The sequence below is a fragment of the Dreissena polymorpha genome, chromosome 15, assembly GCF_020536995.1.
Source record: "Dreissena polymorpha isolate Duluth1 chromosome 15, UMN_Dpol_1.0, whole genome shotgun sequence".
Classification (NCBI taxonomy): domain Eukaryota; kingdom Metazoa; phylum Mollusca; class Bivalvia; order Myida; family Dreissenidae; genus Dreissena; species Dreissena polymorpha.
The window spans coordinates 53,009,595-53,153,773 of NC_068369.1; the positions used below are offsets into that span (position 1 = coordinate 53,009,595).

The 144,179-nt window shown below is 34.6% G+C and overlaps 2 protein-coding genes and 2 long non-coding RNA genes across 6 annotated transcripts; 3 read left to right on the forward strand and 1 right to left on the reverse strand.

The window, feature by feature from the left end:
* Window positions 1-1,438: 1,438 nt before the first annotated feature.
* Window positions 1,439-7,563, forward strand: LOC127860389 (uncharacterized). The gene is made up of 2 exons (XR_008039734.1): window positions 1,439-1,499; window positions 7,383-7,563. It is a non-coding gene; the product is annotated as an uncharacterized LOC127860389 (long non-coding RNA).
* A 69-nt stretch (window positions 7,564-7,632) lies between these two features.
* LOC127860386 (uncharacterized) lies at window positions 7,633-95,166 on the reverse strand. Of its 3 annotated transcripts, none has more exons than XM_052398438.1 (2): window positions 95,019-95,166; window positions 7,633-10,217 (listed from the first exon to the last, which is right to left on the reverse strand). In XM_052398438.1, exons 1-2 carry the CDS (start codon window positions 95,019-95,021, stop codon window positions 9,243-9,245), a joined length of 978 nt encoding a protein of 325 aa, XP_052254398.1. In that variant the 5' UTR covers window positions 95,022-95,166; the 3' UTR covers window positions 7,633-9,242. The 3 variants fall into 3 exon arrangements, with proteins under 3 accessions (XP_052254398.1, XP_052254397.1, XP_052254396.1); XM_052398437.1 differs by lacking the exon at window positions 95,019-95,166 and adding an exon at window positions 11,023-11,141; XM_052398436.1 differs by lacking the exon at window positions 7,633-10,217 and adding an exon at window positions 92,585-94,213.
* Window positions 46,614-49,282, forward strand: LOC127860388 (uncharacterized). Its single transcript, XR_008039733.1, has 3 exons — window positions 46,614-46,760; window positions 47,526-47,671; window positions 48,623-49,282. It is a non-coding gene; the product is annotated as an uncharacterized LOC127860388 (long non-coding RNA).
* A 16,170-nt stretch (window positions 95,167-111,336) lies between the features above and the next one.
* On the forward strand, window positions 111,337-120,901 carry LOC127860387 (uncharacterized). Its single transcript, XM_052398439.1, has 5 exons — window positions 111,337-111,364; window positions 116,252-116,434; window positions 116,704-116,805; window positions 117,656-117,736; window positions 120,654-120,901. The coding sequence occupies exons 2-4, from the start codon at window positions 116,253-116,255 to the stop codon at window positions 117,723-117,725; spliced, it is 354 nt and encodes a 117-aa protein (XP_052254399.1). The 5' UTR covers window positions 111,337-111,364; window position 116,252; the 3' UTR covers window positions 117,726-117,736; window positions 120,654-120,901.
* The last annotated feature ends 23,278 nt before the right edge of the window (window positions 120,902-144,179 follow it).

Sequence of the window (144,179 nt, forward strand, 5' to 3'; positions counted from 1 at the left end):
TCAAACATTGCTGATAACACATTTATCGAAAAATAATACATCAGTTTGATTGTTTTCTGAAATAAGTGAACGTTATCAAACGGGGATTTCAGTAACTGTACATATTGAATCTGGTTATACCAGACGCCCCATGTTTGTTTCCACGTGAAATTAGTAATAAATGACTCTTTGATAATTGCTGTATCGATGTCAATTATGTAAACAATTCACTCAACATTTTTTGACATTTTTAACATACAAAAAATATACGATTTTATAACGGCGATTTCGATAAGTTACGCATAGCTGGTACCGAAAAACCAATGCCTTTACATATAACGTACTATAATACATATTAAGCTTTGCTCATATGCCATTGTTTCAACCTTTATTATGGAAAGCGCTACACAATTTTTTTTTGGTAATTATCTCAAATAAATAAACATTCTATTATTGGGATTTCGGTAATTCTACACCTCTAAGCTGCCAATCACAATTGTTGAGATCGCATTTCGGCTTTGTTAATGATAAAAATACTTTGCCACCAACTTATAATTATGGATACTTGCTGTCTGATTAACATACATTCCATTGACACCGTTAAACCAATTTTAGTTACGTTTTTTAACACGATTATCTAATATGTTTCAGACGATGAAATCCAGTCTACCCCAGCTGTTAGCATTTTTTTCTCTTCTATACACCGTCACACAGAACCCTTGCCATAGCCTTTCCCAAAACAACACATACTGTTTACCGTGAAACCTAACACAATCCATGCAAATGGACTGGCATTAGGGAACATCAATCGGACATCAGTCATCTCGGCTTCCTCCCCCGTAAATCGGACATCACTCATCTCGGTTTCCTCCCCCGTCAATCGGACATCTCTTATCTCAGCTTCCTCCCCCGTCAATCGAACATCACTCATCTCGGCTTCCTCCACCGTCAATGCCTTAAATGCAATAGAAATGACATTGAATACCACGGATGTCAGCATTGCAGCAACCACTCATCAACCCCATTGCACATGGCTTCCTGCTGGGGGCCGTGGTCTATGGATAAGGCTCCGGAGTTCGTGCATCCCGGGCAGGAATCCGTTCCTCGGAGCATTCCGCGCTCATTTCGAGGTGCAAACTTCTTTGTACAGGTGATCACACTCATTACTTTTTGACGGTCTTTTTGCCTTAGGTCTCTCATAAGGTTGGTCCTTCAAAGAAAATGTATTTAATGAAAAGGCTGAACTGCTATCAAGTGCCATTTGAAGATACCATTTTACGCGCCTTGTTTATTAAATTGATTCTATCGTAAACCAAAAGTTACTACAGTATTTGGTAAAATGGCGTAAAAACTTCTTTCTTATACATAGTTCAAACATACAGCACAGTGTGACAATATATTGGCATTACTGGATCGTCTGTATTTCAGTGGACTTCCATGCCCTCCTGAGTGCCATCGCCCGACCCCAATATCTGGTCAGATACCATTGGCAAACGCTCGGATCAACACATAGGGATTGTGTAAGTAACATATAACGAACATACAAAGGCTATATTTGTTTAAGGTGTACATACCGGTTTTCTTTCTTACAGCCTTTCACTTTCTTTAATATAAACATAACACAGATATCTTCTAGAAATGTGAGAAATATTTGTTTAAAAGACGCATACTCATCAGGGAAAGATGCTCTATTAATAAACATATTATAAGTAGTAAAAGTATTCATTAAACTGATTGGTTTTCGGATGTCTATACGACATGCAACTAGAGCGTTCACTGAAGGGTTTAATACCCATTCCTAACGCTTTTATTCACACATAGAGCCTTTACAACCAATACTGCATATTGACTTTTGGCCTGAAACTGGGGTCTTTGCCAAGGAACGATTCTCTGCACAGAATTTGAGTGTTTAAGCCAGTTTTATAGAGCTCCAGCCCTCACACTTTGATCAGAATGATGAATAAAACATTTAAAATCTCACCCATAATATCATGATGTATAAATAGCCATAAAAGAGAATGCATCTCACGTTGATTACAGTATATCGGTAACTACTCGATGGTTATACAATATACAAAGCATCATAATCGTACCTTGAAATAAAACCCAAATGGGCTTCAACTACGTTTCGTCTTTATTAAAACGAATTAGAGGCATAAGATATTATAGTTTAACATTTAGGCAAGAAAGAGTCTGAAATAAGGTAGTAATTACAAATTTTGGCCTGGTCGTGTCTTTTTGCAATAATCCAACTTCCAAGTATTGACCCTCCGGGTCTCTGTGAGATGCAAATGTCAAGAGCATTTTTAATGTAAACTCTGACGCCTGAAATCCAGTCGGCACTTTAATAGGTAAAAGTAGGAAAAAAACTATTTTCTGGCATTAATAAACACCAAAAGATCATAAATATATCCCTAATGCGCACCTTAAAACAATTTCCTTGATATGATGTGCTCGCATAATGATGATATAAATCCAAGTTTTAAACACGTCTACGGTTCGAGAAAATGTCTTCAATTTTGCAATCAAAATCTATCAATCTAATTTGAAAATATGCTAATTTATGCATCGACTATCTCCGGCAACCTTGGCAAGATAGATCTCGTGTCTAATAAACAATCGTGCTACATCGACTATCTACGGAACCTCCGTAAGATAGATTGAATCTTGAAATCTAAAACTTCTGGTTTCGGTTTGATAACGTTTTTTATCAACTTTTTGTTTGGAGCATTTATCCACAGAAACTAACAATTTGAAGTCGACGGTAACAGGAATTGTATGTGTTACGATGCATTTGGTTGATTGCATTCGATTTTTTAGACAAACTTGAGACTTAATAATGTTCACATTGAATTTGGTTTACTTAGGAAGAACTTTGAGCTGTACGTATATGCTCAAATAAGCTCAAAGCATTCAAGAAGAACTATTTGTATCTATTTGTAAACCATAGAAAAGTAAACGGCCAGCCCCTTTTCGGCCGACATAGCTGTATCTATCCTTTAACATCAAATTATAACAGTACCCTTGAAAGAAAATACGCTTGCTCATATACATAATACACAATAAAATCCTCCCATAAATGGAAAATTTATAAAGCGGACAAGCAATTGTGACCTCAAGTTTTTCAATGGCGTTGTACACGATGAAGAAATATATCGTGTCAGATAGGCGAACAATTGTGAGGAGTTATTTTATTATCATTCAATACAGTTGGGCGTTCAGTCCGGGCAAGGTTTTGGCTAGACCGATAGACTTACGGGACAGGGTAATTCCAATATAGCCAACCCTTACTGACGTGTAGTGAGCGTATTAGTGAAGTTGTATAAATTAAATGTAAAACAACTTTTAAATTTGTGCAAGACGCATTGTTGAAGGGCAGTTTTACAAATCAATTTAGAGACCGCACTTTGCCAAATAAAAAAAATAATATTACAGATCGAGAAAAGTCGACCTTACCTTCCCAATGTATAGTATTAAAAATAATGATAATAAAAAGTATACTAAAAAAGAAAGTTGCTATTACAGAAATCTAATAATATCCTATTGTAGATAAACTGAATATATTTAAATTAAAAAAAAAAAGTTTCATCTCACATGATTATAACAGTTTTTCTTTTTATATGGCAGCGTTTCAGTAAGACGTTTTAATCAATACAAAATTAAACAATTTAAACCCTATTTAAATATCATTTAAGTAGTAACGGCAAAAAACGATTTATATTCATACTTGATATTTGTGCAACATCAATAGCAGCATGTATTCAGCTACACAACAACCTGTAAAATACAGCATTTCACATATTGCATAAGCATGTGCTAATATGAAGCAGAAACTATAACAGTAGTGCATATTAACATGCACCTTATACTCAAATAGTGCGGACTTTTCTTATGATATGGCTAAACATTCACGCCTTTTTGTACATCATAACTTTTGTAGTTCAGATATGCTAGGTCTCATTTAAAAGTGTAATGTAGTTTTTATTTCACTTGGATTAGTTCATTTAAATAAGAAATGGAAGTCATCAATTAAAAATAATCAGATTGTGTCAAGCAAGAGTAAAATTAATATGTGGAGAAATTAAAACGAGTTCATTCAAAGTTGATAAATAAAATTGAGAGGTGTGAATCACGTCATAAATGTTGATGCTGGATCCACGTGGTTCATTTTAAAGTAAAAGCCAAAACAAATGGATCAGTACATGGACGGTCATTTTGCCCAAAACACTTTAGCAAGCGAAATAAAAGTGAAATTGCCTTTTCCATTTTCGCTATAATCATAGGCGATCGCAAGGTCCAGAATAATACACGTAAATTTGTACATTTGTGTTGAACATTTCTGCCAATCGCATTCAGCATCTTCAATCCTGCCATTAAGTAACTTTTGAACGATCATAGCCAGTTTATTTCGTTCAGTATGTGTTTTTAGCAAAAAAACAACGGAAAAAAACACACGTGATAAAGTTCAAAATAGACCACGTGGACGCAGTTGAAAAACAGATTTACTTTTAGTTTATTTTTAGAAATATTTGTTCGGCAAATCCGACGCTAATCTGATAAATTTGTAGTAGCTTTTGACAGATTGTGGCATGTATTGAAGTCAGTAAATACTTAAAAATGATGAATGCAAACATTTGAACTAAATAACTAAGTAAAACACAAGAATAAAATTAAAGAAAGAAAAAAAGTTATCCTCAACCACTGACCCTTGGAGTAAAAGTCTAAAACCTTAATCTCTCGGCCGACCGTGCTCATATAGTTAGATGTGTATTTAATACTTTTTATAAGCAATCCTCGTAGTGTCACACAATATAACGATAACAAAACACATATCCAAATTAATCAATCGTTTCGCGTTTGTAGCGCTTTAGAATTGTCCGGTTTTTTGATCGTCTAAATATGCATAGAATTGATATTTTAGAGCGTGGTAAATGTTAAGTAAAATGTTGTCAAATACCCCGGTAACCAAAACCTGAAAAGGTTCTTTTAAGCGCTCTTTGTTTTTTATTTGATAAAACATGCTTAAAATTGTCAGCTTTCTGTATTTTAAGTACGCACAATAAGCAACATGAATAAAATACTTATTTTTTTATTAAAGATTGTGCTATTAGAAATTACTGTGCATATGCACATGCTTGTTCTTATTATGTTTATAATTATGATAAGTATTCGATTTTACAGATACAAAGAATACTAAAAGTTACACGAAATAAAACACAATAGTTTCGTCAGAGTCATAACATTGGCTTCGCAATGCTTACTATTATGTTTTACTGTCCTGGAAATTTTTAAAGCAATTGCTTTTGACATGTTTAACCAATAGGCACATTTTGTGTTTGATTGTATTTTAATACATTTAGCGGTTAATCAATATTGAATGTATATAACCCGTATACGTTTAAGAGAAATAATATAGGACATGACTCAGGCAACGTTTTTGTTCAACTATACGAACAAAGCTCATGTATATCAGGTTTAACAATAAGTGTCGTTTTCTGAGAAAACTGGGCTTAATTAATGTGCGTAAAGTGTCGTCCCAGATTAGCCTGTGCAGTCCGCACAGGCTAATCAGGGATGACACTTTTCGCTTTAATGGTATTTTTAGTTTCAAGGAAGTCCCTCCTTACCGAAAATCAAGTTTAGACGGAAAGTGTCGTCCCTGATTAGCCTGTGCGGACTGCACAGGCTAATCTGGGACGACACTTTACTCACATGCATTATGACCAGCTTTCACAGAACAAGACACATATTTATGGAAGTCCCAGCATGTTCAATAAAACATTGTTCAAATGTACAATTTAAGTTCATGCCGATCTTTTTAAACAAAAAAACTACAGAAAAATTGTATTAATTATTCCACCGTCCTTTAAAACACGTGGCTACGATGAGTTCAGAAGTTGTCTGTATCTTTCATTAGTAAAACAACTTAAATACTACAAATCACTAACGCACTTAACCATGAAACTTGCTAGGAATTTACAAAAATCGCGGATGAGAGTAAAAAATTATGATTTGTTAAACAAAAATACGTGTCTGCGAGTTGTTGGAGCAGTTTTATTTTGAAACCTATTGATCACTACCGCCTCACAACAATTAAGCTCCGTTTGGTATCAGGTGAGCGCTGCAGGTACTTTAGTCCTCTTTTTTCAACTGATGAAACATTAAAAGTAAAAACAAATAGAAGTTAAAAAGCAGTAGTACAAGAAAGTAAAGTAAACAAAAGTTGTATTCCATTCATTTTTAAGTTTATGCTGAACGGCAGAAAACCTCTTTACACTCGGGGGCCGAAATAGGAATAAAGTTTACGGACGTAATTTTTGGGGCGATTGCCTTCTGCAATTCACCCCATAGGTAACATTATATACGTATACCGAAGAATGTAGTCCGTTACTGCATTTAACCACTTTGCATCCACATTCTGCATTCGCAAACAAAATAGCTCCGATGAGCGCGTTCCATCCATGGCCACATCTTTGCATTGTGGCATAAGCGCCCGAGTAACACGCAGTCCTCATGGAAGGTGAATACAGCGACGAAATATCGGTTCAATACTTGACTATCTACACTTAACCGATACAGCGCATTTATGTTCTTTCGTTTTAAGAAATCAACTGCGTTCGCGATATGGGCGACAACATTTAATTACCACGCGCTACATTTTTTACGGTAAAAGTAAACATCTCAATGTTCTCTGCGCTACAAAGTTTTTATATCACAATACGCCCGTGCTTTTCATGCCAGTTTTGAACTTTTTCCTTACACACGAAATACATGTTGTGGTTGTCCCTTTCACAGCAGCTAATACATTTGCGTTAATGGTTTCCAAGTGATCAAAACAATAATAAAGTCGCTACATGACCTACACTGTGTCGGTGTGACTTGAAATCCAGCAAATATGTTGATCGAATATATATCTATGAATAATAATGGAACCTACATGATATATAGAAACTTTGGATACATATAACACTAAGTCAGAGAATAATCTAGGTCACCAGTTTAAATGATAATGATTAAAATTGTATTAACAAACGTTTCGCAGTTATGAATTGGCACGTGCGACAATGACTTGTTTTACAAAGCAGCTTTTACTTTAGCCCCAAATAGCTAAATCATATATTGTGTTGACAGCCTGTCACTCTTCCTTAATTCATCTGCTTTATTCAACAAGTGTAATTGGTTGGCATCACCGTGTATAGTGTTTTTAAATTTGAGCAAAATCGCCCCCAGTACTTTTAGTATTTTGATTATTTGTATTGGTCGGAATTAAGGGTTGGCGTCCCGTTAAACAACGTAAAAAATAACACATTAGCCAGTATTCCAATAATAATCTAATATTTAAAAAATGTTACATACACAAGGCATAATAATGTTTTAATGTTAAGATGTTTTGTCTTTTGCAGATCATTGTTGAAGAACTTCTCGGATGACACATACACAACTCGGCGAACGGACACTTTATATAAAAATGACCGTAACAAGTAGCGATACTTTTGTGCTATGATTGTATACGTTCATTACAAAATATAAGCTGCAGCATTTTGTAAACTGGTCTCATAAGGATATCAAGATATTTGAAACGCAGTACATGAAATTATTCTAAATCTTTGTTTATCAGCATCTTTTAATAATTTCCCTCTCAGAAGTAAAAGTGACAAGGATATCAGTAAGACTGATGGATGCTCCCCAAGGATGTTTTGTCGATATATGGTTTAATTGTATGGAAAAAAGTGTGACCTTGAGAAAATCTATTGTTAGCCTCAGTGACCTTGACCCCAGTGACCTCAAGCCTCATCAAAAAGGTAGAGGTCTATGCAAGGTACCTACATCCCAAATATATAAGAGATCGATAAAATATTGAAGGCGCTATGAGAAACTGTAACCAAATTGTGACCTTGATAAACTATATAATTAGCCTTGTTGACCTTGACCCCTGTGACCTTAAACCTCATCAAAAGATAGAGGTCCATGCAAGGTACCTACATGCCAAATATGTAAGAGATCGGTAAAATATTGAAGGCGCTATGAGAAACGGTAACATAAGTATGACGGAAGTAAGAAAGGAACCCCAAACTGGCAACTACCTGCTCCCCATATATATATAAAATGGCGTATTTGCTGCTCATCCGTATATAAGGGTTGGCAAAAAACAACATTTCAAAACTTAAATACAGTAAGAAAGGTCTTAAGTTTAATTTAACTTTCTAAGAGATTACGAATGCGTGAAAATACGTATCTAAGGGGTAAAGGGTTAATCAGAACAATCAACTATTAGTATGCTTGCTAAAGGATCACTTCGCTGTTAAATATCGTCTATAATGAATCTTCTTGTATCTTTCTTGATTAGCAATGTTCTGACTACCGAAATGGTTTTTACTAATAATAATGACTATGGGCTTTCTATCGATTTTTTTCGTTTCGATATCGTATTTTTGAGCGGATTAACTATATGTTTAAATATCGTTTCTAATGATATATATATCCTATTCTTAAAGCGTTATTATGGGCTTTTTTACTGTTGAAATGAGCTTAACAGAATTAACAGGTCAAAATAGTTAGTTAAAATGTGGTAACTGACCAATTATCTGCAACTCATCTTGCTACCAGTTGTTTATAAAAATATATCATATATTCGATATTTTACATGACTGTACAGTCCACTAAGCCGAGCGGAACTGTCCGTTTATTAGGATCGGAGTGAGTGTTCGTGTGTTGTCTATGAACGAATCTGCTCTAAAACTTAATTTAGATTCACATTGTACATCGAATAATTTCTGTCGTCAGTTGTCAAAACGAAATAACGGTTGATATTCAAATGCATTATTTTTCTCTTTTCGGGATAATGTTTAAGTATGTTGATGCTACATTAACAAATATAAGTGTGTATAAAGTGAAAACGCCAAAAATAAACAACGGTTGCGATAGACATCTATAAACATAGCATATAATGTTAGATGCGCATAACATCACTTCAAAGCGTTAAACGCATACTACAAACTTTAGTTCACATTGATTGCCTAAAATGCTGAAAATGAAACAATATTACCATAGTGTGGTCAGTTACTGTCAAGCCGTCATTAATAAACACAAATGTTTCTAAATATCGAGAGAAATGATTAACATTACGGCCAAGAAAAATTCTTAAATAGTTTAGATATATCCCACCAAAAATTGAAATGGAATTGTTCAAGCAAATAGACGACATTGAACGACTATGAAAGTAGACAACAAAATCAAATTATGTAACCTCGTGCTCAGGTGAGCTATTTAGCAGATTCTTTCACACATGAACAAAATCTCGTGGAGAATGTCTTTTTGGTATCTTTTATGTTGATAGTCTGGCTTTTGGGACTTAACCGTTGACATGTCCTAGACAGATATTTATTGCATAAATGTAAACGGTGTGGAATCCGAACTGAAGCTTCAAGATATATTTCTGCATGATCGTCTTCATCATCATCCGAACATTCTGGAAATGCAAAAGCCAACTGCATTATTCTTTCAAGTTCTAACATAATCTCACCCGGGTTAAATAGTTTGATTTTGTCGTTATTACGAAGATGCTGAATTACTTTTTCCTCATTTGTTGTCGTAAAAGCTTTGTCATAGCCCAAAGAAATAACTTCGTTAGCGTTGTCCACGAATTTTGTAAGAACTAAATAACATTCATTAAATGGTATATCACATGGAATATTATGAGAATATAGTAATATTATCATTTCTTCGGTTGTTTGAAAATGTTTAACATAATCTAAATGCATTTGATGTAAAATATTATTGTCTAAGCAATAGTGGACCTTATTGGTTACTACTAACGCTGAACTGTTTTTCACTCTGCTATCTATGTTTTCAAACAAGTAGCGTTTATCTGGATCAAACACACGGCGTTCGCCATGGAAAGACAAACTTTTGAGAGTACTGTTCATCACAACCGACACTCGTTGAAATAGAAGCGTTCTGCTCGAATTGACTTCATCGAGTTCGATTACGTACTTCCTGAACTGTTCTACAATAGAATGATCCTCTTGTATGATTTCCTGAAGTGAAACTAATGCAATAGCTATGTACTGGTAGTTGCGCCTTCCGTCGACACCACTTTTCTTATACATTTCATGGATGTGTTCCCTTCCTTGAATGCCAACATCCCTTAGGTCTATGAGGAAACGGAGGACTTCATGCCTATATCTGTCTACAGCGTCGATTTTGTTCTTCAGTATATCCTGAGCATCTTTGTGAAACTATATTAAAATCACAATGAAATACGATTCAAATACTCAATGAATAATACATCAGCATGCTTTCAGATTTTCTGTAAGAAACTAGGGCTGATGCATGCATTATTATTTGGTTTCGGCGATCCGATCTATGATGATTTAACTTATTTTGATCAAGTATTTTTGCAGTCAACCTGTTCATAATCGTTCGTAATTTCATTATAAAACACCGAACGACAGTAAATACAGTGAGGTTGGACAAATTGTTATAGATGATATTGACTAATATATAAGAGTCCATGTTTAAAATGAAGCAAAAAGCAATTCGAAATGTTATGTCAATTTATGCATGATGCGTAAATTGTTGTCAACTTAAAGATGCTGAATCGTTTTTTAAATGCGTTTATATCCATCGTTTCAAAACTAATGTTGGAACTGTTAAAAAATTAATCGGAAAACTACATTGTAAGCAAAAACGCAGTTTGACTTTGCTTATTTACACTGTCAACGCTCACTCTGACGATTATTTACGGATATATTTCCGTAGATGAAGACGCTCAGACACGGAAAACTAAAAAGATTCCGGCATTCATCGATGGAAATCGTGCAACCAGTGAAATGTGAACAAGCAGACATTTTGACAGCCATAATTGAAAGGCAATAAAACTTTATGACGACTTCAAATCTGTTATCATAAGTTATTGGTAAAGTATATCTTTCGGCATGTAAGTGTTCATTTGCAAAACAATGCTATTATTTTTCAGATTCAGCATATTTAATAAACGAGTCGTAATATTGATTCTTACAACAATTAAACAATGTACAATACCATGACTTGATGATAAGCATTAGTCCATGTTTTCGAATTAGGTATTACTTCGTGAGTTAGTCACCAGCATATAGCGTTAAGAAACAATCCAGCAAAAGCACGCAAATACACCTATATCCATTTATAAAGTTTCATGAATACAATCGATAAACTAGAAAAGCGATCCGAGCAAACTATTTACGGGTAATTTAGATATTAGCAAAATCTACCCTGTTTGATAGGTTTATAGCGGTGTACACTTTTTATTTATGGTAATTGCACGCGTTATAACTTTAACGCTTCCATTGTATTCGTGTATATTTCACAGCGTAGCATTTGTTAAAGGGGCCTTTTCACGTTAGTAAATTGACAAAATATATTTTGTAAACATGTTCCAGTTTGCAAATTTTCGTTGTAGTTATGACATTTGGTAGGAAACAGAAGTACTGAACATCTATCATGCTCTAAAATATCCATTATATGAATTTATAAAGCGTTGCAACGCGAAACGATTGAATAATTTGGAGAGTTCTGTTGTTGTCGCTATATTTTCTAGGGGTTAGTGGTTCGAACCCAGTTGAGGGTTACTTTTTTTCTTTCTTTAATTTGTTCTTGTTTTTTTTTACTAGAGCTATTAAGATTCAATGTTTTACATTTATAAATATAAAGCATTGCATGGCAAATTTCAATACATACCAAATCTGTGATAAGATCCCTGTTCGAAGAACGAAAACTGTTCGCATATAGACATATTGACAATTGTCAAAAATCCGAACATAGACGTTTTGTAAAAACAGCGTTTTGTAAACCGAGTACCTATCAGATAACATTGATGAATCATTGTGTACACACCGGTCTTACTGACATGTGTACAAACGCAAAAGGAATTGTTGGTAGCACTTCTGTTTCGAGAGAAAAGTGAAAGCGAAAGTGGGTCATTTAATCGTGCTTCTGATAATCGCTATCAGTCTTAATACAGATTCAAAATCACATTTTAAAATAATTAATTAACATTTTTTAAACAACATTCCGTTTTAAACATACAATCAAAAACGATTTTTTCTTTTATTTATATCGTTTTCATTCCTACGCAGAACTACTTTGGCGGAAGCATAATTCCCCAAACCAGGGAAATGTGATGTATCTTAGTATAGAGGTGACAATAACGTATTAACGTCACCATCTATGGATAGAATGTGGATGAAATTGCGCGTTAATCGATGAAATAATTTGGATAATTACTTTTTATTTCATTACAATTGTTCACAGGTTATGAATTTTTGTCATGAAGTACATTTAACACAGCGTAACTATTGCACGCCGAAAAAGCAAGGTGGTAAAGATGAAAACCTTTAGTACAGAGGACCCGGGCTCTAAACCCGGTGCGCACAACTGTTTTTCTTGTCTTTTTGATTAAACATGTTTCTATCGCTTCAACTTTAAAGCATTGAACTTTTAGCTTCCTGCTTAAAAAATTGTCCTGTTGAAAAGAACTATACAATTTTCCAAGTCTTTGAAGAAGCCCTTATTAAGTAGGATATGTCGATATCCACTGAGATATTGTATAATTTAAGTTGAAAGTATTTAAAACAGGTATCGAATATGCCTCAGTATTACTAACATCAAACGAAAAGTGTAATTTTAGATAATGAGTTGGCAAAGTAATATAATGTTTCTCAGCATAGTGTGTTATACTGTATTTATTAGGTACTATTCAAGTGGATTTTAGATTTCATTTGATCAGATACATAAGAAAAACAGATAAAGATGTACTAAACACTGTCTTGTTGGCAGCAGTGAGAACATGCACTTTCTGCAAAAGAATGCGTGGCTCGTGTCCATATTCCTAGTCCGGAACTGGCTTGCCGTCCACAGAAGCTTTCCGTATGCAATTCACGCGGTTTTGCCAGCATTGCGGGCGTTGTAGCAACTTCCGACGCTCAGCGGCAACTTCCTCGGGAATTTCTCGTTCACGTAAAATGACGTTCCTTTCAGTGCATTCCCTTGGCGCCTTACGAATCAACCTTCATTGAATAGAGTGAACTTTCCTCACATGCTTCTTGGTATACCGTCACGTTTCATGCACATTCTGCGAATTCACTCTTAGCTTTCTTCGGTAATGACCATTTCGACTTTCATCTTGTCGTAGATAAAATGCCTTATCTTGATTGCCACGCCTTCATTGGATTAATAGGGACATTCAAGTAAAGAACTTAATACCAGATTTTAGGTTACAATATACTAAATACTCGTTTCATGTACTCTCTAAAAAAATATCATAGTTGACCTTAAGGCATGTTTTACATCTTAAACTATTGTTCGGGTTTTATCTTTCGGAGATAATGGTAGGGCATAAATAGGTATTCACGACCGAATCCCTGAAATATGATAAACTTGGAGACTTTAGTAAAGCATTGCACTGAAAAAGGTTACATTCCACTAAGAAACGGCCGAAAAAAAGTTGCAAAAACAGTCGATTTTGATTAGCGTCAAGTTCTTTTTTAGTTTGAACATGACATATCTTTTTTATTGCATAAATCGATTTCGCTTAGAATGGCCTGTAAGAAAAGGTATGGTTATGGGGGTCTTTATGTGCAAAATGTTGCATTTATTTTCGCTCAAAGTTGTCGCTTTTACATTGAATTATATAGGGAAACTATTTAGTATATTGTGACCTTTATCGCACGGAGTGGGACAGGAGTTATGTAACTTTCGATTGCAGTGGCTTTCTCCAGTTCGACCACCTTACCGGTAATCATACCAAGACATATAGAGCTATTGCTTCGTACAACTATTATTTGGACAAACTCAAAATTTCATATCAGTATCGAAAATCGGAAGCTTCGCAAACATTCTTTTTTTATCAGGCAGTTCATACATGTCATCATTTTTTATCAATAGATTCCAGCGATTTGATCCCATAATCATTCAGATCTATAGAGATGTAGCTAGCTTCTTAAACAAAACCTTGCCTGGCACATGTGTTTTGTTCATATTTAAACACCATCTCATTAATTAGTATCACAATTTAGCTTCTAATCTCATGAGAATGACCTGATGGTCGGTCTGCTTAATTGTAACGAGTTTGAGTCTGCTTTTTATCTTCCATATTATTTGAAGGATTTTCATGACACTTACCTAAAATGTTTAAGAATTTATTTACGATTATTTGCACAACGTTTCAGCCAGCCACGCTCAAGATCAAAATCACATATTTGTATTGTGTTGTTTAGTTTGATTTCTTCCTACGAATACCAGAGAAACAATCATCATCTTAATTAATAAAATCAACACTTTTATGTGCAATAGGCACAGATAAAATAAATATGCATTAAGATATTTACTCAAGCTATAAAGTACATCTAAAATAGACAACGAAAAAAGTACATTCACCAACGTTGATACGTTAATATTCACATAAAAATATGCATGAAAAAAACTTATTGGAATGGGCGTTAAAAGGGAACTCAACTGTTTAACATCCAAGAGATAGATTAAGTTGTGTTTTAAACTTATGTATATATTTATTGCATTTATTGACCAACAAATACCGACACCCGTTACTTTAAAATAAGAAATAAGACAGGCAAAAAAGGATTTTAAAAAGCTAAAATTCATTTCGAGCTGTTTATTTTTGGGTAACCTGTTGGATCCCCATCTATAATAGGCATTTTGATACGCAGTGAATCAATACATGCGTATCAATATAATTGAATAATAAATACTACCATTACGTAGACGTATCTGAATTTACGGATATTTCTTTGCACTTGTGTTCCAATTTAATGATACATTTAGATGATCCGTGTCATTATCGTATCTCTTCTGATATTGCGAGGGTACTTTTTGTGTTGACTTAGTGAATGGAACCCGGAGCTTGAACATCGGTTAATGATCACCAATTTAATCAAGCTGAAAACTGTTAACCAATATACATGTACATAATTATATATGTTTCAATCCACAGGCAGACCAGCCTTGTCCCAGTTTGTGAACAATTTATCTTTGTTTCTGCGACTTAAACAATCCCTGTGCAAGCGAATCGCGGATACATATACCTTATCCGCCAAGTATGTTTGTTTACCGGTATGTTCTTTTTTTTAAATTCCCGTCGTAGTCTTTCCGTGAAATCCTTTGTTTCAGCCTGAGTCATGTCAAGTTTTGAATGCGTTATGAAGACATTGAATTTTCATTCTTCGTATGTGAATAACAGAATTTCGGTAAGTCTGCGACATTTGCAAAGAAGCTTGTACATAGCTTCAAAAGTTATTTGACTAAATCGGCCTAAAGTTAAACGTTCTAAATTGTTTAGCGAATAAGCGACTGCATCGAATGCATGGCCAGTCAAACCGATCTTGTCTTCTGCGTTATCTTTGAGAATTATTTCTGAAATGCTTAGACAATGATGGACAAGCAGAATGAAACCGACGTCCGTAATTCTACAACAGCATGTTAGGTTTATACTACGCAGGATTGGACAGCGTTTTGCGATTTTGTAGAGACAGCCATCAAAAAGATTGAAACAGTGGGCGAGACTCAAAGTTGTCAAGCAGATAAACAATTGACAGCTGTGCTTGTCTAAAATATGTTGGATTATCCCGAAACCTTCTACGTGCAATGCCCTTAATCGACTGCACCTGTCCAATGCCTTGCCAATACATGTTGGCGTCACGAATCTGCATTTTGATATCTTCATCACACGAAGCCTTTCTCCGTTGGTAATGGTGCCTAATGTGTTGTTCGAAAGACTTGCACATCCCAATATTTCAATCCACTGTAGTTTCGAACAGTTTTGAAGAACGTGCAAAACGGTTTCATCGTCTATAATCGCTTCAAGGAAATTCAGTTTTATTGTAGATAGAAATTGGTTTCTGGAGGCAACATCTCTGATTCCTCTGTTGATTTCGTCGTTTTTATCTGAGACAAACGAATATAATTTTTTGTCGTACTGCTCATAGTTGTCAAAGTTACCGAGAACTAGAGTGTCCAGCTGCTAACACTTTTCCGCAGTCCTATATAGGCATGGCGCAATGATTTCCTGACTTCGGTTAGAAATGTCAATATAACGAATACTATCATGAGCTGATACCAGTATGTACATGAATACATGCGGGAAGAACTTATGATTCGTATTATTCAAGACAACTTTCTGTATTCTCTTGGAGCATGGTTCATCGGGTATTTTGTCGCCATCACAAAGATAATTATTAGAGCATAATGTTTTTGACAAATCTATTGATTCCAAACACGGTAGCCCACTGAGCAATTCAAGCACAGTCTGACTATTAAGGAAACACCTGCGCAAACCAAGATGTGTAAGATTCTTTAAATGCTCTCCTACATTTCTTTGGTGATTTAAACGTCCAATTAATTCTTCTAATAAGGAACCAACTACGAGCATTTTCAGATCTTTAGGACAACATGGCATATCGAAGTCAAAACAGCAATATTCTAAATATAAACCCAACGTTTTGTTAGCATTATATCGTGATAGTATGACAGATAGCCGTTCGTGGGCGTAATATAACTTCAATCTCTTTAGCCTTGGAAAAAAGAATTTCTTTTTCTGCATATTGATCATTATACTGTCAATGTCTATTTCCAAATCTTCTACTGTATGTGATATATCGCTAAGGAACCCCATAAAATTCTCAATTCTGAAGATGGCTCGAATGAAGTCATTACCTCGAATACGCCGCCATAGTATTCCGTGTCGCGAAATATGGTTCCATGTTTTGCATGTCAAGCGAACGTTTTGAAGAACCTCGAACTGGGGAAGTTATTGGAAAATAAGGATCATGACGTCTTCTGGAAGCGTCAGAATGTTCACGTCAAAACTGTCCATAGTTGTTACTTTTTCTAATGCGGTGTCTGCAAAAAAGGTAAATAAAAGAATTGTTTGTATATGCAAAACAACTTAACTAGTTATACATTTAGTAATTAAATGAATCAATCTTATGTCGACTAGACAACTAAATAAGTCATACATATCGTAAGTATATGATACATGTCGCTCTAAATCAGTTGTACTAAAAAACCTATATGAATGTTATCTGTATGTGTATATGATTCACTCTTCACGCGTCGACAGTGTATGGATACTGGTTGTATACTGCGGTTCGAATAAGAACAACATAGTTATCTTAACATAAAATAGCGGTATCAACAAGATTATATATCTAACCTTTGATAACCAGTGTTTGATTTCATATGAACTATAACGTTAATTATCGGATAAAAACGTTTATCGAATAGATAGTTGATAAAGTGTCTTATCTTCAACATGTTTAACTATAACGTTGATTATTGGCTTGATATAAACGTTTATAGTATTAATGGTTGATATCGTGTCACTTTTTATATGAAGGCTGAATATTTATATTTGCCAGTTTTAAAATAAAAACTTTATTATGGCAACGTCTAGTGGATCTTTTCCCAGAGCATAACTTAGTACGCCAACGATTATAAGAGGCGCTTGCATAACGAGTCGGACTGTCGCGCACAGAACAAATGTACTAAATCCCGTTAAGACTAAACTCTATACAAAGATTGATTTAAAATTCTACACCCGACATTACGTCAATGATTATGCTAAACCACGACCGTGACATGGCGATAACGCCAAAGCACTATAGGATTTGATACTACAATTATCGAGACACGATACTACGACAGTAAGATAATTAAAATGCGAGATAATTTAGTGCCATCAAAATCGTACCTGCGCGTTTCCGTCATCGAACTGTCTTTTTTTCGCGTTATTGCAATCGTACGGTCGCGTTATCTTCGTACCGTCGCGTTATCATCTTCGTACAGTCGTATTATCATGATCGTACCCTCGCGTTATAGTAATTGTTCTGTCGCGTTATCGCCATCCTACTGTCACGTTATTGCCATCATATCGTCGCGTTATAAGCATCGTACCGTCGTGTTATCATCACCATACCGTCGTGTCATCATCAGCGTAGTATCGTCTTTCAGTGCCCATCCACTTTTTTCACCGCGGCGGTAGCTTTACTCTGCATCGTAACGTTTGTCTGTTTTTATACTTAATGACGTTTGAACGTATCTTATTTTGTGTGACCAGAGCGCAAACATTATAAAACAAAACAAGTGCGGTCACCTTCAATTCCAAAAATAGCGTAAAGATTTGGTAAGTAGGTCGGTCAACCTCTTAAAATAAAAAGTTATTCTTGTATAAATAAGTTGTTCAATTACATACAGTCTTTCAAATCACTATGCAACATTACTTCAATCTTTACGTTTAAAACAAATTAAATCAGATATGATCGAATATTGCAAAAAGACCAAAAAACGCATAATGGAATAACAAACACATCTAAGGGGTTTTCAACAAGAAATTCATTTTCTTTAAAATGTTGTTGTGTTCATTCATCTTTATAATATACAGAAATTAAATTAAGTGAAGTTGCTCTAAAACGATGAAAACATGTATGGTTCTGTGGATTTCTTTTTCGACATTTACAGGGTTTTTCGAGTCGCACATAAGAACACGTGCGCTCTATCATTATTTATACGAGATTGCAAGTAGTTACTGGTAGCTGGCAGTATCAGTAATTCTCTGTATGTACGGACGTTTAACATTACATAGTAAGCCACATTTGAATTTGAGATCCCTTTGTAAAAACATGGCTTAATGCATGTGAGTAAAGTGTCGTCCCATATTTGCATCGGCAGTCCGCTGTGAGGACTTTACAGGCTAATCCGGGACGACACTTGACTCACATACTCGAAGCCCTCTTAATGTGGCTTTCTATGTAATTTTAAAGGCACAAAAATATGGACATGGATATGCAAATTTAATTGTCAAAATTTATATAGGAAAAAATATTTTTGACTGAACTATGAAAATATACAATGGACATCCTATAGGTGCAGGAAGAACCAGAACCATTTTTCGAACTCGGCAAAATGAAGATTGGACTTAAAATAAGAGTTATAGGATGTTAAAGCCATCCAAGGAAAACTGCCCCGCCCCCTGGCATCCATTTTAAGCGGACATAGATAAGATGTTGTTAGAACAAATATTTTGACCAAGTTTTATGATTGATAAGACTTTCAATTCGACTTGCATAGTTTTAACGAGCTTTTTTTCTTTTAATTGACCTAGTAATCTGGTTTTTGACAGTACATGGTCCAGTTTCGAACTCGGCCAAGATGTAATTGGGACAAATGTTCTGAATAAGTTTCATAAAGATAGAGCAATAAATGTGGCCTCTAGAGTAATAACAAGGCAAATGTTGACAACGAACAATGCACCAATGACAATGGGTGATCACACAAGCACCTTGCGCTCAGTTGAACTAAAAATGTTACAGACTCGTTAAATATTAGAATATTTAAAATAATCAACAACGTCAATGATCAGAAAAGTAATCATCATTTTACGTTGACAATCACCTTCAACAATACCTTTACTATTTAAACCACAACTATCATCATCAATCTAACATATATAACAATAGCACATCGACTGTCCTTTAATATAGGGCTAAGAGAAGGTAACACCATCTTCCTACACACATAACACATTAGGAAGCATCAAGCGAAATATCAATCTAACGTATATAACATTAGCACATCGACTGTCATTTAATACAGGGCTAAGAAAGGGGTTACACCATCGTCATATATTTCAAGAGTACGTGAATTTCGATGTCTATGAGGTTCTTGTACACCTTAGGCAGCATCAAGCGAGGACTTAGACTGTATTCCAGCACTCCATGAAACTTAATAAATACATAGACTCACCAACGTTGAAAGAACCATCGAATTACAGCTGCAATTTTAAGGTATTTCTTTTATTTGTGTTGTGTTGTGAAACCGGATTTTATCCTATTACCAGATGAAAATCGATAGTATTACAACGATCGTATAAACTTTAGCTTTATACTATCGCTATTTTTAAATCAGATTTGGTGTTTTCCAAAAATTGGAGAATATGTTTCTGACAACTGCGGAAAAATAAAATTGTAAATAAATGCGATATTTTATAATTATTTATGGAGAAAGGGAGGAAATAATAGGAGTATAGAATATTATGTGAGTTTGGGATAAACATCAAGTTAATCATGCTCTGCTCGAACCATGGTAGCGCTCGGCAAGCCTCGCGGTTACATGGTTGTAAGCCTCGCATGATAAACTTGATCTTTATCCAAAACTCACATTATATTCTATATATATATTGATAAGGAACTAACCAAACATACACTCAGAGCGAAATGATATTCTGGTACTTTACATATGGGATCAGTGAAAAGCACGTTTACCACTTCATTTACCAAACAATAGTTTGATAAGTAGCCTTCAACACAATAGTGACAAAGAATATCCCGACGCCACATAACTGTAAAAGCTATCATCGGGACATCGCAAGTTTTGACAACAAGGTTATGGTTTTAAACAAGAGTAATACGAATCTTTTTTTAAGTTTTTAAAGTTTATCCTTGATTTTGACCTCACATAAACCAGTTTCAAACCAAACCGAGATTGTGTTGGATCAAATATCCTGACCGAATTCAATAACGATTGGAAAATGAATGTGGCAAATTAAGCGTTTACAAGAATTCAATATAAACATACTTAAAAGGAAAACTGTCCAACCCCTGGCTATCATGTTTTTAAACGGACCGGAACCATTTTCAAACTAGATATCAGTAGTACAAATATTCTGATCACGTGTTATTACTTCGAGATTGTTCACTTTAGCCGTTAAATGACAAATAAACCGCCCACTGATGGTGATGATTTTTCAACAAACAATAAACGCTTTGAAATTCAGATAAGATATGAATACAACACATGTTCTGAACGAGTTTAATGAAGATTGAAATACAAATGTGACTTCTAGAGTGTTAACAAGGTTTTACGATAGCCATAGAAGGAAAACTGCCCTGACCCCTGACGGTCATGTTTTTGCACGAATCACAAGCATTGTTAAACTATGCTGAGCAAGCGTTTGGAACAAAATTATGAACACGTTTCATGAATATTGGAATAATGTGACCGCTAGAGTTGTATCAAGGTTTCACTGTCGCCATTGAATGTAAACTGCCCATTCCCCTTGTGAACCGGGACTCTATTCAAACTCAGCTGACAATCTAAAAGAACATTTTCTGACACAACGATCATGGATCATTGAATATAAATGTGATTTTTTGAGAGTTTACAAGTAAGGTTTTTTATTTGACCTAGTGACCTAGATGTTGAACTCACGAAAGCCAGTTTCGAACTCGGTCAAGATATAATTGATCGAAATAGTCTGCCATGTTTTATGAAGATTGTAAAATGTTAATGTTGCGGACGCAATTGTCCTCCACATGATGCGGCGTCTCATCTGGGTCTACGCTGTTTGCCAAGGCCATTTTTCTAGACGCTAGGCATAAATGGGTTAACCCTTAACCCTATATACATGTACTTCCGTAACCTGTTCGGAATAACCGTCCGTGGACTAATATTACCTCCAAGGGAACAATCAGGTGGTTAAAATTACAAAAAAAATCTGACAGTCCTAAAAAAGGTTAAGCTTAAATTAACCAATATATAACAAAATAAAACATCATAATTTAAGTATTATGTACACCGACGGGCCACAAGATGACGATCTTGTTGGGTTTGTTTTATTTGCAAATGTACACCATATCCATGGTACAACTAGAAGCTATACAGTAGTTATGACTTAATCTGTCTCTCTCTCTCTCTCTGTCTCTCTCTGCCTCTCTCTCTCTCTCTCTCTCTCTCTCTCTCTCTCTCTCTCTTTCTCTCTCTCTCTCTCTCTCTCGTTGCTTATTACTACAATAACTTAAACCTTGCCGTAATTGTTTTCGATTCTACCACGAACTGTATGTATAAATCGTATGTATAAAACTGTTACTATTTAATGTACGCTCCACCCCTTTTTCTACGCAAAACACCCACACAAAAATAATGTGAGGTCATGATAATGTACTTGAAAGTATTTGATTCTACCACAAACTTGAAGTATACATCGTACGTTTAAAACTAAAACTCATTCAATCTACGTTCCGCCCTTCCAGTAAAATCACCCACACCAAAACAATTTGAGCTCAAAATTATGTATTTTAAAGTTCAGTGGCAAAAGTATGCTAATTGAATGCCAAATTAACTTAACGTTAACATGAACTTAGCATATTAAAAGTGCACCTAATCTTTTTTTATGTGCTCCCTAATGCATAGAGTATTGATGCGTTCCGACTTCAGAGCAATATGCTAATTCAAATTATCAACAAATAGTACGGACAAAAATGTTAACATGCATTGAAACACAAGCGGATGCCATTAATTCAGTTCTGAAAATTATAATTGTCTGTTACTTTTGTAAAATTAAAAACACTGCAAGTCAACATTTTACTTAAATGGCATGCAACAATGCGCACAAATCCTGCTATTCTTTATATCAGTTTTGAAACTACAACTAGTTATTTAAAACATTTAAGTTATTCTTATATTCGTTATTAGTTTCATATTAACTTCAACTTCGTGAAAGAGTCGCCTTTAAGATGATCAGTCGCACAATCGGCCCTTTCTATACAATTATGTCCTATGTCTACCCAAAACATGTTCTTAAAACCTAAAGCATGGTCCACCAAACGCGAATAACTTACAACAATATAAATGTCGACCTCAATTATGGTCAAGCGAATATCACTACCAAACCTTTTGGTCATATTACGTAGCATATGGTACATATATTCCACAGTTTCTAAGCAACACAGGAAGCAATATGGTGGACAATGAACTTTGCAATTTTAACAATATTTTTTTTTACACATACAAGTGTGCATATCAAGCCATTTGTGATTCAATCAATCAGCGAACACATGAAATATATCTCTTAAAATCTGTACTGTAAAGTAATTACCATGGCACTGGCGTATGGTGACTTGTAACCTGACGTTAACAATTCTTAATAAAAGACATCTCGCGTCTTAGACAAAGCTTGCTTGCAAATGAAACAGAACGATATTAACATGTGTAAAAAATAAAATTCGGATTAAGCCTTACGAGTAGGATCAACTGGAGACTCGTCCCGTATGGTGAGGAATATAATGATGTAGAAAATTGCATGAAGGGCTAGAAAATGCACTTTTTAAGTTGTGTCAGTAGCAGCCTACACTACACGAGGAAAGGTTTATTTTTCAAACAATGATCTGTGTCCATATAAGGGAATTGGATCAGTAATTTGTTTCTCAAACGTTTTCCAAATTGCGCATTTGAACACGTGCACATACTAGTAACTGAAAACTTTCTGAGTATTCCTTTCACTGCTTTCACTGCATTAAGCTCTGCACATGGTTTATCGCGGGATATATCCCATCTATTTTGCATTTAAGTTTATAGAAAACAAGTCACGGGTAGAATATAGAATATTCGTCATTATTTTGATAATATTTTCCTTCAATATATACCGACCTCTAAAACTCGTTGATGATAACAACATTTCGTTGTTGCAAAGAAGGTTCCCGAAATATGTCTACTGCCTTTATTTATATTGCCACGGTACATTAACCAACGTTATCAACAAAATATGCATCGATAAACACCTCTGAACTATCGCCTACAAAGAGCGTTGAAGCTCTGAAATACTTGACGGCGTGTCTATTTTTCTCATTGTCCTTTTAGATAGAAACTGGCTTTCGAGAACGGATGAAGTGATGCACGAAATATGTTTAAGCGAAGTACCAAAAACCTTTCCTTTCGTGTTTATACGTATCATTTAAGTCAATGTCAACGTTAACTTTCCCAGTTTTGCAATCCTTAATTCCATTAAGCACGTTTGGCGCAAATGACGTGCCAATGCTATTGTGGAAGACATCCCTTTCAAACGTTTGCTTTCGTGCACATTGACGAGCCATCTTATGATCAACAAAATGTGCACGTATCCTAAAGCAATGTTCGAATGAAGTCTGGCAAGATTTAGTTAAATGAACGATTAACGGCATACGTAAGACAACGGCGAAAATATTCATGTAAATATAACAAACGAGCATCGCCATGGGTACATTTTTACTGTGTAAAATTCTTAGCTAAATGTTGACCTAGATTTCTTGCAATTAAACATTCAGCGTGAATAGTCTACGCCGCATTGCGAAATTTGTCTAAATCTAGGGAGCAAACTTACTACCTTTTATCGTATGGCAATTACTGTTGCATACTTTTGAGCGAAAGAATCAAATAATAAAAACCATGTAATCTTCCACACCCAAACGAGAAGCAGTTTTGTTTAAACATATTTTATTTTCATATTGACAATTACAAATGAATTACAATTCACACAAGATAATATGGAAAAAGGATTGGACCTGAAACTCTACAACATTATCGGGGTCTTTCCCTAGAGTATAAAATTTCATAGATATTGGTGACTGTTAGATGTAAATATTAGTCGTCGTTTTGGAAATCTTACGAAAACTACTTAAAATATAGAAGCAACTAATACTTTGACTATAATGATAATATATTTATAATAATAATAATAATAGTAATAATAATAATGATAATAATTATAATAATAATAATAATAATAATAATAATAATAATAATAATAATAATAATAATAATAATCATAATAATAATAATAATAATAATAATAATAATAATAATAATAATAATAATAATAATAATAATAATAATAATAATAATAATAATAAAAATAATAATATAAGTATAGCAATAATAACAATAATAATCAATAATAATAAAAAACACTTTGGTGTACCAATAATATAAGTATAATGATAGAAGGTAATACACAATAATGCACAATAATGAGTCCTGTCCTGGTGCGTCTATGCAAAAAACTTCGTCTCTGAAATAATTCTTTGCAAACGAGAAGTAAATAGCGAACGTCGGTTGCGACTGTTGAAATGACAAGCGAAAACAACGGGGTATACACGTATTGTGAAGGCGTGAATTTGCAAAGCCATAAAAGAGAACCTAACGAAATTCCTTCAGGCGTGTTTATACGATCCTTCTTTCAAACACGTCAAAACAGATCAAAGGTTGATGAATAAAATAAACTAGAATAAAAGTTCAGAGGACGTTATACCAGATTATCAGCAAATTTACGAGCTTTATACAATTGCAATGTTCGCCTGTAACACTGAAAACAACTAAATGTTCAAAGAAAGTACGCTAATGGGAAATCCTAACTATTATTTTGATCGTAATGACATTGGTGGATAACCATCCAACAAAGTATACACAATGATGTAATGCAGTTTTTTAAAAGTTGTTTAGATCATACCAAGCCTTACTCTTGCAACCACGCATTATTTTTTACGTATGCCGTTACAATAAAGTAAACAGATGCTTTGTGTTGGCTAGTCTTTTATCAAGTAAATGTTAGCCATCAATTATGTTGTAGAAGGATGCCGTCATTGTGTTAAACATCATAAATCTGCCTGCATAATATAATTTTTTTCTATGGATCGCTGTTTCGTGTTGGGCTTTTTTAAACTGGCTTATTTTAACAATCAATAAAATTCCCACACGATTCAATTTGGATGCAATTTAGCTGTAAAACGCAACAACTGCAGAACATGGACTGATTAGGACTGTAATACAATTATGCTATCGTGTATGGAAGTGGGTTAACGACAATAACCGGAACGTCCGTAGACGTTTATAGTTATTTCCACAGACTGATTACAATTTATTTACAGAATGATGACATTTTAACCATATCTACGTTTTTGTAAAACAAATGCGCTGATATCTACGCTATACTAGTGTTATTAGTCTGTTTCCGGCGTTCACAGGAACGGACTACAAATTCTTCATCCGTCCGTACGTTCCTCCGGCAAACGAGGCCAGTCGATAACTCATAACTTACTTGGCTGAAATTTTGTATATTTATTAACGGCCACGTAAAGGTGACGCGCGCATAACCGTTTACTTTTACGAGGTCAGCGGACAGTGGTTAGAACAGAACACACATGTACGCTTTGATGAGTGCAAGTAAGACGATATCATTTTAAAACTTGGTACACACATTGAACCAAAGATTTGGTGTTTGTCCGCCTGTCATTTCATAACATTTTACAGAAGAAATACAAAATGGTCGAGAATCCGTTATGTTTCTTTGTATAATATTAATAACAAAATTAATTCAGAGTATCTGTAACACGATATCGTCTCTTATAATTGCTATCTTTTCTATCAACTGCTTATCATATAAGCCTGTGGTTGAATGTTTCCGTAAATTGTTGAAACGAGCCCATTCTTGATACATTTGTTTATAAAGATTATTTTTTAAAGCGTAGCATTATTTCAAATAACGGTACCCGTGTTAAATGTTTATGGAAGTTTCAGTATGTAGCTATTATCATAAATGCGTTGCATGTTGCTGGTAAGTTTCTGAGAAAAAAATTCTCCCTTCATGTACTTTTTATGTGGAGTTATCAACCTAAGAGAGTTTCTTGTACATTTCTCACTTAAAGATCGCTTTGTAAAGCATCAACCTTTGATTGAAACATTAAGCAACATTTTCATGGAACGTTAGGATGATAAAGAATGCTAGTATAACCGCTCACTAATGTCTACCTTTGTCCAAACTGTATGTTTATATATAAACACGTGTTTGTTCATCGACGATAGGTAAAGCGCACATCAGTACATGTATTTGATATTTTAGAAGGACGCAATATGAGTCTAAAAATTATTCGACATTCAATCTTACATAAATTACTCATTTGTTGTATACACCATAATTATTTTCCTCTAAAAAGGATAAAATTGGAAATAACTCGTGTGTCCACTTCTTTTTGACCCTCCAAAAGTAACATTGTTATATGCTGTGTTTGCCCCGTATAATATATTCACTAATAATGAGCGTCAAGACGAGTACTGAAGACATTGCATTTGTATCACTGTAATCGAAGTATTGCTAAATAACATACTATCAATATACTGATATTATATCGTATACATAAATTAACTCAGCAAGAGCCTCGCGACTTCTGCCTATCGGTTTTTACGCTACGAATGTCGTCTATAAAATAAACACCCATGCCGATAGGTACCAGTTTCACGAAAGTTTGTGACGACATTGCTTTCGGATAATTCATTGCGGAAGGTAAGTTATGCTTGATGTGGGTTGGTTGGAATTTCCTACGTCCGAACAGTGCCTCAGCCATTTTTGTGTTGTCATTTAACCTTCTATTAAATTTAAAGGGCAAGCTTTTCCTATCTCAGCAGTAAACCATAACTAAGTTCACATGCATAATACAGTAACTGAAAACTGCCCTGTACATGTATAACATGCATGGGCGCCTTAGAAAATAAGTCAAGACACAAGTTATATAACCGGGCTGAGAATTGAAGGGGATGGCCATTCAAAAGTTCTACAAATTGAGCTAATTGAGTTAATTTTTAGGGGGTAAATCGTATAGAATGGCAATACATATGAAATTTTATATTCACTTGCATTATCTTAATTGAATATGATTTTTGCAAACGTGTAATTTGTATTTACTTTAAATACTAATATTGTGCAATTATTGAGACTTGATAGTGATTGCATTTTTAATTGGTACAACAATGTCTATTTGATGAGTGATTATACTTGCTAGAGATGAAAACATCTCAATCATAAACATGATGCCATAGAACACAGTGAATGAATTTTATATAACATATCAATGGCAGAATCGGTCATTTTCAAAAAGATCCTTTAGTTTATTGCATCAAATAATGTTTCCGGAACGTACATGTTGTTCATGTTAGACATTTGGAATGTATGTTCGCTTGGATATGTGAACTTTTAGCCATGTTCAAAACCAAGAAACAAACAGACGAAAACTGGCACAATTATGTTTATCTTCATCTATTATAAATGTTACTATTCAGTTGCGTTTCTTATAATTTGAAGATGATGTAGAATAGCTATTTGAGTAAAATGATACTTTAATTAAACATGTCCTAAGGCGAGTATATGTGATCATTTTACGTTTTTGAAGCACAGACAAAAATATGATTTTAACAACTGGAATAAAATGTCACAAGAACTTTTACCTGAAAATAAACGATTTGAAAACTTTATTTAATAGCAACAGTTAATATTGCAAACCGCTTAGAAAACCAAATTCGGTCATACGGCAAAAATATGAGAAAACGTGCCGGTATGGAAGTAAGCTCGTTTGTTATAAATATTATTGACGTTATCATTATTTTATTGCTGGCGCTTGGACAGATTTCGTATGAATTTAATATCAAATACTTAGTTTGGTTAAATATTAAAAGGCTTAATGTTGACATTTAATTCGTAAAGTCTCGCTTAAAATAAAAACATACAAACACAAATCACCTACGGTAGTCGATAGAGGGCCATTTAGTTCAAAGATATCCGGCAGCTACCCCCCCCCCCCCCCCAATCATGATGATTTCGGTACACCAGCGTCTTTCCGAAGCTCACACTACTCCATCAATTTTCAACCGATTTGCAAAACCTTGGTATCAAGCAATTAAGAAAACTTTGTACTAAAGGAATAGGAATAAACCGATGCCTTTTCGCATAACTCTACAGTAAAGCTGTCATCAACAAGCAAACTTGCAAAACCATTTATTAGAATCGATCTCGCTACCATCAAACATTGTGGGGAACAGTGAGTTTCAGTAATAGGCTGGTGCGCCGAGATCAGCATTTAAAAGGTCTAAGTCACATACATGTACCTTGTTTAAAATGAATACGTGAAATAAATTACTCACTTTTTTGTTATTGTATATAACACATGTTTAGGGTTTCGGGAGGGGTAGCAGCTGAGGAAGGGGGTAGCAATCTGGGGGGGGGGGGAGGGGTAGCAACTAATGCCGATTTCCTGTACTTAATTTTAAAAGCCGATTCGCATATATATATTTAAATTTTGTATACTTTGACTGTTTAGAACAACTTCATTATATTTACAAAAATTATGCAAGTATTTCTTTATGGAAATTAACGGGAAACAATGCGAAGAAGAATAATATACGTATAGATCAAGTATTAACTTCAGACCTCATTGCAACGAGGTCAACTTTTGAATTACATGCACATTTTTGCTCGTCGATTGATAAAAAAATGCAATTGCTTGAAAGAATAAAATCCAAGAAGATAATAATTACTTCAAGGTTTAAAAATCATATTTATATTATACTAGTACTATACCTCTATTGAAACAGACTTCAGACACTAAACTATAAGATATTTTTAAAAAAGCGTGTGTAATTATATTCCTGGTACTATGGTGTTCCTCATTAATGATTAGTGTCGAGAGATAGAATACAGCATTATTTCTTTTATTTGTAATGATAAAGTTTAATTGTCTGTGAATTCAAATTTTTATTATCATCTCTTTCAATTACGAAAGTCATATTAAGACTTGATCAATGTAAATGATTCAAAAACTGGGTTGGTGACTTAGAAGACAAATCAAGGTCGTTACCGCATGTGTTTCTTATTTTCTTACTTCCCCAAGAAGGTAAACAGACAATAGCATTTCATGAAAAAAAAAAATCATTTAAATCTCTCAAATGTAAAATATATGACGATTGTTCAGTGGTGAACATATTTTGTTCGTACCCTAAACACACACAAAATCGCAAAAAACAATATAAATATGCACCTTAAAGGGGCCGTCCAACAGATAAAGCGTCGTATCGACGCGAAACGATATTTTGGGAAACTAATAGGATTGCTTATATAGGACAAAAATATAATCGCTCTAAAATGAGCGTGGATAGTCGAGTGGTATAGGCAGGTGGCTTTTTATTCCAGGAATCCAGGGGTCAGTGGTTCGATCCCTGTTGAGGGTTACTTTTTTTTCCTTTTTTAAAATTGTTTTCTTGTTATTTTACTGGAGATTTTTAGTTCCAATGTTTAAATTTATCAATATAAAGCATTTAAAGCATCAATTACAAGCTTCAACACATGCCAAAATCTGTTGGACGGCCCCTTTGAATAGGCTTAAAATTCATCTGAAGATAGTTTACAACATTTTGATACTAATGGAAACGTGATGGACTGAATGCGAAACTCGTTGGTTTTAATGCTTAAGCTAAATTAAACTAAAGGTGCTTGTGAGATTGTTAATCAAGTTTGCTTTAAGAATCATCAGAAACAATATAAAGAAGTGACACTCCAGCTGCTGGAGCAGTATTGAATTTTCATTAAAAACAATTAGTTCGTCCTTTATTTAAGGCAAGTGACCGATTGCCCAAACAGTACAAAACAGCACAATACAGCACAATACAAACCAACATAAACACAAAATATGAATAAAGCTGGGGTCACCGCCTTGGAACGGTCAATGCAAAGCATTGGGGGTTTAAACCTGGTTATAGAGCGCTCAACCTCACACTTGGCCCAGCAATATTCATAATACATTTAAGTGTAAATAAAATTTAACGTCATAGCATTGTAACTCAAATTAAACAATAATAAAAGGGAATTAAAACGCATTCAATTTAATTACTATTTAATTACTCAATTGCATTGAAGATACAAGAGTAACAGAATTACAACTTTTTGACGAACGATCAAATAAAACTATTAACAATTGTCAACTACATTCCTTCTTTATAGAAAAGATTTGAGATCATAGAGTTAATATCTCAGATAATCATCGCGCAAATACAGGAAGAAGCAGCAATAATTGGTGTAAAAATACCATATTACATAGCTTGGTTGTTTATGTGACTGCTAAACAAATTAAAAATAATTAAATCAAACAAGAAACGCCTATCAGAGAGAAAATATAAATAAAATGGAACGTTATAAACCCAATGACCTATGCATGTAGATTACAACTGGGAAAGTCGGTCGTATCATTCCATTGAGTGTTTCTTCTTTTAAGGCCTTTAGAGACTATAAGTAATTTACGTTGAAGGCCATACTTATAATAGCTTTGTTTATCAAAAGCTCTGTCTCGAAAGAATTCGTCTTGGAGTCAGGAACATGAAATTAACAATCACAAACAAATATGAACTTCTTTTGTATCTTATGAATGTATGAAATGGGTTTTCTACGATTGTATAAGGATTTTTTCTGGCTGTAAAATAGTCATCATCTTAATACTCAGTCATGTCACATTGTTGCAATAAATATTTGTTGGCATATCTAATATACCGCACCAAGTGGTCTGAGAAATGCAGAAGCAACTAATGACCGCGACCTGGTTCCTCGACGATTACCTAGTCACAGAGCAACGTCATTACCGTACCAATGTTATGGGCGTTGGGCTCGTATTAACGCTCCCGATAATTGTCATGTTGTTGAAGACAATGTGCGATTAACGATTAATATATCGGGCGAACCAGAAATGATTTCTGTAAATTATTCATTTGACTTTTTCTAGTCAGCGTTCTTTTCACCAATTATTAAGCATCGTTACCCTTTTCGTGTGATGTATACGTGAATTAGTACATTGTATTTTCAAACCTTTTAGTAATGATGTTTTTGTACAACGTCATGATCATGACTTTAAATCATCCAAAGTTTTTATCAAAATCTACATCGTATTAAAATAAATGCAGGTCGTTCGAAAATGAAAATGATGTACATGTAGTAATCTAACGACAAAAAAAACATAATCGGGGACGTTTTTCATATAAACAGATTTTATTTCTACACATGTATGCATGTGTTCAATATCACATATTTCATTCTGCAATCGTTGACATCCCATTCATCAGGTGGGGATTTATAAATAATACCAAATAACATCCAACTCTGTCGATACAGAATTATTATCTGTTCTTTACTTTAATATCGCATTGATATGTGTATTTAAGAGGTTCATATATTACATAGATTTTTCTGATCATGAATGTTACCTTCGTTCTGTGAACGCATGCTGATGTCTGTTTTTCTGAATATTCTTATGCCAGGTGGACATTTTATGACTTGAAGTGGATAACATATGTACCAAACAGCCCATGATTTTCCAGTTTTATTGTTTAATACTTAACATCATACTGAGTTGTTAACAAAGCGCAACAACAATTGAATTCATTGGCATTTAGTAAAGCAATATGTGTTGTTGTTGTGTTTGTTTTTTAAGTGAAAGACCTATTAGCCTTACGAAAATGTCCAAGTTATTATAAAACACTTAGTAAAACATTGAGTAAAAGCCCAAGTATTTTTACTATAAGTGTTTAGTACATTTTATTTTGTTTGAATTGAAATATAAGTAATTGGCAGTTATTTGACTGAAAACTATTTCGTTAAAAACAATAGATTTAACAATGTAAATGTTTGAAAACGCTTCAGACCGTCAGTTGTTGCGAACGTAAATGTATACTTCTTTCGCTTGGTATGAACGGACTATTAACAATTGTTTGTTGGTACGAACGGAATATATACGATTATCGGTTTGTCAAAATAAAATACATACTGAAGACGACTGGGGTGCACGGACTATATACTATAGTTGCTTTTTTTCGAACGAAATATCAACAACCATCGCTTTTTATGAATGGAAAATAAACGTCTGTCGATTTGAAGGAACGGAATGCATACTACTTTCGCTTGGTACAAACTGAATATATACTACCGTCACTTGATATGTATTAGCGTCGCTTGTTACAAACGGGATATAAACTACCATCGCCTGTTAAGAACGGATTGAAAATAACCGCCGATTGGTGCGATCGAAGTATACACGCTATTGCTGATTGACTTCAAAGGCATCATCAGTTAACAAAAGTTTACAAACATTACGTTTAAAAGTAACGAAATATGCATTATCTTTAGAGATTTCAATGTTGGGTTTCTGTTTTTAACAAAATGCAAACATGATCATGGGTAATTAAAAACATTCTTTGTTTATTACTTTAACAGAATGCTAAGTTCCAAAATGGATCGGAACAGCCTCCAGTACAAATGCGTGGTCGTCTTAGCGGCCCTGGTTCTCATTTCCGGTTTACCAATAGAACAAGATCCGGTTGACGCTGATATTGACGGCAACCAGCAACATACTCTCATGGACATGAAACGGTCTTGCTTTGAATTTTGTTTTACCAGGTAAGATGTTACATTTTGATTTGTTTAAACACATATTTCTGATACTTACAAACGATGATTATTATCTCAAGTGTGTTTGTATTTGTATTTGTAGATTTGTTTTCCTTTTGGGAATTTACACGTAATGTTAAGCTGTTAACCATTTTACGAACAAACAGAAAATCGCTTATGGACCATTATGAATATGTGTGCGTAGATACCTAACATAACAATATGATTAATATAACGGATTAAGCCATAATCTTTTTCCAGACACATGCCATGTCCACTGATATGTAGCTCGGTGCTGAAAAATGACGCGTTCAATCTGGGCGTGAACAAGCGTTCATTGGGTGGCGGGATTGACGGATTCACGTAAGTAAACTGCGTGTGCTGGTGCGAATTAGATGGGTCAACTCGGTTGTATTTAATAAATTTGTGTTTATTCCTTTTATTTGTAAATGACATTTGGTATTAGGAACTTGAGTTTCCGCTGATTTACGTGAGGTAAAAATTAAAATACGGTTTCGGGAGTAGTGACTTTTCATTCAAACTACAGCAACCGTTAATATTTAACTATTAATAGCTTTCGTATTTGAACATGAACATCGAATGTTAGACAGTTTTTGTCTCTAAAGTTACTTAGTTCAGACCGTGACATACACCCCCACTTGAATATGTATTCGTCCTCGAATACTGGGAATCGGGACGATATATAATAAACCATGGGCAATGTACAGCAACTTTGATATTATGGTATATGTAACCCAATATTTAGTCTTAAAAAATACATCTAAGTGAAATTGGAAAAAAATATAAAAAGCCATATTTCTATATATTTCACATGCTTGAACAAATATAATAAACCACTCACACGTTTTCCGAAACTTCGTTTACCGATGTAAAACGCTAATTAGAGGTTGCCATTGCGTAGTGGATACGGTGTCCGACCAGCGACATGAGGGTCACTGGTTCGACCTCCGCTGTGTTTTTTCGAGCTATCCCAATAGTATTAAATACTTGGTCTACCCAGAAAACTGACTCGAAAGCGTTTCAATAAGCCTTAGGCGATCTGTGTTGTCGATTTAAAAGTAAACTGAACCAAACATAAACTATGATTGTTTCAGATTCGACGACTACTTATTTCTGCGGTGGCTTGGTCGAGACTTGACCCAAAGGAGACGGCTGTACAAATGAGAGACGCGCAAGTATGCATTCTCATTTCTAGAGTGAATGTATGATCATTAGCCCTTTGCATGCTGGGAAATTTGTCGTCTGCTAAAATGTCGTCTGCTGAATTTCTAAAATTAGAATTTTCTTTATTTTTTTCAAAGAATACTATCATAATAGCAAACAGTTTTGAGCCTGATCAGACACCACGTTCTGTGGCGTCTCATCTGGATCCAAACTGTTTGCAAAGGCCTTCAAAATTTGGTTCCAGCACTGAAAGAGTTAGATACACGCAAAATCTGCATGAGAACAAACAACACACAGATCTGAGTCGTCGTGTTAAGAAAACCAAAATCAACTGTTTTATTAGCTAAAACGCTCAAACAAAGACTGATCACGACACTTGTACATTTTGTTTACACATGTTTTACACTACTGGCCATGTTACATATAATTTTAAAATTGTAATCTTTATATATAATATAGAAATAATTATCTGAATAAATATTTTGCGCGGAGATTGTATTGCTATCATCTGCGACTATTTTGAAACATGTTACCCTTTTTCCTTTACAAAAACATGACAAAACAACATATAAACTAAAATTATTGAAACCTTGAAACGGTGCATTTTGGGTGTAAAACGGTTGAAAAGCTCGCCGAACCACAAACTTTGCAAGTAAATAATCACATCATACATATTACTTTATAAGACTATATTAAAGGGACCTTTTCACGTTTTTGTAAATTGACAAAATAAAAAAAAATTGTTTCACATTCGCAAATTTTCGTTGAAGTTATGATATTTGTGATGAAACAGTAATACTAAAAATTAACCATGCTCTAAAATATACATTATATGCATCTTTTGCCGATTTTTGACGACCAGAAAGTTATAAAGCGTTGCAACGCGAAACGAGTGAATGATTTGGAGAGTTCTGTTGTTGTCGTTATATTTTGTGACACTAAGAAGATTGCTTATATTAAGTATAAAATACATCACGTATTCCATGAGCACGCATGGCCGAGTGGTCTTAACGTTAGACTTTAACTCCATGGCTCAGTGGTTCGAGCCCAGTTGAGGGTTACTACATGTATTTTCTTTCTTTAATTGTATTATTGTTTTTACTGGAGCTTTTTGGATCCAATGTTTACATTTATCAATCTACAGCATTAAATGACAAACTTCATTGCTTACTTCATTCCAAAATTTGTGAAAATGTCCCTTTAACAGACTTAGTTTTATATATTATTATTAATATATTATTAAGCGGATATATTCTTTTATTGAGTTCACGAAAGGGTATTCAGATTCGTCTTTTAACTACTCTGATACACTATTAACAAAATTAACCACCCGTTTGATAGGTGTATTGTGATACAAATGTGTTAGTCAGCAATTCACGTAACGGGGATGTGCCTGGTAATATTCATTCGTTCAAGTTTATGTAATAAAACAAGTGCAGATAATAGCAAATATTAAATATATAATACACATACCGATATGAGTCTCTCAGCTTGATTTAAACTGTTTCAAACAATTTTTTCTTCTCTGTAACATGTTGGTATATAACATACTGGAATATTTAAGTGATTTATCATCATTGATACGTTATATGTCGACTTTTTCCGATTAATAATGAGTTTATTATCTATATAATTCAAAATTTTATATTCTGAAGATCTATTACCGGTATATACTAAATTGCATATTTAAAGCTTGTTGAATTACTTAATTCATTAAATAGACGAGGCACTGCGCAAGCGTAATCAAGTAATGTAAAGGTTTAAGCGAATCAAAATGATGACGTAGATGTGGATTTAAGAGTCGTTAATCAGGAATAATAAGATTATAACTTACTCCTAGACCAATCCGGTATACTGTAAGGGATTTACAATTTGTGGTACAATTAACCAACATGAATCCCAAACAGTTTGAAGGATTGTTATTTTCGAGTAAAGAAATCTGATATACGACAGCTTTATGTTGTTTGTAATCGACCTACTGTCGTGAAATCTACTTAGAAGATATTACAAATATGTTTGGATAGCTGGCAGATACATTAATAAAGCTTTCGTTCAAATAAATTCGGTATTTTTTCTCAAGAAGTATGCCTTACTATTACAATCAACCTTATGCACGTATAATGGAAATACTGAAAATATATGTATTCTTCTTTCAATGCGAAATCGGTTGCATAACAACATATATTGTTATATATTACTGTATTACTTTGAAATCTAATGCAATGAATTTGAATGCAAGTTTGTTGAATGTTATTTTTATTTAAGTTACTTAAAAGACGACGACGCAGATTCATGCTATTCAAAATAGGCATTCAATTACCTGTCTGTTATTGAAAACCGTAAGCGTTAATGAATCTATTTCTTGCTGTGTTTAATGCATTGTATTTTATTTGTCAGATCAGAGCTGGCAATTCTCTGTGAACAATTATATAAGCTATGACTATAGAATATGTATTATGGGCATACCATTAGCACATATTTGATAGGAATGGTAGCTTTAGTTTTTTATTTAAGTTACAGCATTTGGTAAATTTTACCATGATATGTTATTTTATCTTTTTTAACATTCCCGTTTAATGAATTGTTTTAAAATTGAACAAATCGTTTTTTTTACATAAATAGCGTATGAAATCGCTAACACGATTAAATATACACACGAAAACATGGTGATTGTGTAATCTTTGCTGGCAATTTACTTATTTTTCGGAGATATGTTCCTCATCTCGTACAAAAAGGTCGCGTTCACAATTTCTATTCATTGCACCTCCTCAGCCGCTAACCGAACTGTATTCATAATAATTGAATCATTAGTGGACGCCTCTGTAAAGCAATGGCCACATTAGTGCTGGAGTTAATAGTGTACGATTAGACCTGAAACACTTAACTATGTCGTATCATTGGTGTCTGTTATTGGTTTCTGTTTTCTGTTCCAGTGAAATTGCAGAAATTTGTGTCGTGGATATGAAGGGACAAACAAAAAGTGTCCATTTGTTGTGAACTTTCAGCAGCTGCAACTACGGAGGACTTCATTCACTGAGAAATTAATACACTTTCTTCAAGTGTCAAAATGTAACATTTCAAAAAGGAATATGATCGTGATAATAAATATTTGATTGCCTATGTTGTACACATATAATAGTTGTGTAATATAATACATTTTCTTCACTGATAAATACTTTTGTAAACGTATGGTATTATTTCTTTGGGAATGGTTCGGTAGGTTAATTGTGTTTAAGTACGTGTTTGCATACAAGATAGTATCCAAGTTTTATTGCTTCTCATCAAAAAGTGTTTTTTAAATAACTTTTTTTACATTCCGCTAGTGTTTTGTTTATTAAACACAGGTGACCGATTGCCTTAACTATATATATAGTTATATATATATATATATATATACGGTTTCGTTTCTGGAGTTTTGTTCAGATCAGGTAGGTTCAAGTCAAAGAAACCAAGCCATAATATAAAGCCCACCCATGTGTCTACCACGTATGCGCGGATGTAAGTATATCAATGATTTTTCCTTTTCAACACAAACTGACCCATATTTTATTGAATACGTTATCGAATAATGGTCATTTTATAGCATCGATTATTGCATGCCTTAGAACTGGTGAAAATTAACAGAAGACCATTAACATGTTCAACGTGTGTATTTTGTGGTGGTGATGTTGGTTTTGTTTTGGTAATATTTATAAGTGTTTACGCTCAATTTTAAGTTGTACTGGAAGACCGTATATGCACGTTTAATATCTTTGCATACTAGTTAGTTCTTCACAAAATGCAACGCAATTAAATTATATAAACAATAATAAACTTAGGTTACTACAGCATCTATACAAACTTATGAAAACGTTTATCAAACAATTATAAAGAGAGTTCTTGAGTAAAATGTTTTTTATTTCAAGCCGACCCAAATTTTTGGTGTCGATTCTGAATTTTCGAGGTTCATTTTTTATATCTTTTTTGCTATATTCAACCATATTCAATAAACACCTAAAACGTTTTAGATGTAAATCTATTTATTTATAATTCATTGAACACCCTTTACAAGCAGGAAACAACTTGTCAATCGTAAAAAAATATAACAAGAAAAACAGTTTCAAAGAATTTGTTGGAGGGTTAGGTAGTGTTTAGCCTTATGAATTTTGAATAAAACAAATACCATGGAGAGGGCATCACGTTATGTCCAACACGTCAATGAATAATTGATGGTTGTGAATTATTCAATGAAGCAATTTCGTCTTTATTTAACTGGCAATAAGAGATGATGGTATTATAACTTCGTTTCTCAGACGCGGACAGATGACCAATTTGTTGTTATTGTTTGGCATTTATCCACAGCAAATATATGTGGAATGTATTTTCAGCCTGTAGACCCGAATGAATAATTGGAGTTATCGCATTTGTTACAACTGTATAAACTAAACAAAATAGTAAAAAATCCGTTTTGTTTTTAAGAAAAGTTTTAAAAAGTAAACAAAGTTAAATGATGTTAATAACTTCTTGACAATCAGTTACGTGTGCAGTCAAGCATAGAGAATGTACACCGTTGGGAAAACCCCGCTTATTTTTAGGATTTGGCCATGCGACACATAATCAGCGTTTGATTCTGCAACGTATATGAGTAGGCGTGTTGGTATCAGCATACTGTACTATTGTCAGAATGTCAATATCAGATCCTTATTATATGTATTTGCAAAAACAACATTTATTAACGTCTTCAAAAGACGTATCAAATATCAGATATTCTTTTTTTAAATTAAGAATTCTGATGTGAAACAAGGTAAAGTCCTACATAAAGGCCATATAGCGATTTATAATGCAAATAGGCCACACAAAATCTTCATATCCTCGTTTTCAACAATAATAATCTTCGCCGGACGTTTACATTATTAGGAAGCATATTATATTGTAACGAACTACGTTCATAAAGCCAACGCTCTTCTATGGAGCACGGACCTGGACGACCACTTTCAGCGCCATAAAGAAAATAGAGGCTTTAATAAACACCTGCATTAGGAAGATCCTGAAGATCCGGGTGCTAGACAACAAAGACTTATGTAGAAGAACAAAGAAGTAACCCGTTGTAGATGACATCCTTCAGAGACATTGTCGATATATATGACATACCGCTCGCAATCCTGCAGTTTTTTTCGCCACCAAAACCGCTTAATATCAACGGCTCCTGTCTTTTTTTAAAATAATTTTTGGTATTAATTTATTTCGGTTATGTGTCGGTTTAGAAACGTCAACAACTATAGCGATCGTTAGGTTGAGATTTGAGTACATTTTGCTGCTTTGTATTCAGCGACATTTTCAAATAAAATGTCAATGTTTTCGATGTTAAATCGAAACATCTGAAAGAAAGATTATACTATCTCGATCGTGTTTTCGTTGAATTACGAAATTGAATTAAATTGTAATTTAAAAATAATAGAATGGAATTAAAAAAATACCAACCTGAAAGAGAAATGACTGTCATCAAAATGCACTTTGTAACGAAAAAAAATCAACAGTTGAATGTTACGAGATTAAATGTCACTAAGTTAATTGATTGTGTTTTTTCCTCATTGAAATATTTTGTAACAAAGGCACGGCGGAGATTTATTGTCTCATTGTTTAAATGTATTGAAATGACTCCTCGTCGGTACAGTAAATGTGTTTTTTTTTTTTCTGATTAAACAGTGATTTTTTTTAACTTTAAACGAAACACTTACCTGCTTCGCGTGGTAGTGTTTCTGGAAATATTGCTTTGTCAGTTTAAATAGTCATGAGCTTAATCATAAAACATTAAGTAAGTGTACGCATGATGTGGTCAATGATGGTAATGGTTTACGTTTTAAATGCTGGAACTATGTATGAGATATCCACTATGACATTATTGTAATGATTTCCTTTTAACAATCTTATGGATGAAAGTATAAAAGTAAATATTACATTCGTATCATTTTTCGAGCATACATGAAACATTAAATAATTAAATAAGTATATTTTTAGTAATATGTGATTATGGCGATTCTAATGTACCGATACAATCATAACAATTATATTTGTTTAATTTAAATTTTAGTTGCTCCCGAATGGAACGAAAATTATAAAAGTATATTTTAATTTTATCATTTAATTTGTTTTTTGAAATTTAAATTTAAAAGAATACAGAAATTTATAAAACAGCATTTAGCATTTACAGCTAGTAGCTTTGAGCCAATTCAGCGTATTGCGTATACGCAAACAAAGTTCTATACATTTATGTATTTTGTATATTATCAATAATTACAGAGAATTTGTTTCCATAAATTTATTTTGTTCGTCAATATTAATAAAGAATAATATAGCACAATCCAATCATCAAAAGGACCATGGGTTCAAAGATGTCGTCGATGGTGTAGGGTCCGTAATAGTGGGACAGTTTATAATACCGCTGTGGTATTTCTTTTTTTTAACAATTATGATGACCCAAAATACGACGCTGTTTAACCAATTTTGTACATGTTCCTGAAGTCGGTCGTTCTCTTTTATTTGAAAAAAATAATAATAAGCAACGCTTCTTATTTGGCCAACGGAAAATGTCGTATTATAATATTGAAGTAATATATTGTACGAATATTCTCCTAATTTGATAAATATTTACTCAACTAGTTGTCATTATTATAATAAGTATCCTTGGGGATACTTTTTTCGTGTGGGAATAGCAGGTATCATTACAATATTTATAACTGAAATCTACATTAACCAATTTATGCCTTGTGGACTCTCCCATCATTCTAAATTGGATCAATTTATTTCCAAAATTAGGGATGTCTAGTATATTTATTTCTATATTTAGAATATTTCTTACATAAATTCCTTTAAGCAAACAACGCAGACCCTGCATCTGGGTCTACGCTGTTTGCCAAGGCCTTTTTTCTAGACGCTAGACATAAATGGGAAAAACGCCGCTTACCACACTTGCACACTAGTGATATCGGTATTGAAGTTTTGTAAAACTAAAACTCGTATTGAAATGCACAGTTTATGTAGGTGTTCGATCCCATGGACGCGTTGCCAAATAATACTTTTGACGGTGGTATACACATTTTCTTAATGGTGTTACTTTTAATCTCTTTCTATTTGAAAATATACTCCTAAATGCGTGAAAAGGAATAAAGTTATCAATTTAATACGTGTTCAAATTAAAAGGAATATACCATCGGTATGCCCATATAAAGTTACATATCGTTCACGTAAGTATCATATTGCATAATTAAATATATTTTATGATTCAAAATTTCATCCATTAAAAGTAAGTTTGCAACCTTGTTCATAAAGTTTGTTTAAGCATGTGCATTTTTTATATGTCCTTGAATACTTCAAAATTTTAAATTTCAAATCATTAGGATTGGACAAAAAAAATCACATTTTCGTGTCGTATAAGAATCTGAGGTAAAACCTGCTAAAATCCGCGGTAACATGGAAAATACTGCCGATTATACTGTATTATGGTTACTGGGTTGAAATGAATTCTCATGTAGACATAGGAATTGAATATTCATAAGGAATCGTGAATAACCAGTTGGTTAAAACATTGGTTGCATGGGTAGCTGTGGATTAACTCTGATTGACATTAATTACATTAATTGAAATAACGGTCCTCAAATGTGAAAAATAACCTTGTTTAATAGGTGTCTGAATTGTAGTTTTTTTAATAATCTAATTTAATATTACCAATTATTAGAATAAATAAACATTTTGATGTTAGTGCCTTATACTTGTAAACATAAATGATAAATTACGATAAGTGGGTGTTAGTTTTGTATTTATTTTAATCAGCTGTTTAAAATAAAATATCTTACCAGAAACTCCGTCAAAACTTGAACAAAAGACAATCCAATATCGTCTGCTGGTGTACTTTGAAATACCCGATTTGTTTCACAATCCAACTAATCAGTTGTTTGTCAAAAAAAAGTTCACTGACCACCACATTTACTCATTGCTGGTGATGTCGGAATATGGACTGATGTAGTATAAATGCGAACTTATTTTAGTGTTTCATTCAATCAACGGAATTCTCAGAAATGACTTGATACAGAGTTGCTATACTTAGACAAATCATGCAATAAGATCTAATAACAAGGCCGTTAATCACGGGCGCCACCTTTTTTGCAATGAATTGATAAATGAGCTAATGCCACTTCCGGCCTTTTCACAGATTGTGGCATGTATTGAAGTTTAAATGTTTCAGTAGTGTTATTTCCTCACAAATATCACAACTACAACAACAATTAACGAATATATATATTTTTTTATTTTGTCAATTTACCAAAACGTGAAAAAGCCACTTTAAATGTCAAGGATAATTTTACAAAGTATGTTTTATATGTTTTGTTCAACATATTTTGCAGTATTGTAAAATTAGGCGATTTAGTGCGATTCAGCGAAGATTTATTCATCCACACATGTACATAAACATATTATCACAACCCATTTGGAAACGTGATGACCGTTATAAGTTGTGGCATAATGAAGTATTTTGCCTGTGTGACGAGCAAACTTTTTATCCAATAAAATCGCAAACACATCAAACTATTGCTTTGAACATATATATGTTGTTCCATGCACACAAACATTTCTTCTTTTCGATCTAATAGATAATTTGGTATTGTTCCAAAAGAGATGAAGCCAATGCCAAGGAGGTGGCGCTTATGACAGAGGTGGCTCCAATTCAAATTTCCAGCTATTTTAATTTTCGGTTCCGACCGTACACTTTTTGGGTCGAATTCCAAATTGACGGTTCAATGGGTTTTTTCTTGATTCGATCATAATCAAATTTTTTTAAAGATTTTTGTCATTGAATGTACTATAAAACTGGCAAGAAACTTGATTATAATAAAAAGGTTCACGATTAAAGTCGGAGCTATACTATTGTTTTGCATATGTTGGTAAAAACAAACGACATATTTAAGCCTAATGAAGATTCGTCGACCTTTGTCATTTAGTGAATTAAGCGATTGGAATAATCGTTTCAAGCAGACGAAACATCTTTTAATTATTTCGTGAATTATGTTACTTTATAAACACACTTGTTGTAGAAACAATATTTGAAACTGTTGATAATTTAATTATTTGTTTTATTGAATATTCAAATATTTTGGTTCATATCGTACAATATGTGTTTTGGGGTTACTGACTTTCAATTGAGTTGGTTACTTTTATATTAACATATATACGTCTTGTTTTTTTTTTATTGTATGTATTCTGTATAGATTTGGGATAAGTATTTCCGTTCAAAAATAAAAAAGAAATATTACAAAAGAACATTATCTATTAACTGTAAGTCATGTGATTATTCATATGTCGTGCATTAGCGCCACTTCATGTCCTTAGCGCCACCTCCTTTAAATTGGCTCCATCTCTTTGGGACAAATGTAAAATTATCTATTAGATATGCAAGAGGCCAATGTGTTTTTTGCAAGCAGCATCGTGTATATGCTGAACGCAATCTTTTGATGTCGTTCGCGATTTAATCGGGTGAAAATTTGCTCGTAACAAAGGCTAAAGACGTCGATTTGCTTTCTAAAAGTCCACCATGCCACAACTATTAAAGGTCATCACGTTCCCAAAGGCATTGTGATTGTATGTTTATGTACATTTTTAGATGAATCAATCTTCGCTGAATCGCACTTACATTGCCCGATTTTTAAAATAATGCGAAATTGAGTGAAGAAACATATAAAACTTAATCCGCCAGAAGAATTATCCGTGAAATTTCAAAATATCCTGTCCTTAGCGCCACCTCGGAAGTTGCACTGGCTCATTTATTAATTCATCGCAAAGAAAGAGGTGGCGCCCGTGATAAACGAATACTCAACGAAGAATGACGTATATATGAGAACTACGTCGTGCTTTCGACGCTGCCCGAAGCCAGTCTCGTGTTTAATCGTAAATGTTTGGATATCGTAGCCGGTAATTGACATGGACTATATTTTGACACAATAAAAAACTAAAAAAAAACCGTTATTGCGTTAAATCTGTGTTACCAGAACACATCTAGCGTTGAAATGTTGGGTTTTGCTCTAAGGAACATTGATTTATCAGGTGTTAACTTTATTTTTCGAAATATTGTAAGAAATATTCGTTGATTATTTAAGTGTTTGTGTGCTTTTCAATCGGTGGTTAGCTTGTGAAGGAATGTTCGTGGCAGATACAATAAAGGCACCACGTTATTTCCCAATTATGACAACAGCGAATGCGATCATCACATTGTAACAGATCAATCTTTTAAATCGACATTGATTTGAAAACTTGCAAAACAAATGAACCTATCATGTGATTTGCTAGCTTTGAGAAAACGGAATACAAATTGAGCGGTACAAACAAATCTAACTCATTTAAAATGTGTTCAAATATATTGTCAAAATATCGGTTAGTTTTTGTTTGTAAATTCAACAGCAGCGTTATGTTTGGTTTGTAATTATAGCATAATTTCATTTAAATACAGCATTAAGCGACCATATACCCATCCATATTTTCATCATTGAAACAAATATATAAATTTTCTTGTGTAGTTTACGTTTTTTATTTATTTCTGCATGTCAGGTAAAGTTAGCCAAATTACATAATACAGTACTCGTAATTCATCCGCTCAGCCAGGCCACATGCTGTATAAAAGGTGGGTATCTTTAGTTATATAAATCGCAAAGATCGTTGTAAACAATCCGACGTAATATCCGAATAGGGTACTTTTCTCTTCTAATTGCGTTGTATTTGGAATATGGAGGGTACTCGGTAAGATAAGTTCTTTACACAGCTTTTTAATGACCCCTACCAAAACGCGTGATACAGGGTATTAACATTTTATTAGTATCATGCGAACCGTGCGGGGTCTATAAGAAGCCGTACAATTAATAAGAAGAAGATGCTTAGTTGTTGTAGCATCTAGTTATGCTAAATTACATTTTAGAGACATTATTTGTATTTAAAATTGACTTCAGGCAAGGTACATGAACAAACATAAATGCATTCGACGAATAACAACATTTCTGACACCACATTTGTTTAAACAAGAAATGTGTTTGAAATTGTATAACATTTTCTGGCGAAGTTATTGCAATTTAAGTATAAAATATGACGCTAATTAAATACATAAGTGCATACACGTCTGTGTGCAATTTGTAGAGGTTTACCATTGCCAGGTTCAACAACTATAATTTTATACAATGATAGCATTAAAGGGGCCGTCCAACAGATTTTGGCATGTATTAAAGCTTTATATTGATAAATTTAAATATTTGAACTAAAAAAATCCCCAGTCAAAAATAAGAATACAATTTTAAAAAAAAGAAGAAAAAACGTTAACCTCCACATGGCTCGAACCACTGACCCCTAGAGTCATGGAAGCTTGGAGTAAAATGTCTCCCGACTTTACCACTCGACCATCAACGCTCACGTCAAATGCGGAGTTTTTTTTTAGCTATATAAGTAATCCTCGTAGTTTCCCAAATATCGATTTGCGTCGAACGACGCTTTAATCTGTTGGAAGTGCCTGTAATAAGTATTTAGAAAACAACTTCCTTACCCGTAAATTGCAAAAATTATTAGGATCGAGTGTCATTTTGTAGGTTTGTTAAAATATTATTTCTTCATATGGATGAATGTTGCGTTCTGATAATAACACTCATCATTTAAATCGTTTTTAAATAACTTTAATTCCAGAATACAAGTCGATAACATGTTTTACTGAATTGAAAACACTCATTTAAACAAATATTGAAATATGTACCTCCAGCAGTCATTGTTTTAGATTAAACCTTTGTCGAAAGTTTGCATGTCCTTAAACTCGAAAATTTGCCCTATCGTAAGAAATCGAAGGCAAAGCGTATGTTAGACAGGTTAAAACCTCAAAGAGATAAATACCACGGTGATAACCGTTGCATTTCTTCCTAGAGCCGTCTGTTTTGATGTCGAGCTTAAACGATTTTATTTTACGTACATCTGTATCTAAACGACAAAGGTATTTGTTAACGTCATATAAGTAAGCCATATTAAATATATGTCTAAATTGAGTTACGAACCACTTCCTTTTAGTAACACATATTATTGTGCGTAAAATGTCGTCCTAGATTAGCCTGTGAAATCCGCACAGACTTACAAGGAACGACACTACCCGTCTTAACTAGATTTTTGCGAAGATCATAAAAGCGGAAAGTGTCGTCCCTGATTAGCCTTTGCTGACTTCACAGGCTAATCTGGGATGCCACTTTACGCATATGCATAAAACCCCTTTTTCACAGATTATATATATAATATTTGTTATTAGTGTGGATTTATATATCATTTAAGGTCTTTTACCGATTGTCCAAAAATATACGTTTTTTGGTTGCCGTCGATATCGCCTTTTTACGAAATATTGTCCTACATCTTTCACAGGCGTTCAAGGGTCGTGCTCGCAAAGTTAGCTTCATAACAAGACGACCATACTTTTGCACAGAGGTGCTTTATTTGGTAACTTTCTTCACAAGTCGGTTATTCTGAAAATATTTGCCTGTTTGGATAAACGTTGCATAAGGTAAATGTATCTGTATATATGTGTTGAGATCAACGTTATTTAATTACTTATTGTATACTGTTGAAAACAGTTTTACAATTGATCAATTGTTTTCTATAAATTATTTCTTCTATTCAACTGTAACGAAATTACTTATTAAATTGGACGTTTTATTTCATAATCCGCGGAGCTACAAACAAAAAATTGTTCGAAAGTTCACAGGTTCTGATAAAAATTGTCTTTCTAGACAATGCAAAATCGAGAGCTTGATTGATAAAAAAAATATTATAGTACACATTCGATATCTTAAAAATTTGAGATCGTTTGAGTCCGTTAATTTCCTAAGAATACATGTCATATCTTTGAGCGAAATAAAACTCTAATATGAAAGGAATATAATCTCATGTTTCAATTGCGATAAATCTTCGTTTGAATTTAACAAAATTATCAAGCTTGTTGGTATTTTGAGCATTGAGTCGTAAGTTCAGCGGCTAATATCTACTCTTATATCTGCGTTGGTCTGAATGCCCGAGCAGCTAAGGAAGTAAATGTCGCTTATTTATGTTTTGTAATGTATTACGCAATGTTCAACTACTTGAATGATAAGTGAACTAAACATAAGCTTTACAATTTGGTTGCGTATAAAACTACGCACAACTTAAATCTGTTGGTATGATGGTTAAAATAATTTGTTATTGTGACTTCACAGTGGTTAAAATTGGATCGATTTAATAATAATTGTGTAGATTCATGTGGTAAGTAACGAAATCAACAATAATATTTCAGGCCATGAACTATACACGGGTATTTGTTGTGACCTTGGTAGTCATAGCGACGTGCAGCCAGGTGTTTGCACCTCATCCCCAGCGTAACAATAATGGAGCAAACATTCTCGACATTGTCAAAGAGAAATGCAAACAACTCTGTACACAGTAAGTGCAACATTTCAGTTTGTGTTGTATGTATCGTCATACTACGGCTTCTCCCTTAACCCATTTATGCTCGATTGGTCATTGTCGGCTCGGGTATTACTTACATGTACCCCGGGTACTCTTAAGTGTACTTACATGTATCCCGGGTACGGTAAAAATCCATAAACGTACCCGGTCGATATAAGACTGTAACCGATTTGTATTCCCGCCCAAAATCCGATGTCGTAAAACGCGCTACCGATTACCGTAAAACGAAATTGTTTATCTCATACTTCTCTTTAAAAAACTGCATCACCATGCTTTTCAAGTATTAGTTTCGATGATATAGAGGCCATTTAACAGAAAATTTGACATAAATGTTAACATAATTGATTTTTTTTAAAAGCCGACAACGACCGATTTAGCGTTAAAATTCCCTGGTACGTTTTAGTATATTTACCGTACCCGGGGTACATGTAAGTATACTTAAGAGTACCGGGGGTACATGTAAGTAGTACCCAAGCCGACAATGAACAATCGAGCCCCATTTATGCCTAGTGGACTCTCCCATCCTTCTAAATTGGATCAATTTATTTCCAAAATTAGGGATGTCTAGTATATTTATTTCTATATTTAGATTATTTCTTACAGAAATTCCTTTAGCAAACAGCTTAGACCCTGATGAGACGCCGGCATCATTTTGTCTTCTTTACATTGCCGTGATGCTGTTTTTAATCATGTTTAATATACTTCTTTTAGGAATTTCTCATCTTTATACGATCTTATCATTTATAATGAACTATTTATATAAATGATATTTTGCGTTGATATTTTTGCTTATCTTTGCATGAGAAGCTTTTTTAAATGCATTTATTTCGGTAACAATATTTATATGGGCAATTTTGTTAAAATTGACACATTGCTCTCCACGTGATACGTTTATTCAGCTGTATTGTTTTCCTTGCTTTTTAGTGCTGGAACCTGTCCGCCCGAATGTGCGGAGGAGTTTCTGGACCCTTGGTCAAGGTGAAGAGAAAACTGTCCGATGAGATTGACCAGTAGATGCAAGCCAACAGAGAAATAAGTTGACTAATTTCGGTTAATTCTTCAGTGTCGTACGATAACATTGTTGCATGGTCTAATAAGAAACTACAATTATTTGAACACACAATACGGTCATGATTATCTACTGGTTATTTTTTTCGCCTGCGATGGCATAGCTCTTCATTAACCCATTTATGCCTAGTGGACTCTTCCATCCTTTAAAATTGGATCAATTTATTTCCAAAATTAGGGATGTCTAGTATATTTATTTCTATATTTAGAAAATTTCTTAATGAAATTCCTTTAAGCAAACAGCAAAGACCCTGATGAGACGCCACCTCATGCGGCGTCTCATCTGGGTCTACGCTGTTTGCCAAGGCCTTTTTCTAGACGCTAGGCATACATGGGTTAAATAGTTATCCTTTCTCTTAGTTTTAGAGTATTATCTCATTCACATTCGCAATTTCTATGTATTTATATAAGAAAGATATATGAGTAAATGTAAAGTAAAACTTGAATTAAGGTATAAAAAGAATGCCTTTTTGTTATATTACACAACACGTAAAATTATGTTGGAAATACAATACAATATATATATATATATATATATATATATATATATATATATATATATATATATATATATATATATATATATATATATATATATATATATATATATATATATTGCTAACCTAGCTGAAATATTGTTATATCACATTTGTTGTTCATTGACAGATCGCCTATTTCTAAGTTTATCGCCAGTTTGGCCTATATTATTTTTTTTGAATCCATTGAATACTTATACATAAATTACATTTTGTATATCATATGACATATTAGTTTTTATTTTGAACACTTGTATTTCACTTAGAAATAGGCGATTTACTATTACATATAATAAGGAATCAGATGATTGCAACTGTTAATACGTCAATATCGGTGAATCGGTGTTCTTCTGAACAAGTAATGAAATAGTTTAAACATCTATCTTATTCGTTATCATTGGAAATGGTTTCGTACGTTTTGGTTATACTCTTATTATCTGAAAATTTCAAATTTGTATATGTCGCACGTCTCAAATTCTTGTTTTAATACACACGGTTCTATTACTGTATTACATTTTAATAAAAACATATTTGAAGGTTGCATGCTATTGTACAGTAGTATAGTTATTTCAGAATTGCAAATATTCTTGTTTATTGGATATCTTTTTTTCCACTAACACGTATCGTATTAAACAATAAACGAACAACCCCATCCGCTTATTGTCCGTTTTTGTGTGTTTCCGTATCATACTAGTAGCCGAACTACTTTCTGTTGTCCATACATATATTCGGTCAACTATAGCAGTTATCAAAGATGTGTTTATTAGACAAAACAAAATGACGTCAACATCACACATAGATGTTATTGCGTATTTTGAAACAAAACTTGGTATTAAATAGTTCATGATTTGTTTTGGTATTTAACGAGGAATATTCTGAAACGGTGTATAGCAAATGAAAAATAACATAAGTATGGTATTCGGGAAGGGTTAATCAGTTTAGTTGGTTGTGTCAAGCAGCTTCTGGTTATGAAAATATCATACACGAGTAATGTATAATTATGTATGTTCCTCATTAAGTTGTTGATGTAGGCACTTTCCTATACATATCTTTTGCCTAAGAGAGTCAACCCACCGAAACAATTACATATATCGATTGACAAAGTCACTATTGGATCCCAACCGTTTATATAAAGCCGTCCTCAAATAAATTTAAACATTATAATGATAACATATCCCACCGGTGTGCCCCGGGCGCTGAAAAAGGATGAGGGTTGGGAGAATGGCTAGCTGCCCTATCCTGTCGAAACCTTGCTACCAAAACGCCAAACAGACCAACACCAGACATCATGGACCTGGGAGAAGTTGGACCTCCAGTTGGAGGACGTATAACGCCGTACGGTTAAATCCAGTGTCAAATGGAAGCCGTCTTGTCGATCACTTACTCTCATCTTTCATTTTTCTGCTTGCCATAGACGGGGGCATAAACACCTCGTCGGATCAGAAGCGGAACAGAATCCAGTTGACACTATTTAAATAGTTGGACGTTTTTGACTTAGCCGACGATAAGGCGCTTGTCTCACACGCCCAACAACAGTTGCAGAAACCTTGCAGGAAAAGACAAACATGGTAGCATACGTATTTGATCCTTTCTGTCCGAATTTCTAAATGATGTTACAGAATCAATAGCAGGCTTTATTTCATGAAATTTGTGAAGAGTTTTGCCAACTTAACTTGTTTTCAATAATAACTCTATAAGTTAATTATTTAGTGGTTTTCATCAATATTTTTCAACTGAACAGATGTTATTGAGATTATTTCGCCATAACCATGGCTTGTTCGTGTCCACTTACGCTTATTCGGTTACAAATCAAACAACAAATGATTGTTTATGTTTGAAAAATAGAATTCAACTTTAAAACGAGTGTTTTCATAAGAACAGTATCAAAATAAAGATTTGTTTGTCACCATATTATCAAATTAACGAAAGAAGGTAAATTGGTTAATTTAATGAACTTTTCTTCAGTGTGTTTTAAAATAGTATGACGTGCAAATTAAAACGATCCTGCTTAAGCAGAAAGTCTTGATACGCTCTCTTGAAGCTAAATTGTAGATGACAAATTGTTTGAAATGATACACAAATAATCCGATGTTTACCAATATAAATTTAAGCATTTAATTTAGACAAAACATACCAAAATCTGTGAAAAGGTCCTTTTAATTCATGTTCACCTTCCTCAAACCTAATTTGGCAATACAATTATTTACTACAACTATAACTTTGTCATCCATTATACTAACTCAGATATCTTACCATATCGAATACATGTATGTGACATATTGAGTTATGAAAACATTTGATACAAAAACAATTGTTACAAACATCCAAAACCCTGTTCATGACATGTTATGTTCTGCATGCTTCAGTTGAGTGACCTTTAACATTCATGATCTCTCGTTAATTTATACATGGCGTGCATAAGTTTTCTCGTGGACTGTTTGATTGATTAAGGCCTCCTCACACATAGACGAATCAATATGACGAAGCCTTGCGAAAAGGGTAAATTTATGAATTCTAGCGAATTCTTGCCGAAATAGTCTGAAACTTTGTTGCATTGTGTAATATTATAACGAAAGGTGAACGTAGAGGAACTATTTGGTGCGAATGATTTACGAAGTTTGACGAACATTTACTGCAATTCGCTAGAAAGCGTTAGGTCGCGAAAATAATATTCGTTCTTTCGGTTAGCGATTAGGGGCTATTAAGTGCGTAAAGATACGAATGAAAGCGCAACCTTGCGCATAATTGCGCATACCGCCGAATATTTCCAAAACTGTGTTTCTGAATCCGGGCGTTTTGATATAGACTAACGTTTTTTCGACTCGACTATGCATGTTGATTATGCATCAAGTCTTTTTCATTAAAGATTTTGCGGAAATTTCGTGTATTACTTACACTATTACTTCCCTTTATAACGCCAATACAAAAACAACAATATTCTTTATTAATTTAATTCACTAATATGTTACTCTTTATTTCAATCTCTAATGTGGCACCATCCTGTTTTGCCATGGCACACATCCCGCTGGAGAGTTGACCCAGTGCTTCATAGTGTTTCTCACAATCTTGCCTTTTGGGTTGCTGTGTTGTGGCCCCTGATATTGACATTCATGGTATCCTCCAAGTTGCAACCTCTTCTCCATTCCCCAGGAACCAGATCGCCAATTCTATCATCATGGTCAACCAGTGCATTCTGCATGGTGGGGTACCTGATCCTCATCAAGGTGTGGAGCATGCAGCATGTCTTTATAATCAGCATTACTGTGGATGGGATGTGGTTCATATTTGTGAGAAGTATCTGAAATTAGAGATTACCAGTATTGTTATGTGTTAAAAGTTAACGTGAACATTTATTTTATAAATGAAATTGTGTTTTGAAAAAGGGTATTGCAGTAAAGTTCCGCTATTAAGACCACTTCGAAGATTAAAAAGAAAATGCGGTTTTTGACAATATTCAAGTCCCAAATGCTTAATTTATGAAGAAAAATGGTCCGATATTAAGACTACTTCGCTATTGAGACCACTATTTTGCCTGGTCTTAATAGCGGAACATTACTGTACCTGGAATCGGTAGGCCAAAATCCCAAATGCATTTTCTGATACTCTCTTAGACCTGGATAACAGTTAGTTCAGGATTCTTTCGTCTCTTGTCAGGACTCTATGTCCATAGGGTTTCTGCATGTTCTCGCTAAGGCTAAAAGCGTCATATCTAACCAAGAACTAGGGCATGTCAACGGTGTCATTTGGAAAGGGCTGTGGGTCTGGAAATCCAATGGAACCATCCTGCACCATACATCCTACTGAAAATACAAAAGGATAAAAACTTGTCAGTATACAACTGTACATTGAAAATTGAACTAAATGTATATAATTTATGTAATTACAAAATAATGCAGTTAAATTTATGTAGACTTATACTCACCACCCTGATCACACCATACGAACTTGTAGTCCGAGTCGACAATAGCCAGTAAGATGATGCTGAAGAATCCCTTATAATTATAATATAAGGAACCAGAGCTGACAGGCTTTCTGATAGCTATGTGCTTGACATCAATAGCAGCAACGCAATTTGGAAAGTTATAATTCTTAAGGAAACCATCAGCCAGTTGTCTCCATTCTTCAGGTGTGGAGGGGGCTGTCATAACCTCATCAACCTATTCTTCACATATAGCATGACACACGTCTCTGACCACTACAGAGAGTGTATTCTCAGCGATCCGCCAGGAATACTGCATGTCTGAGAACTTAACACCAGAAACCAGGTGCCGTAGTGTTTCAGCTAACTTAAGCCCTGGATCCAAGAACTCCCTGTACCGAGTGTGTTGCTTCACGAGGCGATGACGAACTCTTTCCAAAATTTCATCGTACATTTCAGAAGGCATGCGGAGGAATTTCTTAAATGTTCCAGGATATTCTTTTCTGAGCTCAACCATGAGCTGATCATAGATGCCAAATTGGCGCCGTCTCCCGGGATGCAGCCATGGTCTTCTCCGGATATTACGTGCTCTGGCTCCTCTTCTCCACCTAAGTCGGCCTCTGAGAAACCGGTGTATGTTTAGTCGTTGCTGGACTACTTCTTGATTGGCCAAAGCAGCAACATACTGCAGTTTTAGGCGTTGTATATCTTCCGTTTGACGAAGAAATAATGATACCTTCAATATAATTTATATGAAATCTAGGCATATGTCTTCACAAACTACTAAAACAATCAGGAGCGCTATTATTCGGATGGATTCGCATTGATTCGCTTATCGTACTTATCCTTTCGGATGGATTACGTTTACAAGCGTATACCGTTCGTTTTCTGAACGTTTACTTTTCGTTATTAATCGCTTAAATGAGTCGGATTTAATTCGCTACAATACGCAAATCCTCGCTATAGTTCGCAAAAGTTCGCAAGCTATCGCAAAGCTTTGTTTTCGGATCGTCCTCTTTCGCCTGATATGCAAATCAAGTAATCATGATATGCAAATTAGCTGAGAGCTGCGACCTCTAACGCCAGTTGACGAACGCTATGCGAAGACTTTTCGATCGGCTAACGTATTGAAACGAATTTTAACGAACGATAGACGAAACTTTTATTCGCCAACAATTTTTCAACATGTTTAAAATTTTCCGACGAACAGAACTAATCGCAACGTACATATACTAATGAGAACGAATTTTGCTGAAGTCTAATTCGCCAGTACACGTTAGTTGACGTCGGGAGACTTTCGCCTATGTGTGAGGAGGCTTTAAACAAAGGAACACGCAACATCTTAAGGCCTCCTCACACATAGGCGAAAGTCTTGCGTGTACTGGCGAATAAGACTTCAGAAAAATTCGTTCTCATCAGTATCATCTTACTGGCCATTGTCGACTCGGACTACACGTTCGTATGTTGTGAGTATTGAGTATTGGGTAGTGAGTATTAGTCTACATAAATTTAACTGCATTATTTTTTAATTACATAAATAATATACATTTAGTTCTGTTTTCAATGTACAGTTGTATACTTACAATTTCTTATTCTTTTGTATTTTCATGATATGGTCCAATTGGAGATGCCAAGATTTATAATGAATCAGAATTCGTTTAGATGGTGCATCCATTGGATTTCCAGACCCACAGCCCTTTCCAAATGACACCGTCGACATGCCCTATTTCTTGGTTGGAGATGACGCTTTCAGCCTTAGCGAGAACATGCAGAAACACTATGGACATAGAGTCCTGACAAGAGACGAAAGCATCCTGAACTACCTGTTATCCAGGTCTAAGAGAGTATCAGAAAATGCATTTGGGATTTTGGCCTACCGATTCCTGGTACAGTTAAGCTCTGCTATTACGACCAGGCAACAAAGTGGTCTCAATAGCGAAGTGGTCTTAATATCGGACCATTTTCCTTCATAAATTAACCATTTGGGACGTTAATATTGTCAAAAACCGCATATTTTTTTTTAATCTTCGAAGTAGTCTTAATAGCAGAACTTTACTGCAATACCCTTTTTCAAAACACAATTTCATTTATAAAAGAAATGTTCACGTTAACTTTTAACACATAACAATACTGGTCATCTGTAATTTCAGATACAAAGATTAACCACAGCCCATCCACAGTAAGGCTGATTGTAAAGACATGCTGCATACTCCACAACTTGATGAGGATCAGGTACCCCACCATGCAGAATGCACTGGTTGACCAAGATGACAGAAGAGGCGATCTGGTTCATGGGGAATGGAGAAGAGTTCGCAACTTGGAGAATACCAGAAATGTCAATATCAGGGGCCACAACACAGCAACAAAAAAAGGCAAGATTGTGAGAAAAAATCTGAAGCACTGGGTCAACTCTCCAGCGGGATGTGTGCCATGGCAAAACAATATGTTGCCAAATTAGAGATTGAAATAAAGTGTAACATATTAGTGTAATAAATTAATAAAGAGTATTGTTGTTTTTGTATTGGCGTTATAAAGGGAAGTAATAGTAAAAGTAAGACACGAAATTTACGCAAAATCTTATTGAACAAGACTTCATGCATAATCAACATGCCTAGTCGAGTCGGAAAAAGGTTAGTCTATATCAAAACGCCCGGATGCAGAAACACCGTTTCGGAAATATTCGGCGGTATGCGCAATTATGCGCAAGGTTGCGCTTACATTAGTATCTGTACGCTCTTAATAGCTCCTAATCGCTAACCGAAAGAACGAATATTATTTACGCGACCTAACGCTTTCTAGTGAATTGCAGTAACTGTTCGTCAAACTTTGTCAATCATTCGCACCAAATAGCTCCTCTACGTCCACCTTTCGTTATAATATTACACAATGAAACAAATTTTTAAACAATTTCGGCAAGAATTCGCTAGAATTCATAAATTTACCCTTTTCGCCAAGCTTCGTCATATGGATTCGTCTATGTTTGAGGAGGCTTTTAATATTCAAGCTTTTTTTCAGAACTACAGTCCTCGTTGGGCATTTACATTCTTGAAGTAAGGCTTGCCACTTCCGTCATTATTTAAATGAATGTAGATGCACTTCGGCTAGGAAATTACAAATAACAAATTATACGCGACGCAAGCCATATCCCTTTAATGTCATTGATGTTAGAGACGATCGTTTTCCACCTACACAAATCAATTAATGCCAACACCGTATATCTATTTAGGAGAAAACTCCTCCTTTTACTATTATAGATTTGTATGCAACGCAAGTACTGTTTGTTTGGATAAATATGTATTGTGTTTGATTGTTTTTACTGTTTCTATAAATATGTTCATATTGGTGTTTTTTATTCTTACAATATGATTAATTTAATTAGAGACAATATGTATCAAAGTCAAATTTAATGCATAATTTATCAGTCGAAAACCAAATGACAAATCCGAGTCGATTATATCACAATATGTGTGAAAACACACCCTTGTGTCCAATTAGTCATAGAAATACTGAACAACACTCATTTGCCGCATCCGTTGTTACGGCTGATTTGTTGACCGTATAACTTATGATATGTGTTGGATGCATAACATGTATTTGTGTTGCCATTTTCTTATGTCTGATTGAAAAAAATATTGTTATTATCCATATGGTATGTAGATGCAATCACGAAATAAAATGTGTTGGAAAAAAATAAACATCTCAAAATATGTATCACAAACCGCTCAACAATAGGATCTATAAGCAACGCCGATAAACAACTTTCGTTTATACAACGCATATTGACCACAAATATTACAGTCATATAAAACGATATAAATGAAACGATTTGTTCCTAAACGTTCACATGTTTCATAGTTCTGTTTGCCTTTCTCCTTTTTTATAAAGGCACATGTATACATGTAATTGTATATTTTCATTCAATTGTTGAGTTCATAGTTCGCATATTATTATTTTAAACCATGTGTTTAAATGTCGACAGACTGGAATAGAGTGCAAATAGGCTTATTAAAACACGGCGCAACAGCGTGTATAAGAGAAAATTTAAACTTCGATTAGATCATATAAAGAATTTAAATCATCATACAAGATTAAATGTCTTCTAAAAACACTCATCCCTACGTGAATGTGACATTAACTGAAACACACCAAAGTGTAGCTATTAGGCGCTTTGCAACGTCGCGTTTCTTGTTGTATGAAACATGAATTGTATTTAAAACATGTTCACAACTTACTACTTGTAAATATGGAATTGATTTTTAAAAGGTACATTATGATTACATCGAAATCGATCAGAGAATTCTTTTCATAAAGCTCTTAATGATTTCTGTTAATTCTACCTAATGCGGATTTCTCAGAAAACACGAGTTTTTTGGCGTAGTTATGGAGTATATTGTAGTATTTTTCTATTGCAGTAGAGAGGCGCTTATCGACATGTATGTTTGTAATACATTTACGTAGGTACGCCTCTCGATTGTATCAGACAATTAGATTTGCTATTATTAGGCCTGCGCAAGGGTGTATATAAAATGTATATATGAGCCTTGTTCTGAGAAAGCTGGGCATAATGCATGTGCGTAAAGTGTCGCCCCAGATTAGCCTGTGCAGTCCGCACAGGCTTATCAGGGACGACACTTTCCGCTTTTTTGATATTTTTCGTTTCAATAAAGTCTCTTCTTAGCAAAAATCCAATTTAGGGGGAAAGTGTCGTCCCTGATTAGCCTGTGCGGACTTCACAGGCTAATCTGGGACGACACTTTACGCACATGCATTAAGCCCAGTTTCTCAGAACGGGACTAATATGTTTGTCATCGTTTGACATTCCCGTTGATATTAAATATCGCTATGCGAAGAATGAACCATAAGATTGGTAATTCATGCGAAGATTGAACCATAAGATTGGTAATTCATGCGAAGATTGAACCATAAGATTGGTAATTCATGCGGGTTTATAAATACACACGGTGCGTTTGAGTTCTTTTGAAACGGCAAGTATCGAGGGATGGAATATACCATTTGTATATTCGCTGTTATGATTAAAAGTAATTGTGTGTGTATTCCAACTCAATTCTCGTCTCATGTTTTTATGAACGTTAATTTAGCATGAAACGATTTATAAGTTTAATGAACCCTTTTGATTATTTAAATATGCCACAGATTTCTTAACAATTTCAACTAGTACATAAAAGACAGATTTTTATGCTGCTTATGGCAGAGTAAAATGCATCAGAATAACTTTATTTTATAAGCATGTGTTCAAAAATTATATGTGTACTGCATTCATTTATACGGTTATGCTTCACGCAACGTGAAATTTGTCAATTTATTAAACAGTGTTATTGTCGTGTCTAATAATCCGCAATACTTGGTCTGTCATATGGGTGCAATAACTAATTATTGGCGTGTGCAATATACCGCATCACATGTTCTGCAAAACTGTTCTTACGCTGGCACACTAATGGGAAAACACCTCTAATGGTTGTGACATCGACGATTACTTAGTTACAGAGCAACGTCATTACCCCAACAAGGCTATGGGCATGGAAATCTATTAGGGGTCTGATAATTGTCATGTTGTGAAAAAAGTGTGACATTCACGATTAATATAACCGAAGGGTCAGTAATTATTTGTGCGAACGCTTCATTTGATGCAACTTATTGCAGTATGCAGCGATGTTATCACCAATTATCAAGCATCGTTACCCTTCTTCGTGTTAGTTTTTCATAATCATGATTAGTGAATGCATTGTATTTTTCATGTCTATTAATTTGTCTATACTTTTGAAATGATTTTGTTTGTAAACTGTAATGAGAACGATCTTAAACTTAAACTACCAATGTAAAAAAAGACATATTGGCAATACTTCGTGGCCTTTTATAAATACCTTTGTTACAAAAATGTAATCTAAATCGAAAAGAAAAATCCAACATGCTGCTGAATATGTCAAAACGGTCTGCTTTTACGCAATGTATGCCTGTCGCATAGAGGTAAAATCTGTATGAGGATTAGTTTATGTATTGTGAGTATTGCATTGCATAGTACTTAGTACATATGAGCTTTGTTCTGAGAAAACTGGGTTTAATGCATGTGCGTACATCGTCATCCCAGATTAGCCTGTGCAGTTCGCACAGGCTAATCAGGGATGAGACTTTCCGCCTAAACTTGATTTTCGGTAAGGAGGGACTTCCTTGAAACTAAAAATACCATAAAAGCGGAAAGTGTCGTCCCTGTTTAGCCTGTGCGGACTGCACAGGCTAATCTAGGACGACACTTTACGCACATGCATTAAACCCCTTTTTCACAGAGCATGGCTCATATGTTCTAGTGTGTCTTGGACATAATGTTGATATAGTTTGCAAATATCCCAAGGCCATACTTTTACAATTTTCGCCAACAAACAAAACGAAATATTAAATATCGTATTATTTTACCCAATGAATAGACATACTAAAATGACACAATATCTGAAAGTTACATATTGCTTTATTGTAAGCACGTACGATTTCGCTGTTTGGTACGTGCTTTTGTCACGTGCTTAACAGGCGTCGTGTCAAAATGTAATAAATACCACCGCTGTATTATTAAAATTACAAAAGACAAAGTGGGTACCACTAATTGGACTGTTTGTGTGATGTTGCTCAAAGCTTTATAGAAGACGTTATCGCCATATATAGACGATATTATTCGAACGATGCGGTTAATTGACACGTTTTTCATTTAACTCATGTTAATTTGACGTAATTGGCGTTAGAATCGATGAAACTCATAGACACTGTTGTTTCGGGTTTATGGGAAAAAAGATATAAAGAACTTAACATCAAACGAATATTATTTTTTTACGAATCCACGTTATTTAAATCAACGAACGTGAACAAAATCACTTTTATATGTTTATTATATGATGGGTACGAACAGTATACATAGAACAGTCGCTTGCGACGAATAACTATATACTAAAGTCGCTTTGCGTGAACGGAATATATACCATCGTCACTTTGCGAATATAGCATTAAGGAGTATAACGGACCAAGCACGCCTTTTTTCTAATAGTTTATTTTGATTGCAATAACTTCACTATTCATTGAAAATATAACAGAGTTTTGAAGAATAAGCAGGCATGTGATTGACAGTAAAATGCTTATCACAAAGTACACGCTTATACTCTTCGTCTTGTATGAGGTTATAAAAGTTCTAATCTGATATATGTGTATGTTCTATTCTGCAGTGGTTCACACAATTAGAATACATGTACACATCAAGCTTCAGCCTCACCAGGGGAAGAGAAACCTTACTATACAACGCGGTGCTTTATTTATTGCACTGGACTAACAAAACAAAATTAACTGACAATGTGATAATTTTCGCAATGTTAGTTAGAAAAGCAATGATAAAGCTCTGATCAGATAATGGGAACTTTCGCGTTGCGAGTTAAGTAAAAATGCAAACAATCGTGTAATGTTTTAGAAGCTTTAAAATAGGGGAGAGACCTTACTGACCTGTGTTAACAGATGTATTGTAACAATAGAATGTAATGTATTCAGCAACGCTTTGCTACAAAATAGCCCTCCATTTTAGCTACTGCATTCGTAGTGGACTCCGCTGCGCATTAAAGGGGCCTTTTCACATATTTTAGCATGTTTTGAAGTCTGTCATTAAATGCTTTATATTGATAATTGTAAACATTGAATATAAAAAGCTCTCGTAAAAAATCAAAAATAAAAATAAAAAAATAAAAAAGGTAACCCTCAGCAGGGCTCGAACCACTGAACCCTGGAGTAAAAAATCTGCCACTAAGACCACTCGGCCATCCTTCTAGATACAAAGCTAGATGTATTTTATACCTTATATAAGCAATCCTCGTAGTTTCACAAAATATAACGACATTAACAGAACTCTCCAAATTATTTATTCGTTTCGCGTTGCAACGCTTTTTAATTTTCGGGTTTATAAATCGTCAAAAGTTGCATATAATGGCTATTTTAGATCATGGAAAATATTCAGTTTTACTGTTTCCTCACAAATATCATAACTAAAACGAATATTGGCGAATCTGAAACAACTTTTTTTCAATTTTGTCAATTTACCCAAACGTGAAAAGGCCCCTTTAAGTCTTGTTGGCATTTCCTGCAATTACGAACCTCAAACGAAAAAAAAAAACTAACTTGTTTAATTAAATAATGAGTATAAAGTATAAAGTTGGTGACACATAAGCCGTATATTTATCATATTTAATAACAGTTAAACATATACATGTGAGTGTTATTTGGTGGAAATCATGAATGTTATATTATGATCACTGTCGGGGATTAATCCTTAACTATGTTAAGTTAACTCGAAAACTATGTAAATTAACATATTTACACTTTAAAGCCGTTGTTTACCAATACTTCTTCAACAAAAGACAACATGGCGTACTTTTCAAGCCCTGACTTGTTTCATAATACAACTAATCATTTATTTTGCCAAAGACATGTCGCATGAAGAACATACAAACTCATTGATGGCGTTGTCCCAATGTGGACTTATGAATTTAAACTAATTTCAGTTAATTTCAAACTCATTTAGTTTGTTCATTCAATCAACGACAATATGGGACATCAAATGTAAAATGCTTATCATAGTTCCCTCTATGAAGCAGATGAAATTTGAGACTATCGCTATTCACTAAGTTGTATCTGAAACATCAATGCAAATGGAAGAACTAAAACAAAATTAAATTTCATAAAGATATCAGACTGGAAACGACTAACACTAAAAGTAAAATAGACTATGCTTAATTTATCTTGTTTTCATTCATCATCAGGAAAACAATACAAAACAAAAAATACATGCATTGGTGCAAAAAGGTACCATGTGATATTGAAATAACAAGGCGCATGGTACCTTTTTGCACCAAGGGGACGATTATTAAAGTCATAAATGAGCTCATGTATTTTAAATTGAAAATCGCATTTGTAACACGAAATTGAATCAACGTTTTATTACATTTAGAATCTGTAGAGGCGTAATGCACATTTCACGACATTGAACGTAAAGGTTTGACATTTATTAAAGGATGGGCTATTAAGGGGCTGTGTCACCGAGAACTTTTGCAAAAATGACTTTAAGTAATGAAATAATAAAAGAAGCATTAACTGATTCTGTTAGCGCTAAATTGTGTAGGAATGACGGCTGAGGATCATTTAGGCCTACGAGCATCTAAATATTGCCGCATTTGGCGACGGTCGCAAATAATCATCACAGTAAAACTATTAGTTATGTTTTAAATATGTAAATACTTTCCGAACTAACATATTTATTTAATTATCTGCATGCTTTGGAACAAACGCACAAATCAAGGGGTACAAACAAATCTTAATATTATCAAATGCGTATTCAAGATCACAATTAGTATTGTTTTAGTGAAACTTCGACCGTTGCAAACATATGTCAACGGTGTTCATACCTTTTGATTCAAGACAATTTACCATACAAAAATTGACACACACAAGGATAAAACAATAAAACCAACTAGTTTCGATCTCCATAAACATTTCCTTAAGCGCAAAATGTAAGTTTTTAGAGGTTCTATTGTAAACGGTAAAGTAATCGTTAAATTTCGACCGCTCTTTCAAGAGACCGTTTTTTTATAGCCCGAACTTACACGTAGTCAATAAGTTATATAAAACATAAACGAGCACATATATACATGTAAAGGTCTATTAGTATCCAACATTACGCCATGTTAATGAATTTCGTGTTGTTGTCAACTGAAAACAAATGTAAAGCTCAGGGCAAATACTTTGAAATTGTTGTATTTGTTCTTGGATCTGGCCTCCTACTACAAAATAATACCATAAACGATTAACAGAGTAAGAAACAAATAACAAATTAAACAATAAATAAAACGACATTTAAAAAAAAATTAAGATTGGTAGCCAATTATGCATCAGTGACATTGTTTTTTTTTTACACAATGCAACGCCAATGCCATCTTTGTTTTTTTTTACATAGCAAACTGAAACAAGAAAGCAAAACAATATGTAAACACTTTTTTTACTCATAGAAAAGTGTTAATTTATTTATGTTAACCTTCATAAATGCATTTCACTTAAGGTTCATAGCCTATTAGCTGTTACCGCTTGTCCATTCACACTTGTTTTGATAACAATGCCATATACACATCGTGTGGGGTGAACATGCATTGAACCTTATGAGTGTACACACAAAATTATAAAAATCGCAAATGCAATTGCTAGTTGATAAAGCGTGACATTGACAAAAACAATGATACAATAGCGAAGAGTACTGTTATTGTTATTTTAACAACAAAAATAAATTGTATTTCAAATAGCTTTACCTTTCCAACGAAACCCATTCCTGTTTCAAAATACCTGCAAAGTAATGAAACAAAACTTGTAAACGTTACCGTTCACAGACACATGTATGTGTCTTTAATGAGGACATATATTTCCACTAGTGTGATAATCACCCCAACTGTTTTAAAATGAATTGCTATGCTCATTAACAAACTCCATAGTAGCCTTGTTCGTGGCATTTTTGTATCCTAGGAGATAAACACGGTGCCTATACCACGTGACTTTTTAAAGGGGCCTTTTCACAGATTTTGGCATTTTTTTAACTTATTCATTAAATGCTTTATATCGATAAATGTAAACATTGGATCGTAAAAGCTCCAGTAAAAAATCAAGAATAAAATTAAAAAAAGGAAAAGAACATTGCCCGGATCAGGTTTCGAACCAGTGACCCCTGGAGTCCTGCCAGAGTCCTGAAGTAAAAACGCTTTAGCCTACTGAGCTATTCCGCCAAGTACACATACTTGACGTATTTTATACCTTATATAAGCAATCTTCGTAGTTTCACAAAATTTAACGACAAAAACAGAACTCTCCAAAGTATTCAATCGTTTCGCGTTGCAACGCTTTATAATTTTTAGGTTTTAAAATCGTCAAAAGATGCATATAATGGCTATATTAGACCATGGTAAATGTTCAGTATTACTGTTTCCTCACAAATATCATAACTAAAACGAAAATTTGCGAATCTGAAACAACTTTTTTCAATTTTGTCAATTTACCAAAGCGTGAAAAGATCCCTTTAAGATCTGTGTTTTGAGAATAAAGTGCGACCCAGTTAACATTTTTAATGATGTCTTTTTAAATATTTCACCATTTTTAATGGGATTAAATGGAGAGCCCGCTCATTCGTGAGAGTTTTCTATATGTATCATGATCTTTTAAATCAAATAAGTATATTTTCAGTAAAGTGCAACCGCGCGTTTGTAATATGAAGTCCCCACACTGATCCGACATTTTTCTAACCGTTCAAACGCGCGGTTGCACTTTACTGAAAAAATACTTATTGGTTTAAAAAGATCATGATACCTATAGAAAACTCTTACGATTTACTTTCATTAACTTTGACCATTTCATTGTAAAAAAATGTTACATGTGGATAAAGAAAAAAACTGTACTCAAGACAATTACAATATACTAAATAACATATCACCTTATTTAAACATAAATAATAAATAATTCATCGGTTAAGAGTGTTACACATAAACAAAAAATTGATATAAAATATTTGAATACATGCATTCTTTCTTCGTTCCAACTTTTAGCCTAAAAAAAAGAATAGCATGTACAATAAATGAATGAACCTTTTCGATCCTTCCAGAAGCCGTGTGCCTTGATGCGAGGTTAAACTATGTTTACAAACGTTTCTTAACGACAAAGGTGTTTTTTAATGTCAGATAAGTAAGCCAAAGCAAAGGTATGGCTAAATTAAAATCATGAAGCTGTACGCACTTTGTCCAAACCGGATTTAAACTAATTAATGTATGTTTATACATGCAACTAATATAGGTATAAGCAAAGATATATGCGTGTAAATGCTTATGCTAATAATATTATAAAATCATGCACTATACTTCTGTTGTTATTGGAACAAATACTTCTTAAAGTCAATTTGCAATTACATTTAGTATAATATTATTACATTATATATATGCTTATATATTATACAATTCATTATTTTTTTAAATGTACAATATTTCAAGTAAATCACAAAAAATAACGATTTATTACAACATTATATTTAAACCAAAGCGTATGTGTATATTGGTTTAAACCTCAAAATTGAAACTGGGTATGCGTCTTAAAATATTAAAATAATATGACTACGTCGGAATAGCAGATCAAGTTGAAGGGCGAATTTGTGTATGTCTTACATAAAAGCCAACAAAGAAGGCATACCGAACGTGACTGTTGACACAGCCGTACATCGAAGGGGGGGGGGGGGGAGAGGTTTACATTTGATCTGATATCGTGGTTTATATGCCCGGTCACAACTCGTCATCAGTTTGGAACTCACCCGTAGGTGATAAAGTAAAGTTTCAGAATGCGATCAACATGATCGAAGACATGAAAAGGTAAAGGTTGTACGTGGACCTTCATGGCTGTCTATGCTAACAATGGGAGTCGATCTGTTTGCGATATGGGCGTCCATTTATTGACACCACCAGTATGTGGCTGTAATTTGAAATCGAGTTAAGTCTCGTTTTCTTCTTTTTACATAATATGAGCCGCGTTCTGAGAAAACTGGGCTTAATGAATGTGCGTAAAGTGTCATCCCAGATTAGCATGTGCAGTCCGCATTAGCCTGTACGCACATGCATTAAGCCCAGTTTTCTCAAAACAAGGCTCAAACAAACGACATCCTATTATAATTGGCTTTAATAACGCACACGGCAGAACCTACAATCTACTAGTTCCAATGTTCCTCTTGATAGACACATTTCGAATTTAATAGGAATCTGATTAAACCGCCATCAATACAACTGACAAAGCAAACGTGTCCCATTGTGCAGACATGCATTACCCCAACCTGTGAAATAGTATAGTACATATATATTAAACTCAAACACTGATTCACGTACTTTAGTTATCATCATCTCCACGCAGAGTTGTCGTTCCTTGCTCTCACATACAATGTGAATGTAATGTAACCGTCGTGCAAGAGATTGATCCCAACCGATCTTGGCGTCAGTCAGAAGCAACGTCAATGGCGTGTCATTCTTTCGATCAAATCGATCGATCGCGGGCGACGAAGCATCGGAATCATCGCTCTTTCGTTATTAATCTTCAAAAGAAAACGGATTATTTGCATGTCCATTTCTCTTTGTCTTGTCGAAAGACTCATTAAGGTCACATACGTGTGTGTTTTTCGCTTAAACGGACAACACTCTTTCTAGCGGAGACTTTTGCAGTGGCCATCTTTATAAAACACTACGGTTAAGTAAACAATTGAAACGAAACCGAACGCATGATTGAGTTAACTTTACCAATAAAAATAGTTTTGTATGCGTTTACAGAGAAAGTTTATGTGTTAGACATTCATTTCGTCCGATTGAAGTTGCAATGTTCAAGCAAGTAGTATCCAAATTTCATCATAGCTTGTAATATATCAAACAAAGTCATCTTCATAAGAAAATGACCGAAAATGAGCATAGGCATTTCTTTTTTTGGTGATTGTGTCGATTATTTTGTAAATATTTGTTTACATGGTTAAAAGTTCAATAAGGTACCGCTAGTTCATATATCATAACGTTATTCAATTGAATCAATTAAGAACAGCGTTATTTAACACTGTTGAAAGCAGCATTACATTAGATTAATTGATTTAATAATATTTTCATATCTCTACTACTTTTTGCAACTTAAGGGAACTTGTTCAGAGCCTTTCGTATTTAAAAGGAATTGTATCAAATATATATAGTTTAAACTTTAGAATGTTTTGTATAGTTTTAACTTTTGACAAAAGCAAGAAAAAACAGTTGAATCTTACTATTGCCTTGTACTGGAATGTACGACAATTTCTTTGAAAATATACATTTTACCAAATTATGAACTTTCATTTGCCCATTCAAATTAATTTTCTGGTATGTCATTGTAGTGTTTCTCCGGTTAGTTTTTCGTGGTTCCTCTTACAACAACTAGCTAGAACTGGAAACGACATCAACTAATATATCTCACATTGGCATCACGTTGAGTCCTCGTCAGGATGGCACAAATCGTCTGAGGGGAACACACGTCCACTCTTGTCAGCTACGTGTCACTTATCCTGATTGGAAACACGCAGGCTAATCCTCAAGGGCAACACACACAGTCACAGGCTCACACACATACGCACGCAAGCACACGCGCACACACACAAACACACTCACACATAAGTCCACGCTTATCTTCACAGAAAGACTCACCTCAGGGCAAAACATCCATTCACGTTCAAAGCCAGTGCTAGAAGACAGCGTCCGAATGCGCGTTCCCATCCTGCTCCATGCTGATTGGTCGCTGGTTCCCTATCATGCGACGTGTGCGTGTTTCGTGAGCTGGTCACCGGCACTACACTCCATCCACTTGTTCCTGTTGGGTTGACGCCCCACTCGGAAGAAGTCGCGTCGCCGTAATCGTCCCGTCACACCCGAAAAACTACCCAACCCTTTACAAATTGAGGCGGTAAAACCTCTGGGCGTTTGCCACTCTTGCCGCAAGTGCATCGCTCGTGATCTCACCTTTATCACTGGACATATCATTCTATCCTTGACGTGGAACCGGCGCCTCAGCATAGCTTTTTCCCATACCACAACGTTTGCTAAGATATTTCCCTGATTTCCTCCGCTGAGACCGCTCCCAGCGGCGAGAACTAGAGGGTCGCCACCCTTCAGAACCATGTCTGAAAGGACTTCGAGCTTCACCCCACAAGCTGTCACCCAAGGTAACTATGCATCCGGATGCATCGTCCTTCCTTCGGTCATCTGGGGAAACTCGATATTCCGGTGGTCACCAGCGGAGATTCCGTAACCGGATACACTTTTCCGGCAATCAACCGCGGCGAATACGTAACCATGGGACGCACTCTTCTGGTCACTAGCGGAAACTCCGTAACCAGACGCATCTTCACGGCGGTCACCAATGGAAATTCCTTAACCGCACGCACCATTCCAGTCGTCACTCGAGACTCAAGCCGGATCAACGTTCTCGATGGTCAAGGCAGCTTTATCACCAGCGGCCCTTAAGGCCATTTCTTTTACTGTCTGATCAGCCGCCTGCTCGAGGGCTACTTCGGTCGCCTTCCCGTCGGCCATCGAATTTTCTGAGAAATCAAGCCAATCAGACTCCCTAAAACTAAGTTTCCGCCTCATTAAAACTTCTCAAGTTTCTAGGTCAATGTTACCCGCGCTCTCACTGATCTTTATAATGGCCCGCGCCAATTACGACCCTACGCCCTAAGAATCTAGCATAGACCACTTTATGGAACGAAAGGTTAATACAAAACCTCGTACGGGATGGCACAAATTGTCATCGGCGTTCTCGAGGGAAACTCACGTCTGCTGCAGTCAGCTATATGTCACTAATCCTACAATTAAACACGCAAGCTAATCTCCCAGGGTAACCAACACAGTCACATACTGACACACACATAGCTCCACACTTATTCTGAAAATCCTCACATCAGAGCAACACATTCCAGAGAGGGTAATCACGTGATAGTCAAGAGAGAAACCCTTTATTACTTTTGTTTGATTTCTAAATGACGCTCACGTTCCAACCAAATCAGTAAACATGTGATTAGCGATTATTTCGTATTAAAATTCGCTTGATATCTCGACTTTACTCCCCGCAAAGTTTCTTAGTAGAGCTTTAATTAGGTCATCCAGCTAAGTAATTTCGCAGCGAGTTAAATCGAGATAAAGAGTGAATATCAATACGAAATAAACGCTATTAAATGTCTTGCTGATATGGCCGGTGAGCGGCATTTAAACAATTAATACATGTAATAAGGGGTATAAAACGGCGAAGAATACCTGCCTCGGCATGAACGTCGCCATCTTGACTATCACGTGATTACCTCCTCTGACATCCATTCACGTCCACAGCCAGTGCAAGAAGACAGCGTCAGAACGCGCGTTCCCACCCAGCTCCCTGCTGATTGGTCCCTGGTTCCCAATCATGCGACATGTGCGTGTTTCGTGGCCTGGTCACCGGCACTTCATCATCATCTGAAGATACTATTTTACTAAAATGACGTTTTAATTGTTCAGTGTTTATAGAAATTGTCCTACGAGAGAATTAGAAATCGAGAGCTCGATCGTGAACACATTTAAGATAAATAATACAAAGTACAAAATTGCTCACATTTATTGCATGTTCACTTCTGAATAATTTTTAAAGTAACAGTAATTGTGCATATTGCTATGCTCACGAAAGTGTGAAGTTGAGTATTTTCGGCACTTTGCCATAAATCTCAAAAGCATGCACTGAACTTTTCCAGACTAGAAAGAGAAACAACAAATATAAAGGCATTTGACAAGTATCAAATTGAAATAAACCTACTTTCTATATGTATTACATGCATAATTATCGAATTTAAAGGTTTGTATTCCAATCTGTTGTATCAGTAATATGACTTAAGAAAGCATTTACAGTATGTGGGTGGATGTAGCGGTTTCTCGTGTCTTGTGTCTTCAAACACAATAAGAAATATAGTTACAAGTGAACAGAAATCTTCATTTGACATTGACAGCATTTGCTTTACAGCGTATGTAAAATATACTATGGTAGTGTTTAGCCTTTTGTCGTAGTTGCAACGGTGGCAGTGTATGTAAAATTATACTATGGTATTGTTTAGCCTTTAGTCGTAATTGCAACGGTAGCAGCATATGTAAAAATATACTATGGTATTGTTTAGCCTTTAGTCGCAGTTGCAACTGTAACGGTAAAATGTCTTGCTTTTACCAGTGTTTCTCATGATGCCAAAATAGTTCTGGCCGATAAACGAATCATATTTACATGTGTTATGAACGGCAATGTATTACGTATGGGCCCATTTACGCATGATTGCTTGAATGTTTATTTGATTTGACTTTTGCTTAACAAGTAAAGTATACATTTACACTAGGGTCAATTGTGTTTGATGGGTTGTGTTGATAGGACTTTAAGTGGTACATATTGGATCAATACTTCCTTGAATAACTGAGAGGATAATACACGGCTGAGCCGGGCCGGGCAGTGATAATCGGCCCGAAGGGAGCATAACGGCCCGAGGGCTTTAGCCGTTTGCGACCTGGGTCCTATTATCACTGCCCGGCCCGGCTCAGCCGTGTATTAACGTCTATAATATATATCTTACTTTGTTTTGTTCATCTTTATTGTGTTCTTTCTCTAAAATGTTTTACAGAACCAGCTGTCCGTACTTTTAATTTCATTCAATTGATTACGAAATTTATGACGTATTTCTGTGACGAAAAACACCAGTTTTAGCTATTCGGATGTGAGAGGTTTAAAATTATTAAATTTGTTTAAAGCATCGAACGAAAACAAAAACGTATTTCGGAACTAACATAACTAACATAAGTTAACAATACATTTTCACCTCAAGTTCATATATATAATCATACTGCACCTTGATAATCCTAACGTCATTCAAAGACCCTAATGCATTTTTATATGAAGGACATTGGTCAGAGGTAAATTATTGTTTACACTTTGAGCTATTAATAGTCATATTACACTTTGATACAATTAAACGTTGTCACAGAGATGCTCCTTTCACATTTGCAGTTTAACACTTGCGATGATATCAGGTTATAATGTACACTTAAATGTTTAATGAATAAATCTGGGACGAATATGAAGCTTAGGCTCCGTAATCCGGGTTTAAACCCCGATGCTATGTGTTGATATTGTGTGCTTCAATGCGGTGACCCCCATTTTATAGGTGTGTGTTTGTCATGTGTTTTTATTTCGTGCATAAGTGTATGCCCATCGGCAACATGCATTGAATTAAAAATATTATAGTGTTATAGAAAAATGTTCCTATAAGCATTCGATTTATTATTTAAACATACTTCAGTGTATATGATGTTTCTTGTTTTTTCTTTAAAACATATCGTTCTTACATTGCTCTACGTTTTGCAATGTAATTAAATCTTTCACATTATAGTTCATCTATATAAATATTTGCAAGTGCGCGTGCATGTCAGGGGATGATTGTTCAAGATATTGTACGTTATAAAATGCGTTTTCAATCGACATGTTTCTAATTGTGTTGTAGAAGTATTATTTCATGTCAAAGGGAGACAACACACACAGAGTGCACATCGAGTAACACATAGTTATCGCATGCAAACTGTGTATATTTTATCAACATTTTACATTTACACTGACTATATTAAAAATATTTATAATCGGCCTGCATTCTGATAATTCTAACGCCTTTCAACAACTCTAATGGATTTTAATATGAAGGACACTGGAAAAAGGACAATTCAATTATTACACTTTGAGTTATCAATAGTCATATTGCACTATGATAAAGTTAAACATTGTCATAGAGATGCTCCTTTAACATAACATGCAGTTTAACACTAAGGTACACAGGTGTGAATTGATGTTTCAAAATGTTCGGGCAAGTTAAAATGATCTTGTTTTCAAAAAGTGTTGTCTAAATAAATATTCAAGTCACTTCACTTGCTCTTACTTAAGCTCATTATCTCACGAAACACAGCTCGAAAAAGCGAAAATGAGTAAAGAAAGTATTGCAAGCGTGTTATGAACATTTCGTGTATTTTGCGCGTTAATTTCGTATTGGATTTTTGAAATGTTAGTCATTATCGCCGTTTCAATATGTGTTGGTATTTGCGACGTATAGATGTTATTATAAAAAAAATATCTGTTCTGTCTTTGTCATTTATTTATAACTTGTTTATGGGATCTCAATGAACAATTTAGAGCGAATTCATTAACAAGCATTTTTTTTCATGTAAAGGATATTATTTATTGTTCTTTATTTATAATTGAATTGTACGTGTACTGGAGCGTCGTTTAAAGCAAATACAACCTTCAAATGTTTGTTCATTTGAACAGAAAGCAGTGCTTCACCTCCAATAAAATAGAAAAGTATATTGTATTATCTACGTTTTAATCCCATCGGTTGGCTGTATCGTAAATTGTATCTTCATTACTGTGTCGATGATTTATCCGTGATACGAAAGATCACACAGATTGATTACTTGAATGACTGCTTGTCTTTTGGGCACTCTTAGTTTGTCTACACCTTCGTTAAGCTAAAATGAAAAAAAATGACATCAAGATTTTCCCAATAAACAATGACTGCGTTTTCGGAAAGTAGCATTTTAGCAGAATTCATCTAATGTTTATAAAGCTGCTGGAACAACACACATGTGCTTCGCATCCCGAAGGTCAGAATTATGTTATTATTGCTATATTTGTAAAACTATACGCATAACATTGTGTGATCACTGTGTATTAACCCCATCCATGTACCATTCTCCCGAAATATGTTTAAATATTAACTGTTCTTAAAAATGATGTGTGTTGTTTGTGTACTTCAACGCATGCTGTTATTTATTTATATGTATGTTATTTACTATGATCTTCACATGCTAAAGTAAAAAATAAACTTTTATTTTCTGTTCTATTCTGATAATTTATGAAGTAATTAAATACTAAGGTTTTCTTAATCTATTCGCGTTGGTAGCGCACCTAAGCAGAATGTGCTCATGGTGAGCTTTTGTGGTCGCCCTACGTCCTTCGTGCGTTGTGCGTTGTGCGGTGTCAACATTTGCCTTGTTTGCATTCTAGTAGCCACATTTGTTGTCCGATCTTCATGAAATTTAATCAGACGATTTGTGCCAATGATATATTTGACGAGTTCGAAAATAATTCCGGTTGGTTGAAATACATGGCCGCTTGGGGGCAGGGTAGTTTTCCTTACATGGCTATAGTAAAACCTTGTTACCATTCTAACGGCCGCAAAAGTTATTGTCCTATCATCATGAAACTTGGTCAAAAGATTTGTTCTGGTGATATCTTGGACGAGTTCGAAAATGGCTCGATCTCTTTGCGTAAAACACAAGGTCGCCAGTGGGCGGAGCATTTTTACTTATAAGGTTATAGTAAAACGATGTTAGCACTATACAGGTTACATGTATGGTCCACTCTATATGAAACTTGGTCAGAACATGTGTTCTTATGATATCTTGGGCTACACAGAACAGGTCTGTATCTGTGTATCTCAGGTGAGCGACTTTGGGCCTTTCCGGTCCTCTTGTTTGGTTGGTTTATTTCATTAACCACTAAATGATGTCTTTAGTACCAAACATATTACCCTGATTGCCTATAAAAACTGGTGTTTAGCTCAAAAAGTTTAACTCACAATTCATTTATCTAGAAGTATATTTACAAATATATGCTCTTGCTTGAGTGTTACAAGTAGGAGCCAATCTTATTGCGCTATTTTTGACGTTATTAAATGCAAAAAAAATCGCTTAGTTTTTTTCATCACAAACTCAAGATTTTTACAACAGTATATTAAATGGTAATCATCGTACCCTGCGGTAAAAGTACAACCTTTCATTTATTTATGTAAAACAAGACAAAAGCATTGAAAGTTTTCTAAATTCCTTGCTAACACATCCTTCAGTAATTAATACGAAATTATTTATACAAACTATCAAAATATTCAGAAACGAAACAAATGCTACTTAAAAGGCCGAAAACTTTATTTATCACGGTAATTTTTTATGGATTCGTGACCATAGACACTCCAATCTTTTGTTTACATTGAACGACGTTGCTTTTCATGATTTTCCTTCATTTTGTCCCGCCAAAAAACACGTCGTTACCACTTTCGTGATAAGACGGTTTACAGACACATGATTTATTCTATAAATAACGTTACCATAGATAAATTCCAGCTTGCGTGACTTACCAAATACAGATCGCATTCCAAACGGCGAGATAAGGTTAATTGTTGTATTTTTATCTTATTCAAATATATGCTTGAAAAAGATTAAATAAGTGCAAACTTAATGGTGTGTGCTTGAACCTGACACGTGATATCATGATAAGGATTGTTTTATGTAAGTAAAATAATACAACCGTTAATTAACGGACACCCATTCTAGTCGCGTCTTCTGAACAGAGATTTGATTGTTTTCGTTACTATATCTAATTAAATCCATGATATTAAAAGTAATGTAGTTGGTTTAAGATTGTCTTGCTTTTATTCATGATTAATTTCAATTTTTTAATAAAGTAGCTACCTGTACATTAAAACAAACTTGGTGCAGATATTTGATTGGTTCCAATAATAGTATTCACAAAATCCGCATCGTCAAAACAGAAAAAGTAATTTAACGCATTTAAATTGATTTGATATTATTTCTGGTTTTATATTATAAATTTTTATTTAAATGTTCACTTCTGACCGAAGCGAGATATTGGAATCGCCCCTTTATACAATTGCACACAGTAGCATCATGTAATTGTACTTACAACAATGAATGATTCCAAATCAGGACAGACATATTCAACCGGCGATTTAACAGGCGTCGTTTAAGTGTGCATGTGTTATCTTTCATTTCACTTATTTTCAAATTAAGAATATTTAAGTGACAATTAAACTTATAAGCAAACAAAACACAATAGAAAAGAAAGTAGCATCGAAGTTGATGTTTAACCACTAACTGCTATGATGTCATCAAACACATTATCTCCGCGCAGAAATATGAATGATTCCGATCAGAGGTAGATCATGTGGCAATTGCACATAACAGGATTTTGATCGATTTAAATAGTATTGTTAAGTTACATTATTGTTATAGTTTTTTTCTGTGATATTTTGACTGCAACCCATATATAATATATGACAATTTATGCACACAATTACACGGATTTTTATTTTGACAAAGTTACAAACAGGTAATCCTTTTATGTGGACAAACTTAAAACATGATTGCAGAGTAAATCGTGAACCAGCATAGGTAAGTTACACTCAAGGCCAAGTGTTATTTCAAAAACACATATTGTGAAAACATGCTGCACGCTACGTGTACATAGATTGATACATGATAAAGCGGGTACCAAACTCCCACATGTTTACTGATAACAGTGATGTGAATATCAAACATTGCTGATAACACATTTATCGCAAAATAAAACATCAGTTAGATTGTTTTCTGAAATAAGTTAACGTTACAAAACGGGGGATTTCAGTAACTGTACATATTTAATCTGGTTATACCAGACGCCCCATGTTCCCACGTGAAATTAGTAATAAATGACACTTTGATAATTGCTGTATCGATGTCAATTATGTGAACAATTAACTCAACATTTTTTACATACAAAAAAATACGATTTTATAACGGCGATTTCGATAAGTTACGCAAAGCTGGTACCGAAAAACCAAATGCCTTTACATATCAACGTACTATAATACATATTTAGCTTTGCTCATATGCCATTGTTTCAACCTTTATTATGGAAAGCGCTACACAATTTTTTTTTTTGGTAATTATCTCAAATAAATAAACATTCTTTTATTGGGATGTTGGTAATTCTACACCTCTAAGCTGCCAATCACAAGTGTTAAGATCGCATTTCGGCTTTGATAAAAAATACTTTGCCTCCAACTTATAATTATGGATACTTGCTGTCTGAGTAACATACATTCCATTGACACCGTTAAACCAATTTTAGTTACGTTTTTTAACACGATTATCTAATATGTTTCAGACGATGACATCCAGTCTACCCCAGCTGTTAGCATTTTTTTCTCTTCTATACACCGTCACACAGAACCCTTGCCATAGCCTTTCCCAAAACCAACACATACTGTTTACCCTGAAACCTAACACAATCCATGCCAATGGACTGGCATTGGGGAACATTAATCGGACGCTACTCATCTCGGCTTCCTCCCCCGTAAATCGGACATCACTAATCTCGGTTTCCTCCCCCGTCAATCGGACATCACTCATCTCGGTTTCCTCGCCCGTCAATCGGACATCACTCATCTCGGTTTCCTCCCCCGTCAATCGGACATCTCTTATCTCAGCTTCCTCCCCCATCAATCGAACATCACTCGTCTCGGCTTCCTCCACCGTCAATGCCTTAAATGCAATAGAAATGACATTGAATACCACGGATGTCAGCATTGCAGCAACCACTCAACAACCCATTGCACATGGCTTCCTGCTGTGGGCCGTGGCTATGGATAAGGCTCCGGAGTTCGTGCATCCCGGGCAGGAATCCGTTCCTCGGAGCATTCCGCGCTCATTTCGAGGTGCAAACTTCTTTGTACCAGGAGATCACACTCATTACTTTTTGCCTTATTTTTGCCTCAGGTTCTTATAGGTTGGTCCTTCAAAGAAAATGTATTTAATGAAAAGGCTGAACTGCTATCAAGTGCCATTGGAAGATACCATTTTAGCGCCTTGGTTGATTATTGATTCTATTGTGAACCAAAGTTACTACAGTATTTTGGTAAAATGGCGTAAAACTGCTTTCTATAACATATTTCAAACATACATCACAGTGTGACAATATATTAATATTACTGGATCGTCTGTATTTCAGTGGACTTCATGCCCTCCTGAGTGCCTCGCCCACCCCAATATTTGGTCAGATACCATTGGCAAACGCTCGGATCAACACATAGGATTGTGTAAGTAACATATAGCGCACATATAAAGGCTATTTTGTTTAAGTGTACATACGGTTTCTTGACAGCCTTTCACTTTCTTTAATATAAACATAACACAGATATCTTCTAGAAATGTGAGAAATATTTGTTTAAAAGACGCATACTCATCAGGAAAGATGCTTTTCTAATAAACATATTATAAGTAGTAAAAGTTATCATTAAACTGATTGTATTCGGATCTTTGTATCAGTACATGCACTTAGAGCATTTACAGTATGTGGGTGGAATAGCGGTTTCTAACGTCTTTTCTTCAAACACAATAAGAAATATAGTTACAACCAATACTGCATATTGATTTGGCATGACTGGGGTCTTTGCAGCGTATGTAAACAGATATTATGGTAGTGTTTAGCCTTTTGTCGTAGTTGCAACGGTCACACTGTATGATCAGAATGATGTTTAAAACATTTAAATCTCAACCATAACAGCATATGTAATGAAATATACTATGGTATTGTTTCGCCTTTAGTCGCAGTTGCAACGTAACGGTAAAATGTCTTGCTTTTACCAGTGGTTTCTCATGATGCCACAATAGTTCTGGCGATAAACGAATCATATTACATGTGTTCATGAACGGCAATGTATTACGTATGGGCCCATTTACGCATGATTGCTGATGTTTATTTTGATTTGACTTTTGCTTAACAAGTAAAGTATACATTTACAACTAGGGTCAATTGTGTTTGATGGGTTGTGTTGATAGGACTTTAAGTGGTTTACATATTGGATCAATACTTCCTTGAATAACTGTGAGATAATAATGTGAGGGCCGGGCAGTGATAATCGGCCGAAGGGAGCATAACGGCCCGGGGCTTTAGCCGTTTGCGACCTGGGTCCTATTATACTTTCCGGCCTTTATCAACACCAACGTCATAATATATATCTTAACGTTTTGTTCATCTTTATTGTATGATTTCTCTAAAATGTTTTACAAACCAACTTTTAACACGTTTAATTTTCGAGAATTTTATGACGTATTTCTGTGACGAAAAACACCAGTTTTAGCTATTCGGATGTGAGAAAAATTATTAAATTTGTTTTAAAGCATCGAACGAAAACAAAAACGTATTTCGGAACTAACATAACTAACATAAGTTAACAATACATTTTCACCTCAAGTTCATATATATAATCATACTGCACCTTGATAATCCTAACGTCATTCAAAGACCCTAATGCATTTTATATGAAGGACATTGGTCAGAGGTAAATTATTGTTTACACTTTGAGCTATTAATAGTCATATTACACTTTGATACAATTAAACGTTGTCACAGAGATGCTCCTTTCACATTTGCAGTTTAACACTTGCGATGATATCAGGTTATAATGTACACTTAAATGTTTATGAATAAATCTGGGACGAATATGAAGCTTAGGCTCCGTAATCCGGGTTTAAACCCCGATGCTATGTGTGATATTGTGTGCTTCAATGCGGTGACCCCCATTTTATAGGTGTGTGTTTGTCATGTGTTTTTATTTCGTGCATAAGTGTATGCCCATCGGCAACATGCATTGAATTAAAAATATTATAGTGTTATAGAAAATGTTCCTATAAGCATTCGATTTATTATTTAAACATACTTCAGTGTATATGATGTTTCTTGTTTTTTCTTTAAAACATATCGTTCTTACATTGCTCTACGTTTTGCAATGTAATTAAATCTTTCACATTATAGTTCATCTATATAAATATTTGCAAGTGCGCGTGCATGTCAGGGGATGATTGTTCAAGATATTGTACGTTATAAAATGCGTTTTCAATCGACATGTTTCTAATTGTGTTGTAGAAGTATTATTTCATGTCAAAGGGAGACAACACACACAGAGTGCACATCGAGTAACACATAGTTATCGCATGCAAACTGTGTATATTTTATCAACATTTACATTTACACTGACTATATTAAAAATATTTATAATCGGCCTGCATTCTGATAATTCTAACGCCTTTCAACAACTCTAATGGATTTTAATATGAAGGACACTGGAAAAAGGACAATTCAATTATTACACTTTGAGTTATCAATAGTCATATTGCACTATGATAAAGTTAAACATTGTCATAGAGATGCTCCTTTAACATAACATGCAGTTTAACACTAAGGTACACAGGTGTGAATTGATGTTTCAAAATGTTCGGGCAAGTTAAAATGATCTTGTTTTCAAAAGTGTTGTCTAAATAAATATTCAAGTCACTTCACTTGCTCTTACTTAAGCTCATTATCTCACGAAACACAGCTCGAAAAAGCGAAAATGAGTAAAGAAAGTATTGCAAGCGTGTTATGAACATTTCGTGTATTTTGCGCGTTAATTTCGTATTGGATTTTTGAAATGTTAGTCATTATCGCCGTTTCAATATGTGTTGGTATTTGCGACGTATAGATGTTATTATAAAAAAAATATCTGTTCTGTCTTTGTCATTTATTTATAACTTGTTTATGGGATCTCAATGAACAATTTAGAGCGAATTCATTAACAAGCATTTTTTTTCATGTAAAGGATATTATTATTGTTCTTATTTATAATTGAATTGTACGTGTACTGGAGCGTCGTTTAAAGCAAATACAACCTTCAAATGTTTGTTCATTTGAACAGAAAGCAGTGCTTCACCTCCAATAAAATAGAAAAGTATATTGTATTATCTACGTTTTAATCCCATCGGTTGGCTGTATCGTAAATTGTATCTTCATTACTGTGTCGATGATTTATCCGTGATACGAAAGATCACACAGATTGATTACTTGAATGACTGCTTGTCTTTTGGGCACTCTTAGTTTGTCTACACCTTCGTTAAGCTAAAATGAAAAAAAATGACATCAAGATTTTCCCAATAACAATGACTGCGTTTTCGGAAAGTAGCATTTTAGCAGAATTCATCTAATGTTTATAAAGCTGCTGGAACAACACACATGTGCTTCGCATCCCGAAGGTCAGAATTATGTTATTATTGCTATATTTGTAAAACTATACGCATAACATTGTGTGATCACTGTGTATTAACCCCATCCATGTACCATTCTCCCGAAATATGTTTAAATATTAACTGTTCTTAAAAATGATGTGTGTTGTTTGTGTACTTCAACGCATGCTGTTATTTATTTATATGTATGTTATTTACTATGATCTTCACATGCTAAAGTAAAAAATAAACTTTTATTTTCTGTTCTATTCTGATAATTTATGAAGTAATTAAATACTAAGGTTTTCTTAATCTATTCGCGTTGGTAGCGCACCTAAGCAGAATGTGCTCATGGTGAGCTTTTGTGGTCGCCCTACGTCCTTCGTGCGTTGTGCGTTGTGCGGTGTCAACATTTGCCTTGTTTGCATTCTAGTAGCCACATTTGTTGTCCGATCTTCATGAAATTTAATCAGACGATTTGTGCCAATGATATATTTGACGAGTTCGAAAATAATTCCGGTTGGTTGAAATACATGGCCGCTTGGGGGCAGGGTAGTTTTCCTTACATGGCTATAGTAAAACCTTGTTACCATTCTAACGGCCGCAAAAGTTATTGTCCTATCATCATGAAACTTGGTCAAAAGATTTGTTCTGGTGATATCTTGGACGAGTTCGAAAATGGCTCGATCTCTTTGCGTAAAACACAAGGTCGCCAGTGGGCGGAGCATTTTTACTTATAAGGTTATAGTAAAACGATGTTAGCACTATACAGGTTACATGTATGGTCCACTCTATATGAAACTTGGTCAGAACATGTGTTCTTATGATATCTTGGGCTACACAGAACAGGTCTGTATCTGTGTATCTCAGGTGAGCGACTTTGGGCCTTTCCGGTCCTCTTGTTTGGTTTGGTTTATTTCATTAACCACTAAATGATGTCTTTAGTACCAAACATATTACCCTGATTGCCTATAAAAACTGGTGTTTAGCTCAAAAAGTTTAACTCACAATTCATTTATCTAGAAGTATATTTACAAATATATGCTCTTGCTTGAGTGTTACAAGTAGGAGCCAATCTTATTGCGCTATTTTTGACGTTATTAAATGCAAAAAAAATCGCTTAGTTTTTTCATCACAAACTCAAGATTTTTACAACAGTATATTAAATGGTAATCATCGTACCCTGCGGTAAAAGTACAACCTTTCATTTATTTATGTAAAACAAGACAAAAGCATTGAAAGTTTTCTAAATTCCTTGCTAACACATCCTTCAGTAATTAATACGAAATTATTTATACAAACTATCAAAATATTCAGAAACGAAACAAATGCTACTTAAAAGGCCGAAAACTTTATTTATCACGGTAATTTTTTATGGATTCGTGACCATAGACACTCCAATCTTTTGTTTACATTGAACGACGTTGCTTTTCATGATTTTCCTTCATTTTGTCCCGCCAAAAAACACGTCGTTACCACTTTCGTGATAAGACGGTTTACAGACACATGATTTATTCTATAAATAACGTTACCATAGATAAATTCCAGCTTGCGTGACTTACCAAATACAGATCGCATTCCAAACGGCGAGATAAGGTTAATTGTTGTATTTTTATCTTATTCAAATATATGCTTGAAAAAAGATTAAATAAGTGCAAACTTAATGGTGTGTGCTTGAACCTGACACGTGATATCATGATAAGGATTGTTTTATGTAAGTAAATAATACAACCGTTAATTAACGGACACCCATTCTAGTCGCGTCTTCTGAACAGAGATTTGATTGTTTTCGTTACTATATCTAATTAAATCCATGATATTAAAAGTAATGTAGTTGGTTTAAGATTGTCTTGCTTTTATTCATGATTAATTTCAATTTTTTAATAAAGTAGCTACCTGTACATTAAAACAAACTTGGTGCAGATATTTGATTGGTTCCAATAATAGTATTCACAAAATCCGCATCGTCAAAACAGAAAAAGTAATTTAACGCATTTAAATTGATTTGATATTATTTCTGGTTTTATATTATAAATTTTTATTTAAATGTTCACTTCTGACCGAAGCGAGATATTGGAATCGCCCCTTTATACAATTGCACACAGTAGCATCATGTAATTGTACTTACAAACAATGAATGATTCCAAATCAGGACAGACATATTCAACCGGCGATTTAACAGGCGTCGTTTAAGTGTGCATGTGTTATCTTTCATTTCACTTATTTTCAAATTAAGAATATTTAAGTGACAATTAAACTTATAAGCAAACAAAACACAATAGAAAAGAAAGTAGCATCGAAGTTGATGTTTAACCACTAACTGCTATGATGTCATCAAACACATTATCTCCGCGCAGAAATATGAATGATTCCGATCAGAGGTAGATCATGTGGCAATTGCACATAACAGGATTTTGATCGATTTAAATAGTATTGTTAAGTTACATTATTGTTATAGTTTTTTTCTGTGATATTTTGACTGCAACCCATATATAATATATGACAATTTATGCACACAATTACACGGATTTTTATTTTGACAAAGTTACAAACAGGTAATCCTTTTATGTGGACAAACTTAAAACATGATTGCAGAGTAAATCGTGAACCAGCATAGGTAAGTTACACTCAAAGGCCAAGTGTTATTTCAAAAACACATATTGTGAAAACATGCTGCACGCTACGTGTACATAGATTGATACATGATAAAGCGGGTACCAAACTCCCACATGTTTACTGATAACAGTGATGTGAATATCAAACATTGCTGATAACACATTTATCGCAAAATAAAACATCAGTTAGATTGTTTTCTGAAATAAGTTAACGTTACAAAACGGGGGATTTCAGTAACTGTACATATTTAATCTGGTTATACCAGACGCCCCATGTTCCCACGTGAAATTAGTAATAAATGACACTTTGATAATTGCTGTATCGATGTCAATTATGTGAACAATTAACTCAACATTTTTTACATACAAAAAAATACGATTTTATAACGGCGATTTCGATAAGTTACGCAAAGCTGGTACCGAAAAACCAAATGCCTTTACATATCAACGTACTATAATACATATTTAGCTTTGCTCATATGCCATTGTTTCAACCTTTATTATGGAAAGCGCTACACAATTTTTTTTTTTTGGTAATTATCTCAAATAAATAAACATTCTTTTATTGGGATGTTGGTAATTCTACACCTCTAAGCTGCCAATCACAAGTGTTAAGATCGCATTTCGGCTTTGATAAAAATACTTTGCCTCCAACTTATAATTATGGATACTTGCTGTCTGAGTAACATACATTCCATTGACACCGTTAAACCAATTTTAGTTACGTTTTTTAACACGATTATCTAATATGTTTCAGACGATGACATCCAGTCTACCCCAGCTGTTAGCATTTTTTTCTCTTCTATACACCGTCACACAGAACCCTTGCCATAGCCTTTCCCAAAACCAACACATACTGTTTACCCTGAAACCTAACACAATCCATGCCAATGGACTGGCATTGGGGAACATTAATCGGACGCTACTCATCTCGGCTTCCTCCCCCGTAAATCGGACATCACTAATCTCGGTTTCCTCCCCCGTCAATCGGACATCACTCATCTCGGTTTCCTCGCCCGTCAATCGGACATCACTCATCTCGGTTTCCTCCCCCGTCAATCGGACATCTCTTATCTCAGCTTCCTCCCCCATCAATCGAACATCACTCGTCTCGGCTTCCTCCACCGTCAATGCCTTAAATGCAATAGAAATGACATTGAATACCACGGATGTCAGCATTGCAGCAACCACTCAACAACCCATTGCACATGGCTTCCTGCTGTGGGCCGTGGCTATGGATAAGGCTCCGGAGTTCGTGCATCCCGGGCAGGAATCCGTTCCCTCGGAGCATTCCGCGCTCATTTCGAGGTGCAAACTTCTTTGTACCAGGAGATCACACTCATTACTTTTTGCCTTATTTTTGCCTCAGGTTCTTATAAGGTTGGTCCTTCAAAGAAAATGTATTTAATGAAAAGGCTGAACTGCTATCAAGTGCCATTGGAAGATACCATTTTAGCGCCTTGGTTGATTATTGATTCTATTGTGAACCAAAGTTACTACAGTATTTTGGTAAAATGGCGTAAAACTGCTTTCTATAACATATTTCAAACATACATCACAGTGTGACAATATATTAATATTACTGGATCGTCTGTATTTCAGTGGACTTCCATGCCCTCCTGAGTGCCTCGCCCACCCCAATATTTGGTCAGATACCATTGGCAAACGCTCGGATCAACACATAGGGATTGTGTAAGTAACATATAGCGCACATATAAAGGCTATTTTTGTTTAAGTGTACATACGGTTTCTTGACAGCCTTTCACTTTCTTTAATATAAACATAACACAGATATCTTCTAGAAATGTGAGAAATATTTGTTTAAAAGACGCATACTCATCAGGGAAAGATGCTTTTCTAATAAACATATTATAAGTAGTAAAAGTTATCATTAAACTGATTGGTTTTCGGATGTTTATACGACATGCAACTAGAGCGTTCACTCACAGGGTTTAATACCCATGCCTAACGCTTTTATTCACACATAGAGCCCTTACAACCAATACTGCATATTGACTTTCGGCCTGAAACTGGGGTCTTTGCCAAGGAACGATCTCTGCACAGAATTTGAGTGTTTAAGCCAGTTTTATAGAGCTCCAGCCCTCACACTTTGATCAGAATGATGAATAAAACATTTAAATCTCAACCATAACATCATGATGTGAATGAAATAGCCATAAAAGAGAATGCATCTCACGTTGATTGCAGTATATCGGTAACTACTCGATGGTTATACAATATACAAAGCATCATAATCGTACCTTGAAATAAAACCCAAATGGGCATCAACTACATTTCGTCTTTATTAAAACGAATTAGAGGCACAAGATCATATAGTTTAACATTTAGGTAAGAAAGAGTCTGAAATAAGGTAGTAATTACAAATTTTGGCCTGGTCGTGTCTTTTTGCAATAATCCAACTTTCAAGTATTGACCCTCCGGGTCTCTGTGAGATGCAAATGTAAGGGCATTTTTATGTAAACTCTGCCGCCTGAAATCCAGTCGGCACTTTAATAGGTAAAAGTAGGAAAAAAAACTATTTTCTGGCATTTATAAACACCAACAGATCATAAATATATCCATAATGCGCACATTAAAACAATTTCCTTGATATGATGTGCTCGCATAATGATGATATAAATCCAAGTTTTAAAACACGTCTACGGTTCGAGAAAATGTTTTCTATTTTGCAATCAAAAACGCCGAGTTTTTCTAATTTGAAAATATGCTAATTTATGCATCGACTATCTCCGGCAACCTTGGCAAGATAGATCTCGTGTCTAATAAACCAATCGTGGTACATCGACTATCTACGGAACCTCCGTAAGATAGATTGCATCTTGAAATTTAAAACTTCCGGTTTCGGTTTGATTACGTTTGTTTATCAACTTTTTGTTTGGAGCATTTATCCACAGAAACTAACGATTTGAAGTCGATGGTAACAGGTATTGTATGTGTTACGATGCATTTGGTTGATTGCATTCGATTTTATAGACAAACTTGAGACTTAATAATGTTCACATTGAATTTGGTTTACTTAGGAAGAATTTTGAGCTGTACGTATATGCTCAAATAAGCTCAAAGCATTCAAGAAGAACTAGGTTGTATCTATTGTATACCATAGAAAAGTAAACGACCAGCACCTTTTCGGCCGACATAGATGTATCTATCCTTTAAAGGGGCCTTTTCACAGATTTTGGCATTTTTTAACTTATTCATTAAATGCTTTATATCGATAAATGTAAACATTGGATCGTAAAAGCTCCAGTAAAAAATCAAGAATAAAATTAAAAAAAGGAAAAGAACATTGCCCGGACCAGGTTTCGAACCAGTGACCCCTGGAGTCCTGAAGTAAAAACGCTTTAGCCTACTGAGCTATTCCGCCGAGTACATATACCTGAAGTATTTTATACCTTATATAAGCAATCTTCGTAGTTTCACAAAATTTAACGACAAAAACAGAACTCTCCAAATTATTCAATCGTTTCGCGTTGCAACGCTTTATAATTTTTAGATTTTAAAATCGTCAAAAGATGCATATAATGGCTATATTAGACCATGGTAAATGTTCAGTATTACTGTTTCCTCACAAATATCATAACTAAAACGAAAATTTGCGAATCTGAAACAACTTTTTTCAATTTTGTCAATTTACCAAAGCGTGAAAAGATCCCTTTAACATCAAATTATAACAGTACCCTTGAAAGAAAATACGCTTGCTCATATACATAATACACATTAAAATCCTCCCATAAATGGAAAATTTATAGAGCGGACAAGCAATTGTGACCTCAAGTTTTTTATTGGCGTTGTACACGATAAAGAAATATTTCGTGTCAGATAGGCGAACAATTGTGAGGAGTTATTTTATTATCATTCAATACAGTTGGGCGTTCAGTCCGGGCAAGGTTTTGGCTAGACCGATAGACTTACGGGACAGGGTAATTCCAATATAGCCAACCCTTACTGACGTGTAGTGAGCGTATTAGTGAAGTTGTATAAATTAAATGTAAAACAACTTTTAAATTTGTGCAAGACGCATTGTTGAAGGGCAGTTTTACAAATCAATTTAGAGACCGCACTTTGCCAAATAAAAAAAATAATATTACAGATCGAGAAAAGTCGACCTTACCTTCCCAATGTATAGTATTAAAAATAATGATAATAAAAAGTATACTAAAAAAGAAAGTTGCTATTACAGAAATCTAATAATATCTTATTGGAGATTAACTGAATATATTTGAATTTAAAAAAACGTTTCATCTCACATGATTATAACAGTTTTTCTTTTTATATGGCAGCGTTTCAGTAAGCCGTTTTAATCAATACAAAATTAAACAATTTAAATCCTATTCAAATATCATTTAAGTAGTTACGGCAAAAATCGATTTATATTCATACTTGATATTTGTGCAACATCAATAGCATCGTGTATTCAGCTACAACCTGTAAAATACAGCATTTCACATATTGCATAAGCATATGCTAATATGAAGCAGAAACTATAACAGTAGTGCATATTAACATGCACCTTATACTCAAATAGTGCGGACTTTTCTTATGATATGGCTAAACATTCACGCCTTTTTGTATATCATAACTTTTGTAATTCAGATATGCTAGGTCTCATTTAAAAGTGTAATGTAGTTTTTATTTCACTTGGATTAGTTCATTTAAATAAGAAATGGAAGTCATCAATTAAAAATAATCAGATTGTGTCAAGCAAGAGTAAAATAAATATGTGGAGAAATTAAAGAGTTCATACAAAGTTGATAAATAAAATTGAGAGGTGTGAATCACGTCATAAATGTTGATGCTGGATCCACGTGGTTCATTTTAAAGTAAAAGCCATAACAAATGGATCAGTACATGGACGGTCATTTTGCCCAAAACACTTTAGCAAGCGAAATAAAAGTGAAATTGCCTTTTCCATTTTCGCTATAATCATAGGCGATCGCAAGGTCCAGAATAATACACGTAATTTTGTACATTTGTGTTGAACATTTCTGCCAATCGCATTCAGCATCTTCAATCCTGCCATTAAGTAACTTTTGAACGATCATAGCCAGTTTATTTCGTTCAGTATGTGTTTTTAGCAAAAAACAACGGAAAAAAACACACGTGATAAAGTTCAAAATAGAGAACGTGGACGCAGTTGAAAAACAGATTTACTTTTAGTTTATTTTTTAGAAATATTTGTTCGGCAAATCGGACGCTAATCTGATAAATTTGTAGTGGCTTTTGACAGATTGTGGCATGTATTGAAGTCAGTAAATACTTTAAATTGATAAATGCAAACATTTGAACTAAATAACTAAGTAAAACACAAGAATAAAATTAAAGAAAGAAAAAAAGTTATCCTCAACCACTGACCCTTGGAGTAAAAGTCTAAAACCTTAATCTCTCGGCCGACCGTGCTCATATAGTTAGATGTGTATTTAATACTTTTTATAAGCAATCCTCGTAGTGTCACACAATATAACGATAACAAAACATATATCCAAATTAATCAATCGTTTCGCGTTTGTAGCGCTTTAGAATTGTCCGGTTTTTTGATCGTCTAAATACGCATAGAATTGATATTTTAGAGCGTGGTAAATGTTAAGTAAAATTTTGTCAAATACCCCGGTAACCAAAACCTGAAAAGGTTCTTTTAAGCGCTCTTTGTTTTTTAATTGATAAAACATACTTAAAATTGTCAGCTTTCTGTATTTTAAGTATGCACAATTAGCAACATGAATAAAATACTTATTTTTTTATTAAAGATTGTGCTATTAGAAATTACTGTGCATATGCACATGCTTGTTCTTATTATGTTTATAATTATAATAAGTATTCGATTTTACAGATACAAAGAATACTAAAAGTTACACGAAATAAAACACAATAGTTTCGTCAGAGTCATAACATTGGCTTCGCAATGCTTACTATTATGTTTTACTGTCCTGGAAATTTTTAAAGCAATTGCTTTTGACATGTTTAACCAATAGGCAACTTTTGTGTTTCATTGTATTTAAATACATTTAGCGGTTTATCAATATTGAATGTAAATAACCCGTATACGTTTAAAAGAAATAATATAGGACATGAATCAGGCAACGTTTTTGTTCAACTATACGAACAAAGCTCATGTATATCAGGTTTAACAATAAGTGTCGTTTTCTGAGAAAACTGGGCTTGATTAATGTGCGTAAAGTGTCGTCCCAGATTAGCCTGTGCAGTCCGCACAGGCTAATCAGGGATGACACTTTCCGCTTTAATGGTATTTTTAGTTTCAAGGAAGTCCCTCCTTACCGAAAATCAAGTTTAGGCGGATAGTGTCGCCCAGACCCTGATTAGCCTGTGTGGACTGCACAGGCTAATCTGGGACGACACTTTACTCACATGCATTATGACCAGCTTTCACAGAAAACGACACATATTTATGGAAGTCACAGCATGTTCAATAAAACATTGTTCAAATGTACAATATAAGTTCATGCCGCTCTTTTTAAAAAAAAAACTACAGAAAAATTGTATTAATTATTCCACCGTCCTTTAAAACACGTGGCTACGATGAGTTTAGAAGTTGTCTGTATCTTGCATTAGTAAAACAACTTGAATACTACAAATCACTAACGCACTTAACCATGAAACTTGCTAGGAATTTACAAAAATCGCGGATGAGAGTTAAAAATTATGATTTGTTAAACAAAAATACGTGTCTGCGAGTTGTTGGAGCAGTTTTATTTTGAAACCTATTGATCACTACCTCCTCAGCACAATTAAGCTCCGTTTGGTGTCAGGTGAGCGCTGCAGGTACTTAAGTCCTCTTTTTTCAACTGATGAAACATTTAAAGTAAAAACAAATAGAAGTTCAAAAGCAGTAGTACAAGAAAGTAAAGTAAACAAAAGTTGTATTCGATTCATTTTAAAGTTTATGCTGAACGGCAGAAAACTCCTTCACACTCGGGGGCCGAAATAGGAATAAAGTTTACGAACGTAATTTTTGGGGCGAATTGCAGAAGGCATAGGTAACATAAAATACGTTTACCGAAGAATGTACGTTACTGCATTTAACCACTTTGCATCCACATTCTGCATTCGCAAACAAAATAGCTCCGATGAGCGCGTTCCATTTATGGCCACATCTTTGCATTAGCGCCCGAGTAACACGCAGTCCTCATGGAAGGTGAATACAGCGACGAAATATCGGTTCAATACTTAACTATCTACACTTAACGGATACAGCGCATTTATGTTCTTTCGTTTTAAGAAATCAACTGCGGTCGCAATATGGGCGACAACATTTAATTACCACGCGCTACATTTTTTACGGTAAAAGTAAACATCACAATGTTCTCTGCGCTACAAAGTTTTTATATCACAATTCGCCCGTGCTTTTCATGCCAGTTTTGAACTTTTTCCTTACACACGAAATACATGTTGTGGTTGTCCCTTTCACAGCAGCTAATACATTTGCTTTAATGGTTTCCAAGTGATCAAAACAATAATAAAGTCGCTACATGACCTACACTGTGTCGGTGTGACTTGAAATCCAGCAAATATGTTGATCGAATAGATATCTATAAATAATAATGGAACCTACATGATGTATAGAAACTTTGGATACATATAACACTAAGTCAAAGAATAATCTATGTCACCAGTTCAAATGATAATAATCAAAATTGTATTCACAAACGTTTCGCAGTAATGAATTGGCACGTCTGCGAGTTGTTGGAGCAGTTTTATTTTGAAACCTATTGATCACTACCTCCTCAGAACAATTAAGCTCCGTTTGGTATCAGGTGAGCGCTGCAGGTACTTAAGTCCTCTTTTTTCAACTGATGAAACATTTAAAGTAAAAACAAATAGAAGTTCAAAAGCAGTAGTACAAGAAAGTAAAGTAAACAAAAGTTGTATTCGATTCATTTTAAAGTTTATGCTGAACGGCAGAAAACTCCTTCACACTCGGGGGCCGAAATAGGAATAAAGTTTACGAACGTAATTTTTGGGGCGAATTGCAGAAGGCATAGGTAACATAAAATACGTTTACCGAAGAATGTACGTTACTGCATTTAACCACTTTGCATCCACATTCTGCATTCGCAAACAAAATAGCTCCGATGAGCGCGTTCCATCCATGGCCACATCTTTGCATTAGCGCCCGAGTAACACGCAGTCCTCATGGAAGGTGAATACAGCGACGAAATATCGGTTCAATACTTAACTATCTACACTTAACGGATACAGCGCATTTATGTTCTTTCGTTTTAAGAAATCAACTGCGGTCGCAATATGGGCGACAACATTTAATTACCACGCGCTACATTTTTTACGGTAAAAGTAAACATCACAATGTTCTCTGCGCTACAAAGTTTTTATATCACAATTCGCCCGTGCTTTTCATGCCAGTTTTGAACTTTTTCCTTACACACGAAATACATGTTGTGGTTGTCCCTTTCACAGCAGCTAATACATTTGCTTTAATGGTTTCCAAGTGATCAAAACAATAATAAAGTCGCTACATGACCTACACTGTGTCGGTGTGACTTGAAATCCAGCAAATATGTTGATCGAATATATATCTATGAATAATAATGGAACCTACATGATGTATAGAAACTTTGGATACATATAACACTAAGTCAAAGAATAATCTATGTCACCAGTTCAAATGATAATAATCAAAATTGTATTCACAAACGTTTCGCAGTAATGAATTGGCACGTGCGGCAATGACTTGTTTTAAAAAGCAGCTTTTACTTTTAACCCCAATAGCTAAATCATATATTGTGTTGACAGCCTGTCACTCTTCCTTAATTCCATCTGCTTTATTCAACAAGTGTAATTGGTTGGCATCACGGTGTATAGTGTTTTTACGACCACAAAATTTGAGCAAAATCGCCCCCAGTACTTTCAGTATTTTGATTATTTGTATTGGTCGGAATTAAGGGTTGGCGGTCCCGTTAAACAACGTAAAAAATAACACATTAGCCAGTATTCCAATAATAATCTAATATTTAAAAAAATGTTACATACACAATGCATAATAATGTTTTAATGTTAAGATGTTTTGTCTTTTGCAGATCATTGTTGAAGAACTTCTCGGATGACACATACACAACTCGGCGAACGGACACTTTATATAAAAATGACCGTAACACGTAGCGATACTTTTGTGCTATGATTGTATACGTTCATTACAAAATATAAGCTGCAGCATTTTGTAAACTGGTCTCATAAGGATATCAAAATATTTGAAACGCAGTACATGAAATTATTCTAAATCTTTGTTTATCAGCATCTTTTAATAATTTCCCTCTCAGAAGTAAAAGTGACAAGGATATCAGTAAGACTGATGGATGCTCCCCAAGGATGTTTTGTCGATATATGGTTTAATTGTATGGAAAAAAGTGTGACCTTGAGAAAATCTATTGTTAGCCTCAGTGACCTTGACCCCAGTGACCTCAAGCCTCATCAAAAAGGTAGAGGTCTATGCAAGGTACCTACATCCCAAATATATAAGAGATCGATAAAATATTGAAGGCGCTATGAGAAACTGTAACCAAATTGTGACCTTGATAAACTATATAATTAGCCTTGTTGACCTTGACCCCTGTGACCTTAAACCTCATCAAAAGATAGAGGTCCATGCAAGGTACCTACATGCCAAATATGTAAGAGATCGGTAAAATATTGAAGGCGCTATGAGAAACGGTAACATAAGTATGACGGAAGTAAGAAAGGAACCCCAAACTGGCAACTACCTGCTCCCCATATATATATAAAATGGCGTATTTGCTGCTCATCCGTATATAAGGGTTGGCAAAAAACAACATTTCAAAACTTAAATACAGTAAGAAAGGTCTTAAGTTTAATTTAACTTTCTAAGAGATTGCGAATGCGTGAAAATACGTATCTAAGGGGTAAAGGGTTAATCAGAACAATCAACTATTAGTATGCTTGCTAAAGGATCACTTCGCTGTTAAATATAGTCTATAATGAATCTTCTTGTATCTTTCTTGATTAGCAATGTTCTGACTACCGAAATGGTTTTTACTAATAATAATGACTATGGGCTTTCTATCGATTTTTTTCGTTTCGATATCGTATTTTTGAGCGGATTAACTATATGTTTAAATATCGTTTCTAATGATATATATACCCTATTCTTAAAGCGTTATTATGGGCTTTTTTACTGTTGAAATGAGCTTAACAGAATTAACAGGTCAAAATAGTTAGTTAAAATGTGGTAACTGACCAATTATCTGCAACTCATCTTGCTACCAGTTGTTTATAAAAATATATCATATATTCGATATTTTACATGACTGTACAGTCCACTAAGCCGAGCGGAACTGTCCGTTTATTAGGATCGGAGTGAGTGTTCGTGTGTTGTCTATGAACGAATCTGCTCTAAAACTTAATTTAGATTCACATTGTACATCGAATAATTTCTGTCGTCAGTTGTCAAAACGAAATAACGGTTGATATTCAAATGCATTATTTTTCTCTTTTCGGGATAATGTTTAAGTATGTTGATGCTACATTAACAAATATAAGTGTGTATAAAGTGAAAACGCCAAAAATAAACAACGGTTGCGATAGACATCTATAAACATAGCATATAATGTTAGATGCGCATAACATCACTTCAAAGCGTTAAACGCATACTACAAACTTTAGTTCACATTGATTGCCTAAAATGCTGAAAATGAAACAATATTACCATAGTGTGGTCAGTTACTGTCAAGCCGTCATTAATAAACACAAATGTTTCTAAATATCGAGAGAAATGATTAACATTACGGCCAAGAAATATTCTTAAATAGTTTAGATATATCCCACCAAAAATTGAAATGGAATTGTTCAAGCAAATAGACGACATTGAACGACTATGAAGGTAGACAACAAAATCAAATTATGTAACCTCGTGCTCAGGTGAGCTATTTAGCAGATTCTTTCACACATGAACAAAATCTCGTGGAGAATGTCTTTTTGGTATCTTTTATGTTGATAGTCTGGCTTTTGGGACTTAACCGTTGACATGTCCTAGACAGATATTTATTGCATAAATGTAAACGGTGTGGAATCCGAACTGAAGCTTCAAGATATATTTCTGCATGATCGTCTTCATCATCATCCGAACATTCTGGAAATGCAAAAGCCAACTGCATTATTCTTTCAAGTTCTAACATAATCTCACCCGGGTTAAATAGTTTGATTTTGTCGTTATTACGAAGATGCTGAATTACTTTTTCCTCATTTGTTGTCGTAAAAGCTTTGTCATAGCCCAAATAAATAACTTCGTTAGCGTTGTCCACGAATTTTGTAAGAACTAAATAACATTCATTAAATGGTATATCACATGGAATATTATGAGAATATAGTAATATTATCATTTCTTCGGTTGTTTGAAAATGTTTAACATAATCTAAATGCATTTGATGTAAAATATTATTGTCTAAGCAATAGTGGACCTTATTGGTTACTACTAACGCTGAACTGTTTTTCACTCTGCTATCTATGTTTTCAAACAAGTAGCGTTTATCTGGATCAAACACACGGCGTTCGCCATGGAAAGACAAACTTTTGAGAGTACTGTTCATCACAACCGACACTCGTTGAAATAGAAGCGTTCTGCTCGAATTGACTTCATCGAGTTCGATTACGTACTTCCTGAACTGTTCTACAATAGAATGATCCTCTTGTATGATTTCCTGAAGTGAAACTAATGCAATAGCTATGTACTGGTAGTTGCGCCTTCCGTCGACACCACTTTTCTTATACATTTCATGGATGTGTTCCCTTCCTTGAATGCCAACATCCCTTAGGTCTATGAGGAAACGGAGGACTTCATGCCTATATCTGTCTACAGCGTCGATTTTGTTCTTCAGTATATCCTGAGCATCTTTGTGAAACTATATTAAAATCACAATGAAATACAATTCAAATACTCAATGAATAATACATCAGCATGCTTTCAGATTTTCTGTAAGAAACTAGGGCTGATGCATGCATTATTATTTGGTTTCGGCGATCCGATCTATGATGATTTAACTTATTTTGATCAAGTATTTTTGCAGTCAACCTGTTCATAATCGTTCGTAATTTCATTATAAAACACCGAACGACAGTAAATACAGTGAGGTTGGACAAATTGTTATAGATGATATTGACTAATATATAAGAGTCCATGTTTAAAATGCAGCAAAAAGCAATTCGAAATGTTTTGTCAATTTATGCATGATGCGTAAATTGTTGTCAACTTAAAGATGCTGAATCGTTTTTTAAATGCGTTTATATCCATCGTTTCAAAACTAATGTTGGAACTGTTAAAAAATTAATCGGAAAACTACATTGTAAGCAAAAACGCAGTTTGACTTTGCTTATTTACACTGTCAACGCTCACTCTGACGATTATTTACGGATATATTTCCGTAGATGAAGACGCTCAGACACGGAAAACTAAAAATATTCCGGCATTCATCGATGGAAATCGTGCAACCAGTGAAATGTGAACAAGCAGACATTTTGACAGCCATAATTGAAAGGCAATAAAACTTTATGACGACTTCAAATCTGTTATCATAAGTTATTGGTAAAGTATATCTTTCGGCATGTAAGTGTTCATTTGCAAAACAATGCTATTATTTTTCAGATTCAGCAGATTTAATAAACGAGTCGTAATATTGATTCTTACAACAATTAAACAATGTACAATACCATGACTTGATGATAAGCATTAGTCCATGTTTTCGAATTAGGTATTACTTCGTGAGTTAGTCACCAGCATATAGCGTTAAGAAACAATCAAGCAAAAGCACGCAAATACACCTATATCCATTTATAAAGTTTCATGAATACAATCGATAAACTAGATAAGCGATCCGAGCAAACTATTTACGGGTAATTTAGATATTAGCAAAATCTACCCTGTTTGATAGGTTTATAGCGGTGTACACTTTTTACTTATGGTAATTACACGCGTTATAACTTTAACGCTTCCATTGTATTCGTGTATATTTCACAGCGTAGCATTTGTTAAAGGGGCCTTTTCACGTTAGTAAATTGACAAAATATATTTTGTAAACATGTTCCAGTTTGCAAATTTTCGCTGTAGTTATGACATTTGGTAGGAAACAGAAGTACTGAACATCTATCATGCTCTAAAATATCCATTATATGAATTTATAAAGCGTTGTAACGCGAAACGATTGAATAATTTTGAGAGTTCTGTTGTTGTCGCTATATTTTCTAGGGGTCAGTGGTTCGAACCCAGTTGAGGGTTACTTTTTTTCTTTCTTTAATTTGTTCTTGTTTTTTTTTTACTAGAGCTATTAAGATTCAATGTTTTACATTTATAAATATAAAGCATTGCATGGCAAATTTCAATACATACCAAAATCTGTGATAAGATCCCTGTTCGAAGAACGAAAACTGTTCGCATATAGACATATTGACAATTGTCAAAATTCCGAACATAGACGTTTTGTAAAAACAGCGTTTTGTAAACCGAGTACCTATCAGATAACATTGATGAATCATTGTGTACACACCGGTCTTACTGACATGTGTACAAACGCGAAAGGAATTGTTGGTAGCACTTCTGTTTCGAGAGAAAAGTGAAAGCGAAAGTAGGTCATTTAATCGTGCTTCTGATAATCGCTATCAGTCTTAATACAGATTCAAAATCACATTTAAAATAATTAATTAACATTTTTTAAACAACATTCCGTTTTAAACATACAATCAAAAACGATTTTTTCTTTTATTTATATCGTTTTCATTCCTACGCAGAACTACTTTGGCGGAAGCATAATTCCCCAAACCAGGGAAATGTGATGTATCTTAGTATAGAGGTGACAATAACGTATTGACGTCACCATCTATGGATAGAATGTGGATGAAATTGCGCGGCGTTTGTAAAGTTAATCGATGAAATAATTTGGATAATTACTTTTTATTTCATTACAATTGTTCACAGGTTATGAATTTTTGTCATGAAGTACATTTAACACAGCGTAACTATTGCACGCCGAAAAAGCAAGGTGGTGAAGATGAAAACCTTTAGTACAGAGGACCCGGGCTCTAAACCCGGTGCGCACAACTGTTTTTCTTGTCTTTTTGATTAAACATGTTTCTATCGCTTCAACTTTAAAGCATTGAACTTTTAGCTTCCTGCTTAAAAAATTGTCCTGTTGAAAAGAACTATACAATTTTCCAAGTCTTTGAAGAAGCCCTTATTAAGTAGGATAAGTCGATATCCACTGAGATATTGTATAATTTAAGTTGAAAGTATTTAAAACAGGTATCGAATATGCCTCAGTATTACTAACATCAAACGAAAAGTGTAATTTTAGATAATGAGTTGGCAAAGTAATATAATGTTTCTCAGCATAGTGTGTTATACTGTATTTATTAGGTACTATTCAAGTGGATTTTAGATTTCATTTGATCAGATACATAAGAAAAACAGATAAAGATGTACTAAACACTGTCTTGTTGGCAGCAGTGAGAACATGCACTTTCTGCAAAAGAATGCGTGGCTCGTGTCCATATTCCTAGTCCGGAACTGGCTTGCCGTCCACAGAAGCTTTCCGTATGCAATTCACGCGGTTTTGCCAGCATTGCGGGCGTTGTAGCAACTTCCGACGCTCAGCGGCAACTTCCTCGGGAATTTCTCGTTCACGTAAAATGACGTTCCTTTCAGTGCATTCCCTTGGCGCCTTACGAATCAACCTTCATTGAATAGAGTGAAATTTCCTCACATGCTTCTTGGTATACCGTCACGTTTCATGCACATTCTGCGAATTCACTCTTAGCTTTCTTCGGTAATGACCATTTCGACTTTCATCTTGTCGTAGATAAAATGCCTTATCTTGATTGCCACGCCTTCATTGGATTAATAGGGACATTCAAGTAAAGAACTAAATACCAGATTTTAGGTTACAATATACTAAATACTCGTTTCATGTACTCTCTAAAAAAATATCATAGTTGACCCTAAGGCATGTTTTACATCTTAAACTATTGTTCGGGTTTTATCTTTCGGAGATAATGGTAGGGCATAAATAGGTATTCACGACCGAATCCCTGAAATATGATAAACTTGGAGACTTTAGTAAAGCATTGCACTGAAAAAGGTTACATTCCACTAAGAAACGGCCGAAAAAAAGTTGCAAAAAACAGTCGATTTTGATTAGCGTCAAGTTCTTTTTTGGTTTGAACATGACATATCTTTTTTATTGCATAAATCGATTTCGCTTAGAATGGCCTGTAAGAAAAGGTATGGTTATGGGGGTCTTTATGTGCAAAATGTTGCATTTATTTTCGCTCAAAGTTGTCGCTTTTACATTGAATTATATAGGGAAACTATTTAGTATATTGTGACCTTTATCGCACGGAGTGGGACAGGAGTTATGTAACTTTCGCTTGCAGTGGCTTTCTCCAGTTCGACCACCTTACCGGTAATCATACCAAGACATATAGAGCTATTGCTTCGTACAACTATTATTTGGACAAACTCAAAATTTCATATCAGTATCGAAAATCGGAAGCTTCGCAAACATTCTTTTTTTATCAGGCAGTTCATACATGTCATCATTTTTTATCAATAGATTCCAGCGATTTGATCCCATAATCATTCAGATCTATAGAGATGTAGCTAGCTTCTTAAACAAAACCTTGCCTGGCACATGTGTTTTGTTCATATTTAAACACCATCTCATTAATTAGTATCACAATTTAGCTTCTAATCTCATGAGTATGACCTGATGGTCGGTCTGCTTAATTGTAACGAGTTTGAGTCTGCTTTTTATCTTCCATATTATTTGAAGGCTTTTCATGACACTTACCTAAAATGTTTAAGAATTTATTTACGATTATTTGCACAACGTTTCAGCCAGCCACGCTCAAGATCAAAATCACATATTTGTATTGTGTTGTTTAGTTTGATTTCTTCCTACGAATACCAGAGAAACAATCATCATCTTAATTAATAAAATCAACACTTTTATGTGCAATAGGCACAGATAAAATAAATATGCATTAAGATATTTACTCAAGCTATAAAGTACATCTAAAATAGACAACGAAAAAGTACATTCACCAACGTTGATACGTTAATATTCACATAAAAATATGCATGAAAAAAACTTATTGGAATGGGCGTTAAAAGGGAACTCAACTGTTTAACATACAAGAGATAGATTAAGTTGTGTTTTAAACTTATGTATATATTTATTGCATTTATTGACCAACAAAAACCGACACCCGTTACTTTAAAATAAGAAATAAGACAGGCAAAAAAGGATTTTAAAAAGCTAAAATTCATTTCGAGCTGTTTATTTTTGGGTAACCTGTTGGATCCCCATCTATAATAGGAATTTTGATACGCAGTGAATCAATACATGCGTATCAATATAATTGAATAATAAATACTACCATTACGTAGACGTATCTGAATTTACGGATATTTCTTTGCACTTGTGTTCCAATTTAATGATACATTTAAATGATCCGTGTCATTATCGTATCTCTTCTGATATTGCGAGGGTACTTTTTGTGTTGACTTAGTGAATGGAACCCGGAGCTTGAACATCGGTTAATGATCACCAATTTAATCAAGCTGAAAACTGTTAACCAATATACATGTACATAATTATATATGTTTCAATCCACAGGCAGACCAGCCTTGTCCCAGTTTGTGAACAATTTATCTTTGTTTCTGCGACTTAAACAATCCCTGTGCAAGCGAATCGCGGATACATATACCTTATCCGCCAAGTATGTTTGTTTACCGGTATGTTCTTTTTTTTAAATTCCCGTCGTAGTCTTTCCGTGAAATCCTTTGTTTCAGCCTGAGTCATGTCAAGTTTTGAATGCGTTATGAAGACATTGAATTTTCATTCGTCGTATGTGAATAACAGAATTTCGGTAAGTCTGCGACATTTGCAAAGAAGCTTGTACATAGCTTCAAAAGTTATTTGACTAAATCGGCCTAAAGTTAAACGTTCTAAATTGTTCAGCGAATAAGCGACTGCATCGAATGCATGGCCAGTCAAACCGATCTTGTGTTCTGCGTTATCTTTGAGAATTATTTCTGAAATGCTTAGACAATGATGGACAAGCAGAATGAAACCGACGTCCGTAATTCTACAACAGCATGTTAGGTTTATACTACGCAGGATTGGACAGCGTTTTGCGATTTTGTAGAGACATCCATCAAAAAAATTGAAACAGTGGGCGAGACTCAAAGTTGTCAAGCAGATAAACAATTGACAGCTGTGCTTGTCTAAAATATGTTGGATTATCCCGAAACCTTCTACGTGCAATGCCCTTAATCGACTGCACCTGTCCAATGCCTTGCCAATACATGTTGGCGTCACGAATCTGCATTTTGATATCTTCATCACACGAAGCCTTTCTCCGTTGGTAATGGTGCCTAATGTGTTGTTCGAAAGACTTGCACATCCCAATATTTCAATCCACTGTAGTTTCGAACAGTTTTGAAGAACGTGCAAAACGGTTTCATCGTCTATAATCGCTTCAAGGAAATTCAGTTTTATTGTAGATAGAAATTGGTTTCTGGAGGCAACATCTCTGATTCCTCTGTTGATTTCGTCGTTTTTATCTGAGACAAACGAATATAATTTTTTTTCGTACTGCTCATAGTTGTCAAAGTTACCGAGAACTAGAGTGTCCTGCTGCTAACACTTTTCCGCAATCCTGTATAGGCATGGCGCAATGATTTCCTGACTTCGGTTAGAAATGTCAATATAACGAATACTATCATGAGCTGATACCAGTATGTACATGAATACATGCGGTAAGAACTTATGATTCGTATTATTCAAGACAACTTTCTGTATTCTCTTGGAGCATGGTTCATCGGGTATTTTGTCGCCATCACAAAGATAATTATTAGAGCATAATGTTTTTGATAAATCTATTGATTCCAAACACGGTAGCCCACTGAGCAATTCAAGCACAGTCTGACTATAAAGGAAACACCTGCGCAAACCAAGATGTGAAAGATTCTTTAAATGCTCTCCTACATTTCTTTGGTGATTTAAACGTCCAATTAATCCTTCTAATAAGGAACCAACTACGAGCATTTTCAGATCTCTAGGACAACATGTCATATCGAAGTCAAAACAGCAATATTCTAAATATAATCCCAACGTTTTGTTAGCATTATATCGTGATAGTATGACAGATAGCCGTTCGTGGGCGTAATATAACTTCAATCTCTTTAGCCTTGGAAAAAAGAATTTCTTCTTCTGCATATTGATCATTATATTGTCAATGTCTATTTCCAAATCGTCTACTGTATGTAATATATCGCTAAGGAACCCCATAGAATTCTCAATTCTGAAGATGGCTCGAATGAAGTCTTTAGCTCGAATACGCCGCCATAGTTTTCCGTGTCGCGAAATATGGTCCCATGTTTTGCATGTCAAGCGAACGTTTTGAAGAACCTCGAACTGGGGAAGTTATTGGAAAATAAAGATCATGACGTCTTCTGGAAGCGTCAGAATGTTCACGTCAAAACTGTCCATAGTTTTTACTTTTTCTAATGCGGTGTCTGCAAAAAAGGTAAATAAAAGAATTGTTTGTATATGCAAAACAACTTAACTAGTTATACATTTAGTAATTAAATGAATCAATCTTATGTCGACTAGACAACTAAATAAGTCATACATACCGTAAGTATATGATACATGTTGCTCTAAATCAGTTGTACTAAAAAATCTATATGAATGTTATCTGTATGTGTATATGATTCACTTTTCACGCGTCGACAGTGTATGGATACTGGTTGTATACTGCGGTTCGAATAAGAACAACATAGTTATCTTAACATAAAATAGCGGTATCAACAAGATTATATATCTAACCTTTGATAACCAGTGTTTGATTTCATATGAACTATAACGTTAATTATCGGTCGCATAAAAACGTTTATCGAATAGATAGTTGATAAAGTGTCTTATCTTCAACATGTTTAACTATAACGTTGATTATTGGCTTGATATACACGTTTATAGTATTAATGGTTGATATCGTGTCACTTTTTATATGAAGGCTAAATATTTATATTTGCCAGTTTTAAAATAAAAACTTTATTATGGGAACGTCTAGTGAATCTTTTCCCAGAGCAAAACTTAGTACGCCATCGATTATAAGAGGCGCTTGCATAACGAGTCGGTTTTCTCGCGCACAGAACAAAGTTACTGAATCCCGTTAAGGCTAAACTCTATACATAGATTGATTTAAAATTCTACACCCGACATTACGACAATGATTATGCTAAACCACGACCGTGACATGGCGATTACGCCAAAGCACTATAGGATTTGATACTACAATTATCGAGACACGATACTACGACAGTAAGATAATTATAATGCGAGATAATTTAGTGCCATCAAAATCGTACCTGCGCGTTTCCGTCATCGAACTGTCTTGTTTTCGCGTTATTGCAATCGTACGGTCGCGTTATCTTCGTACCGTCGCGTTATCATCTTCGTACAGTCGTATTATCATGATCGTACCCTCGCGTTATAGTAATTGTTCTGTCGCGTTATCGCCATCCTACTGTCACGTTATCGCCATCATATTGTCGCGTTATCATCATCGTACCGTCGTGTTATCATCACCATACCGTCGTGTCATCATCAGCGTAGTATCGTCTTTCAGTGCCCATCCACTTTTTTCACCGCGGCGGTAGCTTTACTCTGCATCGTACCGTTTGTCTGTTTTTATACTTAATGACGTTTGAACGTATCTTATTTTGTGTGACCAGAGCGCAAACATTATAAAACAAAACAAGTGCGGTCACCTTCAATTCCAAAAATAGCGTAAAGATTTGGTAAGTAGGTCGGTCAACCTCTTAAAATAAAAAGTTATTCTTGTATTAATAAGTTGTTCAATCACATACAGTCTTTCAAATCACTATGCAACATTACTTCAATCTTTACGTTTAAAACAAATTAAATCTGATATGATCGAATATTGCAAAAAGACCAAAAAACGCATAATGGAATAACAAACACATCTTAGGGTTTTTCAACAAGAAATTCATTTTCTTTTAAATGTTGTTGTGTTCATTAGTCTTTATAATATACAGAAATTAAATTAAGTGAAGTTGCTCTAAAACGATAAAAACATGTATGGTTCTGTGGATTTCTTTTTCGACATTTACAGGGTTTTTCGAGTCGCACATAAGAACACGTGCGCTCAATCATTATTTATACGAGATTGCAAGTGGTTACTGGTAGCTGGCATAATCAGAAATTCTCTGTATGTACGGACCTTAAACATTACATAGTAAGCCACATTTGAATTTGAGATCCCTTTGTAAAAACATGGCTTAATGCATGTGAGTAAAGTGTCGTCCCATATTTGCATCGGCAGTCCGCTGTGAGGACTTAACAGGCTAATCCGGGACGACACTTGACTCACATACTCGAAGCCCTCTTAATGTGGCTTTCTATGTAATTTTAAAGGCACAAAAATATGGACATGGATATGCAAATTTAATTGTCAAAATTTATTCAGGATAAAATATTTTTGACTGAACTATGAAAATATACAATGGACATCCTATAGGTGCAGGATGAACCAGAACCATTTTTCGAACTCGGCAAAATAAAGATTGGACTTAAAATAAGAGTTATAGGATGTTTAAAAGATTTTTCACTTAAGCCATCAAAGGAAAACTGCCCCGCCCCCTGGCAACCAATTTTAGCGGACATAGATAAGATGTTGTTAGAACAAATCTTTTGACCAAGTTTTATGATTGATAAGACTTTCAATTCGACTTGCATATTTTTAACGAGCTTTTTTCTTTTAATTGACCTAGTAATCTGGTTTTTGACCGTACATGGTCCAGTTTCGACCTCGGCCAAGATGTAATTGGGACAAATGTTCTGACTAAGTTTCATAAAGATAGAGCAATAATAGGGCCTCTAGAGTAATAACAAGGTAAATGTTGACAACGAACAATGCACCAATGACAAGGGGTGATCACACAAGCACCTTGCGCTCAGTTGAGCTAAAAATGTTACAGACTCGTTAAATATTAGAATATTTATAATAATCAACAAAGTCAATGATCAGAAAAGTAATCATCATTTCACGTTGACAATCACCTTCAACAATACCTTTACTATTTAAACCACAACTATCATCATCAATCTAACATATATAACAATAGGACATCGACTGTCCTTTAATATAGGGCTAAGAGAAGGTAACACCATCTTCCTAAACACATTACACATTAGGAAGCATCAAGCGAAATATCAACCTAACATATATAACATTAGCACATCGACTGTCATTTAATACAGGGCTAAGAAAGGGGTTACATCCTCGTCATATATTTCAAGAGTACGTGAATTTCGATGTCTATGAGGTTCTTGTACACCTTAGGCAGCGTCAAGCGAGGACTTAGACTGTATTCCAGCACTTGATGAAACTAAATAAATACATAGGCTCACCAACGTTGAAAGAACCATCTAATTACAGCAGCAATTTTAATGTTTTATTTGTGTTGTGTTGAGAAACCGGATTTTATCCTATTACCAGATGAAAATCGATAGTATAACAACGATCGTATAAACTTAAGCTTTATACTATCGCTATTTTTAAATCAGATTTGGTGTTTTCCAAAAATTGGAGAATGTGTTTCTGTCAACTGCGGGAAGATAAAATTGTAAATAAATGCGATATTTCATAATTATTTATGCAAAAACTGAGGAAATAATAGGAGAATAGAATATTATGTGAGTTTTGGATAAGCATCAAGTTAATCATGCTCTGCTCGAACCATGGTAGCGCTCGGCAAGCCTCGCGGTAACATGTTCTAAGCATCGCATGATTAACTTGATCTTTATCCAAAACTCACATACTATTCTCTATAAATTGATAAGGAACTTATCAAACATACACTCAGAGCGAAATGATATTCTGGTACTTTACATATGGGATCAGTGAAAAGCACGTTAACCACTTCATTTACCAAACAATCATTTTATAAGTAGCCTTCAACACAATAGTGACAAAGAATATCCCGACACCACATAACTGTAAAAGCTATCATCGGGACATGGCAAGTTTTGACAACAAGGTTATGGTTTAAAACAAGAGTAATACGGTTCTTTTTTTAAGTTTTTAAAGTTTATCCTTGATTTTGACCTAACATAAACCAGTTTCAAACCAAACCGAGATTGTGTTGGAACAAATATTCTGACCGAATTCCATTACGATTGGAAAATGCATGTGGCAAATTAAGCGTTTACAAGAATTCAATATAAACATAGTTATAAGGAAAACTGTCCAACCCCAGGCTGCCATGTTTTTAAACGGACCGGAACCATTTTCAAACTAGATATTAGTAGTACAAATATTCTGATCACGTGTTATGAAGAATCGACTAAAAATATTACTTCGAGATTGTTCACTTTAGCCGTTAAATGACAAATAAACCGCCCACTGATGGTGATGCTTTTTTAACAAACAATAAACGCTTTGAAATTCAGATAAGGTATGAATACAACACATGTTCTGAACGAGTTTAATGAAGATTGAAATACAAATGTGACTTCTAGTGTGTTAACAAGGTTTTACGATAGCCATAGAAGGAAAACAGCCCTGACCCCTGACGGTCATGTTTTTGTACGAACCACAAGCATTGTCAAACTATGCTGAGCTAGCGTTTGGAAGAAAATTATGAACACGTTTCATGAATATTGGACTTAAAATGTGACCGCTACAGTTGTAACAAGGTTTCACTGTCGCCATTGAATGTAAACTGCGCATTCCCCTTGCGAACCGGGACTCTATTCAAACTCAGCTGACAATCTAAAAGAACATTTTCTGACACAACGATCATGAATCATTGAATATAAATGTGACTTTTTGAGAGTTTACAAGTAAGGTTTTAGATGTTGAACTCACGAAAGCCAGTTTCGAACTCGGTCAAGATATAATTGATCGAAATAGTCTGCCATGTTTTTTGAAGATTGTAAAATGTTAATGTTGCGGACGCAATTGTCCTCCACTCATTAAGCAACTGAATCCCTTATAGCTTATAACACTCACTTTATTGAAGGTTCTTTTTCAAACTGATCTGTGATCTGATGCTATAACTTTGTTTAAATCACATAGAAGACTTTTTCGATAAAAGTCGGACTACTGCTCAAGTGTTTATGAAACTGCACGCAAATATCACTTACAAATGCTTGAAACTATTGATAATCAGTTACTGCCTTTAGTCCTTTGTGTTTTCCGGTCATCTCGATTATCCATAGAAAGCCTTTATGCAATTTATCCATCATTATATCTATGTAGATGTTTTTTGCTTCAATGTGCAGCAAGAATAGCAGCTAATAATTAAATCCTGCTCATAAACGTTTGTTATTTAACTCCAGCTTGTAGAAAAACTATTTGATAAACAAAAACAGAAATTATCAATAGGACTGTGTGGAAGATTAAAATATTAACCCATTTATGCCTAATGGACTCTCTCATCCTTCTAAATTGGATCAATTTATTTCCAAAAATAGGGATGTCTGTTATATTTATTTCTATATTTAGAATATTTCTTACAAAAATTCCTTTAAGCAAACAGCGCAGACCCTGATGAGAAGCCGCATGATGCGGCGTCTCATCTGGGTCTACGCTGTTTGCCAAGGCCTTTTTTCTAGACGCTAGGCATAAATGGGTTAACCCTTAACCCTATATACATGTACTTCCGAAACCCGTTGGGAACATCCGTCCGTGGACTAACATTACCTCCAAGGGAACAATCAGGTGGTTAAAATTACAAAAAAAAATTGACAGTCCTAAAATAGGTTAAGCTTAAATTAACCAACATATAACAAAACAAAACATCATAATTTAAGTATTATGTACACCGACGGGCCATATATATAATAATATGCTAAGTAACTGTAGTTGCTTTGATTCTTCCACAAACTTGATGTATACATCGTACGTTTAAAACTAACACTCATTCAATCTACGTTCCGCCCTTCCAGGAAAATCACCCACACCAAAACAATTTGAGCTCAAAATTATGTATTATAAAGTTCAGTGCCAAAAGTATGCTAATTGAATGCCAAATTAACTTAACGTTAACATGAACTTAGCATATTAAAAGTTCAACTAATCTTTTTTGATGTGCTCCCTAATGCATACAGTATTGTTGCGTTCCGACTTCAGAGCGATATGCTAATTCAAATTATCAACAAATAGTACGGACAAAAATGTTTACATGCATTGAAACACAAGCGGATGCCATTAATTCAGTTCTGAAAATTATTATTGTCTGTTACTTTTGTAAAATTAAAAACACTGCAAGTCGACATTTACTTAAATGGCATGCAACAATGCGCACAAATTCTGCTATTCTTTATATCAGTTTTGAAACTACAACTAGTTATTTAAAACATTTAAGTTATTCTTATATTTGTTATTAGTTTCATATTAACTTCAACTTCGTGAAAGAGTCGCCTTTAAGATGATCAGTCGCACACTGATTCTGACTTATACAAAAATCGACCCTTTCTATACAATTATGTCCTATGTCCACCCAAAACATGGTCTTACGACCTAAAGCATGGTCAACCAAACGCGAATTACTTACAACAATATAAATGTCGACCTAAATTATGGTCAAGCGAATATCACGACCAAAACTTTCGGTCAGAATACGTAGCATATGGTATTAATATTCCACAGTTTCTAAGCAACACAGGAAGCAATATCGCGGACAGTGAACTTTGCAATTTTAACAATATTTTTTTACACATACACGTGTGCATATCAAGCCATTTGTGATTCAATCAATCAGCAAACACATGCAATATTTCGCTTAAAATCTGTACTGTAAAGTAATTACCATGGCACTGGCGTATGGTGACTTGTAACCTGACGTTAACAATTCTTAATAAAAGACATCTCGCGTCTTAGACAAATCTTTCTTGCAAATGAAACAGAACGATATTAACATGTGTGAGAAATAAAATTCGGATTAAGCCTTACGAGTAGGATCAACTGGAGGCTCGTCCCGTATGGTCAGGAATATAATGATGTAGAAAATTGCATGAAGGGCTAGAAAATGCACTTTTTAAGTTGTGTCAGTAGCAGCCTACACTACAGGAGGAAATGTGTGTTTTTTTCAAACAATGATCTGTGTCCATATAAGGGAATTGGATCAGTAATTTGTTTCTCAAACGTTTTCCAAATTGCGCATTTGAACACGTGCACATACTAGTAACTGTAAACTTTCTGAGTATTCCTTTCACTGCTTTCACTGCATTAAGCTCTGCACATGGTTTATCGCGGGATATATCCCATCTATTTTACATTTTAGTTTATAGAAAACAAGTCACGGGTAGAATATAGAATATCCGTCATTATTTTGATAATATTTTCCTTCAATATATACCGACCTCTTAAACTCGTTGATGATAACAACATTTCGTTGTTGCAAAGAAGGTTCCCGAAATATGTCTACTGCCTTTATTTATATTGCCACGGTACATTAACCAACGTTATCAACAAAATATGCATCGATAAACACCTCTGAACTATCGCCTACAAAGAGCGTTGAAGCTCTGAAATACTTGACGGCGTGTCTATTTTCTCGTTGTCCTTTTAGATAGAAACTGGCTTTCGAGAACGGATGGAGTGATGCACGAAATATGTTTAAGCGAAGTACCAAAAACATTTCCTTTCGTGTTTATACGTATCATTTAAGTCAATGTCAACGTTAACTTTCCCAGTTTTGCAATCCTTAATTCCATTAAGCACGTTTGGCGCAAATGACGTGCCAATGCTATTGTGGAAGACATCCCTTTCAAACGTTTGCTTTCGTGCACATTGACGAGCCAACAAAATGTGCACGTATCCTAAAGCAATGTTCGAATGAAGTCTGGCAAGATTTAGTTAAATGAACGATTAACGGCATACGTAAGACAACGGCGAAAATATTCATGTAAATATAACAAACGAGCAACGCCATGGGTACAATTTTACTGTGTAAAATTCTTAGCTAAATGTTGACCTAGATTTCTTGCAATTAAACATTCAGCGTGAATAGTCTACGCCGCATTGCGAAATTTGTCTAAATCTAGGGAGCAAACTTACTACCTTTTATCGTATGGCAATTACTGTTGCATACTTTTGAGCGAAAGAATCAAATAATAAAAACCATGTAATCTTCCACACCCAAACGAGAAGCAGTTTTGTTTAAACATATTTTATTTTCAAATTGACAATTACAAATGAATTACAATTCACACAAGATAATATGGAAAAAGGATTGGACCTGAAACTCTACAACATTATCGGGGTCTTTCCCTAGAGTATAAAGTTTCATAGATATTGGTGACTGTTAGATGTAAATATTAGTCGTCGTTTTGGAAATCTTACGAAAACTACTTAAAATATAGAAGCAACTAATACTTTGACTATAATGATAATATATTTATAATAATAATAATAATAGTAATAATAATAATGATAATAATAATAATAATAATAATAATAATAATCATAATAATAATGATAATAATAATGATAATAATAATAATAATAATAATAATAATAATAATAATAATAATAATAATAATAATAATAATATAAGTATAGCAATAATAACAATAATAATCAATAATAATAAAAAACACTTTGGTGTACCAATAATATAAGTATAATGATAGAAGGTAATACACAATAATGCACAATAATGAGTCCTGTCCTGGTGCGTCTATGCAAAAAACTTCGTCTCTGAAATAATTCTTTGCAAACGAGAAGTAAATAGCGAACGTCGGTTGCGACTGTTGAAATGACAAGCGAAAACAACGGGGTATACACGTATTGTGAAGGCGTGAATTTGCAAAGCCATAAAAGAGAACCTAACGAAATTCCTTCAGGCGTGTTTATACGATCCTTCTTTCAAACACGTCAAAACAGATCAAAGGTTGATGAATAAAATAAACTAGAATAAAAGTTCAGAGGACGTTATACCAGATTATCAGCAAATTTACGAGCTTTATACAATTGCAATGTTCGCCTGTAACACTGAAAACAACTAAATGTTCAAAGAAAGTACGCTAATGGGAAATCCTAACTATTATTTTGATCGTAATGACATTGGTGGATAACCATCCAACAAAGTATACACAATGATGTAATGCAGTTTTTTAAAAGTTGTTTAGATCATACCAAGCCTTACTCTTGCAACCACGCATTATTTTTTACGTATGCCGTAACAATAAAGTAAACAGATGCTTTGTGTTGGCTAGCCTTTTATCAAGTAAATGTTAGCCATCAATTATGTTGTAGAAGGATGCCGTCATTGTGTTAAACATCATAAATCTGCCTGCATAATATAATTTTTTTCCATGGATCGCTGTTTCGTGTTGGGCTTATTTAAACTGGCTTATTTTAACATTCAATAAAATTCCCACACGATTCAATTTGGATGCAATTTAGCTGTAAAACGCAACAACTGCAGAACATGGACTGATTAGGACTGTAATACAATTATGCTATCGTGTATGGAAGTGGGTTAACGACAATAACCGGAACGTCCGTAGACTTTTATAGTTATTTCCACAGACTGATTACAATATATTTACAGAATGATGACATTTTAACCATATCTACGTTTTTGTAAAACAAATGCGCTGATATCTACGCTATACTAGTGTTATTAGTCTGTTTCCGGCGTTCACAGGAACGGACTACAAATTCTTCATCCGTCCGTACGTTCCTCCGGCAAACGAGGCCAGTCGATAACTCATAACTTACTTGGCTGAAATTTTGTATATTTATTAATGGTCACGTAAAGGTGACGCGCGCATAACCGTTTACTTTTACGAGGTCAGCGGACAGTGGTTAGAACAGAACACACATGTACGCTTTGATGAGTGCAAGTAAGACGATATCATTTTAAAACTTGGTACACACATTGAACCAAAGATTTGGTGTTTGTCCGCCTGTCATTTCATAACATTTTACAGAAGAAATACAAAATGGTAGAGAATCCGTTATGTTTCTTTGTAAAATATTAATAACAAAATTAATTCAGAGTATCTGTAACACGATATCGTCTCCTATAATTGCTATCTTTTCTATCAACTGCTTATCATATAAGCATGTGGTTGAGTGGATCCGTAAATTGTTTAAACGAGCCCATTCTTGATACATTTGTTTATAAAGATTATTTTTTAAAGCGTAGCATTATTTCAAATAAAGGTACCCGTGTTAAATGTTTATGGAAGTTTCAGTATGTAGCTATTATCATAAATGCGTTGCATGTTGCTGGTGAGGTTCTGAGAAAAATTTGCTCCCTTCATGTACTTTGTATGTGGAGTTATCAACCTGAGAGTGTTTCTTGTACTTTTCTCACTTAAAGATCGCTTTGAAAAGCATCAACCTTTGATTGAAACATTAAGCAACATTTTCATGGGACGTTAGGATGATAAAGAATGCTAGTATAACCGCTCACTAATGTCTACCTTTGTCCAAACTGTATGTTTATATATAAACACGTGTTTGTTCATCGACGATAGGTAAAGCGCACAATAGTACATGTATTTGATATTTTAGTAGGCCGCAATATGAGTCTAAAAATTATTCGAAATTCAATCTTACATAAATTACTAATTTGTTCTATACACCATAATTATTTTCCTCCAAAAGGATAAAATTGGAAATAACTCGTGTGTCCACTTCTTTTTGACCCTCCAAAAGTAGCATTGTTATATGCTGTGTTTGCCCCGTATAATATATTCACTGATAATGAGCGTCGAGACGAGTACTGAAGACATTGCATTTGTAATACTGTAATCGAAGTATTGCTAGATAACATTCTATCAATATACTGATATTATATCGTATACATAAATTAACTCAGCAAGAGCCTCGCGACTTCTGCCTATCGGTTTTTACGCTACGAATGCCGTCTATAAAATAAGCACCCATGCCGATAGGTACCAGTTTCACGAAAGTTTGTGACGACATTGCTTTCGGATAATTCATTGCGGAAGGTAAGTTATGCTTGATGTGGGTTGGTTGGAATTTCCTACGTCCGAACAGTGCCTCAGCCATTTTTGTGTTTTCATTTAACCTTCTCTTAAATTTAAAGGGCAAGCTTTTCCTATCTCAGCAGTAAACCATAACTAAGTTCACATGCATAATACAGTAACTGAAAACTGCCCTGTACATGTATCACATGCATGGGCGCCTTAGAAAATAATTCAAGACACAAGTTATATAACCGGGCTGAGAATTGAAGGGGATGGCCATTCAAGAGTTCTACAAATTTAGCTTATTGAGTTAATTTTTAGGGGATAAATCGTATAGAATGGCAATACATATATAATTTTATATTCACTTGCATGATCTTAATTGAATATGATTTTTGCAAACGTGTAATTTGTATTTACTTTAAATACTAATATTGTGCAATTATTGAGACTTGATAGTGATTGCTTTTTTAATTGGTACAACAATGTCTATTTGATGAGTGATTATACTTGCTAACGATGAAAACATCTCAATCATAAACATGATGCCATAGAACACAGTGAATCAATTTTATATAACATATCTATGGCAAAATCGGTCATTTTCAAAAAGATCTTTTAGTTTATTGCATCAAATAATGTTTCCGGAACGTACATGTTGTTAATGTTAGACATTTGGAATGTATGTTCGCTTGGATATGTGAACTTTTAGCCATGTTCAAAACCAAGAAACAAACAGACGAAAACTGGCACAATTATGTTTATCTTCATCTATTATATATGTTACTATTCAGTTGCGTTTCTTATAATTTGAAGATGATGTAGAATAGCTATTTGAGTAATATGATACGTTAATTAAACATGTCCTAAGGCGAGTATATGTGATCATTTTACGTTTTTGAAGCACAGACAAAAATATGATTTTAACAACTGGAATAAAATGTCACAAGAACTTTTACCTGAAAATAAACGAATTGAAAACTTTATTTAATAGCAATAGTTAATATTGCAAACCGCTTAGAAAACCAAATTCGGTCATACGGCAAAAGTTTGGTTCCGCAACAAATAAGAGAAAACGTGCCGGTATCGAAGTAAACTCGTTTGTTATAAATTTTATTGACGTTATCATGATTTTATTGCTGGCGCATTGACAGATTCCGTATGAATTTAATATCAAATACTTAGTTTGGTTAAATATTAAAAGGCTAAATGTTGACATTTAATTCGTAAAGTCTCGCTTAAAATAAAAGCATACAAACACAAATAACCTACGGTAGTCAATAGAGGGCCATTTAGTTCAAAGATATCCGGCAGCTACCCCCCCCCCCCCCATCATGATAATTTCGGTACACCAGCGTCTTTCCGAAGCTCACACTACTCCATCAATTTTCAACCGATTTGCAAAACCTTGGTATCAAGCAATTATGAAAACTTTGTTCTAAAGGAATAGGAATAAACCGATGCCTTTTCGCATAACTCTACAGTAAAGCTGTCATCAACAAGCAAACTTGCAAAATCATTTATTAGAATCGAGCTCGCTACTATCAAACATTGTGGGGAACAGTGAGTTTCAGTAATAGGCTGGTGCGCCGAGATCAGCATTTAAAAGGTCTAAGTCACATACATGTACCTTGTTTAAAATGAATACGTAAAATAAATTACTCAAGTATTAACTTCAGACCTCATAGCAAAATCCTAATACCCATCTGATCTGATTACATATAAATGGGAATATTTGATGTTTTAATTGGGAAAGGAAATCATCTGCCCTGGTGCAATTTAATGTAATTAAGTCCATACACGTTCAACTTTTGAATTACATGTACATTTTTGCTCGTCGATTGATAAAAAAATGCAATTGCTTGAAAAAATAAAATCCAAGAAGATAATAATTACTTCAAGGTTTAAAAATCATATTTATATTATACTAGTATTATACATCTATTGAAACAGACTTCAGACACTAAACTATAAGATATTGTTAAACAAGCGTGTGTAATTATATTCCTGGTACTATGGTGTTCCTCATTAATGATTAGTGTCGAGAGATAGAATACAGCATTTATTTCTTTTATTTGTAATGATAAAGTTTAATTGTCTGTGAATTCTAATTTTTATTATCATCTCTTTCAATTACGAAAGTCATATTAAGACTTGATCAATGTAAATGATTCAAAAACTGGGTTGGTGACTAAGAAGACAAATCAAGGTCGTTACCGCATGTGTTTCTTATTTTCTTACTTCACCAAGAAGGTAAACGGACAATAGTATTTGATAAAACAAACCAGTCATTAAAATCTCTCAAATGTAAAATATATGATGATTGTTCAGTGATGAACATATTTTGTTCGTACCCTAAACACACACAAAATCGCCAAAAACAATATAAATATGCACCTTAAAGGGGACGTCCAACAGATAAAGCGTCGTATCGACGCGCAACGATATTTTCGGAAATTAATAGAATTGCTTATATAGGACAAAAATATAATCGCTCTAAAAATGAGCGTGGATAGTCGAGTGGTCTATGCAGGTGGCTTTTTATTCCAGGAATCCAGGGGTCAGTGGTTCGAGCCCTGTTGAGGGTTACTTTTTTTCCTTTTTTAAAGTTGTTTTCTTGTTATTTTACTGGAGATTTTTAGTTCAAATGTTTAAATTTATCAATATAAAGCATTTAAAGCATCAATTACAAGATTCAACACATGCCAACATCTGTTGGACGGCCCCTTTGAATAGGCTTAAAATTCATCTGAAGATAGTTTACAACATTTTGATACTAATGGAAACGCGATGGACTGAATGCGAAACTCGTTGGTTTTAATGCTGTAGCTAAATTAAACTAAAGGTGCTTGTGAGATTGTTAAACACGTTTTCTTTAAGAATCATCAGAAACAAGTTTCATTCAATTGAGTGTTTCTTCTTTTAAGGCCTATAAAGACTATAAGTATTTTACGTTCAAGGCCATACTTATAATAGCTTTGTTTATCAAAAGCTCTGTCTCGAAAGAATTCGTCGTGGAGTCAGGAACATGCAATTAACAATCACAAACAAATATGAACTTCTTTTGTATCTTATGAATGTATGAAATGGGTTTTCTACGATTGTATAAGGATTTTTTCTGGCTGTAAAATAGTCATCATCTAAATACTCAGTCATGTCACATTATTGCAATAAATATTTGTTGGCATATCTAATATACCGCATCAAGTGGTCTGAGAGATGCAGAGACAACTAATGACCGCGACCTGGTTCCTCGACGATTACCTAGTCACAGAGCAACGTCATTACCGTAGCAATGTTATGGGCGTTGGGCTCGTATTAACGCTCCCGATAATTGTCATGTTGTTGAAGACAATGTGCCATTAACGATTAATATATCAGGCGAACCAGAAATGATTTCTGTGAATTATTCATTTGACTTTTTCTAGTCAGCGTTGTTTTCACCAATTATCAAGCATCGTTACCCTTTTCGTGTGATGTATACGTGAATTAGTACATTGTATTTTCAAACCTTTTAGTAATGATGTTTTTGTACAACGTCATGACTTTAAATCATCCGAAGTTTTGATCAAAATCTACATTGTATTAAAATAAATGCAGGTCGTTCGATAATGAAAATGAGGTACATGTAGTAATCTAACGACAAAAAAAAAACTTAATCGGGGACGTTTTTCATATAAACAGATTTTATTTCTACACATGTATGCATGTGTTCAATATAACATATTTAATTCTGCCATCGTTGACATCCCATTTATCAGGTGGGGATTTATAAATAATACCAAATAACATCCAACTTTGTCGTTACAGAATTATTATCTGTTATTTACTTTAATATCGCATTGATATGTGTATTTAAGAGGTTCATATATTACATAGATTTTTCTGATCATGAATGTTATCTTCGTTCTGTGAACGCATGCTGATGTCTGTTTTTCTGAATATGCTAATGCAAGGTGGACATTTTATGACTTGAAGTGGATAACATATGTACCAAACAGCCCATGATTTTCCAGTTTTATTGTGTAATACTTTCCATCATACTGAGTTGTTAACAAAGCGCAACAACAATTGAATTCATTGGCATTTAGTAAAGCAATATGTGTTGTTGTTGTGTTTGTTTTTTAAGTGAAAGACCTATTAGCCTTACGAAAATGTCCAAGTTATTATAAAACACTTAGTAAAACATAGAGTAAAAGCCCAAGTATTTTTACTATAATTGTTTAGTACATTTTAATTTGCTTGAACTGAAATATAAGTAATTGGCAGTTATTTGACTTAAAACTATTTCGTTAAAGACAATGAATTTAACAATGTAAATGTTTGAAAACGCTTCAGACCGCCAGTTGTTGCGAACGTAAATGTATACTACTTTCGCTTGGTATGAACGGACTATTAACAATTGTTTGTTGGTACGAACGGAATATATACGATTATCGGTTTGTCAAAATAAAATACATAATGAAGACGACTGGGGTGCACGGACTATATACTACAGTCGCTTTTTTTCGAACGAAATATCAACAACCATCGCTTATTATGAATGGAAAATAAACGTCTGTCGATTTGAAGGAACGGAATGCATACTAGTTTCGCTTGGTACAAACTGAATATATACTACCGTCACTTGATATGTATTAGCGTCGCTTGTTACAAACGGGATATAAACTACCATCGCCTGTTAAGAACGGATTGAAAATAACCGCCGATTGGTGCGATCGAAGTATACACACTATTGCTGATTGACTTCAAAGGCATCATCAGTTATCTAAAGTTCACAAACATTACGCTTAAAAGTTACGAAATATGCATTATCTTTAGAGATTTCAATGTTGGGTTTCTGTTTTTAACAAAATGCAAACATGATCATGGGTAATTAAAATCATTCTTTGTTTATTACTTTAACAGAATGCTAAGTTCCAAAATGGATCGGAACAGCCTCCAGTACAAATGCGTGGTCGTCTTAGCGGCCCTGGTTCTCATTTCCGGTTTACCAATAGAACAAGATCCTGTTGACGCTGATATTGACGGCAACCAGCAACAGGCTCTCATTGACATGAAACGGTCTTGCTTTGAATTTTGTTTTACCAGGTAAGATATTATATTTTGATTTGTTTTAACACTTATTTCTGATACTTAAATGCTTACAAACGATGATGATTATCTCAAGTTTGTTTGTATTTGTCTTTGTAGATTTGTTTTCCTTTTGGGAATTTACACGTTATGTTAAGCTGTTTTTTGTGTTAACCATTTTACGAACAAACAGAAAATCGCTTATGGACCATTATGAATATGTGTGCGTAGATACCTAACATAACAATATGATTAATATAACGGATTAAGCCATAATCTTTTTCCAGACACATGCCATGTCCACTGATATGTAGCTCGGTGCTGAAAAATGACGCGTTCAATCTGGGCGTGAACAAGCGTTCATTGGGTGGCGGGATTGACGGATTCACGTAAGTAAACTGCGTGTGCTGGTGCGAATTAGATGGGTCAACTCGGTTGTATTTAATAAATGTGTGTTTATTCCTTTTATTTGTAAATGACATTTGGTATTAGGAACTTGAGTTTCCGCTGATTTACGTGAGGTACAAATTAAAATACGGTTTCGGGAGTAGTGACTTTTCATTCAAACTACAGCAACCGTTAATATTTAACTAGTATGCGAATATTACTATGACACATTTGAAAGTAAATATTTATTCTTACCTAGAGATTTTGCTGAGTTCAATTAATATTTATATTTTAGCATGTACATTACTAGCTTTCGTATTTGAACATGAACATCGAATGTTAGACAGTTTTTGTCTCTAATGTTACTTAGTTCAGACCGTGACATACACCCCCACTTGAATAAGTATTCGTCCTCGAATACTGGGAATCGGGACGATATATAATAAACCATGGGCCATGTATAGCAACATTGATATTATGGTATATGTAACCCAATATTTAGTCTTAAAAAATACATCTAAGTGAAATTGGAAAATAATATAAATAGCCATATTTCTATATATTTCACATGCTTGAACAAATATAATAAACCACTCACACGTTTTCCGAAACTTCGCTTTACCGAAGTAAAACGCTAATTAGAGGTTGCCATTGCGTAGTGGATATGGTGTCCGACCAGCGACATGAGGGTCACTGGTTCGACCTCCGCTGTGTTTTTTCGAGCTATCCCAATAGTATTAAGTACTTGGTCTACCCAGAAAACTGACTCGAAAGCGTTTCAATAAGCCTTAGGCGATCTGTGTTGTCGATTTAAAAGTAAACTGAACCAAACATAAACTATGATTGTTTCAGATTCGACGACTACTTATTTCTGCGGTGGCTTGGTCGAGACTTGACCCAAAGGAGTCGGCTGTACAAATGAGAGACGCGCAAGTATGCATTCTCATTTCTAGAGTGAATGTATGATCATTAGCCCTTTGCATGCTGGGAAATTTGTCGTCTGCTAAAATGTCGTCTTCTGAATTTCTAAAATTAGAAGTTTCTTTATTTTTTTCAAAGAATACTATCATAATAGCAAACAGTTTGGAGCCTGATGAGACACCACGTTCTGTGGCGTCTCATCTGGATGCAAACTGTTTGCAAAGGCCTTCAAAATTTGGTTCCAGCACTGAAAGAGTTAAATCGCAAAATCTGCATGAGAACAAACAACACACAGATCTGAGTCGTCGTGTTAAGAAAACCAAAATCAACTGTTTTATTAGCTAAAACGCTCAAACAAAGACTGATCACGACACTTGTACATTTTGTTTACACATGTTTTACACTACTGGCCATGTTACATATAATTTTAAAATTGTAATCTTTATATATAATATAGAAGTAATTATCTGAATAAATATTTTGCGCGGAGACTGTATTGCTATCATCTGCGACTATTTTGAAACATGTTACCCTTTTTCCTTTACAAAAACATGACAAAACAACAAATAAACTAAAGTTATTGAAACCTTGAAACGGTGCATTTTGGGTGTAAAACGGTTGAAAAGCTCGCCGAACCACAAACTTTGCAAATAAATAATCACGTCATACATATTACTTTATAAGACTATATTAAAGGGACCTTTTTACGTTTTTGTAAATTGACAAAATAAAAAAAATGTTTCACATTCGCAAATTTTCGTTGAAGTTATGATATTTGTGATGAAACAGTAATACTAAAAATTAACCATGCTCTAAAATATCCATTATATGCATCTTTTGCCGATTTTTGACGACCTGAAAGTTATAAAGCGTTGCAACGCGAAACGAGTGAATGATTTGGAGAGTTCTGTTGTTGTCGTTATATTTTGTGACACTAAGAAGATTGCTTATATTAAGTATAAAATACATCACGTATTCCATGAGCACGCATGGCCGAGTGGTCTTAACGTTAGACTTTAACTCCATGGCTCAGTGGTTCGAGCCCAGTTGAGGGTTACAACATGTATTTTCTTTCTTTAATTGTAGTATTGTTTTTACTGGAGCTTTTTGGATCCAATGTTTACATTTATCAATCTACAGCATTAAATGACAAACTTCATTGCTTACTTCATTCCAAAATTTGTGAAAATGTCCCTTTAACAGACTTAGTTTTATATATTATTATTAATATATTATTAAGCGGATATATTCTTTTATTGAGTTCACGAAAGGGTATTCAGATTCGTCTTTTAACTACTCTGATACACTATTAACAAAATTAACCACCCGTTTGATAGGTGTATTGTGATACAAATGTGTTAGTCAGCAATTCACGTAACGGGGATGTGCCTGGTAATATTCATTCGTTCAAGTTTATGTAATAAAACAAGTGCAGATAATAGCAAATATTAAATATATAATACACATACCGATATGAGTCTCTCAGCTTGATTTAAACTGTTTCAAACAATTTTTTCTTCTCTGTAACATGTTGGTATATAACATACTGGAATATTAAAGTGATTTATCATCATTGATACGTTATATGTCGACTTTTTCCGATTAATAATGAGTTTATTATCTATATAATTCAAAATTTTATATTCTGAAGATCTATTACCGGTATATACTAAATTGCATATTTAAAGCTTGTTGAATTACTTAATTCATTAAATAGACGAGGCACTGCGCAAGCGTAATCAAGTAATGTAAAGGTTTAAGCGAATCAAAATGATGACGTAGATGTGGATTTAAGAGTCGTTAATCAGGAATAATAAGATTATAACTAACTCCTAGACCAATCCGGTATACTGTAAGGGATTTACAATTTGTGGTACAATTAACCAACATGAATCCCAAACAGTTTGAAGGATTGTTATTTTCGAGTAAAGAAATCTGATATACGACAGCTTTATGTTGTTTGTAATCGACCTTCTGTCGTGAAATCTACTTAGAAGATATTACAAATATGTTTGGATAGATGGCAGATACATTAATAAAGCTTTCGTTCAAATAAATTCGGTATTTTTTCTCAAGAAGTATGCCTTACTATTACAATCAACCTTATGCACGTATAATGGAAATAATGAAAATATATGTATTCTTCTTTCAATGCGAAATCGGTTGCATAACAACATATATTGTTATATATTACTGTATTACTTTGAAATCTAATGCAATGAATTTGAATGCAAGTTTGTTGAATGTTATTTTTATTTAAGTTACTTAAAAGACGACGACGCAGATTCATGCTATTCAAAATAGGCATTCAATTACCTGTCTGTTATTGAAAACCGTAAGCGTTAATGAATGTATTTCTTGCTGTGTTTAATGCATTGTATTTTATTTGTAAGATCAGAGCTGGCAATTCTCTGTGAACAATTATATAAGCTATGACTATAGAATATGTATTATGGGCATACCATTAGCACACATTTGATAGGAATGGTAGCTTTAGTTTTTTATTTAAGTAACAGCATTTGGTAAATTTTACCATGATATGTTATTTTATCTTTTTTAACATTCCCGTTTAATGAATTGTTTTAAGATTGAACAAATCGTTTTTTTTACATAAATAGCGTATGAAATCGCTAACACGATTAAATATACACACGAAAACATGGTGATTGTGTAATCTTTGCTGGCAATTTACTTATTTTTCGGAGATATGTTCCTCATCTCGTACAAAAAGGTCGCGTTCACAATTTCTATTCATTGCACCTCCTCAGCCGCTAACCGAACTGTATTCATAATAATTGAATCATTAGTGGACGCCTCTGTAAAGCAATGGCCACATTAGTGCTGGAGTTAATAGTGTACGATTAGACCTGAAACACTTAACTATGTCGTATCATTGGTGTCTGTTATTGGTTTCTGTTTTCTGTTCCAGTGAAATTGCAGAAATTTGTGTCGTGGATATGAAGGGACAAACAAAAAGTGTCCATTTGTTGTGAACTTTCAGCAGCTGCAACTACGGAGGACTTCATTCACTGAGAAATTAATACACTTTCTTCAAGTGTCAAAATGTAACATTTCAAAAAGGAATATGATCGTGATAATAAATACTTGATTGCCTATGTTGTACACATATAATAGTTGTGTAATATAATACATTTTCTTCACTGATAAATACTTTTGTAAACGTATGGTATTATTTCTTTGGGAATGGTTCGGTAGGTTAATTGTGTTTAAGTACGTGTTTGCATACAAGATAGTATCCAAGTTGTATTGCTTCTGATCAAAAAGTGTTTTTTAAATAACTTTTTTTACATTCCGCTAGTGTTTTGTTTATTAAACACAGGTGACCGATTGCCTTAACTATATATATAGTTATATATATATATATATATATATATATATATATATATATATATATATATATATATATATATATATATATATACGGTTTCGTTTCTGGAGTTTTGTTCAGATCAGGTAGGTTCAAGTCAACGAAACCAAGCCATAATATAAAGCCCACCCATGTGTCTACCACGTATGCGCGGATGTAAGTATATCAATGATTTTTCCTTTTCAACACAAACTGACCCATATTTTATTGAATACGTTATCGAATAATGGTCATTTTATAGCATCGATTATTGCATGCCTTAGAACTGGTGAAAATTAACAGAAGACCATTAACATGTTCAACGTGTGTATTTTGTGGTGGTGATGTTGGTTTTGTTTTGGTAATATTTATAAGTGTTTACGCTCAATATTTTAAGTTGTACTGTAAGACCGTATATGCACGTTTAATATCTTTGCATACTAGTTAGTTCTTCACAAAATGCAACGCAATTAAATTATATAAACAATAATAAACTTAGGTTACTACAGCATCTATACAAACTTATGAAAACGTTTATCAAACAATTATAAAGAGAGTTCTTGAGTAAAATGTTTTTTATTTCAAGCCGACCCAAATTTTTGGTGTCGATTCTGAATTTTCGAGGTTCATTTTTTATATCTTTTTTGCTATATTCAACCATATTCAATAAACACCTAAAACGTTTTAGATGTAAATCAATTTATTTATAATTCTTTGAAACGCTTTACAAGCAGGAAACAACTTGTCAATCGTAAAAAAATATAACAAGAAAAACAGTTTCAAAGAATTTGTTGGAGGGTTAGGTAGTGTTTAGCCTTATGAATTTTGAATAAAACAAATACCATGGAGAGGGCATCACGTTATGTCCAACACGTCAATGAATAATTGATGGTTGTGAATTATTCAATGAAGCAATTTCGTCTTTATTTAACTGGCAATAAGAGATGATGGTATTATAACTTCGTTTCTCAGACGCGGACAGATGACCAATTTGTTGTTATTGTTTGGCATTTATCCACAGCAAATATATGTGGAATGTATTTTCAGCCTGTAGACCCGAATGAATAATTGGAGTTATCGCATTTGTTACAACTGTATAAACTAAACAAAATAGTAAAAAATCCGTTTTGTTTTAAGAAAAGTTTTAAAAAGTAAACAAAGTTAAATGATGTTAATAACTTCTTGACAATCAGTTACGTGTGCAGTCAAGCATAGAGAATGTACACCGTTGGGAAAACCCCGCTTATTTTTAGGATTTGGCCATGCGACACATTATCAGCGTTTGATTCTGCAACGTATATGAGTAGGCGTGTTGGTAACAGCATACTGTACTATTGTCAGAATGTCAATATCAGATCCTTATTATATGTATTTGCAAAAACAACATGTATTAACGTCTTCAAAAGACGTATCAAATATCAGATATTCTTTTTTTAAATTAAGAATTCTGATGTGAAACAAGGTAAAGTCCTACATAAAGGCCATATAGCGATTTATGATGCAAATAGGCCACACAAAATCTTCATATCCTCGTTTTCAACAATAATAATCTTCGCCGGACGTTTACATTATTAGGAAGCATATTATATTGTAACGAACTACGTTCATAAAGCCAACGCTCTTCTATGGAGCACGGACCTTGACGACCACTTTCAGCGCCATAAAGAAAATAGAGGCTTTAATAAACACCTGCATTAGGAAGATCCTGAAGATCCGGGTGCTAGACAACAAAGACTTATGTAGAAGAACAAAGAAGTAACCCGTTGTAGATGACATCCTTCAGAGACATTGTCGATATATATGACATACCGCTCGCAATCCTGCAGTTTTTTTCGCCACCAAAACCGCTTAATATCAACGGCTCCTGGCTTTTTTAAAAATAATTTTTGGTATTAATTTATTTCGGTTATGTGTCGGTTTAGAAACGTCAACAACTATAGCGATCGTTAGGTTGAGATTTGAGTACATTTTGCTGCTTTGTAATCAGCGACATTTTCAAATAAAATGTCAATGTTTTCGATGTTAAATCGAAACATCTGAAAGAAAGATTATACTATCTCGATCGTGTTTTCGTTGAATTACGAAATTGAATTAAATTGTAATTTAAAAATAATAGAATGGAATTAAAAAAATACCAACCTGAAAGAGAAATGACTGTCATCAAAATGCACTTTGTAACGAAAAAAAATCAACAGTTGAATGTTACGAGATTAAATGTCACTAAGTTAATTGATTGTGTTTTTTCCTCATTGAAATATTTTGTAACAAAGGCACGGCGGAGATTTATTGTCTCATTGTTTAAATGTATTGAAATGACTCCTCGTCGGTACAGTAAATGTGTTGTTTTTTTTTCTGATTAAACAGTGAATTTTTTTAACTTTAAACGAAACACTTACCTGCTTCGCGTGGTAGTGTTTCTGGAAATATTGCTTTGTCAGTTTAAATAGTCATGAGCTTAATCATAAAACATTAAGTAAGTGTACGCATGATGTGGTCAATGATGGTAATGGTGTACGTTTTAAATGCTGGAACTATGTATGAGATATCCACTATGACATTATTGTAATGATTTCCTTTTAACAATCTTATGGATGAAAGTATAAAAGTAAATATTACATTCGTATCATTTTTCGAGCATACATGATTACTTTTTGCATTAAATGACATTTGCACTAGAATGTTTAAATACGTTTACTGCACTTTAATATTATGTTCTAATATCTCGTTATCTAACATTAAATAATTAAATAAGTATTTTTTTTAGTAATATGTGATTATGGCGATTCTAATGTACCGATACAATCATAACAATTATATTTGTTTAATTTAAATTTGAGTTGCTCCCGAATGGAACGAAAATTATAAAAGTATATTTTAATTTTATCATTTAATTTGTTTTTTGAAATTTAAATTTAAAAGAATACAGAAATTTATAAAACAGCATTTAGCATTTACAGCTAGTAGCTTTGAGCCAATTCAGCGTATTGCGTATACGCAAACAAAGTTCTATACATTTATGTATTTTGTATATTATAAATAATTACAGAGAATTTGTTTCCATAAATTTATTTTGTTCGTCAATATTAATAAAGAATAATATAACACAATCTAATCATCAAAAGGACCATGGGTTCAAAGATGTCGTCGATGGTGTAGGGTCCGTAATAGTGGGACAGTTTATAATACCGCTGTGGTATTTCTTTTTTTTAACAATTATGATGACCCAAAATACGACGCTGTTTAACCAATTTTGTACATGTTCCTGAAGTCGGTCGTTCTCTTTTATTTGAAAAAAATAATAATAAGCAACGCTTCTTATTTGGCCAACGGAAAATGTCGTATTATAATATTGAAGTAATATATTGTACGAATATTCTCCTAATTTGATAAATATTTACTCAACTAGTTGTCATTATTATAATAAGTATCCTTGGGGATACTTTTTTCGTGTGGGAATAGCAGGTATCATTACAATATTTATAACTGAAATCTACATTAACCAATTTATGCCTTGTGGACTCTCCCATCATTCTAAATTGGATCAATTTATTTCCAAAATTAGGGATGTCTAGTATATTTATTTCTATATTTAGAATATTTCTTACAGAAATTCCTTTAAGCAAACAACGCAGACCCTGCATCTGGGTCTACGCTGTTTGCCAAGGCCTTTTTTCTAGACGCTAGACATAAATGGGAAAAACGCCGCTTACCACACTTGCACACTAGTGATATCGGTATTGAAGTTTTGTAAAACTAAAACTCGTATTGAAATGCACAATTTATGTAGGTGTCAGTTCGATCCCATGGACGCGTTGCCAAATAATACTTTTGATGGTGGTATACACATTTTCTTAATGGTGTTACTTTTAATCTCTTTCTATTTGAAAATATACACATAAATGCGTGAAAAGGAATAAAGTTATCAATTTAATACGTGTTCAAATTAAAAGGAATATACCATCGGTATGCCCATAAAAAGTTACATATCGTTCACGTAAGTATCATATTGCATAATTAAATATATTTTATGATTCAAAATTTCATCCATTAAAAGTAAGTTTGCAACCTTGTTCATAAAGTTTGTTTAAGCATGTGCATTTTTTATATGTCCTTGAATACTTCAAAATTTTAAATTTCAAATCATTAGGATTGGACAAAAAAAATCACATTTTCGTGTCGTATAAGAATCTGAGGTAAAACCTGCTAAAATCCGCGGTAACACGGAAAATACTGCCGATTATACTGTATTATGGTTACTGGGTTGAAATGAATTCTCATGTAGACATAAGAATTGAATATTCATAAGGAATCGTGAATAACCAGTTGGTTAAAACATTGGTTGCATGGGTAGCTGTGGATTAACTCTGATTGACATTAATTACATTAATTGAAATAACGGTCCTCAAATGTGAAAAATAACCTTGTTTAATAGGTGTCTGAATTGTAGTTTTTTTAATAATCTAATTTAATATTACCAATTATTAGAATAAATAAACATTTTGATGTTAGTGCCTTATACTTGTAAACATAAATGATAATTACGATAAGTGGGTGTTAGTTTTGTATTTATTTTAATCAGCTGTTTAAAATAAAATATCTTACCAGAAACTCCGTCAAAACTTGAACAAAAGACAATCCAATATCGTCTGCTGGTGTACTTTGAAATACCCGATTTGTTTTCACAATCCAACTAATCAGTTGTTTGTCAAAAAAAAGTTCACTGACCACCACATTTACTCATTGCTGGTGATGTCGGAATATGGACTGATGTAGTATAAATGCGAACTTATTTTAGTGTTTCATTCAATCAACGGAATTCTCAGAAATGACTTGATACAGATTTGCTATACTTAGACAAATCATGCAATAAGATCTAATAACAAGGCGTTAATCACGGGCGCCACCTTTTTTGCAATGAATTGATAAATGAGCTAATGCCACTTCCGGCCTTTTCACAGATTGTGGCATGTATTGAAGTTTAAATGTTTCAGTAGTGTTATTTCCTCACAAATATCACAAATGGAAAATTACATAAGTATGGTATTCGGAAGGGTTAATCAGTTTAGTTGGTTGTGTCAAGCAGCTTCTGGTTATGAAAATATCATACACGAGTATGTATAATTATGTATGTTCTCATTAAGTTGTTGATGTAGGCACTTTCCTATACATATCTTTTGCCTAAGAGAGTCAACCCACCGAAACAATTACCATATATCGATTGACAAAGTCACTATTGGATCCAACCGTTTATATAAAGCCGTTCCTCAAATAAATTTAAACATTATAATGATAACCTATCCCACCGGTGTGCCCCGGGCGCTGAAACGGATGAGGGTTGGGAGAATGGCTAGCTACCCTATCCTGTCGAAACCTTGCTGATTTATACATGGCGTGCATAAGTTTTCTCGTGGACTGTGTTTATTGATAAAGGCATCTCCACAATAGACGAATTCATATATGACGAAGCCTGCGAAAAGGTTAAATTTATGAATTCTAACGATTCTTGCGAAATTGTCTGAAACTTTGTTGCATTGTGTAATATTATAACGAAAGGTGAACGTAGAGGAACTATTTGGTGCGAATGATTTACGAAGTTTGACGAACATTTACTGCAATTCGCTAGAAAGCGTTAGGTCGCGAAAATAATATTCGTTCTTTCGGTTGGCGATTAGGGGCTATTAAGTGCGTAAAGATACGATAATTGCGCATACCGCCGAATATTTCCAAAACTGTGTTTCTGAATCCGGGCGTTTTGATATAGACTAACGTTTTTTCGACTCGACTATGCATGTTGATTATGCATCAAGTCTTTTTCATTAAAGATTTTGCGGAAATTTCGTGTATTACTTTCACTATTACTTCCCTTTATAACGCCAATACAAAAACAACAATATTCTTTATTAATTTAATCCACTTATATGTTACTCTTTATTTCAATCTCTAATGTGGCACCATCCTGTTTTGCCATGGCACACATCCCGCTGGAGAGTTGACCCAGTGCTTCTTAGTGTTTCTCACAATCTTGCCTTTTTGGTTGCTGTGTTGTGGCCCCTGATATTGACATTCATGGTATCCTCCAAGTTGCGACCTCTTCTCCATTCCCCAGGAACCAGATCGCCAATTCTATCATCATGGTCAACCAGTGCATTCTGCATGGTGGGGTACCTGATCCTCATCAAGGTGTGGAGCATGCAGCATGTCTTTACAATCAGCATTACTGTGGATGGGATGTGGTTCATATTTGTGAGAAGTATCTGAAATTACAGATGACCAGTATTGTTATGTGTTAAAAGTTAACGTGAACATTTATTTTATAAATGAAATTGTGTTTTGAAAAAGGGTATTGCAGTAAAGTTCCGCTATTAAGACCACTTCGAAGATTAAAAAAAATATGCGGTTTTTGACAATATTCAAGTCCCAAATACCTAATTTATGAAGAAAAATGGTCCGATATTAAGACTACTTCGCTATTGAAACCACTATTTTGCCTGGTCTTAATAGCGGAACATTACTGTACCTGGAATCGGTAGGCCAAAATCCTAAATGCATTTTCTGATATTCTCCTAGCCCTGGATAACCGTTAGTTCAGGATTCTTTCGTCTCTTGTCAGGACTCTATGTCCATAGGGTTTCTGCATGTTCTCGCTAAGGCTGAAAGCGTCATCTTCAACCAAGAATTAGGGCATGTCGACGGTGTCATTTGGAAAGGGCTGTGGGTCTGGAAATCCAATGGAACCATCCTGCACCATACATCCTACTGAAAATACAAAAGGATAAAAACTTGTCAGTATACAACTGTACATTGAAAATTGAACTAAATGTATATAATTTATGTAATTACAAAATAATCCCAGTTAAATTTATGTAGACTTATACTCACCACCCTGATCACACCATACGAACTTGTAGTCCGAGTCGACACTAGCCAGTAAGATGATGCTTAAGAATCCCTTATAATTATAATATAAGGAACCAGAGCTGACAGGCTTTCTGATAGCTATGTGCTTGACATCAATAGCAGCAACGCAATTTGGAAAGTTATAATTCTTAAGGAAACCATCAGCCAGTTGTCTCCATTCTTCAGGTGTGGAGGGGGCTGTCATAACCTCATCAACCTATTCTTCACATATAGCATGACACACGTCTCTGACCACTACAGAGAGTGTATTCTCAGCGATCCGCCAGGAATACTGCATGTCTGAGAACTTGACACCAGAAACCAGGTGCCGTAGTGTTTCAGCTAACTTAAGCCCTGGATCCAAGGACTCCCTGTACCGAGTGTGTTGCTTCACGAGGCGATGACGAACTCTTCCCAAAAATGTTCCAGGATATTCTCTTCTGAGCTCAACCATGAGCTGATCATAGATGCCAAATTGGCGCCGTCTCCCGGGATGCAGCCATGGTCTTCTCCGGATATTACGTGCTCTGGCTCCTCTTCTCCACCTAAGTCGGCCTCTGAGAAACCGGTGTATGTTTAGTCGTTGCTGGACTACTTCTTGATTGGCCAAAGCAGCAACATACTGCAGTTTCAGGCGTTGTATATATTCCATTTGACGAAGAATAATGATACCTTCAATATAATTTATATGAAATCTATGCATATGTCTTCACAAACTACTAAAACAATCAGGAGCGCTATTATTCGGATGGATTCGCATTGATTCGCTTATCGTACTTACCCTTCGGATGGATTCGTTTACAAGCGTATACCGTTCGTTTTCTGAACGTTTACTTTTCGTTATTAATCGCTTAAATGAGTCGGATTCAATTCGCTACAATACGCAAATCCTCGCTATAGTTCGCAAAAGTTCGCAAGCTATCGCAAAGCTTTGTTTTCGGATCGTCCTCTTTCGCCTGATATGCAAATCAAGTAATCATGATATGCAAATTAGCTGAGAGCTGCGACCTCTAACGCCAGTTGACGAACGCTATGCGAAGACTTTTCGATCGGCTAACGTATTGAAACGAATTTTTAACGAACGATAGACGAAACTTTTATTCGCCAACAATTTTTCAACATGTTTAAAATTTTCCGACGAACAGAACTAATCGCAACGTACATATACTAATGAGAACGAATTTTGCTGAAGTCTAATTCGCCAGTACACGTTAGTTGACGACGGGAGACTTTCGCCTATGTGTGAGGAGGCTTTAAACAAAGGAACACGCAACATCTTAAGGCCTCCTCACACATAGGCGAAAGTCTTGCGTGTACTGGCGAATAAGACTTCAGAAAAATTCGTTCTCATCAGTATCATCTTACTGGCCATTGTCGACTCGGACTACACGTTCGTATGGTGTGAGTATTGAGTATTGGGTAGTGAGTATTAGTCTACATAAATTTAACTGCATTATTTTTTAATTACATAAATTATATACATTTAGTTCTGTTTTCAATGTACATTTGTATACTTACAATTTCTTATTCTTTTGTATTTTCATGATATGGTCCAATTGGAGATGCCAAGATTTATAATGAATCAGAATTCGTTTAGATGGTGCATCCATTGGATTTCCAGACCCACAGCCCTTTCCAAATGACACCGTCGACATGCCCTATTTCTTGGTTGGAGAAGACAATTTCGGCCTTAGCGAGAACATGCAGAAACCCAATGGACATAGAGTCCTGACAAGAGACGAAAGAATCCTGAACTACCGGTCATCTAGGGCTAGGAGAGTATTAGAAAATGCATTTGGGATTTTGGCCTACCGATTCCAGGTACAGTAAAGCTCTGCTATTACGACCAGGCAAAAAAGTGGTCTCAATAGCGAAGTGGTCTTAATATCGGACCATTTTCCTTCATAAATTAACCATTTGGGACGTTAATATTGTCAAAAACCGCATATTTTTTTTAAATCTTCGAAGTAGTCTTAATAGCAGAACTTTACTGCAATACCCTTTTTCAAAACACAATTTCATTTATAAAAGAAATGTTCACGTTAACTTTTAACACATAACAATACTGGTCATCTGTAATTTCAGATACAAAGATTAACCACAGCCCATCCACAGTAAGGCTGATTGTAAAGACATGCTGCATTCTCCACAACTTGATGAGGATCCGGTACCCCACCATGAAGAATGCACTGGTTGACCAAGATGACAGAAGAGGCGATCTGGTTCCTGGGGAATGGAGAAGAGTTCGCAACTTGGAGAATACCAGAAATGTCAATATCAGGGGCCACAACACAGCAACCAAAAAAGGCAAGATTGTGAGAACAAATCTGAAGCACTGGGTCAACTCTCCAGCGGGATGTGTGCCATGGCAAAACAATATGTTGCCAAATTAGAGATTGAAATAAAGTGTAACATATTAGTGTAATAAATTAATAAAGAGTATTGTTGTTTTTGTATTGGCGTTATAAAGGGAAGTAATAGTAAAAGTAAGACACGAAATTTACGCAAAATCTTATTGAACAAGACTTGATGCATAATCAACATGCATAGTCGAGTCGGAAAAAGGTTAGTCTATATCAAAACGCCCGGATGCAGAAACACCGTTTCGGAAATATTCGGCGGTATGCGCAATTATGCGCAAGGTTGCGCTTACATTAGTATCTTTACGCTCTTAATAGCTCCTAATCGCTAACCGAAAGAACGAATATTATTTACGCGACCTAACGCTTTCTAGCGAATTGCAGTAACTGTTTGTCAAACTTCGTAAATCATTCGCACCAAATAGCTCCTCTACGTCCACCTTTCGTTATAATATTACACAATGAAACAAATTTTCAAACAATTTCGGCAAGAATTCGCTAGAATTCATAAATTTACCCTTTTCGCCAAGCTTCGTCATATGGATTCGTCTATGTTTGAGGAGGCTTTTAATATTCAAGCTTTTTTTTCAGAACTACAGTCCTCGTTGGGCATTTACATTTTTGAAGTAAGGCTTGCCACTTCCGTCATTATTTAAATGAATGTAGATGTACTTCGGCTAGGAAATTACAAATAACAAATTATACGCGACGCAAGCCATATCCCTTTAATGTCATTGATGTTAGAGACGATCGTTTTCCACCTACACAAATCAATTAATGCCAACACCGTATATCTATTTAGGAGAAAACTCCTCCTTTTACTATTATAGATTTGTATGCAACGCAAGTTTTTTTTTCAGAACTACAGTCCTCGTTGGGCATTTACATTCTTGAAGTAAGGCTTGCCACTTCCGTCATTATTTAAATGAATGTAGATGTACTTCGGCTAGGAAATTACAAATAACAAATTATACGCGACGCAAGCCATATCCCTTTAATGTCATTGATGTTAGAGACGATCGTTTTCCACCTACACAAATCAATTAATGCCAACACCGTATATCTATTTAGGAGAAAACTCCTCCTTTTACTATTATAGATTTGTATGCAACGCAAGTACTGTTTGTTTGGATAAATATGTATTGTGTTTGATTGCTTTTACTGTTTCTATAAATATGTTCATATTGGTGTTTTTATTCTTACAATATGATTAATTTAATTAGAGACAATATGTATCAAAGTCAAATTTAATGCATAAGTTATCAGTCTAAAACCAAATGACAAATCCGAGTCGATTATATCACAATATGTGTGAAAACACACCCTTGTGTCCAATTAGTCATAGAAATACTGGACAACACTCATTTGCCGCATCCGTTGTTACGGCTGATTTGTTGACCGTATAACTTATGATATGTGTTGGATGCATAACATGTATTTGTGTTGCCATTTTCTTATGTCTGATTAAAAAAAATATTGTTATTATCCATATGGTATGTAGATGCAATCACGAAATAAAATGTGTTGGAAAAAAATAAACATCTCAAAATATGTATCACAAACCGCTCAACAATATGATCTATAAGCAACGCCGATAAACAACTTTCGTTTATACAACGCATTTTGACCACAAATATTACAGTCATATAAAACGATATAAAGGAAACGATTTGTTCCTAAACGTTCACATGTTTCATAGTTCTGTTTGCCTTTCTCCTTTTTTATAAAGGCACATGTATACATGTAATTGTATATTTTCATTCAATTGTTGAGTTCATAGTTCGCATATTATTATTTTAAACCATGTGTTTAAATGTCGACAGACTGGAATAGAGTGCAAATAGGTTTATTAAAACACGGCGCAACAGCGTGTCTAAGAGAAAATTTAAACTTCGATTAGATCATATAAAGAATTTAAATCATCATACAAGATTAAATGTCTTCTAAAAACACTCATCCCTACGTGAATGTGACATTTACTGAAACACACCAAAGTGTAGCTATTTGGCGCTTTGCAACGTCGCGTTTCTTGTTGTATGAAACATGAATTGTATTTAAAACTTGTTCACAACTTACTACTTGTAAATATGGAATTGATTTTTAAAAGGTACATTATGATTACATCGAAATCGATCAGAGAATTCTTTTCATAAAGCTCTTAATGATTTTGTTAATTCTACCTAATGCGGATTTCTCAGAAAACACGAGTTTTTTTGGCGTAGTTATGGAGTATATTGTAGTATTTTTCTATTGCAGTAGAGAGGCGCTTATCGACATGTATGTTTGTAATACATTTACGTAGGTACGCCTCTCGATTGTATCAGACAATTAGATTTGCTATTATTAGGCCTGCGCAAGGGTGTATATAAAATGTATATATGAGCCTTGTTCTGAGAAAGCTGGGCATAATGCATGTTCGTAAAGTGTCGCCCCAGATTAGCCTGTGCAGTCCGCACAGGCTTATCAGGGACGACACTTTCCGCTTTTTTGATATTTTTCGTTTCAATTAAGTCTCTTCTTAGCAAAAATCCAATTTAGGGGGAAAGTGTCGCCCCTATTAGCCTGTGCGGACTTCACAGGCTAATCTGGGACGACACTTTACGCACATGCATTAAGCCCAGTTTTCTCAGAACGGGACTAATATGTTTGTCATCGTTTGACATTCCCGTTGGTATTGAATATCGCTATGCGAAGAATGAACCATAAGATTGGTAATTCATGCGAAGATTGAACCATAAGATTGGTAATTCATGCGAAGATTGAACCATAAGATTGGTAATTCATGCGGGTTTATAAATACACACGGTACGTTTGAGTTCTTTTGAAACGGCAAGTATCGAGGGATGGAATATACCATTTGTATATTCGCTGTTATGATTAAAAGTAATTGTGTGTGTATTCCAACTCAATTCTCGTCTCATGTTTTTATGAACGTTAATTTAGCATGAAAACGATTTATAAGTTTAATGAACCCTTTTGATTATTTAAATATGCCACAGATTTCTTAACAATTTCAACTAGTACATAAAAGACAGATTTTTATGCTGCTTATGGCAGAGTAAAATGCATCAGAATAACTTTATTTTATAAGCATGTGTTCAAAAATTATATGTGCACTGCATTCATTTATACGGTTATGCTTCACGCAACGTGAAATTTTGTCAATTTATTAAACAGTGTTATTGTCGTGTCTAATAATCCGCAATACTTGGTCTGTCATATGGGTGCAATAACTAATTATTGGCGTGTGCAATATACCGCATCACATGTTCTGCAAAACTGTTCTTACGCTGGCACACTAATGGGAAAACACCTCTAATGGTTGTGACATCGACGATTACTTAGTTACAGAGCAACGTCATTACCCCAACAAGGCTATGGGCATGGAAATCTATTAGGGGTCTGATAATTGTCATGTTGTGAAAAAAGTGTGACATTCACGATTAATATAACCGAAGGGTCAGTAATTATTTGTGCGAACGCTTCATTTGATGCAACTTATTGCAGTATGCAGCGATGTTATCACCAATTATCAAGCATCGTTACCCTTCTTCGTGTTAGTTTTTCATAATCATGATTAGTGAATGCATTGTATTTTTCATGTCTATTAATTTGTCTATACTTTTGAAATGATTTTGTTTGTATACTGTGATGAGAACGATCTTAAACTTAAACTACCAATGTAAAAAAAGACATATTGGCAATACTTCGTGGCCTTTTATAAATACCTTTGTTACAAAAATGTAATCTAAATCGAAAAGAAAAATCCAACATGCTGCTGAATATGTCAAAACGGTCTGCTTTTACGCAATGTATGCCTGTCGCATAGAGGTAAAATCTGTATGAGGATTAGTTTATGTATTGTGAGTATTGCATTGCATAGTACTTAGTACATATGAGCTTTGTTCTGAGAAAACTGGGTTTAATGCATGTGCGTACATCGTCATCCCAGATAAGCCTGTGCAGTTCGCACAGGCTAATCAGGGATGAGACTTTCCGCCTAAACTTGATTTTCGGTAAGGAGGGACTTCCTTGAAACTAAAAATACCATAAAAGCGGAAAGTGTCGTCCCTGTTTAGCCTGTGCGGACTGCACAGGCTAATCTGGGACGACACTTTACGCACATGCATTAAACCCCTTTTTCACAGAGCATGGCTCATATGTTCTAGTGTGTCTTGGACATAATGTTGATATAGTTTGCAAATATCCCAAGGCCATACTTTTACAATTTTCGCCAACAAACAAAACGAAATATTAAATATCGTATTATTTTACCCAATGAATAGACATAATAAAATGACACAATATCTGAAAGTTACATATTGCTTTATTGTAAGCACGTACGATTTCGCTGTTTGGTACGTGCTTTTGTCACGTGCTTAACTGGCGTCGTGTCAAAATGTAATAAATACCACCGCTGTATTATTAAAATTACAAAAGACAAAGTGGGTACCACTAATTGGACTGTTTGTGTGATGTTGCTCAAAGCTTTAGAGAAGACGTTATCGCCATATATAGACGATATTATTCGAACGATGCGGTTAATTGACACGTTTTTCATTTAACTCATGTTAATTTGACGTAATTGGCGTTAGAATCGATGAAACTCATAGACACTGTTGTTTCGGGTTTATGGGAAAAAAGATATAAAGAACTTAACATCAAACGAATATTATTTTTTTACGAATCCACGTTATTTAAATCAACGAACGTGAACAAAATCACTTTTATATGTTTATTATATGATGGGTACGAACAGTATACATAGAACAGTCGCTTGCGACGAATAACTATATAACGGAATATATACCATCGTCACTTTGCGAATATAGCATTAAGGAGTATAACGGACCAAGCACGCCTTTTTTCTAATAGTTTATTTTGATTGCAATAACTTCACTATTCATTGAAAATATAACAGAGTTTTGAAGAATAAGCAGGCATGTGATTGACAGTAAAATGCTTATCACAAAGTACACGCTTATACTCTTCGTCTTGTATGAGGTTATAAAAGTTCTAATCTGATATATGTGTATGTTCTATTCTGCAGTGGTTCACACAATTAGAATACATGTACACATCAAGCTTCAGCCTCACCAGAGGAAGAGAAACCTTACTATACAACGCGGTGCTTTATTTATTGCACTGGACTAATAAAACAAAATTAACTGACAATGTGATAATTTTCGCAATGTTAGTTAGAAAAGCAATGATAAAGCTCTGATCAGATAATGGGAACTTTCGCGTTGCGAGTTAAGTAAAAATGCAAACAATCGTGTAATGTTTTAGAAGCTTTAAAATAGGGGAGAGACCTTACTGACCTGTGTTAACAGATGTATTGTAACAATAGAATGTAATGTATTCAGCAACGCTTTGCTACAAAATAGCCCTCCATTTTAGCTACTGCATTCGTAGTGGACTCCGCTGCGCATTAAAGGGGCCTTTTCACATATTTTAGCATGTTTTGAAGTCTGTCATTAAATGCTTTATATTGATAATTGTAAACATTGAATATAAAAAGCTCTCGTAAAAAATCAAAAATAAAAATAAAAAAATAAAAAAGGTAACCCTCAGCAGGGCTCGAACCACTGAACCCTGGAGTAAAAAATCTGCCACTAAGACCACTCGGCCATCCTTCTAGATACAAAGCTAGAAGTATTTTATACCTTATATAAGCAATCCTCGTAGTTTCACAAAATATAACGACAACAACAGAACTCTCCAAATTATTTATTCGTTTCGCGTTGCAACGCTTTTTAATTTTCGGGTTTATAAATCGTCAAAAGTTGCATATAATGGCTATTTTAGATCATGGAAAATATTCAGTTTTACTGTTTCCTCACAAATATCATAACTAAAACGAATATTGGCGAATCTAAAACAACTTTTTTTCAATTTTGTCAATTTACCCAAACGTGAAAAGGCCCCTTTAAGTCTTGTTGGCATTTCCTGCAATTACGAACCTCAAACGAAAAAAAATAACTAACTTGTTTAATTAAATAATGAGTATAAAGTATAAAGTTGGTGACACATAAACCGTATATTTATCATATTTAATAACAGTTAAACATATACATGTGAGTGTTATTTGGTGGAAATCATGAATGTTATATTATGATCACTGTCGGGGATTAATCCTTAACTATGTTAAGTTAACTCGAAAACTATGTAAATTAACATATTTACACTTTAAAGCCGTTGTTTACCAATACTTCTTCAACAAAAGACAACATGGCGTACTTTTTAAGCCCTGACTTGTTTCATAATACAACTAATCATTTATTTTGCCAAAGACATGTCGCATGAAGAACATACAAACTCATTGATGGCGTTGTCCCAATGTGGACTTATGAATTTAAACTAATTTCAGTTAATTTCAAACTCATTTAGTTTGTTCATTCAATCAACGACAATATGGGACATCAAATGTAAAATGCTTATCATAGTTCCCTCTATGAAGCAGATGAAATTTGAGACTATCGCTATTCACTAAGTTGTATCTGAAACATCAATGCAAATGGAAGAACTAAAACAAAATTAAATTTCATAAAGATATCAGACTGGAAACGACTAACACTAAAAGTAAAATAGACTATGCTTAATTTATCTTGTTTTCATTCATCATCAGGAAAACAATATAAAACAAAACAAAAAATACATGCATTGGTGCAAAAAGGTACTATGTGATATTGAAATAACAAGGCGCATGGTACCTTTTTGCACCAAGGGGACGATTATTAAAGTCATACATGCGCTCCTGTATTTTAAATTGAAAATCGCATTTGTAACACGAAATTGAATCAACGTTTTATTACATTTAGAATCTGTAGAGGCGTAATGCACATTTCACGACATTGAACGTAAAGGTTTGACATTTATTAAAGGATGGGCTATTAAGGGGCTGCGTCACCGAGAACTTTTGCAAAAATGACTTTAAGTAATGAAATAATAAAAGAAGCATTAACTGATTCTGTTAGCGCTAAATTGTGTAGGAATGACGGCTGAGGATCATTTAGGCCTACGAGCATCTAAATATTGCCGCATTTGGCGACGGTCGCAAATAATCATCACAGTAAAACTATTAGTTATGTTTTAAATATGCAAATACTTTCCGAACTAACATATTTATTTAATTATCTGCATGCTTTGAGACAAACGCACAAATCAAGGGGTACAAACAAATCTTAATATTATCAAATGCGTGTTCAAGATCACAATTAGTATTGTTTTAGTGAAACTTCGACCGTTGCAAACATATGTCAACGGTGTTCATACCTTTTGATTCAAGACAATTTACCATACAAAAATTGACACACACAAGGATAAAACAATAAAACCAACTAGTTTCGATCTCCATAAACATTTCCCTTAAGCGCAAAATGTAAGTTTTTAGAGGTTCTATTGTAAACGGTAAAGTAATCGTTAAATTTCGACCGCTCTTTCAAGAGACCGTTTTTTTATAGCCCAAACTTACACGTAGTCAATAAGTTATATAAAACATAAACGAGCACATATATACATGTAAAGGTCTATTAGTATCCAACATTACGCCATGTTAATGAATTTCGTGTTGTTGTCAACTGAAAACAAATGTAAAGCTCAGGGCAAATACTTTGAAATTGTTGTATTTGTTCTTGGATCTGGCCTCCTACTACAAAATAATACCATAAACGATTAACAGAGTAAGAAACAAATAACAAATTAAACAATAAATAAAACGACATTTAAAAAAAATATTAAGATTGATGGCAAATTATGCATCAGTGACATTGTTTTTTTTACACAATGCAACGCCAATGCCATCTTTGTTTTTTTTACATAGCAAACTGAAACAAGAAAGCAAAACAATATGTAAACACTTTTTTTACTCATAGAAAAGTGTTAATTTATTTATGTAAACCTTCATAAATGCATTTCACTTAAGGTTCATAGCCTATTAGCTGTTACCGCTTGTCCATTCACACTTGTTTTGATAACAATGCCATATACACATCGTGTGGGTTGAACATGCATTGAACCTTATGAGTGTATACACAAAATTATAAAAATCGCAAATGCAATTGCTAGTTGATAAAGCGTGACATTGACAAAAACAATGATACAATAGCGAAGAGTACTGTTATTGTTATTTTAACAACAAAAATAAATTGTATTTCAAATAGCTTTACCTTTCCAACGAAACACATTCCTGTTTCAAAATACCTGCAAAGTAATGAAACAAAACTTGTAAACGTTACCGTTCACAGACACATGTATGTGTCTTTAATGAGGACATATATTTCCACTAGTGTGATAATCACCCCAACTGTTTTAAAATGAATTGCTATGCTCATTAACAAACTCCATAGTAGCCTTGTTCGTGGCATTTTTGTATCCTAGGAGATAAACACGGTGCCTATACCACGTGACTTTTTAAGATCTGTGTTTTGAGAATAAAGTGCGACCCAGTTAACATTTTTAATGATGTCTTTTTAAATATTTCACCATTTTTAATGGGATTAAATGGAGAGCCCGCTCATTCGTGAGAGTTTTCTATATGTATCATGATCTTTTAAAACAAATAAGTATATTTTCAGTAAAGTGCAACCGCGCGTTTGTAATATGAAGTCCCCACACTGATCCGACATTTTTCTAACCGTTCAAACGCGCGGTTGCACTTTACTGAAAAAATACTTATTGGTTTAAAAAGATCATGATACCTATAGAAAACTCTTACGATTTACATTCATTAACTTTGACCATTTCATTGTAAAAAAATGTTCAATGTGGATAAAGAAAAAAACTGTACTCAAGACAATTACAATATACTAAATAACATATCACCTTATTTAAACATAAATAATAAATAATTCATCGGTTAAGAGTGTTACACATAAACAAAAAATTGATATAAAATATTTGAATACATGCATTCTTTCTTCGTTCCAACTTTTAGCCTAAAAAAAAGAATAGCATGTACAATAAATGAATGAACCTTTTCGATCCTTCCAGAAGCCGTGTGTCTTGATGCGAGGTTAAACTATGTTTACAAACGTTTCTTAACGACAAAGGTGTTTTTTAATGTCAGATAAGTAAGCCAAAGCAAAGGTATGGCTAAATTAAAATCATGAAGCTGTACGCTTTGTCCAAACCGGATTTAAACTAATTAATGTATGTTTATACATGCAACTAATATAGGTATAAGCAAAGATATATGCGTTTAAATGCTTATGCTAATAATATTATAAAATCATGCACTATACTTCTGTTGTTCTTGGAACAAATACTTCTTAAAGTCAATTTGCAATTACATTTAGTATGATATTATTACATTACATATATGCTTATATATAATACAATTCATTATTTTTTTAAATGTACACTATTTCAAGTAAATCACAAAAAATAACGATTTATTACAACATTATATTTAAACCAAAGCGTATGTGTATATTGGTTTAAACCTCAAAATTGAAACTGGGTATGCGTCTTAAAATATTAAAATAATATGACCATGTCGGAATAGCAGATCAAGTTGAAGGGCGAATTTGTGTATGTCTTACATAAAAGCCAACAAAGAAGGCATACCGAACGTGACTGTTGACACAGCCGTACATCGGAGGGGGGGGGGGGGGAGAGGTTTACATTTGATCTGATATCGTGGTTTATATGCCCGGTCACAACTCGTCATCAGTTTGGAACTCACCCGTAGGTGATAAAGTAAAGTTTCAGAATGCGGTCAACATGATCGAAGACATGTAAAGGTAAAGGTTGTACGTGGACCTTCATGGCTGTCTATGCTTACAATGGGAGTCGATCTGTTTGCGATATGGGCGTCCATTTATTGACACCACCAGTATGTGGCTGTAATTTGAAATCGAGTTAAGTCTCGTTTTCTTCTTTTTACATTATATGAGCCGCGTTCTGAGAAAACTGGGCTTAATGAATGTGCGTAAAGTGTCATCCCAGATTAGCATGTGCAGTCCGCATTAGCCTGTACGCACATGCATTAAGCCCAGTTTTCTCAAAACAAGGCTCAAACAAACGACATCCTATTATATTTGGCTTTAATAACGCACACGGCAGAACCTACAATCTACTAGTTCCAATGTTCCTCTTGATAGACACATTTCGAATTTAATAGGAATCTGAAAACAGCCATCAATACAACTGACATAGCAAACGTGTCCCATTGTGCAGACATGTATTACCCCAACCTGTGAAAAAGTTTAGTACATATATATTAAACTCAAACACTGATTCACGTACTTTAGTTATCATCATCTCCACGCAGAGTTGTCGTTCCTTGCTCTCACATACAATGTGAATGAAATGAAACCGTCGTGCAAGAGATCCCAACCGATCTTGGCGTCAGTCAGAAGCAACGTCAATGGCGTGTCATCCTTTCGATCAAATCGATCGATCGCGGGCGACGAAGCATCGGAATCATCCCTCTTTCGTTATTAATCTTCAAAAGAAAACGGATAATTTGCATGTCCATTTCTATTTGTCTTGTCGAAAGACTCATTAAGGTCGCATACGTGTGTGTTTTTCGCTTAAACGGACAACACTCTTTCTAGCGGAGACTTTTGCAGTGGCCATGTTTATAAAACACTACGGTTAAGTAAACAATTGAAACGAAACCGAACGCATTTTTGAGTTAACTTTACCAATAAAAATAGTTTTGTATGCGTTTACAGAGAAAGTTTTTGTGTTAGACATTCATTTCGTCCGATTGAAGTTGCAATTTTCAAGCAAGTAGTATCCAAATTTCATCAATAATATAGCAAACAAAGTCATCTTCATAAGAAAATGACCGAAAATGAGCATAGGCATTTCTTTTTTTGGTTATTGTGTCGATTATTTTGTAAATATTTGTTTACATGGTTAAAAGTTCAATAAGGTACCGCTAGTTCATATATCATAACGTTATTCAATTGAATCAATTAAGAACAGCGTTATTTAACACTGTTGAAAGCAGCATTACATTAGATTAATTGATTTAATAATATTTTCATATCTCTACTACTTTTTGCAACTTAAGGGAACTTGTTCATAGCCTTTCGTATTTAAAAGGAATTGTATCAAATATATATAGTTTAAACTTTAGAATGTTTTGTATAGTTTTAACTTTTGACAAAAGCAAGAAAAAACAGTTGAATCTAAGTATTGCCTTGTATTGGAATGTACGACAATTTCTTTGAAAATATACATTTTACAAAATTATGAACTTTCATTTGCCCATTCAAATTAATTTTCTGGTATGTCATTGTAGTGTTTCTCCGGTTAGTTTTTCGTGGGTTCCTCTTACAACAACTAGCTAGAACTGGAAACGACATCAACTAATATATCTCACATTGGCATCACGTTGAGTCCTCGTCAGGATGGCACAAATCGTCCGAGGGGAACAAACGTCCACTCTTGTCAGCTACGTGTCACTTATCCTGATTGGAAACACGCAGGCTAATCCTCAAGGGCAACACACACAGTCACAGGCTCACACACATACGCACGCAAGCACACGCGCACACACAAACACACTCACACATAAGTCCACGCTTATCTTTACAGAAAGACTCACCTCAGGGCAAAACATCCATTCACGTTCAAAGCCAGTGCTAGAGGACAGCGTGTTTCGTGAGCTGGTCACCGGCACTACACTCCATCCACTTGTTCCTGTTGGGTTGACGCCCCACTCGGAAGAAGTCGCGTCGCCGTAATCGTCCCGTCACACCCGAAAAACTACCCAACCCTTTACAAATTGAGGCGGTAAAACCTCTGGGCGTTTGACACTCTTGCCGCAAGTGCATCGCTCGTGATCTCACCTTTATCACTGGACATATCATTCTATCCTTGACGTGGAACCGGCGCCTCGGCATAGCTTTTTCCCATACCACAACGATTTGCTAAGATATTTCCCTGATTTCCTCCGCTGAGACCGCTCCCAACGGCGAGAACTAGAGGGTCGCCACCCTTCAGAACCATGTCTGAAAGGACCTCGAGCTCCATCCCACAAGCTGTCACCCAAGGTAACTATGCATCCGGATGCATCGTCCTTCCTTCGGTCATCTGGGGAAACTCGATATTCCGGTGGTCACCAGCGGAGATTCCGTAACCGGATACACTTTTCCGGCAATCAACCGCGGCGAATACGTAACCATGGGACGCACTCTTCTGGTCACTTCTGGAAACTCCGTAACCAGACGCATCTTCACGGCGGTCACCAATGGAAATTCCTTAACCGCACGCACCATTCCAGTCGTCACTCGAGACTCAAGCCGGATCAACGTTCTCGATGGTCAAGGCAGCTTTATCACCAGCGGCCCTTAAGGCCATTTCTATTACTGTCTGATTAGCCGCCTGCTCGAGGGCTACTTCGGTCGCCTTCCCGTCGGCCATCGAATTTTCTGAGAAATCAAGCCAATCAGACTCCCTAAAACTAAGTTTCCGCCTCATTAAAACTTCTCAAGTTTCCAGGTTCAATGTTACCCGCGCTCTCACCGATCTTTATAATGGCCCGCGCCAATTACGACCCTACGCCCTAAGAATCTAGCATAGACCACTTTATGGAACGAAAGGTTAATACAAAACCTCGTACGGGATGGCACAAATCGTCATCGGCGTTCTCGAGGGAAACTCACGTCTGCTGCAGTCAGCTATATGTCACTAATCCTACAATTAAACACGCAAGCTAATCTCCCAGGGTAACCAACACAGTCACATACTGACACACACATAGCTCCACACTTATTCTGAAAATCCTCACATCAGAGCAACACATTCCAGAGAGGGTAATCACGTGATAGTCAAGAGGGAAACCCTTTATTACTTTTGTATAATTTCTAAATGACGCTCACGTTCCAAGCCAAATCAGTAAACATGTGATTAGCGATTATTTCGTATTAAAATTCGCTTGATATCTCGACTTTACTCCCGCAAAGTTTCTTAGTAGAGCTTTAATTAGGTCATCCAGCTAAGTAATTTCGCAGCGAGTTAAATCGAGATAAAGAGTGAATATCAATACGAAATAAACGCTATTAATGTCTTGCTGATATGGCCGGTGAGCGGCATTTAAACAATTAATACATGTAATAAGGGGTATAAAACGGCGAAGAATACCTGCCTCGGCAATGAACGTCGCCATCTTGACTATCACGTGATTACCTCCTCTGACATCCATTCACGTCCACAGCCAGTGCAAGAAGACAGCGTCAGAACGCGCGTTCCCATCCAGCTCCCTGCTGATTGGTCCCTGGTTCCCAATCATGCGACATGTGCGTGTTTCGTGGCCTGGTCACCGGCACTTCATCATCATCTGAAGATACTATTTTACTAAAATGACGTTTTAATTGTTCAGTGTTTATAGAAATTGTCCTACGAGAGAATTAGAAATCGAGAGCTCGATCGTGAACACATTTTAGATAAATAATACAAAATACAAAATTGCTCACATTTATAACATGTTAACTTCTGAATAATTTTTAAAGTAACCGTAATTGTGCATATTGCTATGCTCACGAAAGTGTGAAGTTGAGTATTTTCGGCACTTTGCCATAAATCTCAAAAGCATGCACTGAACTTTTCCAGACTAGAAAGAGAAACAACAAATATAAAGGCATTTGACAAGTATCAAATTGAAATAAACCTACTTTCTATATGTATTACATGCATAATAATCGAATTATAAAGGTTTGTATTCCAATCTGTTGTATCAGTAATATGACTTAAGTAAGCATTTACAGTATGTGGGTGATGTAGCGGTTTCTCGTGTCTTGTGTCTTCAAACACAATAAGAAATATAGTTACAAGTGAACAGAAATCTTCATTTGACATTGACAGCATTTGCTTTACA

What these genes read in the sequence shown, in the direction of transcription:
- LOC127860387 (XM_052398439.1), top strand. Translation starts at nt 116,253, where the DNA reads ATGCTAAGTTCCAAAATGGATCGGAACAGCCTCCAGTACAAATGCGTG. An exon ending in TTTGAATTTTGTTTTACCAG is followed by an intron (nt 116,435 to 116,703) that starts GTAAGATATTAT and finishes ATCTTTTTCCAG; the next exon opens with ACACATGCCATGTCCACTGA. An exon ending in GGCGGGATTGACGGATTCAC is followed by an intron (nt 116,806 to 117,655) that starts GTAAGTAAACTG and finishes TGATTGTTTCAG; the next exon opens with ATTCGACGACTACTTATTTC.